The sequence below is a fragment of the Stegodyphus dumicola genome, chromosome 5 (assembly GCF_044657685.1).
Source record: "Stegodyphus dumicola isolate Sdum_Otavi_A_Nest chromosome 5, ASM4465768v1".
Lineage (NCBI taxonomy): Eukaryota > Metazoa > Arthropoda > Arachnida > Araneae > Eresidae > Stegodyphus > Stegodyphus dumicola.
In genome coordinates this window covers 128,176,616-128,320,794 of record NC_140772.1, presented here as the reverse complement: position 1 = coordinate 128,320,794, position 144,179 = coordinate 128,176,616, and the positions used below count along the sequence as shown (strand labels likewise).

General features: G+C 32.3%; 1 protein-coding gene across 1 annotated transcript; it reads left to right on the top strand.

The window, feature by feature from the left end:
* The first annotated feature begins 75,567 nt into the window (after positions 1-75,567).
* On the top strand, positions 75,568-137,012 carry LOC118195448 (uncharacterized). Its single transcript, XM_035366770.2, has 4 exons — positions 75,568-75,888; positions 106,459-106,599; positions 129,793-129,878; positions 133,597-137,012. Exons 1-4 carry the CDS (start codon positions 75,870-75,872, stop codon positions 134,788-134,790), a joined length of 1,440 nt encoding a protein of 479 aa, XP_035222661.1. The 5' UTR covers positions 75,568-75,869; the 3' UTR covers positions 134,791-137,012.
* Positions 137,013-144,179: the final 7,167 nt, after the last annotated feature.

Below are 144,179 nucleotides of genomic sequence, written 5' to 3'. Positions count from 1 at the left end.
ATTACGCATAATATGCAGAATAAATATTTGTTATCAAGAGCCAGGTCTAAATAATCTGAAACATGCAAAGTAAAATGATCTAACATTCAAGTGCATTGTATTTCAGTTAACAAGTATAATTTGTTAGTATGCTGAGCTTTGTCATTGGAATGGCCTAATTTCATATGAGTAGAAGTCGCATGTTATAATTCAGGAATATTGTTACGGATTTTGTATACATGTAAATATGGTAAAACTATATGTGAAATTGTAGTATTTTTTATATAATGTAATATGAAATGCTTGAAAGAGACGATGCTCTGCCGGAAAAATAAGAGTACAGGGGCAAGTCTATTTAACATTGAGTAAATGGCTATCTCGCCAATTGAGCGAGATATCGCCAAACTGGCGATGGATTTTTGGTGACTTATTTTTTTCTCCAAATTTGGCGAGAAACTTCCAAAAGCTGCCAAACTTAGCGACCATTTGGAGACATTTTGGTCCAGTCCCTGCATAACAGCAATTGTTCTCTATTTGAAGCTGAAACCGTATCCGGTTTTCTTATGCCTTCCAGTAATTTCGAGAAGTGGAAGGAACTAGAGACTTCTTGACTGCGGGGGAAAAAGCATATAAGACAGGAGAGATCATCAGTTTCTCAGTTGTTAGTTCAGAACTTAATTCGGAGTACAGAAATATCCGTGAGAGTTTCGCCGTTTAGATTCGTGTAACTACTGACCTTAAGATTCGTGTAACTGCATTTCATGTAGCTACTGACTGTGCTCTGTGATACTGAGAAGAGATGTACGAGTATTTTTGTGGAGAATTCCAGAACTGTAAAGTGTTTCTTTTGGTAAAATAAATTTTAACAAGCTTCCATCGGTTCTGTGTGCATTCAGTCCCTTACGAACCTGTACTCACGAAACGGAAGAGTTACAATTAAATTTTCTAAGAACCTTAACTAGATATTTACACAATTTTTATTATTATCAAAACAATTTTTAAATAGAAAGGAAGTTTGAAATTAAGAAGTAGTTTGCATTTTCTACTTAATGTAGTTATTTGTTAATATAAATACATTATTCTTGTTGCATTTGCTGTGTATTCAAAAAAGTGCGCGCTTGCGATGGACAAACTTTAAACTTTTTCTAATCCACTGAACGCTTCTTTTTCAGACAGAAAACCAAGCATTTACTTAAGATTTTTCAGAATTTTTTTTCTTCTTTTGTCTGTTTTATAAACAGCTAACTGATTTTAAAAGGAGAAAATTGAAACAGAAAGAAAGCATATAAGGCATTTGCAATAATACAAGGTATTTAACATCTGAGAGAAGAATGATTCATCAATTTAAAAAACAGAACTAGAGGATTTTTTGTTTTTAAATCTTTAATCGATGCGCACTCTTTTAGAAAGAACAAAATACGTGAGATAGAATATCACGAGCTGAGTAAATAATGCTACCGCAAATGCAATAACTGTTTTAAAATAAACTGTCAACTTATCAAGAATTTTGCATAAGAATAAAGTTATGGTTTTTTTGATGCAGCTAATGAGAGGATCAGCATACAGATACCAAATCTAACCCTAAATTATTTGATTAATTAATTAAATGAGAATTGGATCAAGAGATGTGTGTTCTTTAACGCAACTTATATATTTCGTTTCAGTACCAGTCTACAAAATATATTCCCTATACCGTTCAGTAAGATTCGAGGTGCATCATGAGAGCAATATGTTGACATTGCGTTTATATTTCCTGATATCTTGATACCCACTATCTGTTCTAAAATTAGCATCATCTTGTTAATTTCAGAACCGGGGTTATTTACCTCTATTTTCTAACGCCTTATGATACTGAAAGATGCCAGACACAACAGATAGTTTGTTCTTTCAGAGCCAAGATGAAGGACAGATGCTCAACATTTTACCCCGAGATCCAAATTAGTTTTTATTGCAAGTGGCTCTTTCAATCAGAAGTGAGATGGAGATTTACCGAAGATCATCTTCTAGCAAAACAAGTCCATAAAATCTTTTTATTTGGGAGCTAGCTGGGATATTGATTACAGTCTTAACGTGAGCAAAATTTCTGGAAACGTTCTGTTCGATGGGGATTACTTGAATTTATTTTTCAGTCTGGCATCTTGTTTTAAGGATTACCCCTCACAGCATGCAATTTAAAATTGTTTAAAATTATTTTACTCATAATGCAATCTAAATTAAGTTAATGATTTTAAAATCGTGTATCGGAACAAGATTTCTATATTAAACTATAATTACATTTCAAAGTAAAACTACTGTTTATCATGACGCGAGCAGCATTTATGCGGTTTAGTTTATTTATGCATACTCTATTAGGATAAACTATCAGAGTAATCGGAAAGTAATGCAGGATTACTCTCCGATATTCTTGCAAAATTCACCTGTATAGAATGGAACTAAAATAAAGAATTCTGCATTCGAAATTTTTACATATTTTTATAACTTTTATACGGCATTCTTTCCCAGTTTCGAAGAATTAATATTCCTTTAATTTTATTAATATGTAAATAGATAAATGTTGGTGTTGGTGTATTTAATTATGGCAAAGCACACTAGGGCTATCTGTCTAAGAGGAGGGATGCCTTCGTGGAGGACTTTCTAAGGGAAACTGGCTCGTATACACGTTACACATGGGGAAAACCACCAAAACGCCCATGCAGCCAGCCCGTTCGCGGGATTCGAACCTCGGACCGAACTACCAGTGTACAGCGACTTTACCGCTCGGCCGCTGGTGGGCCCAAATAGATCAATGAATACATAAATAATGACATATGATAAATTGCATATTTTCCATCATCATATTTTATGAATTTTCGTTTGAATGAATGCTGCAGAAGCCAGTCAGAAGAAGTTTTTTCAGTATGATGAGTTGCTATGAGCGAATATTAATGTTAAGGTGATAATGTGATGCAATATCTGCGAAGTGGATGTTTTAATCTTGATGAGAAGCTTAGAAGTAGGCGACCAGGAGAGATGAAAAATGATGAACTTCTTATATATGCAGCTTAAGCGTTTGTCTCCGATAGTTTATTGGTTGCTTGCGTAACTGTAAATTGCTTTATTCCCTGTGCAGTGCAGCGCGTGACGAATATTATGAGAAAGCTAAGCCGGAAAAATTAAAAATACAAGAGCACGTGCATTTAACATTTAATAAATAAATTTAACATCTATATATAATAGAATTCTGAAATATGTAACCGGCAAAAACCGGCAACGATGAAAAAACAAATAAAATTAAATAAATAAATATCTTTATTATATGCGGCTTAAGTGTCTGTTTGTCGCCGATAGTTTATTGGTTGCTTGCGTTACTGTACTAGCCGATGGGATGAAGTTGCCACGGCACAGGGTTGCCATTTCAAATGAGACGTAGACAATTTCCTGTAAAATTTGCCTTTGCTATGACCATCAATAAGTCTTAGGGCCAAACGCTTAAGCGTATTGGCATTTTTTTTTTTTTTTTTTTTTTTTTTTTTTTTTTTTTTTTTTACCTGAGCCTGCATTTGGACACGGTCAACTTTATGTTGCCTTTTCAAGAGTTCGTGAAAGAACGGACGTAAAATTAAAAATAATTGATGGTCCTCTGCAAGGCGAACTCAAAAATGATGGAAAGATCTACACAAAAAATGTGTACAAAGAGATCTTTGACATGTGAATTAATATTTTATTATTTAAATCACCTTTATTTATTGAGCTAGCGGTGGCTCTTAAGAAATGTACCACCAGTGGTTTCCTTCATTGGACTCTACTCTAACCAATTAAGCAAGTGGAAAGTGAAAACCCCGTGGGGCAGTAAGCAAAGGGGATTCCTCGCTGCCTGCCCTGGATAATTCAGTTTAAATTAGAAGACACCTTTGAGCAAATCATTTTAATTACTACAATTTATAATATCTAGAACAGCGGTCATTACGTATGACGCCGGGCTTTCTAGTATGCTCAGAACTGAATTCTATGCATTATCAGTAAAAAGTAACAGAAATGCTTCTTTCTGCATAATAAGCAGCAATAGATCATTTTAAATAAATAACATAATTTTCTCGTGCTAGTCTTTGTGTTTCGCATGAACTCGTAGGTGAAAATTATCAGCAATGAATATAGATTCGCCATTCTCTTTTCGCAGGAAATAAAGTAGGTTTTGTGAAGGCATTTTGTGACTGCAGATGAAAAAAGGGATTCTTTATGACAGTGTTAATCGAAGAAGAACGATGCTTGAGTTGAATCTGGAAGCAAAGTCACTAGGAAGTCAGGATTGCATGAGTTATATTGTAAAGACCTTATTTTATTCCAACTAATTATTCTTAGTTTGACTGTCCTTTCCCTCCTGATTTCAGTTTCCTGCCAGAATGTGAATTTTAATGACGTAGTATGCAAAATCTAAACATGTTTCAGAATTTCAGCTGCTTTTCAAAAGTTCAAAAAGAGTAGTAGCGGAGTTAGTTTCGGGTTTATGCTGCGTGTTTGAAATTAGCTCTCTAGTCAATGTGAAACACCTATCAGATTATACTGATATTGTAGGTTCGGCTTTGGTGTATGCAGCCGATTTAGCAGTTTAGATGAAGAAGGAGCAGTCGTTTAGTCATCTTAAATTATCGTGATTTTACATTTTTATTTTCTGTTCGAGTTACTTAACTACAAGTGGTAGCAGTAGTCACAGCTATACATAAAATCATTCATGAAAAACTGCATGTAAAAATTAGTTTGTCACTGGATCTCCCATAACTTAACAAAACACTAAAAAACAAAGCGTGTCAGAATCAGTAAAGAAACCCTAAAATTACTTAATGATGGTGGAAACTGCATTTTTACTTCCTTGTACAAAGTAAAAGAAGTATTGTAATCGCGAAAAATTTCTGGTTTCATATTTCAACGAAAATACCCATTTTGATCGCTATCGAATGCAATTTAAAATGAAATCGAATGCAAAAATAATGAATGCTTTTTTTTTTCTTATCTTTCTTTATAGATACAGGACTGATTAAAGAGATTAAGTTAGAGGGACAGATGATAATTACATTCCTTCCGGAAATTCTTCATGATGTGAATATTAGGGAATTGAAAAGTCACTATGATAAAGCCTATGGGTGACATCTATACGTATAATAAAGGACTCTTTTTCAAAAACGGATTGTAAAATGGATTTAAAATGGTTTCAGAAGAGATCATTAAACATTAAAGTTGTATGTAAAAGACTGATATAACATGTAGTTGCTCACCTCCCTTTTTGTTTGCACCAAAAGTAAATAAATATATAGAGGAGATACCCACCCTGTTACTCGGCTCAGTGACCTGAGTTTTTTTTTTAATTCTTATATGTTAGTAAATTGTCATTTTATGCTTTAAATACGATTGAATTGTGTTGTTCTTATGTTCAGATTAAAGTTTTTGTGTCTTTAGTTAATCTGCATGCAATAGTTATAGAATTATCAACAATTTAAAAGTTGTTTAAATGAGGCTATGCCTAAAAGAGCAGCCATATTTGTTTACATTTGAAACTTAGCAGAATAATGAATTCAGTCAATTTTTGCACATTCAGTGTCTTTTTGAAAAAGTGGGACCAAAAGTAAACTTTTAGTTTTGTGCACCAAAAGTATGTTTTCTTGCGCGCTGGCCGGATAGCTTGTTTTTGCGTAGAAACTCTAATTTTAATTGCATTTTTTTTTCTTTTTACATGTTTTAACTGTATTTGGTGTTTATGTTTTCCTATATTTTTCAAATGTTAATAAAGATATTTTGAGGTTTTTATGTATTTTTTTCCTTGCCGAGAAGTGAACGCTGAATTAATAAAATGAGAAATATATCTTTAATGAAATTCGAGGAAATAAGTGTAAATGAAATGCAGCAAAAACTGTGTATAATTTAATAGGCCGTAACAAGACTGTCATGCTGTGTCGACATCAGATTTCTTCTGTAAGTAGTGATGAAACCTACGTACTGTTTTTTTTTGACTTTTTAACACGTCAAGAAAGAAAAACACAGGCAACAATTTTGAAAAGGCAACGAAAAATGAAAAAATAATGAATGCTTTTTTTTTTTTTTTTTCTTATCTTTTTTTAATAGATACAGGACTGATCAAAGAGATTAAGTTAGAGGGACAGATGATAATTACATTCCTTCAAGAAATTCTTCATGATGTGAATATTAGGGAATTGAAACGTCGTCATGATAAAGGCATCTTCTCATTGACAAGAGTGACAACTAAATTTCTTACTTTAACAAAACTACATCAAAGTGACAGAGCTTCCGTTCTATTCTCTTGATATAACTAAATGTAACTTTTAATTATTTTTTAATCTAAAACAAAATTTACGTTGCCGTCGTTTTTATTTAGAAGATGAGATTGATGAGACTATGAAAGCATATTTTGCATCTATTCCATGAAATGGATCAGAAAATTCGCCGACAGAAGTGCATCTATATTGGAGAAAAGTACTTTGAACACTCCTAAGATTTGGTAGGTTTAATTTGTATCATTTAACTGTATCTCGGAAACTTCAATGTGAACTCTTGTATAAGATTTTATGTTCTATCCCTTTAATTTCGTGGGGAACTAATTCGTAAACTAGGAGAATTCTCGTTAATGACAGCAGGGGTGGCGTTTTTTATGCGAAACATATTATAGGAGTGAGTCGTATGGATCTTCGGAGTAGAACGAAGGATTGAGATTTACTCGGATTATAAAAAAATCTCACTACGGTAATCGGTCTAAGGGGAAGACGCTTGGGAGGTGTACTAACGTTTTCCACGAAGGTCTTAAAATCTGGGAAGTGGCTCATATTTTCGTCATGCATGTGTGAATACAAAGTTAAATACTCTACGTTACACATAAGGTAAGCAACGGAAATGTTCCTGTAGCCATCTCGTTTTTCGGGATTTGATTCCACGACCATTTACTAGAATTAACCATCTCATGTACTCGATAATTGGTTGAGATCAAGAACCATGAGATGCAATACCAAATAACTGAATTAAGTAGACAGTTATTCTTATGCGGACATATTATTAGAAAACTGTGTGTATATCACATGACTTCCTTGTACGAAATATTAAATTATACGCAATTTTCCGGCATTTCATTTAAGCATATTGTCATATTGAATAACAGTTGGCGAATTTTGAATTAAATCTACTTCGTCGATAGCGCATAAACCACAATAGAATAAATGCTCTCATTAAAGTTCACTGCATTTATTTAACATAGCGACACTTTGGCGCTAGATTCACTTAACATAATTATATCTCATTCATTTTATAACTCGGAGTGCACGAAAATTATATCATCTGAAGAATTACCACATGTTCTATTCAAATACTATAATAAATCTAAAACGATTTATAAAAGAAATTAAACAAATAAAAAAGAACCAGTTTTTCAGAGACGATTCAGCGCCGCTTGCCTAATGCGCATGCGCTACTAATTAATGCAGTTCTCACTTCGAAGCAAGGCAAAAATACATAAAAATTCAAAATATTTTTGTTACGGAGGTTTGATTATGAAATAGTGGACTGTAGTTTAAAATAAGAATTTATTATCAATGCACAGTTTGCATTGGACAAAAGTTTTACACTTTACTAGTTGCTGGAGCTTGAGCAAAGATACTATTGATACACCCCGCTAGAGGGCGCACCTAGTTATTAGTGGTGGCGCTACGATATACATTACATAACAGCCTTCCGCGTTGAAATTTTGAAAATTTCAAAATAATACATATAGTGACGACATATGAACATATTAAACAAAAATATATGAAGTTAATACAAAGCATATTACAAAAATAACAATTAGAGAAATATTACATAAATTGAAAAAGTCTCTTGAGATATATTCCAGATTTATAATTATCATAAAAAAACTAATTATCATTCATGGGTAACAAACAAATTTGAGTAATTTCTCGTTTTACTACTCCATTAGCTGTTCTGATACACACAACTCTAACAGCGTTGTCTGCACCTCTAACAAAGCTTTCGATTCGACCAACTCTTCGTAAGTGGTATTTGAAGGATTTAACTCCTGATTCCCGTAACCCACCAAAATTTGGAGATCTGGGAGGGATAAATTTCCATTTAATACCTTCGGATGTTAAATAGTTCGCTAAATCTTTCTCTGGATTATTCATAAGTTTGTATAATCTCTTTAGCTCTGCATTTGCCCCAATGAAATTCTTAGCATTGTCAGAGAATATACATGAACATTTTCCTCTTCTTGAGAAGAAACGTTTTAATGTTGCTATAAGAGCCTTTGATGTTAAATGAGTGATAAGCTCTAAATGAATTGCCTTAGTGGCAAAACATATGAATATTGCGACATATACCTTTTGAGAGGTTTCCTTTACGTTGATCCTTATAACTTATAAGAAAAGGACCACAGAAATCAATTCCACAGTTGAAAAAGGTTGGGCTTGGATTGACTCGCTTCACTGGTAAACTTCCCATTAACTGATTTGAATTGATTGGTTTATTTTTGAAACAAGCACAAGCATTTACAAACACACAAGCATTTACAATCTTTCTAGCCAAATTTCTGCCTCCGATGGGCCAAAATTCTTGTCTGACAAAATGCAAAAGTGACTGTGGACCCACATGCAAGTTTTTCTTATGAAAATATTCCATAATAATTTCAGTGAACTTATGCCTAGCCGGTAATAGCTTTGGATGTTTTGAATCCCTACTCAATTGAGAATTTTGTAATCGACCTCCAACTCTAAGATGTTCATTTTGATCAAAAAAAGGATATAAATTTCTTACCTGACTCAGCTTCAAGTCCTTGTTATGTTTTAAACAATTAATTTCATGGCTAAAAGTTGCATGTTGAACTAATTTAACTAAATGATTAGATGCACTTATTACTTTTTCTGTTGTTAACTTATACCAACTTGCCGATACTTAGGACATTTGATATTATTTATAAATTTGCAAATATAACTAAAAACATGTACAAGTTTAGTAAAACTGTTACTAATATTTAAAAAATCATCAATGAAGTTATTAGTAGGGTTAGAAACTAAAACAGGATTATAATTAGTCTTTAGTTCATTAGAATAATCATTATCAGTCATGTTAATAAGTTCCTTAGAAGATGGAATGTTCGAGTTTAAAAATAAAGGGTGAGTCCACCACATAGAGTTCTGCAGAAGATTGGTCGCACTGGTTCCTCTATATATGAAGTCAGCAAGATTGCTTTCAGAAGAAACATTTCTCCAATCATAGTCAGGACATAGTTCGTTGATTAGTTTAACTCGGTTGGACACAAAGGGTTTAAGTCTTTCATGAGGAGTTTTTATCCATACCAACGTTATCATAGAGTCGAACCACAGGTACTCATGATGAAACTCAACTTGACTATTGAAGAGGACCTTTGAAGTTAGTCGAGCTAGTAGCAACGCCGCACATAATTCTAGCCTGGGTATTGATAAGGTTTTCATCGGAGATACTCTAGATTTGGAGCATAACAGTGTTGTTTACCACTGTCCTTGGCTATTTTTTGAGCTTATATAGATTGCTGCACCATAGGCACGTTCCGACGCACCGCTGAATCCATGTAATTCAATCATTATGGGATTTGTAATGATCACATGCCTAGGAACTTTTACTTGATTTAAAGCGGGAAGTTGAGTTAAGAAATTTAAGTATTCCTTCATATCATTGGGAGGAATTGGATCAGACCATTTTAATTTTTGTTTTTACAGATTTTGTAGAAATATCTTTGCCCTTGTAATCACTGGACCAATTAGTCCGAGAGGATCAAACAGGCTTGCTATGGTAGATAGAACATCTCTTTTGTGAAACTTGCCTTTGATTCTACATTAACCTTAAAGGTTAAATTATCGTAATTACATGCCCAAAGCATGCCGAGAGTTTTCACAAGATGGGAATCTGAAGAAAAGTTATATTCAGTAGCCTTGTTGTCGTTTAACAAGTCTGGATGGTTTGAAACCCATTTATGTAACTGCATGCCACCCTTGTTCAATAGATTTATTAATTCAAATTTGCAAAGAAATTGTGTCTTCTAAATTTTCTGAACCTGATAAAATATCATCAACGTAGACGTCGGTAAGTAAAACTGCGGAAGCACGGGGAAAATACCCTTGCTCTAGTTATTATAAGGGCGCACCTAGTTATTAGTGGTGGCTCTACATTACATAACAATTTTCATAAAAAATTGAAAGGTACAGTAAAACATAAAACACCAAGTACAGTTAAAACAACTTTTTCAATTAAAATTAGAGTTTCTACACAAAAAAAGCAATTCGGCCAGCGGGCAAGGAGGCAGATTTTTCGGTTCACAAAACTGAAAGTTTACTTTTGGTCTCACTCGACAAAAAGACACTGAAGGCATAGAAGCTGACTTAATTTGTTGTGGACGCTGTGCTGAGTCAATATTTGAGATAATTTAATAACTTAAATGATAATTCCAGAATGGATTAAGAATAATTTAATTCGTAATAATAAAAGAAGGTGTTCTTATTTGTTGCAAAGCTTAGTTTCTCTAGATTGGCAACAAATCCACTATTCTGCTAAGTTTCAAATGTAAACAAATATGGCTGCTATAGTAAAAAAATTGGGCTTAGCCGCACTTAAACAACTTTTAAATTGTTGATAATTCTACAACTACATGCAGGTTAACTAAAGGCGTAAAATCCTTAAGCGGAAGATAAGAAAAACATAATTCAATCATTTTTAAATTAAAAAATGTACAATTTACAAACATATAAGAAACTGAGCCGAATAACAGAGTGTGTATATATATACATATATTTACATACTTTAGGTGCAGCCGACTGCGACCAGAAAGGGATGTGCACATCTACATGTTATAGCAGTCCTATATACAAAATTTCTACGTTCTGAGGCTACGCATTTTTTAACTATGCGAGATACATACATACATTTATAATTTTTTTGGGGAAAAAAAGAGTCCTTTATTCTGTTCTTACGTACAGATGTCACTCAAAAACATCATTAAATTGCATTCGATAGCCGTCAAAATGGATATTTTCGTTGAAATATGATTGTATAATTCTTAGAAAATAAAAGGTAAAAAGGCTTACCTTTTAGTCGATCTTCTTTCTTCTCCTAAGGGATATCCGGGAGTATTTTTCTTAAGTACATCTATACACTACTCACAGAAAAAGGGAGGCTTCTAAGATAATAAGATATTTAATTTACATCGCAGCACTAAACTAAAATATATATGTAACACAGAAGAATAGGATTAACATGTTTCACTTTAACATCCATCACGAGTTCTCACAGTTCAACTAAAACGTTCTGATTTAGTTTTTGCTGCGCGCATGCGCAAATCACGTGGTTGTCGGTGAGAGTTTCAACAATGATACCCGAAATTTTTCCCGATTACAGTACTTCCTTTTTTTTTTCGTACGAGGAACTTAAAATTTGTGAAGAGATTTCTACAGCTTCATATGCTTGTTATTCTTGGCCTAGTCAGTCGAAATTTTTTAATGAAAAATACGAATGTCAATTATACAATGATCACTATGACATAAATGACAAAAAATCGCTCACCGAAAGTTAAAGGTTTCAAAGTTTCATTGTTGTTAATCCTTATGAAGTTGAAACAAAATGATGGAAGGACGGTCACTCTGAAGTTTTGCAGTTTATTATAAAATAACGATCACCAGAATGCAGTTTCAGATATCGTAATACTGCTGCGAAGTTTCTTCGCAATTTCTGTAAATATTACTTGTTGTGAGAGGAATGTTTCTGAAAACAAGTCGATTAAGAAACATCTATGATCTAAATATGAGTACCATGCGTTTACGAAATGTTATGTACTGTGTATAAAAGAGCAATTGGTGTCATGAAACAGACTTCTAGAATATCATAGACGATTTCGATAACGAAAAAACAAACAAAATGTCTCTTTAGAGCTTTGGAATTAAAGATTTATTTCAAAACTTTATTTATTTCCTTGTATGTTGAAATGACATTTTATAAATTTGACATTAAAATTGACATTTAATAGAATTTTTGGAATGCAATGGGAGGGGCGGTAAATGGATCGCTTCGGACGGCAAAAGCTCTGGCTTGGCCACTGCCTGTCGTAACTTCTTAATTTAAAACTGATTCAAGTAATATACTGAAATCTTCATACTAAGCTCAAACTGATTTTTATTTTTAGTTTTATAAATTTTATGTATATTTGTAATTTTTAAAACAATTTAAATTTTGGAAATTTTAATGGTGACATTTTCCAGCTGTTAGATTCCTTCCTGAATTTATTCTGTAAAAAACTGATTTTTGGATACTGAACATTATGTATATTTCTTTGCAATAGTGATGATTCAGATTAGAGTTATTCAAACTGTGTTCTGTGGAATAATGGTGTTCCATGCAATGTTTTAGGAATCCCGGAAGTCGAAACAAAATTTTGAAACAAATTCTGAGTACTATGTGAACCTCAAAAGCAAACATCTAAAATAAAATATTGCTACCTATTTGATTTCATTGTGTGATGACAGTATCATGGCTAGGGTAAATAAGATAAAGTATTATTGAAAACTCAGTTTTTCAAATTGAAGAATAATATACCAACCAGTCTAACAATAATTTTTTTTTTTTTTTCATGTGCTATTATTCAATAATAGTTGACGCTGTTACTGTTAGTGTTACTACAACAAATTCCAGGGATATTTTGCTAGATATTTCCCGTTAGAGCAATCCTTTTCTCCATTTCCTCGTAGCCGAAGGCAAAAATTTTGCTTTCAGATTCATTTCGCCAGCCACATGTCATCACGATCACTCTAGTACGCAATCGCCTACGCAGCAATTATAACTTGCTGCTGCATATTAGAGGTATTTAAACTAATTACATGCTTGACCACATGACTCTGATTTAAAATTAAAAAAAAAAAAAAAAAAAGGTTACAATATATCATTCAATATTTACTTGCAATATACCACTCATTATTCATTTACAATGCGCCATTCATTATTTCCCTCTTTAATGGAGGGTAGAAAAAAAAAAAAGAAAAAAAAAGAAAAAAGGGAATAAATGTATTTCAGATGTGTAGCCATATTTATGACTCACGCTATATGTCTGAAATTACAATGGAAGAATGGTTAGAATGGTTAGAATGGTTTTCTTTTAAATTTCCATGTAATGTAGTTACACTATTAATATGCTTTCAATGATTTCTTTACTTTCAAAATTGTACGGGACTCAATATAGTATATATATATATAATTAATAAGCTAGGTTGTAAGTACAATACAAAAAGACCAATTTGGTCAAAAAAAAATTGTTTTTGCGCAATATGCTGCAAAATTAAGGAAATGAGAAGAGAAGTTGTAGTTAGTCGCCAAAAAGTTATCAGGAGCTGTGGCTCCAAGAAAAAGTTCAACACAGATTTAAAAAAAAAAAAAAAAAAAAAAAAAAAAAAAAAAAAAAAAAAGACATTGAAAGGGTGAAAAAATTAGGCTACACGCGAAATAAAATGTAAAATATAAAACACAGTAAAATACTAATTGTTGGATACAAGTTAAAGGCAAAAAATACAGTAAAATACCAATCGATGTGTCAAGTTAAAACATATAAAAAACCAATCGATGGAACAAGTTAAAACAAATAAAAACATAAAAAAATATAAAAATTATAAAGCGGAAAATGGTAAATTAGCTCGATTCGAGGTCCAACCTGGCTTTTCAAGGGAAATTTCTGATTAAACGTCGAACCAAGCTAACTCCCTTACGCGTTTCGCCGAAACAGACAATTGAAACATTGCGTTACGAAATTTTTTAATTAATTAGATAAATTGTCCTAAAAATTTTTTTAGTCTCAATTCTCTGTTCCAATTTCCCGACGCGTCCGCACAAAATGACACATTAAGGTGTAAAAAATGTAAATGCAACTCCGATGTACAGCAATAATAAAAATAAAAATAAATAGCGGTCTGCTATTAGTCAAAATATACGATAACGTACGGGCTGGATCTGCAGGTTTAAAGAATTAAACCTTTCTAAATTTTAGAAATCTGAAATTAAATTTAAATGAAATCAAACAATGTGGGTCTTGCTAAGACCAAGAATTTTTTTTTTTTTTTTTTGTAAAAGAAACATAAAAATCAGACCTGTGGCTATGCAAGCTTCTCTATCGTGAAGCATAAACTGAAAGTGGTTGTAATTCCTCTCCCTTTCCTACCTCCATGGTGTTTTTCAACGCTCTCCCACTCGTCGTATTATGACGTAAGAAGGGGGAAACAAAGTCACTGGGCAACAGCCAATGCGATAAGACTGTCCGTTGGCGGGAACCCATGGAGGTAGGAAAGTACTTCCTACCTCCATGCGGGAACCCGCCCCAAGTACTAAAGGGGGTTCGAAAGACTTGGAAAGACGGGGAAAAATTTCAAAATGGCATCAGTCAAGTTGTTCGAAGAATAATAACTGCTTCAAAAAGTGAAAATGGCTAATTCAGCTAAAAATACTTAACATGACCACGAAAGTGGAAAAAAACAGTCATTTGTTAGTAAAAGTCGTAATTCTTCAAGCTAGAGCGCGATCAAGCTTCAATGAAAAACGAAAAGCCCGCTTTGTTAATAACAGGAGTAGAATTGGCCATCAAAGTAATTTAAAACTATTTAAACAATAGCATTAAAAGTATTGTGCCAAAATTTTTTGGAGGAAAGAAAACGTAGTGACAAGAATTATCTGTACATTTTTACATTAGATTTTCAGACTCAGCCATTCACTTTATACCGGTCCATTGGGCTTTAAGTATAAAATATCACTATCTAACTCAAAAAATCTAAAAATTGGTAAGGCTAATGCCAGCTTTTTTTAAGGTATTTTTAATTATTTTTTGAGGAATTAGGTTATTTTTCAAAATTGCCACGAAGTATAATTATAAGCAAAGTTGTATCTACGGGTACACAATTATTAGTAGCCCTTTAAAAGAAATCTCACGCCTTCCTTTTTAAGACAAAAATTAATAAAATATTTGGTACTAGATTATTTTTAAGAACTTTAATAAGTAGTAAAATTTAGTTTTGAATATCTAGTGTATCTGTACAAAGATTTTTAATTCATTGTACCTAATTAATTATTGTGTTATAATTACTTTAATTCATTGTACCTAATTAATTATTGCGTAATAAAATATTTGGTACTAGATTATTTTTAAGAACTTTAATAAGTAGTAAAATTTAGTTTTGAATATCTAGTGTATCTGTACAAAGATTTTTAATTCATTGTACCTAATTAATTATTGTGTTATAATTACTTTTCTGGAAATGTTTGAAACCAATTAAATAATACATTATTAGTAAATTCGAAGCTCCTTGTTTTGTCAAAGAGTTGAATCTGAGTGTAGTTTACTATTTGAAGATCTAGATAATCGACAGCTTTTTGTGATGAATTAGTTTTATTAATAATAAAGCTATTTGGATAAATTTAGGAATTTTCTATTTTGTTAAAATTATTAAAAGTGATCAGATAATTTATGTATCTTTAAGTATAAGCGTAGTAAATTAAATCTTTTTTTGTAATGTGTTTTATGGAATGTTAATTCCTTAACAAATAAGAAAAGGTTACAAAGACTAGGCGTGAGGCGTGAGAGCTCTCATTGGGATACCTTTTACTTGCTTAAAAAGTTGATTGTAATTATTGATTCATTATCAAAAATAATACAATGGAAGAAGGTCTTCCATCTATTAAAGTTTAGAATCTGTAGTGGAAAAATATCGTCTATATTTTTCTTGAAATTATTAGTGCCATTCGCAATGAATCTGAATTTAAGCGGTGTTTTATGGATAGTTTGGTTTATGTGATTACGTTAAAGCCTTGAGGTCTATCTGCCTAAGGGGAGGGAGGCCTTCGTGGAGGACTTTCTAATGGAAACTGGTTGGTATGCACGTTATACTCAAGGAAAACCACGAAAACACCCATGCAACCAGCCCGTTCGCCGGATTCGAACCTCAGACCGAACTATCACTGTTCAGCGACTTTACTGCTCGGCCGCTGGTGGGCCGGTGTTTTATGGAACTTAGGAAGAACATAAGGGTTATCAACTCTGTTATACCGGGGTTTATAGCAATTCTGAGTTTATAACGAAATGCTTTAATTTTGTTGACTACTGAGTCATCTGTTATGTTAGCAAGCTGGTAAGTATTGGCGGTGCAAAGCTCTGTGTTAATAATTTGTTTGTGGTAAATTTTTCAAATAATGCTAAAATTATCACTTGTTCTAGCTTAATTTTAGTTTTAATTCGCTGAAGTATTATTTCATCTTTTCTTTTCAAGAAGGCATTATTGGGTAAACCAAGTTGAATGCTAGCCTTAACAATAAATTCGTTGATGCTATTTTCTATATTTCTGTAGTAATACTTTTGCTGATGTATCTTGCTGGTCTGTATTTTACACCATAACTCATAAAATTTTTAAGTTGTGAGTTTTATATGATATGTAAGTTACCAGTACTTATGTGTTGATAATGAGAATCTACGTAGGAGATGAATTGTGGCAATGTCATTCTGCCGAATCATCCAGGCCATGATGATTAGTAAGCAAGCTGCTTAAAGTTTTCTTTAAATGCAACAACTGGTTTGGTATTAGTACCTGGAAGAAAACTTTACATTTGTTGATAATTGAGAGAAGTTGGTCAAATTGTGGGTGCAGAAAATTAATTTTAATGTAAATTTTGCGGTGAGTGTAGGCTTTAGAGAGTCTGAATTTACAATAATCAAGAACTTGATCTTTAATAATATGTATATCTGTGTACTCCGAAAGAAAGTAATTTTCAAGTAGTAATAGAAGTTTATTATTACAGAAATGTAACCAAGTAAGAATTTTCTCTGGAAAAAAGGCCGAATTAAATAAATGTTTAAAGTGTACCAGTAATTAAGTTTATCTAAAGTTGGCAAATTTTTTTTATTGTGAAGGCATTTTCCTCTTCCATCTCTGAGTGTTTTAGTTCGGTAAAGTTTAAAATGGCTGAAAATGGAGTTATTGGAGTTACCTTTATAAACTTGTTAGTAAGCATTAAGTCCGTAAGGATAGTATGCAGGAAGTTTAAGTATGTAAAATGACTAATGAAAAATTCATTCTTTTGCATTGGAAATAACATCCAAAATCATGCGAGTTATGTGAGATACGTACGTACGTACATATCTCAGGAAAATATCTCTTCTGAATCCATTTTAAATCCATTTTACAATTCGTTTTGTAAAACAGAGTTCTTTATTCTCCCCGTATGTACAGATATCATGACGCAAAAGCATCATTCAAATAGATTCGAGAGTGGTCAAAATTTATATTTCTTTGAAATATGGTACCCGAAATTTTACGTGATTACGATACTTCCTTTACTTTGTACAAGGAAGTAAAAAGACGAAGAAAGAGTTCTATGGGTTTCCTGTGCTGGTAGAGTTGTTTAAAGACCTATGATTCAGATTGACTGGTAATGCTTTTAAAAATACATGACAAAAACTTACTATGGAGCTTATGAAACAGATTTAGAATAAAAAAGGGTCTTTCAAACACTTGTTTTCATACTAACCATGTTGCTTAAAATCGAAATTATGTGTGAATTTCGTATTACATTGTTTTTTCGATTAGATTCTAAACAAGATTTGGCTTTCAGTTGGTATTCATCCGAAGCGTACTGTAAATATATTTAATATATTTTTAATATATTTTTATGTATTTAAATCTGATTAGCGTTTATTTATAACATTCTATGTTTCGTTCAAATACAACAGAAAATGCCTATCAGCATCCCTACAGTTTTGAATTTGAAATTTACAACTAACTAAGCCGTAATGTTTCCTGAATTATCTTTTATTTTGTGAATGATATTTATTCGGATATGCATAAGCGCGATACTGTAGATCTATGCATTTTCATGCAGAAGATGTCTGTCATAAATTGAAAAGCGAATAAGAGCTAATTTCTATTAGAAAGTCTTCCATAAAGCCAGCCATTTTTTCCTTTAAGCAGATGGCTGTAGTGTGCTTGGCAATAATAAAAGCAACAACATAAATAGAAACAGTTATTAGAATTTTGTGTAAATTGCAAATGAGGAAGAAACAAACTTAATGAGCTTCCGTATTACATTTTATGAGTTAATCAACAGTCATCAATAAATCATTAAATTGATCATGGAAAAGGAAAATTTATCAGTTCGATCATTTAGAAGGAATTTTCTTTTAATTAATAGTAAGTACTTCCGTCTTTTAGATTTCGTCGGAATTTATGAACCATAAATTGGCTTTTATGCAGTATAAAAGAAAAGGAACTTCGGATGATTTATTAAGGAAAGAGTTTAAACTTTTTTTTAAAGGACACATAATTCCTGAAAAGAAGACACAGGAATCAGTTTTTAACTCTTCCTCTTCCCTATAGAACTCCAGAAAGTGAAAGTTAATTATAAAGTGGAAACAGCAAGATCCATAAAATATGATCCCCAGCTGCATCTGTTACACGCTTTTAATTTTAAACATATATGTTTGTGGCCAGAACTGATCCCATGGTTAGTTTTCGCAAAAAAGATTCTTTAGCGTCATACAAGAAAGGTCTTCCAACCTTGAAATTTTTCTCGAAAAAAGTATATATGAATTTTTGTTCAATAAGAAATGCGTAAAGTAAAAGAAATAGTTACTAATTTTCTATAAAAAAAATCCCTCCTCACCGAAAAAAAGTTAAGTATGGGATGTCTTATAGCCATTGACAAACTTTCCAAAGAGTCTGATCGCAAAAAGTGATTAGCAGACATTATTATTCGTTTTAATTTTATGCGCTTCTGATGAGAAAAAACATTATTAGCAACTTTGTGTACTTTATTTCCAATAATTTCAGTGTTTTATTGAATATGCTTCATCACGTTTTCAATAAAACTGCAATGTGCACTTTCGCCAACTTTATGACAAAATTTAATATTTCGTAAGATCTCCAAAACAGTACTAATGTAATCAGATTGTATATTTCCAGTTTTTATTCACATGAAATTCGCAGTTTAGTTTTTTAATATTATGTCCTTCTAAATGAGAAAAAGCTTTATTTGGTATTTCGTGTATTGCTTTATTTCTGATAATTTCAATATTTTATTGAAAATGCTTCGTCATTTTTTCAGTGAAATTACAATGTGTACTTACATCAAATTTAAATAGATTTGAGGAAAGGAAGACAACAGATTTTACACCTTTCGGAAAAAAAATATTAAGTTAAGTATTCCTGTAGATTAAAACAAAATAAACAAATAAAACCTTTTTAGATTACAAAGCCAAACTTTGTAGGTTTTGCCTAGCTTTAAGAATGTTTTTCTTTCGAGAGCCTTGGGTCAAGAAAATATTTGCACCAAGTTTCGCCTTACGAAGCATTGCGGTCTGTTCTTTAATTCTAATAAAATTCTTTACGCTTTATCAATGTTACATTATTTACTTTTCATTAAATGCAAACTGCACTACTTTGTAAATAATTTCTCACTACTTTGTAAATAGTTCATTTTCTTCTTTTTTCTTTTCTGTTTTCTTATTTGTCTCTCTCTCTTCCCATCCCCCAAACCTGCAAATAATTTTATTTTTAGTTGCAGTCAAGTTTATTGCAAAGTCTAAAAAATTAATGAGATACTAAAATTAGATTTTTAATTCTAAACTATACCTATAATTTAGAATTTATATATTCTAATTTCTAATTAGATTTTTTTATTCTAAACTACATAAATATGGAAGTATAAATAGTTACAATGTAGAGTGTGCATTGTTTGGCTTTTTTCATTTATTGATTACCGCAAAGCACTCGATGATTTTCTGCCTAAGGTAAGGGATGCCTTCTTGGAGGAATTTTGAAGGGAAATTGGCTGCTATACACGTTAGACATGGGGAAAACAAACGTGCAGCCAGCCCATTTGCTGGGATTCGAACCCCGGACCGAAATACCAGTTTTCAACGACTACAGAGCTCGGCCGCTGGCTGTCCTGTGTATCGTTTAAAAATTATATAGCCAGGTATATGAAATTAACAGACTTCGCCTACTACTTTCAGTTAACAGAAAAATCTGATTTCTGGGATTTTAAAGAAGAAAGTTTAATGGAAATTACGGTTGACGAAGTAACAGGAAAAATCTTCGTCTCATCAGTTTTGAAAATGAATTACATAACACATTTGAAAGTGAAATGTTTTATCAAACAATGAAACTTTCTTTGGGGGGGGGAGAGAACATTCGTAATTACATATCACGGGGTTTTAAGGAAAAGGGGTAAAACTCTGGAGCAGTATAAGACGAAACAAATTAAAACTAAATGTATGCACAATACATTTAGGGAGGTGAAAAATTTGCAGCATTCTTACTTTAGGGAGAAAGAGCTCCAAAAATCTGATGACAAAAAAAGAATGCAAAAGAAACAGAAATTTTTAAGATGAACGGCTTATTTTCAAGTTACTTATAGAGAAAACCACGAAAGCTTCTCTGCGGCCAGTTCGTTCTCCTTGATTTGAATTCAATTCGAACTACTCATAATCAGCGATTTTATCGCTCGCGTAGTGCTCTTGCATTTCTGAAACTTGTAATTCGATTTATTTCGCTAATAGGTATAAAACAGATACTGCTTTGATCATTTTTATTGCACCTCACGTATTATATTGTGCTATACATTCAAATCGCAGATAGCATACTATTTAATAGCTGCATATCACATAAAGTTTGTACTACCTGTAATTATATAAAATAACTGCAATATTTCCATAGTAAATGATTTTTACAATTTCTTGTATTCTAACCTAATTTTTCAAAGATTATATTTTCGTTAAGTCTATTTTAAGTTTCTACTTTAAGTTATTGTGTAACAACAGCTTAAACATATAATTTGATTGTAACCTGTTCATTCATTATTTAACATTTTTGTTGCAAGAATCAATCAACTTGGCGACTCTCAAAATTTTGAAAATTTTGAAAGTTGCCAAATATTGTTATTTTTAAAAAAAATTTTAACTGATTATCTGTAGAACATATAGATTTCTAGATGAGTAGATTTATATATATATATATATATATATATAACATAAAAATTGAGGATTTGCTGATATATATTTGTAAAGATTTGAAAAAAATGCCTGCTGAAAAGGAAGTTGGAAGACCTTCCTTTTTAGCAGACATCATCTATTCACATGAGCTGTAATCATGAGCATCTGGGTATTGTAATTAAAATAACGACCATGTGAAAGTTCATGGGATTTCTAGTAAAGTCCTGTTTAGCCGGAAAAAAATGGTAACATTGATTATGCGTAAGCTTCTGGAAGTTTGAAAGCAAAATTGCATTCGAACGAGGATATTTAAAACTTGTTGATTAGGATTTACAGTAAAATCCCATTTAAACGAAATAATTGAGAAAAGTAACATTGAGACAATGAATCCTTAAAAAAAAAAATATTTTTAAGTCAGCTTCAAATTTTCTGTATTAAATTTATTTCAGGGGTTTCATTGTACAGAGGTAAGCACTTAGTTTGTGATAAAGACAATTGATTTCAGAATATTTATGCATAAAACAAGCAGTTGAAAAATCACCCTTGTTCAAGAGCTATAAAATGCTTAAAAATAAATGAATACATAAGTAGATAAATAAATGATAAAGACCCACAAAGAGGTACCATGTTATGCCGTCTTGCTCATTCCTACTTTAGCTTGGCTTCTTTATTTATTTATCTCAAGCATATTCAGATATATTTTTTGATTTAGTTCTTTGAAGAAATTATCCTTAAATTTCTCACACATATTATTGCGTGTGTGTGGGTTCGTAATAGATTGAATGCACACAGGTCCGATGATAAGTTGATAAAATTTATTTTATCAAATCGTTTCCGAGTTCTGGAACTTTCCACAAAAACAATAGTACAACTCTTCCCAATGTCACAGAGTACAATCAGTAGTTACACTTCAAACTACTTTGAACGTTGAACACGCAATGCAACAACGCAATGCAAAGCGCATCTAAAGAGCGATGCTAACCCTGAGATATCTTTGTGCTACTCAATATAATATATTTGAACAGCGTAATCGTCAAGTAGTAAAGACATGTTGGGATTATCCAAAGATTTTATGATTCTTCTAAGTCTTCAAGACATCTATTAAGCTTGTGTGTCACATCTATTACCACTTCGACGATGATCAATAACTTGATTGGTTTCATCTTCTCTAGGTACCTCTCCGCTAAATGTTATCAGCGTCCCACGACTGCGAACCTCTGAAATATCACACGCACACACACAAATTATAAGATATTTCTCCCGCCTTCTTAGCAGGCCTTCGTAGTTTAGTGTTCAGCACGCTGGGCGCGTATTGCAGAGGTCCGTGGTTTGATTCCCGGAAGGCGTTGCTCATTTTACATTACTCCTGCTTCGGGGGAAAAAAAAACACCTTATGTCTCTACAATATATATACATTTACGTTTTCGGAATTTTATATGTACAGTTCTACTACTTTTTCTTGCAATTTATTTTGCAAAATTTTCGACATATAATGACGTCATGTGCAATCGCGTGCTCTCCTCAACGTGAGAGTATGACCTTATACGATAATAATATATTTAATGTTTGGTAATGTTATTTTTTTATTCCATATTTTTTAAAACTTACAAATTTTTTGTTAACAAACTCTACGATTTGAAAGCGAGCAGCGACAACACTTTTCGAAATAAAGCAGATTTTTACATCCAGCGCGAGACTGTTGCCACTCGGAAAAATGAGTGCGAAAATTAGCTTTTTAAGAGTTTTTAATAAATATCTCGACTGATTAAAGTCGTACGAAGATAAGAATGGTCGAAATGGCTTCCTATGAATTTTTGGAATCCGTGGGTTCCTCGCTCGAAACTCAACTCCCCGCCGTTACAGAGGAGATTGTAAAACTTACAAATATTATTAACAAACTCTGGTGCTTGAAAGCGAGCAGTGAGAGAAGTTTTTGAAACAAGGCGGATTTTTATCTCTAGCGCGAGAGACTGTTGTCACTTGGGAAAATGAGTGTAAAAATTAGCGTGTTCGGAGTTTTTAATTAATATATCGGCTGATTAAAGTACAAAGATGAGAACTGTCGAAATGGCTTCCCACGAATTTTTGGAATTCTCTGGAAACTCAACTCCCCGCAGTTCCGGAGGAGATGCTGCTACAAACAAACAGACAGACGCGCACAGATTTTAATAGCATTAAACTAATTATGAAATATATTAATTAGATTATATTAAAGGTAAAATAAATAATATTTATTTTGGGCATATACTTTAATATACTACTAATAATAAACACTGGAAAAATGAAATCCAGCACCAGAAAGGAAATCAGTTTAGAGGAAAGAAATGGAGGCAAAGCATTTGCCTAGGTGACATATTTATTTGGTTAATGCTTCAAAATGATATGTTAGAGTATGTGCGAAAAGAGCCATTTCAAATGTAAAATGGTAACACATTAATAACCACTGTAGTCGTCCCGATGATGAACGCAAACATGCAAATGCGCATTACGTTGCATAGGTACACTACGTCATTTAATGAAATAGAGTTCTATGCCTATTGCACTTGATAAGTCAAATCAGCAAGGGTCTGTGCTGGGTTGCGGATGACACTGGATTTGTCATTCAATCATGTGTGGTCAGTGGGAGAAAGGCAGAGTGATCTCGTACTCTCAGGCCAAAGTGATAGCAGCGGTATGGGGACGAGCATTGTTCTGTTAAAAATGCCTCCTAGAATGTGGCTCAAGAATGGCAGCACAATTGAAACAATCACCAGTGTAACTTACAGATTTGCTGTCAAGGTGTGTGAGATAACGAAAAGAGTGCTCCTTCTGTCATAAAAAATTGCTCCCCAGACTATAACACCTGGTATAGATCCAACGTACCTAAGCCACAGACAGCTTGCTTCCGAGTGCTCTTCTCATAGTGGCGCTACTAGCGCCACTCATATTCGTATAGCATGCAGACTAAGTAAACATCATTTTTCAGATATGCAAACACCGTGGTCAAATTTGTTTATCTAGCAAAGCTCCTTCTTGGCGTTGAGATTTCATTTCCTATAGTCTATTATTGATGACATTAATTGAGATTTCATTTCCTATAGTCTATTATTGATGACATTAACGGTAATATTTTTATAAATGTTACACATGAAAGTACAACCTATGTTTTTTATTAACTAACGTTTAACTAACGTACAGCCATCATTGCCACTAAGACAGAAACTTCTGTGAACTGAGAACGCAACAGCTCTCCACTCCGCCCTCCAATAAGCTCTAGCTTGACACCACAGAAGTCGCTAATAGCAGTGATTTGGAGTTGGTGGTATAGCCGCTTCAAAAGTCTGCCTCGGAGCTGTTTCTCAAGTAATCTATTTGTTACCAGTTAGCTGTATATTGTTCTTAGTGCCAACAAAAGCACGAATGTTGCTGATGCAGTGCAATGCGTCACTGACATGCCACGAATAGAAGTTTTTCCTGTTGAGAAACGGCACTTCTTGAGAAAGTATCTTTCCTTTACTAATGCTGCCAACACGAATGGACAATGGATAGACCCCAAGTCTTTATACAGTATCTAGGAAAGAAAATCCATTTCCTCGTCGCTTTATTACTTGGCCTCGTTCAGACTAAGCTAAATATTGACGCTGCCTTCTCCGTTTCTTTAAAGTCATTGATTCAAATCTTTCTCACAACGCCCAGTCTAAAAGAAAAATAAAGCATACGAAATTTATATCATATATTTAAAGCAAATGTGCTTTGATGTTCATAGTGGCGCTACTAGCGCCACTCATATTCGTATAGCATGCAGACTAAGTAAACATCATTTTTCAGATATGCAAACACCGTGGTCAAATTTGTTTATCTAGCAAAACTCCTTCTTGGCGTTGAGATTTCATTTCCTATAGTCTATTATTGATGACATTAACGGTAATATTTTTATAAATGTTACACATGAAAGTACAACCTATGTTTTTTATTTCTATTTAATATGCATTTATTTTAAATTATTTTTACTGCAGTTTCTAAATGTGCTCTTATTTTATTTTTCAAAAGCCCATATCATCTCATTTGCTGTGAAATTCTTAGCAATACAAGAGAATTTCTTCACAGTCTACTCAGAAACATTCTAAATGATGAAAAAAAAATTAGAACAATAACACACAATATATTTCTTTCAAAATTAATAAGGATATATTAAAGATAACTTTATTCTTGATTATTTTATCAATTAAATTATGCCAGTAAAATCTTTTGCTTCCTTTCGAACTTATTTTCCTAAACATTTTGCAAAATTAATGTGGAAAACTGGCACGCAAAAATGCGTTTAAAGGAATCTTCATTATTTTCATTTCCCCCAGTTAGTCAATTAGCTTTCTGTAAAATTAATTCTCCTTCTTTCTGCTCTCTTTTACAAATTATAGATAGTTCTAAAAATAAATTTAGAGCTACAGGGGAAAGAAATGGAAACATTTTGTTGCCTGAGGTTTATAACTGCTCCAGTATAGTTGTTCAAGCATATAAGTACTCATGAAACACAAACACCAAGATTTAATGGACTGTAGCTTTATTTCTTTTAACTTCTGTTTGGATGGACACTCTTGCCATCGCATAGGTGCACCTCTCAGAACGCAAACAAGTACAATAATAATGGCCGCTAGCTAACAACGTTGTCGTTTTCTCCCATCGTGGTTGCCAGATCACTTCTGCCTTAACATACCGCCCGGGTTGGGCATTTGTTACATAGTTAACAATGACCAAAATTAAACAGTTTTAAATCACCATATAGTCCAAATCATATATCAGAAAATTTAAATTGATACACATGAACAAAAGCAATAAACATAATTAACCACAGAACATGAAATGCACAACATCTAAATTAAAATACAATGCATATATATAACAATTTTTTGAACTCAGGAAATATACATGAAATTATGTAACATCTACTGGTAGTACAGCTAATTTAGTTATTGGTCTTTTTAAAAAACCTGACTTGGTTCTTACAATACAAACTCTAATCTTTTTATCCTTACCATAAATTACCTCTTCTATTTTACCCAGTAACCAAGTCGAAGTGGGCATGTTGTTTTCCTTTACTAAAACTATAGTGCCCTTTTTAACGTTATCCTTAGAGAAATACCACTTAAATCGTTGCTGTAAATGACTGATGTAATCATTTTGCCATCTTTTCCACAAATATTGCGTTACTTTAGTATTGCGCTGCCAGCGCTTTAAAGAACTATCAGAAAAATCAGTTAAATCAGGCTCTGTTATTGATGTTAAAGGTCGCCCGACTAGAAAGTGTGCGGGCGTAAGAGCTTCTAAATCATTGGTGTCATTTGACAAAGGGGATATTGGACGTGAATTTAAAATTCCTTCAATCTGGTTCAAAATTGTAAGAAACTCCTCAAATGTAAAAATCAATCTCCCAACTGCACGCTTAAGATAAAACTTAAACGACTTAACACCTGCCTCCCAGATACCTCCAAAGTGAGGAGCCCTGGGAGGGATAAACTTCCAATGAATTCTTTCAGATGTCAGATATTTGGTTAAGAATTCATCAGGGTATTTCAACAAATTGTAGAGTCGCTTCAATTCATTGCTAGCCCCAACAAAATTTCGAGCGTTATCGCTAAATAAGGTTGCGCATTTACCCCTTCTAGAAATAAATCGCTTCAAAGCAGCAATAAATGATTCTGTAGACAAATTTGAAACGATCTCGAGATGGACTGCACGAGTCAAGAGGCAAACAAAAATTGCAACATAAATCTTGTGCACTACGCTCTTCTTTTGAGTTGTATACTTTATACCAAAAGGACCACAAAAGTGAACACCAGTATGGTTAAAGGGAAAGGATGGATTCAGTCTCTCTAATGGTAAACTTCCCATCTTTTGATCCAGCAATACTGGTTTTACTTTGGCACACGTAACACATTCTCTTACTATCTTTCTAGCAAGATTACGCCCACTTATCGGCCAAAATTTTTGTCTCACACTATGCAAGAGCGCTTGTGCTCCAGTATGAAAGTTTCGAATATGGTAGTGTAACATAATTAAATGAGTCAGTTTATGATTTTTTGGCAGGACAGCAGGGTGCTTTGTGTTAAAGGGTAAGTTAGCTTCCTGCAGTCTACCACCTACTCTAATAACTTGAGATTCATCTAAAAAGGGACATAAAAATTTTAACTGACTATTTTTACATGCTTCCCTTCTCTTACTTAAGTTCTTGAATTCTTCAGGGAAGTTTTGACATTGGACTAAGGAAAGTAATTTATTTTCGCTTAACGAAACCTCATCTACTGTCAGATGACCCACTTGTTTTTCCTTGGATCTACAATTTCTTATAAATCTTAAAACATAAGCAAACATTAATTAATTTAATTAATTCAACATAATTAATTCAGCATAACAATCAGTAATACTAAAAACATAATCCAAAAGAGAATTTTTAACAGTTACGGTCAAATTTACATTAGAAATAAGTTTCAGTTCGCGCACATAGTTCTCATTTGAATTTTCAAAGTTATTATTAACACTATAATTAATGACCTGTTGATGCAGAAAATTTGGTCCTTGAAACCACAAAGAGTTGTCAGCAATAATTTCCGGTCTCAGACCGCGAGAAATTAGGTCAGCGGGATTATCTGCTGTTCTGACATGTTGCCAGCAGAAATCCTTAGTTAGCTCTTGGATACGAGCTACTCTATTTGACACAAACACTTTTAGAAGATGAGGAGATGTAGCAATCCAGGCTAACACAATTGTTGAATCTGTGTACAGAATAACTTTGTCAACATATAAACTCAAAGATGTTATTACCTTACACACAAGTTTGGAAAGGAGCTCTTCTGCACACAACTCCAAACGAGGAATAGTTATTACTTTGATAGGCGATACTCGAGATTTGCTGCAAAGTAAAGTCACTTTAACTTCGCCAATTTTAGAGACACAGCGCAAGTAAATTACTCCACCATATCCAAACTTTGAAGCATCAGCAAAACAGTGGAGCTCAATTTCTTTGATTCTATTAGAGTGCAACGAGGGACTTTGATTTGTTTCAGCTTTGAAATGTCTCCCATTCTTGTCGCTCTTTGAAAGGAAGTGGATCATCCCACTCTAGATGTAAAAGCCACAGCCTTTGCAGGAATATCTTAGCACGCATGATTACAGGCCCTAGGAAACCTAAAGGATCAAACAGTTTAGCAATATCAGCCAAAACCGTGCGTTTTGTACAGATTTTTGACGAACTAGACACAGTAAAACTAAAACAGTCTCCTTCTGGATTCCATCTTAAACCCAGAGTCTTTACGGTGCTTTGTGAAGATTCTCCAAAACGATACTCTTGTTTTTCGAATGGAACTTGTTCTAAAAGAATTTTTTCGTTTGAGCACCACTTGTGCAATTCCATTTTCGCAGATTGTAGCATGTCTATTAATTGCCGCTGCAATTCTACCGCAGAGGTGATATCTTCTGCACCAGACAAAATGTCATCAACATAAAAATCGTTGAGTGTCGTTTTAGAAGCCAATGGATACTTATCCTTTTCATCTAAGGCTAACTGCCTCAAAACTCTTGTTGCTAAAAAAGGCGCTGATTTTGTTCCATATGTTACCGTAAGTAATTGATAAAGTTTAGATGCATCATTCAACGTATTTTTCCAAAGTATGCATTGAAATTTTCGTTGCTCAGGATCTATACGAATCTGCCGATACATTTTGCATATATCAGCAGTGAAAGCCACCTTGTGTTTTCTAAATCGTAGCAAGATAGCAAACAGGTCATCTTGAACTACACCTCCATTCATCAAACAGTCGTTTAATGAAACACCAGACGATGAAGGAGCCGATGCGTCGAATACCACTCGTAACTTAGTTGTTCTGCTGTCTGCCTTATAAACACCATGATGAGGCATTATGTATTTAGGAGTTTCCGTCACACTCTGCATTTTTTGCATATGCCCTAACGCTTCATATTCACTCATGAACTCACAATACATCCTAGACATGTCAGGGGTTTTGTCTAGTCTCTTCCACAAATTATTTAACCGCTGGGTGGCTAATTGCGAAGAATCACCCAAATGAACATCTTTCCTTAATGGTAGCGTCACTACATATCTACCCTCAATATCCCTCTGATGGGTTTTTCTAAAATGCTCCTCACATTCTACTTCTTTATTTTTTAGTTTGAGAGATTCTGTAACAGCCTCAATTTCCCAAAAGGACTTGATTAGTGAATTTAAGTCTTCTTCGACTTTCATAAATCCGCACTGAATCGTATTGCCTGAATTTGAACCAACATTTACACCGGTAGCAATGTATCCAAATACGGAATTTTGAAGAGTTAAATTAGAATTTCGTGGATGAATTTGATCAGCCTTCAATAGTTCATAAAAGCATTCTGCACCTAACAACGCATCTATTTTCTGGGGCTTGTTAAAATGAGGATCCGCTAGTTTGATCTTTTGCGGAAGCTGTGAAAATGAAAATTTAAAATAATTCACTGGTACCAAATCATTAATTTTAGGTACAACAAAGAATTCGAGAGCACGGTGGTAATCACGCTTGTTTGATATCACAGCAGTAAGCTTGGATTTTACCGATAGAGCTTTTCCATTTAAACATGAAATTGATATGTTAATTTTACTCCCTTTTATTCCAAGCCTATTAGCGAAATCATAGGTGAAACACGAACACTGACTTCCGCAGTGAAGTAAAGCTCGACAAGCAACAAAATTCCCGCAAGAATCTTTAACATAAACAATAGCAGTAGATAGTAATACCTCCTTCGAAATCACTTGTGAAGCAGTTACAGACAGAGAACCACTAAATTCCGAATTGTTTATTTGGTTGCAATTAGATAACATTTCAAAACATCTGTCGTCAGGGTTTAGATTCGAGTTGTCTACTAAAGGAGGGTCAGAATTATTAGCCGGTGCTTCCTCCTTCCCCACACAACTCGCTATAGTAGCAGGTGAATGCGAAATGTCTTGATTGGGAAAATGCAGTAAACTATGGTGTTTTTTCATGCATTTTGAACAGCTGAATTCTGAACGACAGATCTTTGCAGTATGAGTCGGATTAAAACCCAAGCAATTAAAGCATAATTTATGTTTCTTAACAAATTCAAGACGTTCACTTACAGTCATTTTCAAGAAAGAATTACTTTTATACAACTTGTGAAAATTGATACTTTTACAACAAATACATTTAAAATCTTGACCTTTAACATTTGACACTGAGGCAGTCACCTTTTGAATAGGTTGACCCTTTTTTGCATTAAACACATTAGATTACTTTGACGACTGCAAAGTTCTAGCATGATTTTTTAGAAATGTAATAAGCTCAGATAATTTAGGTAACTCACTTGTTTTTGAATCTCTTTCCCACCAAAGACGAGTGGAAACATCCAATTTTTGCAGCAAAATATATGCAAGAAATGTTTCTGCGAATCCCTCTATTTTTTGGTCTAATATTTCCAGAGACCTTACACTTTCATTCACTGTGTCTACTAATTTCAAAATAGAAGACGGGCTTTCATTTTGTATGGGAGAAATTGACATGAAACGCTTTATCTGAGCGAAAACCTGATCACGTTTATAGGGAGTATCTCTCTTCTAAAAAATCCCAAGCAATTTTATAGTTATTGTCACAAATTGTGACTGATTGAATAATCCTAGCTGCTTCGCCATGAAGCGATAACTTCAAATACGAGAGCTTTTGGGAATCCGATAATGCATTATTATTATGAATGCTTGAAATGAAAAGATCCCGAAAGCTTAACCAATTAGTGGAAATATTCATTTCCACTAAAAGACGGCAAGTTTAATTTAGGTAATTTAATACCTTGAGCACTGGTATTTTCAATCTTTACATTACTTGCATCTTTAGCACTAAATTTTGACATTTGTCGTTTAACCTTAACCCACAAAGTATCAATACTGTCTTGAATAGTTTGTTGTTCAGTTACATATTTGTCAAACTCTTTTTCATCAACTATTACAAATAATTTATCAAAAATAGCTGAACATTCATTATTAAATTTTGCACATTTATTTTCAAAAAGTTATAACTGAAATTCATCACAAGTATATTTTTCGAAATCTGATGTCGCTTTCGTTATATTTGACTTTAAAATTCTTTTCTTAATTAAAAATGCTTCCATAATTAACGTTAATTAATAATACCGAACATATGAGCAAATTCACTTACCTCCGTTTGAGGTAATCCAAATGAACCCGAAATTTGTAAAGCCAAACACACACTAATTTTTATGTCGAATGCGAAGTAACATATCACACTTTTTTATCAATTTAACACTTCACCTTTAAGCTTTTTAACCAGCACTTTATCCATAGGCACTAATCTTCCTCCGGCTCGACGGACCACAAAATTATGTTCGAGCATATAAGTACTCATGAAACACAAACACCAAGATTTAATGGACTGTAGCTTTATTTCTTTTAACTTCTGTTTGGATGGACACTCTTGCCATCGCATAGGTGCACCTCTCAGAACGCAAACAAGTACAATAATAATGGCCGCTAGCTAACCAAGTTGTCGTTTTCTCCCATCGTGGTTGCCAGATCACTTCTGCCTTAACAATAGTTCTGACCCAAGACATCATGAAAATGTTTTAGCTCCCAGAAAAATTTAGGTCGAAGTCTAAATTTATCTGTAGGATGTACTGAATGAGAATTTTCGTGGGGACAAAGCAGTAAAAAATATATGAGTAGTAAAAGAATGTTAAAAGTTATAGGGTTTAACACGTTAATCCGAAAAAACGGAAATATTAATGGTTCGTATCATTTACACATCTTTTCTGCACTTCCATTAATATTTAGAAATTCAAATTATCTATTATTTTCAAGAAGCGTTCTTTCAGTTATTTGAAGGATCCAATTCTTCGAGGATACTAAAAACAGAAAAACACTCATTATATAAAAAGAGTTTTGAAGTGTTAACAGTAAAAATGTTAAAGATGTACTAACAATAAAGGACACAATAAATATATGAAATAATTGATTATATTTAAATCCAACCTATTTCCTTATATATAGAGAGAGAGAGCTAGATAGATAGATAAGAAATAAAAAATTAAGACTCAGATCTACAAAGACCAGAAAGAAATGAAATTAAAAACCAGTAAAATCCAAAATTCTCTATGAGGTTGAATCAGGTTTTGATTGCATTCTTCTCCCTATACATTTTTCGTATTTTTATGTTTCTGAATAAGAATCTCTAGATGCTTTTGTGTAAATAATTGAAATGGGGTAACTTGTAAGCTGAAATTCTTTAATTAGTGCAGCTTTCCATTCAAGAAAAGTAGTAGTAGGTAAATTGGATCTATTACTAGCTAAAATGATAAATTTATCAAGATCATTATTGAATTGTTTAAGGCTAAAGTGCTTATTAATACTGAAAGTAGGACGAAATTTAGTGCCACGTTGCATAAGGTCTCGCAATTGTATATCTTCAATGATATTGAAATCTCCAGTAACAATATGTTGGTGATAAGGATCTACATATTTATTGTAAATAGGAAGTTGGCAATGACATATGCTATCTTCTTTAATATTGTGGGGGTTGATAACAAGCTGAACTAAGGTCTTTTCAAATTTAAAACAAGGCTTAATTTGAAGTTTGTTGGTCAGGTAGCAAGTGTTGATATTTTTTAAACATGCTTGGAATTTTTAACTGATCGTAAGGCGGGTGTTTGAATTGTATAGTACAAAAACTTTTTTGTGAAAAAAAATTACTATTCTTTAATTTAAAATTGCAAAAGTCTATTATCAAATCTTTCACTATTTGGAAACATTGAGATTGTTGATCAAGTATTTTAATAAGATTCCATAAGGAATATTCTTAAAGGTACGAAGAAGTTTTATGGCATTTTTTGCGAACGCTTTATTTTCAAGAAAGGACTTTAGATTTTTAATAATTAATTTTAGATCTTGTGTTGAAAGAAAATTTTTGTATTAGAATTACCTCCTCTTGATCCTCTGGTAGTAATATTGCTATAAAATCTGAATTGTCCATATATAGAAACTTCTGAATGTTTATTGGTGGCATTACTTAGATAGGCATTAAGTCCGGTGTTGTTATTTTTAAAATTTTTTATATGAGATCTATGGTTATTAATTCTGAGGTTGAGAGGGTTTTTTTGTTTGACCTATATATGCGAGGGAACATTCTTTACATGTTATTTGGTAAATACAATTGTAAGTCTTTCAAAGTGATTGTATTTTACAAGATTGAGAAGGAGAAGGAGTAGCATTAGCCTTACATGTTTTTCAAAGCATGTTGCTTCATTTTATTATTTCTATGTTATTAATCTGAGCCGGTAATTGAAAGTAAAGAGGAAGCTAGCCTGCTTTATGGTGTTTTTTGGAAGGAAGACTAACCTATTGTAAAAGTGGAACTGTGAACAGTATCCGGCAACTCATTAGCTAAAGCTTAAAAAATAAAAGCATTCTGAAACTTTTTTGCGCTTAAAGCTGCAAAAAAGAAATATAATTATAAGTAAGGTTGTAAGAACAAACGAAAAAAGGCCAATTTTGGTCAAATTTTTCGCATTGTGCTGCAAAATTAAGGAAATTAGAAGATAAATTTTAGTACGCACGCCAAAAAATTACCAAAACCTGTGGCTCCGTGAAAACTCCAACATAAGCATATTTGGTTGCTATAAAATGTGTGAAAGAGGAGAAAAAATATTTTACTATCTACAAGTTAAATTAATAAAAATGCTATATGCTAAACAAATTAGGTAATTTTTAATACAGTAAAAAACATATCAATTGAACGAGGTAAAATAAAGATAGTAGGCTATATGCTAAAAAAAGTAGATTATAGAACACAGTAAAACACTAATCAATTGATCAAGGTAAAATATAAAAATATATTAAAATTAAGAAGCGGTAAATGGTTAATTAGCCCAATTCGAAGTTCATTTTGGCTTTTCAAGAGAAATTTTTTAAAATGAATTTCGAACCAAGCTAACTACATTACGCGTTTCGCCGAAACAGACAACTGAAACTTTGCGCGACAAATTTTGAATGAATTAAATAAACTATGTCAAAAAACTTTAGTCTCAATTCTCTGTTCCAATTTCTCGACGCGTCCGCATATATTGACACATTAAGGTGTAAAAAATGGAAAGGCAATTCCGATGTACAGAAAAATAAATAAATAAATAAATAAATAGCGTTATGCTATTAGTCAAAATATACAAGAATTTATGGGTTGGACCTGCGAGCTTAAAGAAGTAAAACTTTGCAAAGGAACCGTTAATTATATTTCAATCAAAAAGGAAAAAATAATAAATAAGACGACAAGCAGCATGGGTCTTGCCAAGACCTAGAAAAACTTTTAGAGAAAAAATTATAAAAATCAGATCTGGAACAAAGCTGTCTTCTTTGGTGAGAAGGAAACTCGAAAAGGGCTTGCAAATCCCCTAGCCAAAGAATGTCAATACATATTCTTTGCCCTAGCGCTTCCATTGCCCTCCAACTTGTCGGATGACGTAGAAAGGGTTAAAAACAATGTCACTGGGAAATAGCCAATGGCAAGTGACTGTCCGTTAGCGTCAACCTGACTCATAGCAAAAGGAGGGGTGAAAGGCGTTGAAAAATGTGAAAAAAGTTCAAAATGGCGTCTTGTCATAGTAGTGTAAGGAAAATGGACTGGGTAAAAGTGAAAATGGCTAATTCAGCAAAAAAAAAAAAAAACCTAAAATGGCCTCTAAAGTAAGAGAAATAATGAAAAAATAGTAATTTGTTAATTAAAGTCGTAATTCTTCAAGCTAGAGGGCTTTCAAGCTGTTAGAAACGAAAATCGTCCGTAAGTTAATAACAGAATAGAATTGGCCATCAAAGTATTTTTAAAACTATTTAAAAATAGTATTAAAAGTGTTGCCTGCTACGCGGATATAAAAGTTATGTACAGCGCATTGTTTGTGCGCAGTTTCAAAGTTATGTACAGCGCATTGTTTCTGCGCAATTTTAGTTAGTTAAGATTCGAACTCCTAGCGTAGCATACATGTTTTGATCCCGTATGGTCGGGAATTTATCATTTTCGATTTAGATTTTTAGTTATATTACAGTCCACAAAATAAAAATGTTTGTTTTTATTGTAAAGTTGTCTTTAGTATACAGTCTAACCAGCGACCTCAAAACAAAAAGTATTGTGCCAAATTTTAAGAGGAAAAAAGACGTTGTGATAAGAATTATCTGTACATTTATACATTAGATCTTCAGAATCCACTTTATACCGTCCCATTGGGCTTTAAGTATAAAATTTCCTTATCTCTAACTCAAAAAATCTAAAAATTGGTAAGGCTAATAGTATTTTTAATTATTTTTTGAGGAAATTTTTCAAAATTATCACGAAGTATAGTACTTCTTCTTGAAGGTGTTTTGCTGTATTGCAGATTCTTTTAATTCTAAGCAGCTGTGAGTAAATTGTGTTGAAGATGACTCTTTTAGAAATATTGGAATTCCAGTTGGTTAATTTAAGTGTTGAAAAATTGATTTCTCTTCTTTTGTCATAGACTTTTAAAAAATTATAATCTATAATATGCAAATCAAGGTAGACTATATTATGTTGCACGGTATTTGTAGTATTAAGTTTTAGGCATGAAGGGTAGATATTAGCATTTTCTATCTTGTTGAAGTTGTTGAAGGCTATTACATCATCAATATATCGAAAGATGTGTTGGTAAAATTTATGATCTTCCTTACTGAGTGAACATATAAAAGTTAATTCTTTTGTAAAAAGGAATAATTCACAGACAGAACTTGAAAAATTGCCTCCCATTGGAATTACCTGTATTTGTTTAAAGATGTTGTTGTTAAATTGAATAAAATTAGTGAAAAGTACGCATGAAAGAAAAAGTTGCCATTTTTCAGTATTTATTATTGTAGAAATTAGTGGAAATAATTCAGGAAGAGCAAGTAAACTTTTATGAATTTCTTCAAGTGGTAAAGTTGTATAGAGGTTTTCAAAGTCGTAGCATTGGATATGTTCTGTTTTAAGTGTATTTAAAGTATTTAGAACCTGTTCGTTACTTGAAATCATCCAGTTGCAATGTAGATCTTTAAAATCATAATTATTAATGAGGTCACGTATTAGACGTAGTTTTTGCGCAAAGAGATAACTTTTGGTACTATTGGCAACGAACCTAAATTTGATCAGAGTCTTATGAAATTTTGGTAGTGCATATAAATTAGCAAATCTGTTATTATATTTCTGGGGAAGGATTTTAAGTTTTTTTATGTAGTGCATTAAATTTATTGAGAAGAATCTTAGTGCTGGTAGTAATCTTTTGGCAGGTGCAAGTGTTATTCAATTCATTATTCAGAAGGTCGAAATAAAATCTCCAGTAACAATATGTTGGTGATAAGGATCTACATATTTATTGTAAATAGGAATTGGCAATGACATATGCTATCTTCTTTAATATTGTGGTGAGATAATACAGTGATGTGATAACAAGCTGACCTAAGGTCTTTTCAAATTTAAAACAAGGCTTAATTTGAAGTTGTTGGTCAGATAGCTAGTGTTGATACTTTTAAATATGCTTGGAATTTTTAACTGATCGTAAGACGGGTGCTTGAATTGTATTTGCTTGCTTGAATTGTAGTACAAAAAAAAAAAAAAAAAAAAAAAATTGTGAAAAAAATTACTATTATTTAGTTTAAAATTGCAAAAGTCTATTATCAAATTTTTGACTCATGGCTTTTAAGAAATTTATAAATGGAAATACAGCAGTCATTAGTCATTAATGTAAGATCTAGTCTTCTTGGCTAACATACTTTGCTACTAGACCACTAGACCAACTTGAAACTCTATTTAGCGACCTCTCGCTAAGACTAGAAAATTAATATAACAGAGGTGTAAGTGGTTCAGTATAAGTGTAAGGACCCTTTTACTGAACTAAACTATTTACAAATCACACGGTCTTACGTGCTTACAATTTCGACATTAACTTCTGGGTCACTTAAAGATAATGGTAACAAACTAAACTTAAGAGATAAGCTAGTAAGTTCAAGACTATACAATTAATTTAACCTAGCAAGTTAAATCAGAAACCTTCACCGAAGTGATACTAATACTTCGGCTGCAAGAATGCGAAGCCGAAATTCAAAATTTAAACAGCTGATAGAAATAACAACGGGCGCACTCACTACAGAAAACACTCCCTGACTAACCTTTTCGCTATTTGAGTTTAAATACACCCTCATTCACCCTCATTTACAACTTGGCGTGAAAACGCAAAGAAAACGTATAATCTTTATAGTGTTACTGAAATATATATCTAATCAAAAGAAAAGTTTGAGTAACATAACTATATTATTGAGTTCTGTATAAATACTTTACGCATTAAAAAAAAAAAAAAAAAAAAAAAGGAATAAAAGTTCTTGGACGTGGTCAGTCTCTGTTCTTGAGAGCTATGTGTTCTAAATATTATCGTTTGTAAACTAATACAGTGATGTGAAGGGTTCGCGTTGATTTCACATAATAATGCTTAAATGCATTAAACTGTATCATTTACTTGTAAAGATATTTAAATTTTTCAAAGCCAAGAAACGCGGGAAATAAACTGCGTTCTCCCCGGGGTTTGAACCACGGGTCTTATAATTACTGCCTCACATTTTATTTCCAGGGCCACTGAAGACGTCCAATTTTTTCGGAGTAAGAAGCACAAAAAATCTGCTTTGCGCCCTCCAGATTCAAACCGCAAATCTTTTATTTGATATGCTAAACACATAACCACTTATATGCATTAATTGCTATGCTAACACTTCAAGCTATTTCGATGTGCATTTGCATCACTAGAGTACGCGCAAGGAAATGTGATAATTCCATATATATTAACTGAAATCGCAACAATAAAATTGAGAAAGCAAAATTTCTCTTTGAGTAATAAAACTGTAATATTGCTGTTGCGCATTTTAGTAGCGCTTTTCGGAAATACGCTAGGCTTCTCAGAAATGTAGAAAGAAAAAAATATTTCCTTCAAAAGGTTGGCATAAATTTTTTTTTTTTCCTTCTTCCAGGCTTTTTTGATTTCATCATATCAATGTTCAATTTTCTTACTAAGACGGCTTTACAATTTTTTTTTTTTTTTGTCTTTTTATTATTAACGTTTTGTGTTAAAATCGCAATAACAACTTTGTATTTAGCGTACATATGTTAAAACACTCAATCGATTTCGAGGGGGGGGGCAGCTAAAGGTCCCTCCTCATCAGAACATGGAGGTAGTAAGTAAGATGGAGTCGCCCTAAACAAGTTTCTCCGTACCCTGCTCTGAAGCACCGGCGATCCCTACGTGGTGACCAAAACATTGGGTCATTTACCATTGAGTTCTATGGGATTTGACGCGTTCGGGCGTAAATATTTTGTAATTACGTCGCAAAGATACATATAAATGTATATTTTCTTTTTCTACAACACTTCAGAGTCCTAAGTATGTGAAAACAACATATTTTTAAACAACATTTCATTCTGAACGGAATTAAATGCTATACTTTTCACAGGACAGTTTTCTCAGAATAGTTTAATTTGAATGAAATATTTTCACAAGTTTTCGTTAATTACATTAGAAAAAAAAATTAAGGTGATTCGATTTTATTCGGTTAAGGTACAAAAATTAAGATCAAAGTTTATTGTATTATTAATATTAAAATTATGCATTATTTATATTAAAATTATGCATTATTAAAATTATGCATTATTTATATATGCATTATTTCATCAGAAGCATGGAGGTAGGAAAGGGAGGAGGGGCCATTTCGCGCTAGAAGTGAAGCACTGCTTTGAAGCTTGGGTCACCAGACGGGGTGTTCTTTGTTTACATTCAGAAGCTCGCTTGACAAGATTCTGATAGTATTTCGACACACGACAGTTCCATAGAAATCGAAAAAGGGACACTCTCGCATGAAAGAAACATTCATAGTGTGATGGATAATAGCAATTTGTATAGTTTACTGACATTTACGCAAAAATCATATCTTGGTTATTTTTCGATAACTAACAACAGCGATTTTGATTATGAATTTGTTTTATAAAATTCTAAGCTGTTGCACTACAAAAATATAGATTTTAAGAAAATTGCTAAAAGAGATCTGCCAAAATGTATTTTCTAGAAGATTTGAAAAGTTTGAAACTTGATGGCTAAATGTAAATATAAAATTATGTATGTTAAAATATTTGTAATTAGGCACATAGGTCAGATTAAGTTTTTATTAAATAGAGTAACGCATGCAAGGGCTATCTGCCTAAAGAGAGAGATGCCATCGTGGAGGAATTTTGAAGAAAAACTGACCTTTGAGTGGGTATTAAAAATAATACTTATAATTTTCATTCAAATTATATTCATATATATTTTTTATGTAAAACTTTCGGGTGTATGCTAAATTAGTGTAAATTACTTTACACGAAAAATATAGTGAATGCACAGAAATTAAAGATTTGCACATGCCGGAAATGATAAATAGGAAATATGTATGGGTATTTATGCATGTGCTTGCAAAAAGCATGTATCTGCCTTTGACAAAATACTTAAATATTCATTAAATTATTTATAAATGTATTTGAAATGAACAATTTATTCACTTATAAACAACTGTGAAAGTACTGTGAAGAAATCTAATGATTAAATGTATCTAATTTATAATGATTATAAATGTTATCTAAATATATAATAACCTTAATATTGAATTGTAAACATAAATTGAAATCCTGTTGACAAATACGTTATAAAACTATTTAAGCAAGAATTGTTCGTATTGGAAAGCAATCTGTTAAAAGGTACTGTAAAGCAAATGCTATGAGATGCGCACTTAAGAAAGTAATAAAGTGTTTTGGAATATGTATTGTTAAAATGAAGGGTAAAAAAAAAAAAATTCTGATAAGTATAATTAAAAGAATTATTCCCTTTACATTTTATAATAACTCAGTTACAAGTTTTAAATAATACTTTAAAAAAAAAAAAATATTTTATTCCCTTTCAGAAATGTTCAGAGAAAGTCAAATACTATTTAATACCTATTTAATTATTAGGAATTAGCGAAATACTTATTTAAAGTATTTCGCTAATTCCTAATAATTCTGTAATTTAAAATGAACCGAACAGAGCATTAATTATAAATTGACTTACATTTTTCGATTTAAAAGAAGCCAAAAAATCATGTCATATTTAAGAAAGTATTTTAGGAAGAAGCTCTATAAATAGAAAAGAAATAATGCATAATTTTAATATTAATAATACAATAAACTTATTTTTTCTTAATCTTAATTTTTGTACCTTAACCGAATAAAATCGAATTACCTTAATTTTTTTTTCTAATGTAATTAACGAAAACTTGTGAAAATATTTCATTCAAATTAAACCATTCTGAGAAAACTGTCCTGTGAAAAGTATAATAGAAAAGTATAATAGAAATAATGCATAATTTTAATATTAATAATACAATAAACTTTGGATCTTAATTTTTGTACCTTAACCGAATAAAATCGAATTACCTTAATTTTTTTTCTAATGTAATTAACGAAAACTTGTGAAAATATTTCATTCAAATTAAACCATTCTGAGAAAACTGTCCTGTGAAAAGTATAGCATTTAATTCCGTTCAGAACGAAATGTTGTTTAAAAATATGTTGTTTTCACATACTTAGGACTCTGAAGTGTTGTAGAAAAAGAAAATATATACATTTATATGTATATTTGCGACGTAATTATAAAATATTTACACCCGAACGCGTCAAATCCCATAGAACTCAATGGTAAATGACCCAATGTTTTGGTCAACACGCAGGGATCGCCGGTGCTTCAGAGCAGGGTACGGAGAAACTTGTTTAGGGCGACTCCATCTTACTTCCTACCTCCATGATCAGAAGAACGAAATTACTAGAAAGGGGAAAAAGAAGAAAAATAAAGCCTTGGCAAAGGAGTCTCAAAAACACGTGGTCGTTATTATCACACACGTGGTCGTAACCGGATTTTGAATTAGATTACACTGGCCCCTACTTTTACTGAGTCAGGCTATCTGATCAAACATATAACACATAGACCAAAACGCAAACAAATCAAGGAAGTCAAAAAATAGGGAGCGAGGGACAACTGCGCCTTCACGCACCAAGAACCTCGACCAAGTCGCGGTTCAGTCTTGGTGCGTGAAGGTGCAGTTAATTATGCTCATGCAGTTTTTTATACATGCTATACCAAGAAATAAGCATTTCCGAGTCAAGCACTTTTTGAAAAGATCATTACAAACTCCTTTGATATAGTCCGTCTCTGGTATATCAGTTAAGCCTCACTTCTTAGCCACGAATCTCAGAAACATCTCGCACTAAAGCAATGGTTATTATTCTATCCTGCTAAACTTATTAGCCTGCCAAATGATATTATCACACTGTATGACACTCTTATCGCACTATAACAGCTTCATCATGTTTATAAAGAGAATATTTAGTTATCTGCTACCTAATTATGGAGAGCCGTGTGGACCCTCATCGAGGACAGACGTCGTTTCGATCCGCTCCTGTATTTTTGAGATTTTTGGTGGAAAAAGTGCCGCCGGAAGTGTATTGTTTGTTTTAAATTGTGTGTGAATATACGCTGCATCCGAGGATATATCATTTTTGCGTGTGCACCAAGTATTTCTCTAGTTATTAGTGTTTAGTGCCGAAAACAAAGGATTCTAGGCCGCTGCAAAAGTGCCGGACTTTTGTTCATATGTGATGCCGCCATTGCTACGATCGCCTTCCGCCAGCTTACCACGTGGTGCCCTGGTAGGGCTAAGAAAAGTGCTCAATTATTTCTAAGTCCCGAAATTGGTGTGTAATTTGGAAAAATCATATCTTACCTCCAGTTGCACCTAGGCTTACCTGGTTTTCGGGAAAAAGGTATTTTTTTTTCATGATCTATTATTCTGTACAGTTCTTTTATTGCTAACTATTGTATCTTCGGACTTGATCTTTTTACTGAAAATTCTATTGTTCTATTAATTGGTCTGCAATCATTTTACTATGAAACCTATATTCTCAAGCTAAATATTTAATAGTGCCAAAGGGTTCGTCCTTCTGGCTTAGACGCTTTGAAATTGCAATAATTTTGACTCTGTTGAATTGCCCTATATTTCGTCGTTATTTGAACTCGATGACGAGTGTTATTACGACACTTTCACTCTGATTTCGACAAGTGTTGAATACTATCTATATGTATTATTGTAACAGTAATTAATGTTTAAACTGTTTTAAATCATTTTAATTGATGTTTTAATATACTTTATGTTTAAATATTGTTGTTATTATGCAGTATTGGTAAATTTACTTGTATTATATTATTTTGCTCTTTATACTTCTTGTTGAATTGCATAATTCTGTGGTACAATTTTATCTTTACTCATTATACAGCTGATTAATATATATGTTTAATGGTGTTTATGCTACATTACTTTTTGTAAAATGTCTCGCCCTTCTGTAATACCTATTGATAGTAATCAAACTCCTTCAATAAGTGATTTGGATCCATTTACATTGATATATTCAGACATTTCTTATCATGAAAAAATAAAGGTATTATATGAAACTATCCATACTATAGCAGTAACATATAAAGGAAGCAAATTTGTCCTTCCCTCAAATTTAAGAGAACCTCTTTGTAAATCCTTAGACGCCTTCAAACAATTAGCTGAAGAAGGCCCAGATTTTGTACCTAAGCCTCCCACAACTGATACTGGTAGCAATACCTCGACTGTTATTTGTTGTGAACTTGTCCATCATAAACAGGCTTCAGATATCTCATTTCCTGTGCAAGATACAGTAAATTTGGCAACTCCACTCGCAGGCTATTCTTACGCTGCTGCAGTGCAGCATTCCATCCTTCCAGCAGCTCCTCAACCGACGTTGCTAATATATCCAAAACATACGACAACTAGTCGTAAATTGAAGGATAAACTTGCTAAGGAGTTCCCACTTCCAAAAATTGGAGCTCAGGTAACTGCTATACGTTCAATTAAAAAGGGTGGTCTTGCTGTTGTCTGTTCAACAGAGTCAGATAAGAAGAAACTAAAAGATACCTTAACATCTGAGAGAGCTTCCTCACTAGTTACTATCAAGCAACCAACATTAAAAAATCCTTTACTAGCCATTCATAATATTCCTACAGATCTTCCTCAAGAGGATTTAGGGGAAGCATTTCTTACTGAATTTGGTTTAGACACAGAGGACATAAAACCTCTTTTTCGATTAAAAGAAAAGAAAAATGTTAAGTGGATCTTCCAATGTAAGCCCGCAGCTTTCAATACAATTATGCGATACCCCAAACTCCATATTGGATGGCAGTCTCACAAAATCACAGAACATTTTAACATCAAGAGATGTTATAAATGTTAGCGATTTGGACATTTGCAGCGGGAATGTCGCAGCAACTTCTACTGCACGTACTGTGCCGGTGAACATGACTCCCGAGACTGTTCCTCGGATTTTGCAGCCTGCATCAATTGTCTCGACGCAAACAAGAATTCCAGAAACCCAGTCCCAGTTGATCATACCGCCAACTCCAACGCATGCTTTTGCTATCAGAAACAAGTCGAACGAATGCGCCAGAATACCACATATGTCTAAAGGTGCGATTCATGTATCACAGAGTGCTTTGCAATCATTTAGATGCTTACAAATAAACATGCAGAGATCTCGGGCAGCTACAGCACAGACAATAGAATTTGCATTAAGAAATCACATTGATCTCATATTGGCCCAGGAGCCGTACACTAGAGACGGTCAAGTTGCTGGTTTTCCTCTTCTTTGGACAACTTTCTCCAAGGCAGACACTTTAGCACCTCCACGTGCAGCAATTATTAACTGTAATACACAAATCTCTCCCTCAATTTTATCAATTAATAGAGATCAAGTTGCTGTAGTTTTAGAAATTCGAAATTTAATAGTTGTTATTTATTCAATTTATTCTCCTCCTACGGATGACATTACCCCAGTTATTGCCTTTTTAGAAGAGAATCTTCGCATTATTGGTAATAAACACCAAATCATCAGTGGGGACTTTAATGCCCATTCAATAGCATGGGGTTATACAACAACTGATCCTAAAGGTCGTCTATTGGAGGATTTTATATCTTCAAAAAATTATGTGCTTTTTAACTCACCAGACTCTGCGCCTACCTTTGATAGAACATATGCTATTGGATGGCCTGACTTAACTTTTACTAAAGCAAATACTGTACATTTGATTCATAACTGGACTATTCATGATGAAATAAGTTTATCGGACCATAAATTCATTACGTTTGAAATAACCAACAATGGCTCAGTTCCTATTCTCATTAGATATAATCTCCCAGGTCGTAAATATCGTCAATTTACGAGAAAAATTAGAGGAATATTGAACCAACTGAGAAGACAACTATCTTTGCAAACAACTCCAGCTGCCTTGGAACAATTTACGGACTTGGTTTTAACTACAATCCAAGATATTTGTCAAGATCTTCTTCCAAGGAAAACAAATAAAAAACTTTCAGCTCTCCATTGGTGGAACGGTGAATTAAGAACTCAACAACAGAAATGTCGAGCGCTTAGAAGAAAATTAAAATCTGACCGTCGAAATGGTATCACCTCAAATACTTTGCAACATTATCAAACAGAAAAAGCAATTTATAAACGCATGATTATTCAATCTAAATTAACAGCATGGAAGCAATATTGCACTCAAAATCATGATCCATATGGACTTCCTTACAAAATTGCAAGGACAAAAATTTTTCAACCTTCGCAAACTCATCTAATAGCATCTTCTACTTCGACTGAGCACCCAACACAAGACACAATAGAATCAATTTTAACCACCGTGTTTCCATCTGATGATCCTTCCACAGATTCTCAGTTCCAGACAGAAATTAGAAATAACTTAACAGTTCCTGATACTGCAGACGATCAAGATATAACTTTAGACGAAATTAAAACTACAATAAGAAATCTTCCTAAAAAACGGGCGCCAGGGCCAGATGGAATTGATTATGTTATCATCCGAGCAACTATTAATTCTCATCCTTATTTCTTCAAGGACTTCTTCAACAAACTTTTCCATTTAGGACTTTTTCCTAGGGCTTTTAAAATTGGCAGAGTGGTCTTATTCCTAAAACAGGGTCGAGACCCACATAATCCTGCATCATACAGACCCATATGCTTACTCTCTGCATTGGGTCTCTGCAATATGAGAGAATAATTGTTTTACGCTTAAAACATCATTTGCATGTGCAAAACTTTTTGTCTGATAATCAGTTTGGTTTTCGACCTGGTAGATCCACTGTTCAGGTATTGTCAAAGATTGTTAATGATTTGCAATCTAATAGAATCAGTGGTCACCACAGCGCTTTCATTAGTATTGATCTTCAAAATGCTTTTGATACGCTGTGGTGGCCAGCAATTCTGGAATCATTAAGAAAAGCTCATTGTCCTAAGAATATATTCTTGGTATTTAGAAGTTATCTATCTGAACGAAAATTAATGTATTTAACTAACCGGGAAGTAATAACCAAGATACAAAATCGTGGCTGTCCCCAGGGTTCCTGTGCTGGCCCTGATTTGTGGAATGTAACATTTAATTATGTTCTATCCTCCACTTGGCCAGCACATACCCGTTTATATGCTTATGCTGATGACACAGCTTTTGTTGTCACAGGGCGAACAAGAGATGAACTGCAAATTAACTCCACAGAAACTTGTAATCTTTTTTATGAGTTATGTAATAATATCCAACTTACAATTTCCTCTTCAAAGTCAACCATTCTCCTTGTCCCAAAGAAAGGAAAATCTTTAAATCGACGACCGAGAATTACAATAAATGGTACCAGAATTGGTATTAAAAGGCAGCTCAAATTTCTCGGTATAGTATTTGATGAGAAATTAAATTGGATTTTGCATCTGCAGGAATTGAAAAGAAGAACAACTATCATTGCAACTAATCTTCGCCGTATGTATGGACACAATTGGGGTATTAGTCCGTACATACAAAAAATATTATATCAAACTGTAATCGAGAAGATGGTTATATATGCAGCTGCAGTCTGGGCCGACCCTATGCAGGGTCGTAAGGCCAGACTATTGCAAAGCTTACAACGACCCTTTGTATTACAGATTACCCGCGCTTTTTGTACAACTTCTTCTAATGCCTTGACTGTGCTTGCAGGCATTATTCCATTGCCTCTACGCACTCTACAGGAGGCAGCTTATCAAACAGTTCGCCAATTGCAGCAATCTGTAAATTTTCATGATGACATATTTCTTCCAACCAACTATGAAAAGCAAACACAGCATTTGGATAATCATCCTGCTCAATGTCTTTTTGAAATGTGACAATTTGCCACAACTACCTCACTTACAGATATTCACTGATGGTTCGAAAATTGAACAACAAACTGGTTGTGCCCTTGTGGCTTATCACAATGAAGACCAAATATTTAAATGGTTAGGACATCTTACTGCTGAAAACAGCGTTTTTCAAGCAGAAGCGATGGCTATTCTTAAAGCTGTTCAATATCTTAAACAAACCGGCGAGATGGAAGGTATAATAATAACGGATAGCCTTTCATCTCTTTTTGCAATTAAAAATCCAAGGCATTCTTCGCCTATTATCTCTGCCATTCAGCAGGAATTGCTCATGTCCGGAAATTCTAAAATACTGATGGCCTGGACAAAAGGTCATGCAGATAACATTGGCAATATCCAAGCAGACTTCTTTGCAAAAATAGCTGCCCAAAAACGTATTGATCATATTGGTGAAATTGAAAACCTAATGGTAAAACGGCCAATTTCGTATTTTAAAAAGGAAATTTTACTCAAGACTATTTCTGCGTGGCAAACAAACTGGGATGACTCCGACACAGGTCGTCGTACTTATTTTCATATTTCATATGTTGATATACATAGACAGGTTACCAATCATCATTTGGTACGTTATATTACAGGGCATGGACCCTATCCAGTTTACTATTATCGACATGGGATTTCAAATACTGATATGTGTGTATGTGGTGAACTTGGAAATCCTGAACATTATGTGACTCAGTGTCCTATTACACAAGATTATCACATTCCCATACCAAATACTAACACTCGTGCATTTTGTAAGTTTTTAATTAAACAAAAATACTTAGTTAAAAAACTGATCAAAATTATGGAAATACTTCATTCCTATGGTACTGACTTGTGCTTGGTAAGATAATTTACAATTTTATTATATTGTACGCATACATGTTAGTGTTAATCTACTATTCCCATATGTCAACTTATCACATGCTTGGATTGGGATTTGTCTCATTGAATCTTCGTTGAATTTTGTTCAATAAGAATGTTTACATATATATATATATTTTATTTATCTTTGTTAGAAGTACCATTTGATATATGCATTTACTTTTCTATTAATATCTGGATTATTTTAGTATTTGAATTTGTATTGTTTAGATCTTATCGATTGTATTGGGTTGTTTTCTCGATATGTCTTTAACTTGTTATGCATTTATAATTATATCAGTATATATCTACTGACTGTATTTGAATATGCATTGCATAGATATTTTAAGAATAACATTTTGCTTTTGTATTGGTCATATGTTCGGATTTTTATTTTAGTTTATTATTATAATTATATTTTAATACTGTTGGTATTTAAATTGCAATACCATTCTGTTGTACGAATATGACTTTCTTTTGTATAGTATATCTATATCTAACATTGTATACTACTACTCTTTAACTTTACGTTTTGCATTGATATACATAGTCCTTTAACTTAGTATTGTTTTGCACTGATGGTTCATGAAATATTAACATTTGTAATTACATACTCGTGTTTGCATTATATTGTACTGTTCGACTTGTATTGTATTATACAGTCTATTTGTATTTACAATCTTATTATGTACCAATTGATCATTGTATTATAATTGTCAGAGAATTTCAGTATGTTATCATATGTACTAATATTTGAAGCAGTAGTCCTTTAACTTACTATTATTTTGCACTTATGGTTCACGAAATATTTGCATTTGTAATTATATCTTACTTTTTACATTGATATTGTACTATTGGAGTTGTATTATGCAGTATATTTATAATTGCAATTTCATTATATACCAATTGCACATTGTATTATAATCGTCAGAGAATCTCAGTATTTGCTATCATATGTACTAATGCCTGGACGGTTGGGTGAGCGTTGTGTGGAGGGCGCTTTTGGTCAGTTTGACTGTCCTCTGGATGGTCCGAGCGTTGGGCCTCGGCTTTTGGTGCTGGGCGCAAATGTGGCTCCTACACATTGGCTCTAGACAGTGGTGGGCACGGTGCAATACCGATTAACCATTATGGTAAAGGGACAGTGCCCGTGCTCCCCGTTACCTACCTACCTACCTAATTATGATAAACAAAATTTTGATGCATCAGAAGCTGAATGACTTTTACAGCGGTTGTAGCTTAATTGTTTTTTAATCCTGGGAAAGAAGAATCCTTTCTTTTTCAAAAGTGTACACACAATAGTGGAAGTGAAGGTGTAAGATATCAACATTTTTCTTGAGAATGAAAATTATCTTTAAATTTTAATTTTTTACGTGTAAGTATTTCAGCTTTCTTCTTTACAGCATTTCAGTGAACCTTTTCTTGTATTTTATTAATACATTTTCTTATAGATAAGTTACGTGGAACTGAATATCGATTAAAACAGTCATTTCTTGCGTTTTAATTATAAATTCAGAAACATCTACCATTGAATATATGAAAGTTAAATATGAGAATAGCTATTGTTTAAAAAACACTCGCAGATTTAATTACGTATTGTTCTTTTAGAAATTAGTTTATTCAGATATTTACTTCTAAGTACACATACAAAAAATGATAAGATTTACCATATGATCTGAAACTCCAGAATCACTAGAAACACAATATCCTTCAAAGTCATGACTTCTTTTCTTTCCATTTTTTTTCTTTTGTTCTAAAGAATAATTATACTTTTTGCATTACGTTTAACTATGTGCTACCATTTTCCCTCTCCCGAAGAGTGAGGATGTGGGGGCAACTTCGTACTGACGTAAGTAATAATTTCACTGGGTTAAGTAATGCCATGGGCTTTCCGACCTTCCTATAATAATCTACGGATGAAACTGTCAGGCCTAGGGGCTTCATTCTTCCGTCCGGAAGAATAAGGTCACTGGGCTCTTTTGAGGTAGGAAGAAAAAAACGTAGTTAAGCTTCATGTATGGACTCGGTAACACACGACGACTGACATCCTCTGCTTGAAAAGGAGTTTTTTTTTTTTTTTTTTTTGTTTTGTTTTGTTACCCCCAAACATTATCCCCCATTATTATCAAAGAAATTAAATAATGAAGAATTTGCATGAATGTATGTAGGTTTCTCGCATTGTGATAAAACAACGGTACTTAGAGCCATCAAAATTTGAAACTTCCATAGAATATCGGCGTATGTAAACGAATTTGAAATTTGTTTTATTATCGATTTCATATTTTGTAACTCTTCAACGAATTTTTAATTAAAAAACTAAACTATTTCAAAGCGAGCAATGGCAAAACTATACGGGGGTGGGAATTCTTATCGTCAGCGCGCAAGACTCTGTATCGGAAATTCTAAAGATATGCTCATTTTAAAATAATTTTGCGATATCGCTGTTGAACTGAATTTTATGGTTTTTTAACTGAATTTTATGGAAAATCTTTCAGATTTTTTTTTTTTTTTTTTAATTTCCCTAACCAAACTATTGGCTGAAAAACTATTGGCTATATTTTAGAAGAAACTATTGGCTGCAAAAATTAAACAGATTCACTTTAAATTATACAAGTTGATATACTGTTCACTTCCACGAACTGTATAAGGTAAACAGAGTAATTAATACACACGCATTTGAGAAAGGGTAAGAAAACTAATTGCAGAGATACTTTTAGCATTGTTAGCAAATAGATGACGTCTTTGTTTTGTAACTCCCGTGATTACTTTTTACTTCTTAGAGTAATAAGTGATCTAGAGTATAATTTGGCAATGTAAAAATGAAAGTGTGGTAGTTATTTATTTATTTTGTCTAATGAACTAATTTTTAAATAGAATTTTTTTTAAATTTAAATCATAACTGATTTTATGAAAAGAGGAAAGAAAATTATAACTTCACCGTTAGTTTTAACTTACACTTCCATAAAAATGGCTCTTATTTCCTTTATATTAAGATGAAAAATTTGAGGAGGTCTACTGAATTTGCTGAAGACAATTCAATTTTAATTTAAGTTGCTATCTGTTTTCAAAAAATTGAATTGATACTAATATACTACCTAAAATATAATGAAAACTTTAATATAAACAAATTTAAACATTATTTTCATTTTATTATTTCATCGTCTTTTCGTATTATTTGATGTACACAAGCTGATAAACAGGTAACACCTAAAAGCAACGTATAAGAAAATACAAGTTAGATTGGTTTTAACAAAGGCTAAAATTATGTGCATCTGGTAAAATACCAAAATCGAATTGATTTGTCGAATCGAATTTCATTCGCCTTGTTTCAAAGGTAATAGTAAACTAAAAGAATCATAATTAAAATAATAACAATACTAGTTAAATAAGAAATTTTATAATAAAAAATTATTTAAAAGGTTTCAGATATTAAGGGTCGCCCAAAAGGGTTTGTTAAGGTGTTTTACTCGCTCGCAGTCTTCAAGTCTGCTGTTACACTCACTCCTCCTAACCCAGCCTTTTATTTATTTATTTATTTTTGTCTTTTTAGCTTTATTATTAAGCATCATATTCTTTGCACTTACACCATATACCCTTCAACAACAAAATCACAAAAATTTTAAAAGCAGCATAGCAGTATACGATTAGAATTCCTGATGCAGCGTTAAATGTTGGCCTACAATTTTATAGTTTTTTTTTTCTTTTGTCTTTTTTTCAGTTTACAATACCAATGTTCAGTTTTCTTACTAAGATGGCTTTACAAAACTCTTATTTTTATTAATGGTTTGTGTGTTTACTTCATTTATTAAACATCACGTTCCTGGCGCTTACGCCACATAAAATTCGATTCAACAACAAAATCATAAAATATTTAAAATCAGTATATCTTTATAATTTCCAATAAATAGTTTCGAGCGTTCGTTAAATCTTTACAAAATTCGTTAAAGCTTTACAAAATATGCAATAGATAATAGAACCAATTCGAAATTTAAAATTCGGGTTTTCAGATGCTCATGTTCGTTATTAAAAATTTGATGGCTCCAGGTACCGTTGCTTTTTCTCAATACGAGAAACATGCATACTTTCATGCAGATTCTTCATTATTTAATTTCTTTAAATATAATACAGGGCAATAATATATGATGGCAACAATCTTAAAAGTGATACGCTGTTTACAATAATTAAACGCAAAACGCCGCTTAAATACTAATATCCCTTTTGGGCTAAAAATAGTTTGCCGAGAATACCATTTTGAGATTTAGGTTAATGACAGATGTTTAAATATGCCTATGGTACACACATCAGATCCCTATTGTAAAAGGAGAAAACTGAACTCCAACAAAAATTTCAAAATCCCGTTATATTTAGTCAAAGTGGAACTAAACAGCTTCAAAGTAGTAATTTAATTTTAATCTTTCTCAGTTCCGATATACTTATTTTAAAAATTGTCTCTCTTTGTTTATTTATTTTTCATGTCTAGAATCAGATGACTTATAACTTAACTTTTATTTAGACAAAAATGCAGTATTGTTGTGCAAAATATTGCGATGCAAACCAAAAAACAAAAACTTTGTTCATTAGAAAAGCTGCAAAATTTTATTATACGTTTGCGTGCTTTCCTGTTATAACCATGATACTTTAACTGGTTACAGCATATTTTTGTAGGGTTTAATTATATATCGTATTTATTCGATTCTGGAGCTCATCTTTTCCTCCACATAAGAGGTGAGTCTTTAAGTCCATCAACACGTAGTCTTTGAAATGATGGTAGCTTAGAATTGCAGATTTTTCTGAAATTATAATTATTCTGAATTAATTAATCTTTCAAATTACTAATTTAAATAAATATGTTATTTTTGTTAATAAGTTGAATTTGTTTATTCAAAAGTATTTGCTAGATGTGTATGAACGTTTTATTTCCATTGAATTAAAGTCTTTCACTGTTCTGTTGGTGTCTGTATTCCAAATTTGTTGGTGGTATTGAAATCAAGGAGTTCGTCTCATAATCGATGGTGTCAGTAATAACATAAAATAAGATAACACATGCCTTTAATTAATTGATTAATAAAAGATAAAGTAATTGTTAGTTAGTGGACTAAAGTTGCTCGCATATTCGCAACTCAGATAAGCTAATTGCAGAACTGAAAACTAATGTACTTTACTTTTGCAAATTTCCTATTCTGACACAAGTTATTGAATTGAAATGATGAAGTAAATATATAATTTTCGAACAGTGTCTTTAGATATCTAATGAAAATTCTTGATATATACAAATTCCTTCACTTACGCCAAATCTCGCATACACAGAACAGGAATGGAAAGGGTTGCGTCAAATTAATTTTAATGAAATACGTTTGGTTTGGTTTATGTGATTACGGCAAAGCACTCGGGGGCTATCTATCTAAGGGAAACGGTGTCTTCGTTGAGGATTTTTAAGGGAAACTGGCTCGTATACATGATACACATGGAGAAAACTGTGAAAACGTCCATGCAGCATTCGAATCTCGGACCGAACTACTACATTTCGGTGACTTTACTGCTCGGCCTCAATAAATACAAGACTTGATTATAAAGATTGTAAAGTAAAGATTATAAAGTAAAGATTATAAAGTAAAGATTGTAAGGGGATCATGTCGTTACCTAACAATTTAATAACAAAGTAATAAGGTACAAAATAAGTATAATCCCTTTTGTCTCTTTTAAACAAGCCAAAATACTGATATCACAAGAAAAATTGAATTTTAGATATTTACTAAGAATAAATTATATAAATTTTCTAAATTTTCAATGTTATTTCTACGTGATTTCTTTTTCCCTTTTTCCCCTTTTTTTCTTTTTTACTTTTCTTTCCTTTTTTTCTTTCTTTTCTTCTCTCTCTTTTTTTTTTTTTTTTAAACTCTTTATTATTATTACAGTGTTCTAAATAATGCTTTCATTTCATGTCTTCTCCCCTGCGTTTTTATTCGAAATACTTTTACTAGTTATTTATTTTCCAGCAAGGCTTATGTTATCCATAAAAATGTCTTCAAACTGAATATTAAATCGCAAAATATTTGGAAGACAAAGATAATTTTAAAATCGATTGCTATGAAGATGTTTAATAGAACTGATATGCTGCTTTTCTTATTTTCATTAGGACAACATCATTCTTATTATTAATTTATATTTGATTATTGGGAGATATTTTTAAGTACGAATATTTGCCTAATGATAAGCTGAACTTCTAAATATAAGTTTAGTGCCTTTTAAAATAGAAATAATTTGCCATTTATCCAACATAATTTGTAAATGAAAAAAAATTCTTTTGAAGTCTAACGCTGTGTATAATGCTTATAATTAGAGTAGCTGAAAAATTAGAGCATTAATTTTCGGCCTATACAGCCCTTGAAAAAATAGACTTGATGAAATATTTTTGGTTTTTATCTCTGTATTGCCGAAAATGATATAACATAAGCAATGTTCAAATACGAAATAGTATTAGCAAATGAATTACGTTTTACTTGAAATGAGCAAGAAAGAATGGTGACATAGATCGAGAATTTACACTATAAAATTAATTATACAGAGTTAAAAATTTTTTTAAACTTTTCTGAGAATAAGAAAAGTGCGAAAGCTAAAATAAAAGTTGAACTTTTGTTTAATGTATTTTATTTTCATAATATGACATTTAGTCTCACTTTTTTTAAGACTGCATCCTGTTATTAGCCCAAAGGTGTGTTAACCCAGAAAGGCTGTCTCGAAATGGGATTTTGCGTTGAATCACTACAAACGGCTGAATCACTTTTCAGATTGTTGCAACCAAATATCATCCTCCTGCAATACATTCAAAGAAATTAAATAATGAAAAATTTGCATGAATGTATGTATGTTCCTCGCACTGTGAAAAAACGATGGCACCTAGAGTCATCAAATTTCAAATTTTGAATAACGTATTCCTCCACCCGTACATGAACACGTGGAATCCCGAATTTTGAATTTGTTTTATTATCTATTTCATATTTTGTAAAACTTTAACGAATTTTTGATTAACAGACTCATTAAAACGAGGAGTAGCAAAACTGCACGAAAAAAATTTTTTTTTATCTCTAAGCGCGCGAGATGGTCTATCGGAAATTCTAAAGATATGCTATTTTTGTTAGTTTGTGATATTGTTATTGAATTGAATTTTATGTGGTTTAATTGAAAAGAACATGATATTTAATAAATAAAAGTAGCACACAAAGCGTTAAATGAAACGTCCCTTCGGGAGTAGAATAAAACCTGAAAGCATTAAGTTCCCACTAAATGCTAAAATAGAAAACGCTTTTCTTAAAATGTTTAACCGTACGCGTACTCTCCGAATCTCTTATCATCATATGTCCGATAAATCCATTTCTTGAAATTTTTTCTCCCGGCCTTTTAACATACAGCTATATTATTTAATATATCATGTTTCGTAAATCGAAATATTACAAATCAGTCATCTACTATTGGTACGAGAAAAAATAGTTCGTATTATTGCTTATGATAAACTTCAAAATTATACTAAAAACGTTTCTGGCGGAAGAAAATAAGTAATGTTCATCGAATAAATATTAATGGATAAGATGAATACAGTCCTTTCATTTCCTTTAACATAAGTATACGGTTAATAAGCATATAGTAGTATGTAGTTAAAGTGCACGGCATAGTATTAATATACAGTTATAGTAACTATACAGTTCTTTCATTTCCTTTAATATCACATTAATATTGCACATACCGCTCGATTAGAAAACTTCAAATATGAAAAGATCAAAAGATTTCGATCATTTGCTCAATAAAATCTATACCATTAAAAATCTGTGTGCGCCTGTCTGTTTGTAGCATCATCTCCTCCATTACGACTATTCTCATCGTCATACGACTTCAATCAGCCGAGATATTAATTAAAAATTCCGAAAATGCTAATTTTTGCACTTATTTTTCCAAGTGGCAACAGTCTCGAGCGCTGGAAATAAAAATCTGCTTTGTTTCGAAAAGTGTTGCCACTGCTCCATTTCAAATCGTAGAGTTTGTTAATAAAAAGTTTGTAAATTTTACAAAATAAGAAATAAAATTAGAATTGCCAAATATTAAACGTATTATTATATAAATACTAAACATTATATAAACATATAAATATTAAGCATATCAAACATATTATTATTATATACGGTCATATTGTGACGTTGACGAAAGCATGCAATTGCATATGACTTCACTGTATGTCGAAAACGTTTCGTTAATGTCAATATTTTAAACAAATAGCCGCTATCGGCAACTTTTTTGGTTTCAGGTTATATGCCTTTGTTTCAGGCTCATTTAGAGAATGTACCAGGGGTGCAATCTATTTATGATGTTAAAAAACTGCTATGTTTCTTTGTTGAAATACATCCTTATGAAGTGCGAGGAAATGTTGTGCAGTGTCACAACTGCCAACACTTCCACCACAGTAGTGAAAATTGCAAACTACAACCAAGATGTGTGAAATGTGCGGGTGCACATCGTACTGATAAATGTAATGTTAAAAAATTAGACTCTCCTATTTGTTGTAATTGCCTGCAAGAAGGACACACCGCCAATTATCGCGGATGTCCGAAATTCCCCCGACGCATAGTCGGAAATAAAACTGTGAATAAGAGTGCAAACTCAGAAAATGTAAATAATCATGTAAATAATGGTGTTAAAATGCCTAGTACTTCTAATGCAAATTTGAGTTATTCTGCTGTTGCCTCCGGGCGCAGTTATGCTAGTGTAGCCAAGGGTGACGTTCAAAGATCTGTAAATACTGTTAATAATTTTTAATGTTTTTAATGTTGATATGCATAAACAGACTGTCAGCATTGGTGGTGCTGCTAGTGCTACTGTTGGTTCGGGTATGTTTATGGACTTTTCTCAAAATAATCAAAGAGGTGTGTGTGTTTTTAAAGGCACCACAGTTATGAATGTTTTTCAAAAATCTCGACAGCCATGCCTGAATTGCGGGCTGCGAAGCATTCAATCGATAAGTTGTTTATATTATTTAATGTTTTTGACAGTGTTTTTTCCAATGGTGAATAATTATGTATAGTGTAAACAATAGGTACTTAAGTATTATTACTTGGAACGCAAATGGTCTGTTCCGTAAGATTAATGAATTGCGGGATTTTGCAAGTGAGCACAGTCCCGACTTATTTTTCCTACAAGAACACAAGCTTGACCCTAAAATATCATTGTGTGTGGCAAATTACTATACCTACAAGTCGCACAGAAGTACTACTGCTCCTCGCCGACGTGGAGGTGGCACTGCACTTCTTGTCAAACGCTGCATTCCCCATTATCAAGTGAACATTCCACGGCTCTCAGCCGTAGAGGCCACAACTATCTGCATCACAACAGACACTAACACTCCATACACTTTTGTCTCCACCTACATTCCTCCCATGAGACCTGTGGCTGTCGTTCAGGCAGACCTTGAAATTCTACTCACACTTGGTACACATGTTATTATTGGTGGAGACTTGAACGCAAGACACCGCGCATGGAACTGCTACACTTCTAATGCAACTGGCAGACTGATTTATTCCTTGGTCGCGTCAACACGGATTAAATTGGCAGTTCCAAGTACCCCAACACGGTATGCTATTGGGTCCACCGCAATTATTGATTTTTTCCTGTTGCGGAACATCAGTTCTCCACTGGATATTTCCGTACTGGACGAACTTTCAAGTGATCACAATCCTGGTAGGATTATTCTGGACCTCAGCAGATATACTACATCAGACACCAGGGCCTTTCGTACAGACTGGCAGGTCTTTGCCAAAGCCCTCTCCAACACTCAGTACACTTTACCCACGATACACAAGGGGAGTGACATTGATAGTTTGGTCAAGGACCTCACTGAAAATATACACAATGCTTATGAGAAAGCACAAGTTGAAGTTAAACCTGGTATGAAACACAAGCCTCAAGAGCTCAGATTATTGATTAAACAGAGAAATGCTGCAAGACGAGCGTATCACCGTACCAGACACCGTGATGATAAAAGGAACTTCAATCGCCTGTGCGAAGCGGTCAAGTTTCTTACAAATAAACTCTCACAAGATCGCTGGACTAACTACCTCAGATCTCTTTCTGCAGAGGATAACTCCTTGTGGAAAGCAGTGAAGAGGTACAAAAAATGCTACAACGCCATTCCGCCCCTTCACGGCCCTCAACGGATCCATTACACCGGAACTGAGAAAGCTGAACTTTTAGCTCAGCATCTGGAATCTCAGTTCTGCATTAACAGCATTTCAGACTCAGACACTGAACAGCTTATTGCTGACTTCCACTCCAATTTTACAACACAGCCATGCACAGACAACATTATCTCAGCTATGCCATCGGAGGTCTGTCTCTATATCATGCGAATTGCAAAAAGGAAGAGCCCTGGAGTAGACGGAGTCACAAATGAGATGATCAAGCATTTCCCTGTCAAGATAATACTCTACTTCACCAAGTTAGTGAATATCATACTACGATGGCAATACTTCCCAACCTGTTGGAAAACTGCCAAGATTGTCCCTCTGCTAAAGCCCAACAAGCCTGCGACTGCTCCTGAGAGTTACCGACCAATCAGTTTGCTAAGCTCAATTAGCAAAATCGTGGAAGCAGTTATTCTCCATAGACTAAACATCTTCCTGGATGAGCAGAAGATCCTCATACCCTATCAGTTTGGGTTCAGGCGTAAGCACTCGACAACGCATCAACTCTACAGAGTTGTTGAGTTAATAAGCAGTGGGATGCAACAACATCGTGTCACTGGTGGACTTTTCTTAGATGTCGCCAAGGCGTTCGATAGAGTATGGTTGGATGCCCTCATATACAAATTATACAACCTGGGACTCCCAGGCTACATCACAAACATAATTAAATCCTACCTAACCGGTAGACACTTTCTCGTTCATGTTTCTGGTTCATTATCCACAAACCGGCCTATACGGGCTGGTGTTCCACAGGGATCCCTTCTGGGCCCTACCCTATACAATATTTACGTGAACGACATCCCCACTACACACAACACAACACTAGCCATATGTGCAGACGACACAGCGATCCTTACGCAAAGTGCATTTGTTAGTTCAGCAATACAACAGCTACAATACCACATCCACTCGCTAGAGACTTGGCTGACCAAATGGAAAGTCAAAGTGAATGTCGACAAGACACATGCCATACTGTTTACTACTAAGAAGAATTTCCCGACTCACCTGCAAATGTATGGTGTGGACATTCCCTGGGTCAAGCAGGTCCCTTATCTTGGGGTGATCCTCAGTAAATCTCTTACATGGAACCCACACGTTACACATATTCTCAGGAAGTTTCGAGCTAGTAAAGCTTCACTCTTCCCCTTAATTGCTCGAAACAGTGTTCTATCTATTGATAATAAGTTGCTCATTTACAAAACCATGTTGCGTCCAATTCTTAGTTATGCATGCCTCGTCTGGGCATACTCTTGCAAAAGTTTGAGAATGCAGTTACAAGCTGCCCAAAACGGGGTATTGCGTATGATATGTAATGCCCCCTGGTACATTCGGAATAGCCAAATTCGTAAAGAGTTAAGAACAGAGGATCTTTGTGATTTTTATTGCCGCCTATCTAGGGCATTTTATGATAAACAGGAACTTCTGGACAATCCTGCGGTTGTTAACTATTGTTATGATACTAGGGACCCCAATTTCAGTAAACGCCCAAGGGCGATCCTAAATGTTAGTAATATGTAATTTTGTATATGTGTTATGCAAATTGTTGCTCAGATTCTTTATTGTATATTGTTCTTTTTTCCTCCTGATTGCATTTTGTTTTTACTAGTGGCACTAAGGCGTCGCACTTCGTATTTTGTTTCTCTTGTGTGTACATGTATTCTTCTGTGAAATAGTTGTTAAAAAATAGTTTAATTATGTATGGATTAGTAATTAGGTACTTAAGGAAAAAAATATGTATTTGTTTAATTATTTAGCACATTCAGTTATATTTCTCACAATTCGAAACTTTTATCATGTTATTCGATGAGGGGTAGGGCTATGCGCCCAGGCACCCTGGTGGTTAAGCTCCGCAGTTCAATGTATGGTTTCAGGTTAGGATAACTAAAACGATATATTATTGTCACGTTAACTCTTTTATTAATATTGAAAAAAATTTGTTATATTGCATTAAATTTAAATCATTGAGTCATAACTATTAACCTGAACTGTGAAAAGTTTTTGTTTTCTGGTTTGGCAACAAAAAATTATTTACGAATTGCTTGTTGCTTGGAAAGAATGAACTGATTTTATTCATACTCGTATGATTCAGGTGTACATAGAAGGATTATAAATTTTGTTTTGGCAGCTGCTTGGTAGTTAAATTTTATTATCTGTTGTTGAATAAGCCAAAACTGAGGTAACTGTAATATTTAAAAAAATTGCAGTATTGAAAATTAAATTATTTTCATTTGGGAATATAAACTACTATTTGCGGCAATAATTGTTGAAAATTATGCTCATTTGATAGTATGATAAAATTTTTCTTTAAATATTTTTTGAAAATTAATGTATTGTGCCTATACACTGTAAAGGTGTAATTCTGTATTTGACCTCGACCACACCAAGATTTGTATGGAATACTGCTCAAAACATAGTATCTCAGCACTTGCAACACTTTTTTTAATGCAAATGTAATTTAGGAATGAGACATTACGCCCAACATAGCTGAATGAATAACAGTAGTGGGCTGCTCACTTAAGTCTATGAAACAGAAGACATTTAAATATGTTTCGATGCCTTTCTGAGTGAACGTTATTGATGAATTCAGGAACTTCCTTTTCATTCCTCTGTCATGAGGAGGCCCTTTCAGTTCCGGTTGTGGTGTGGGTTAAAATGAGGTTTCGCAGCGGGATAAAATTCGGGGAAAGGTAGATAGATATACCGTGTATGAAGAATCTCGGAAAACGAGGTCACGAAGGCAGGTGTGACGGCCAAGTTCAAGGCTGACAGTTCTATAGACCTAGAAATGAAATCGCACCTATTGCCTTAGAAAGTCAATAATCATGCCTTAACTTTTAATTACCATAAGCAGAATAGGCAGGCGCAGATCATTCTGGTGAACGAAAAATGTCTGTAAAATAGAGCTATGTATAATCAACTACGCCTTTAATTCGTTTAACCAATGAAATATTTGACTTGATTAACATTCGTAAGAAAATTTTTCGACTTGATAAATTTATAAATAATTATTTAACATGATAAAATCAGCATAATTTAAACAAAGAATAAAATAACTTTCTTATTTTCTGCAGCCTTTAATTACCTAGCAATTTTAATAAATGCTTTTAATTTTAGATTAGATAAATAATAATATAAATGGATAATAATAAAAAAAATTATACAATAAATAAAATTTTATTTAACTTTGGATACATAATTTTAGGTAAATAATTTCAGATACAAATAATTTTAGATAAATAATAATAATAATAGTAATAAGGTAATAATAATTATTTTGATGATAATAATAATAATAATAACAATAATAATGTTGATAAATAATAATAATAAGGTAATAACAATTATTTGGATAATAATAATTTTAGATAAATAATTTCAGATTAGTCTTAAATTAAAAAACGTTCATACGTATTTCAAATTTATAATGATGTGAAAAAAACAGATCATTGACACTTTGGTCCGAAACATCTATTACCTTTACGCAAGCTTTGTTTGCCAGTTTCCTCAAACTATTGAACTTATCTTTTGTTAATGCATCAGGATTCGGACAATTTCCCTTTCTTTCCAAGCAACTTAGATAAGGAAAGAGAGTTTTAAGGTCTGACCTATGATTAAAATGCTTTATTCTCCTAGTAAGATAATTAGTACGAAATAGATAGTTTCAGATTAAATTAATGTTTTTCTCGTACAGATGTAAAAGATTCATAAATATGCCATTAAGCTACTCCACCCTGTTGGCATGGTTGTCGGATCCGATTAACTTAGACTTGGACACGCGTTCGAATCTCCGAAAAGGCAGGAATGTTTATAATGTATAGCAATGGCGGCATGGAAGCACTGTTGGTAGGAGAACGGGATAGAAGACTCTTTAGAAACGTTCTCCGAGAGATTCTCCTTCAAAGTGGGATGGAACTGGGCAAAAGCTGTAAGCAGCTGCCCCTGCAAGGAGGTGCCCAAGACCGGACTAACCACAGGCGCTCCTTAGCCATGATCAATTTCACGGAACTGATAGAAAAATACTCTCAGATTAGAAGGATTAGAAGTCTCAAAATAATTAGCTTACTTTAAGTAGATGTGGCAGCACAAAGCATTGACAAGTTTTAGAAATATATAGTTACTTATCCGGAAAAAATTCTTTTGTTCGGAATCGTCGAGGCCCAGTAGCTGCCAATTAAAAGAGAATTCTATTGTATAAACATTTTGTTATGATCTATATTTATCCAGACCCGTAACTTAAAATTTTGTAAAGCAAATTAATAATAAAATTCATCGAAAGATAATCAAGAATATATCATTTTGTGGGGAACTACATCTAAAAAATATAAACTTCTATTACCCATCCAGCAATGAATGTTCCTAGTGTGCATACAGTGGTTTGGTTTATTTGATTATGACAAAGAACTCGAGGGCTATCTGGCTAAGAGGAGGGATGCCTTCTTGGAGGACTTTCTAAGGAAAACTGGTTCGTATACACGTTATAAATAGAAAAAACTGTAGAGTCATTAGGATTTTTGGAAGCAGAAAAGATGAAAAATATGCAACCGCTTTCGCCGTGAATCGAACCACGGACCTCTGGAATACCGGCCCAGCGTGCTACCGTTACACCACGAACGCACGCTAGGGAAGTGGGAGAAATACCTTATAAAACTACGAAAATGCCCATGGAACCAGCCTGTTTGCTGGAATTTGAACCGAACTACCAATGTTAAGTGATTTTACCGCTCGGCCGCTTGTAGGCCTCCTTGTGCGCAATTATGCCAACTTTTCGATTTGTGGCAAGTGCACTATGCTTGTGTGCACTTTAACGAAATGGCTACCGAGGTGAACTATTTGAAAAAAAAAAAAAAAGTGTTAAATGATTAAGTACTTCAGAAGAATTGATTTGTGAGCAGTGCCATAGCATCAAGCGGCTACTGAGTTCTTGATTAAGAATAATCAGATTTTTAAGGCAGTAAATAGACAAAAGTTAAAATTAGCATATGTATAATACATGTATATTTCCTCTTTAATTTGGGGGTCATCGCATATTCTAATGAAGAAGAAAAAAAAAAAAAAAAAAAAAAAGCTGCAACACATCATTATTGTCAGCTGCAAACAAGGTAAAAAGCCTCCTTCTTGCTTAGGAAGATGAGAGATGAACAATAAATACTGGTAAATAATCATGTTATCTAATGGCATAGCAATAAATGGTGTAGTAATAAAGGATGGAGTAGTAATAAATGAATTACATTTACACTACGCCATTTATATAACGGCGTAAGAGTACGAAGGTGACAGCTACAAAATCGTTTTACCGTAACTGAACCAATCCCTTTTCAATTTTACATATCTGTTCAATTCAACATCCGAATTAATTCGGATATTATAAAATTGAACAGAAATTTAAAATTGAAAAGCGTTCAGATAGGCGAGATGACGAAACGCCCTAATTATGAATTGTTGGTGATTGTATGGAGAGGTTAATTTGCCTTTGATAAATTGGGATCTTGCTATGGAATCAGCAATAATTCTCTTGTTTCGTTCTTTTATTTTACAATTTAATCTGCAATTCCTGTGTATTTATTTAAAAACTTCAATTTATAATTACCCCAATAGTGCGCTTTTGGTTTCTAAATTTCACTTCGTATTTCTTGGAATATACAAATTACAAATTATATATATATATATATATAATTTGTAAATAACATATATGATTTCGAAAATTTGTGACAGGTTTACGAATTTTGTAAAATCTTGAATTCCTCTTAAGTTGCAACGAATTTGAAATTTGTCAAGACAATTTAACGAAAACATTATTATGCATTGCATCCCATGAAGAAATACTAGCTAAATTTTTGTTATTTGCTTTGCATTATTTTAGAGTTGGCGTTTGTAACATTTTGGAGTTTAAAATTTGCTAATTAGTTATATACACTAGCTGTTTATATGATCAGCTATTAAATACATCGGCCATATTTATTATCATACTATAGAATTTTAATTTGAAAAGTAGTGATATACATTTAGTTTTTATTATCATATAACCATTAAAACCATTATGTATTTTTATGATGCATTCTGCATTCACTGGACTGTTAAACTGACGGAAGTGAACAATAATGCATTCACTACCTCAGGCGAGTGCATTAAACCTTTTCGTCACTTTCTAATTTACTTGTCATGTGCTTCCGAGGCGAACACGCATGAACGGGCTTTGCTGTTGCTTGCTGTGGAAAACGACACAATGATTTGATCAGTGGAGCATAATGCACGCGAAACAATCGTTTCTGAGCTTTATCCTACATTTTCACAAGAATGGTAAAGACTATCGTGATCTTGTCGACAGTCATTAGTAAAATCGTAAAGGCGAAATACCAAAATTCTCTTTAATTCGGATATCATATTTTCCGTTTATTTTTTATATGGTTCATCAAAGTATTTTCGTCTTTACAAGGCAATTTTATGCAGTATAGGGTAAATGAGTTTAGAAGAACAAGCAACTGTTTTAAAGAAAATTATGTGCCTCTACAGGAATTCTTATTTATCCCTTTGCAAACAGAAAAATGCATATCCTAATTTTATTAGAAACTGCATGGGATACTTTCCTTCCTTTTTTTCAGCATTTCTTTTTTTCAGCATTTTTCAGCAAAATACATTATTCGCCAGCTTTTAATACTTCTACATTTTTAGTTCTTTAATACACGACGTTTTTCAAAATAGCGTCATTGACTTACATGGTCCTTGATTAGGTTCTTGATTTAGGTACTTTGATTACCAAAATTTGCCCATGTGGCATTTTTTTCATAAAGCAGAAAAATTTAAATTTTTATGCCGTCCTACTTAGAAAGTGCTAGCGAATAAATTGTTCTTTATCTTGTAGAGACATTAGGTTAATTGGAAACAGGAGAGATGAAAAATGAGCTATGCCTTCGCCGGAATGCGATCCACAGAACTCTCGAATACGCGCCGAGTGTGCTGGCCACTACACCACAAAGTCATACTAAGAAGGCGGAAAAAATACCTTATATGCTTCTTCTTTGAAAGGACGACTGGGAATTAGGGGACACAATCGATAAATCCTGGTGTTGGAGAATCATCATCCACTGTCTTTTTTAATTTGGAAGCCACTGTAGAGAAATTAGGTATTTTTGAAGCAGGAAAAATGATCAATGCCTTCACCGGGACTCGAAACATGGACCTCTCGAATAGGCTCCAAGCGTGCTGACCATTACATCACGAAAGAATGCTGAGAAGGTGGGCGAAATATCTTATAATCTTATTAAAGATCTTCATTAGGGAACAGAGACAATCACCACGAATATTTGCCTTTGCAACAAATTACTAGAAAATATATTACTTAAAACTATTTTATTCTGAAGAAAATTTCAGTAAATAGAAAATGATAAGTTTCAAAATTTCTGCAAATAATAACTTGAAAACAAATGTCTTACCAAATGTGAAAGCAAAAACCCAAATTATAAATTAATGTCTTCCTAACATAAAAGCTACTTTTTAGCAATTCGCTTTTAAAAACTTAACACGCATAGTAGTCTTTCGCATCGAAAAATTTTCATTAAGAATAGTTTAGATAATTTTGAACATAAAGGCACTTTTTTCGTCTTATTTCGTTCTGTTTTTGGTTTCCTTAACTAACTGAAATTTTATCTTCGTACTAAACTCAAAAGAAGTTCAAAAGGAGCTTATTTTTATTAAAAAGCTTTACGTCACCAAACAGCAGTATTTGGAAAGCCTTCGTAATTAATTAATTCCTTATTTGAATTATGGATACACAAATACTGTGCTGGAATGCTTCGTCTTGCACGATATACTGACTGCTAGCTGAAGGCTGACTGTTAGTCCGAACTCAACGTGCGGGTTCGACGCATAAGGTTTGAATGAGTCCTTACCTTCTTTTTACGGCTGATAATTCGCTGTGTACATTGAGCAAAGGTCTCGATGAGTATTTGTCTGAAATACTATGCCATTTCCAAGCAACTGCTTTTCAAGCAAGTGTTCAACCACTGTATATATATATATTTGTACAGAAGAGGAAAGTTCAAAAATAGCTAATGCTTGAAAGTACATTTGATACTGCAGTTCCAGAGTACAAAAGTTACACCAAGTATAAACAATAACATAATACTAAAGCAGTAAAAGTTGTCGCGTAAAAACCTACAGTAAAAACTACAAAACGATAAAAACTTCAAAATTAAAAGGGATTAAAACAAACTAAAAAAATTTAAATCACAAATTTTATGAGATGCACGCAAGCAATCAAAAACATTTTAAAGACAAAGAAAATATACACAAAGAATTGCAATAAATGGTAAATTAGCCCACCTCGAGGTTTAACCCGGACTTATCAATGGAAAAGTGTGAAAAAACTCGAATTTAGCTAATACCATTAGCGCGTTTCGTCAAACGAAAACAATTTAGACAGAAAGTGGAATTTCATTAGTAGAATTATCAAGCTAAATTATCTTAATAAAGTTAAGTCTCAATGGCTTCGTTTCTCTTCCCGACGCGCCTGCAATTTAAAAATTTTTATTTAAAACTTGCTGCTGATGCAAGAAAAATCTATACAAGATGGCCTAGGTTGGCGAATGTACAATTTAAGATAAATAGCTTAAAATCTATTAGTAAAAAAAAATTACACAATTTTAAGGGAAATCCCAGTAAACTCGAGAATAAAAACTTTGTAAAAAAGAAGATAAAAATAACGTCTCAAAAGGGTCCTGCTAAGACCAAAGACAAAGAAAAATACAAGAAAAAGGCAAACATACTTGCTTCTGTTGCATTGGTCTGATCAAATTAAAGTGAGCAAAAATTGCTGAAAAAGGTTGCCGGAATTAAAAGATTTTCAAAGAAATGCTACCAGAATAGAAAAGTAGTCAAAATTCACTGATTAGGTGAGATGATGTGGAAATGGAAAACAAACGTATTGAAGCAGTAGCCAATGGTACGTAACGGCCAGTGGGGAAAAAACACAGGGTCCAAAAGAGGGGTTTTCGTAGGTGGGAGACGGATGCAATTTTTACAAAATGGCGTCTTGCTCAAGACTAAGTCGCTTAAAAAGTGAAGACGATAACAAAATGGCGAAAATCTAAGAAAGTGCTAATTTTGCTGAAAGCAGGTTGAAATTGGAAAAATCAGCAGTTTGTTAGTAAAAGTCGTAATTCTTGCGCTAGAGGCTGACAAGCGAGTTCGAAACGAAATTAGGCCTTAAAATTAATGACAGGATCGGTTTGGCAGAAAAAAATAATATTAAATAATAATTTTAATAAATTAACTTAAGTTCTGGGCCAATTTAAGAGAGAAAAATTGATGCAGTATTAAGAAACTATGTTACATTTTTACATTAGATGGTTTGAAGTAGCCATCCATCATCTACCTTCCCTCGGGATTTGGGTAAAAATTTCATTTATCCATTCCTAATAATCTAAAATAAAAGGTAAATGCCAGCTTTTTTTTTAAGGAATTTTCAATGATTGTTTTTGGAATAAGATTGCTTTGCAAGATTTTAATGAAGTAGAGTACTTCTTCTTGGAGAAGGTTCGTGTTATTACAGATTCTTTTAATTCTAAGAAGTTGTGAATTAATAGTATTGAGAATGACCCTTTTAGAAATGTTAGAATTCCAGTTAGGGAGTTTGAGTGTTTGAAAACTGAAATCTTTGCGTTTTTCAAAAATTTTAATAAGATTGTAATTTAGAATTTGAAGATCTAGGTAAACTATACCATTTTGTATTGCACGAGTAGTATTAAGTTTGAGGCCAGTGGGTAAATATTTTCATTTTCAAGTTTGTCGAAGTTGTTATAGGCAATAACATCATCAATATATCGAAAGATGTGTTGGTAATACTTGTGTTCTTCATCATTAAGTGAACGTATAAATTTAAATTCTTGAGTGAAAAGGAAAAGCCCGCAGATTTCAGTCGAGCAATTACCGCCTATAGGAATTCCCTGTACTTGTTTAATAGTGTTATCAAATTGCAAATAATTGTTAAAAAATATACTTTTGAGGAAAAGTTTCCATTTTTCTGGAGTAACTATTTTCAGGACCTGTGGAAAAAAATTGGGGAGAGTAAGTAGGCTACTAATGAATTTCTTCTAAAGGTAAAGTGGTATAAAGCTTTTCGAAGTCGTAACATTGAATGTGTTCTATTTTAAGCATATTTAATGTCTCGAGAATTTTTTCGTTGTTATTAATCATCCAATTGCAGTGTTGATCTTGAAAATCGAAATTATTAACAATATCCAGAATTAGTTTAAGTTTCTGGGCAAAGAAATAATCAATTTCTTTAAAAAAAAACTTTAGTACTATTAGCAATGAATCTGAATTTGAAAGATGTTTTATGAAATTTAGGAAGTGCATAGAGATCAGCAAATTTATTCAATTTGTTGGGACGAATTTTGAGTCTTTTATGTAAAGCTGTAATTTTTTAGAAGAATTTTAGCGTCGGTAGAAACTTGTTGATAAGTGCTAGTGCTGAGCAACTCCTTTTGTAGAAGGTCAAAATAGAATTTTCTTCAAATGATACTGAAATTATTACTCGCCTTGTCTATTTTGGTGATGATGAAACGTTCTTTGAGAAGCTTAATTTGAGATTCTAGATGTTTCTTATCGTGCATTTGATTAAAAGTGGGTAGACTAAGAGCATATGTTCAAAATCTTTAAAAACAGCAGCTTTCCATTCAAGAAAGGTAGTAGTCGGTAAGTTAGTTCGAAAGCTAAAATAATAAATTTATTTAAATCACTGCTGAACTGCTTCAAGCAAAAGTACTTATTAAGATAAAAAGTGGGACGAAATTTGGTACCCAGTTGCACGAGCTGTCGCAGGTTACTATCTTGAATGATGTTAAGATCTCCTATGACTAGGTGTTTGTGATAAGGATCCACATATTTATTGTAATCAAGAAGCTGGCAATCACATTTGGTATTAGCTACAACATCGTGGTGATTAACAATCATATTTCCTGAAGTTTTTTCAAGCTTAAAACAAGGTGTCAATTGGAACTGTTGACTCGAGAGCAGACTTTGATGTTTTTTTTTTGAAAATTTGAGGAATTTGGAGCTGATCATACAAAGAGTGCTTGAATTGTACCATATAGAAATTTTTTTTTTTATGGAAAAAATTACTTTTCTTCAATTTATAATCGCAAAAGTCGATAATTAAATCTTTGACAATTAGGTAACCTTGATATTGTTTTTTAACGTTACAAAGAAGATTCCATAACGTAACATCTTTAAAAGCATGTAGTAAGTTAGGGGAATTTTTCGCGAAGGCATCCTTTTCAAAAAAGGAACAAAGTTCTTTTAATTACAATATCCAAATCCTGACTGGAAAAAAAAAGTATATTACTTGAATTTCCTCGTCTTTTTCCTCTGGAAGATTTTGTACTAAAAAATCTAAATTGTCGGTAAATTGAATCTTCTGCATGTCTGTTAGTAGTGTTGTTGAGATGTGCGTTGAGCCTCATAAGGATAAAGTGTCCTTTTTTGAACGATGTAGATTGACTCTCTAAAGAGCCTCAATTTTGTGTCAGGTACAAGATCAAGAATACTTATCTCTATGTTGTCAAAATTGTGAGCTTGAAAATGCTCAAGAATTGCTGTGTGGGGTTTTTTTTTTTTTTTTTTTCCATGTAAATTTATTAACATCTTTAAATTTTTTTATATGTGATCTATGGTTATTGATTCTAAGATTGAGAGAGTTTTTAGTTTGCCCTATATAGGTGAGGAACATTCCTTTCAAGTAATTTGATAAATACAGTTAAAAGTTTTTCAGAGGGTTTGTTGATGTATAACTTTTGAAGGTGTAAGCGTGGCATTTAACCTAAAACATTTACAAAGCATATTATTTCATTCAATAATTTTAATATTTTTCAACTGAGCAAGAGATAAAAAGAGGATAGCAAAAGATAAAGAGGTGGCTAGCCTGCTTTACAGTGTTTTTTGTTAGGAAGACTAACCTAATGCGGAATATGAACTGTAAAGAGTATCAAATAACTTCATTGCTAAAGCTGGAAAAGTGTAAATTGGAAAATTTTAGTAAATCCAATGAAACTTTTTGCGCGTAAAGCTGCGAAAAAGGAACTACAAAAGTAGAAAGCAGTAAACGAAAAAGAGAGACCTATTTGGTGAAGAATTTTGCGCATTGAGCTGCAAAATTTTAAAATATTTGTAGAGAAGAGGAAAGTTTAAAAATAATATATACTGTTATACAGTGGACGTGGTGACAGAGTGCGCAGCGAATATGAGAGTGTGCAAATATTCAATCCGCTAGGATGATTAAGATATGACGAAATATATTTGATTCTCGAGATCCAGAAGGGAAATATTCAAATAAATATGAAGAATTTAAAGGGAACAGCTTTCTTTGATTGAGCATTAGGTAGCAAATCTTCTAAAATAATTAAAAAAAATATTTTACTGGAATATACCCATAATTAAAAACTAATAACACATGCAATATGAAAATTTCCTTCTAATACATGATTTAAAGATTAAAAAATTATCAGATTTTTATTTCTGTTTACAGATATCTCACCTCTAAAAGGCTGTCTTATCTTAGATTGGAAGGAAAAAAATATTTTTTTCAAAGTGAGCGCTATAGTAATTCATTACCGATTGCAGGAAAATATATGCATTTACTTAGCAATGTATTATGTTTTTTTAGTGCATACATAATAATTAGCGTAGCCATAATAAAAGTTCATTTTAATACATAATATGTAATTACATAGATCTGTGATAGTCTTTATATGGATCTGGGTAATAGTCTTTATATGGATCTGGGTAATAGTCTTTATATGGAAATTCGGGCAAAAATGCGTAGGTGCATGAAGTCACATATATAAATAAGGAAAGTACACTTCAGTACTGACTTGTATAAAAACATAAGACTGCAGAGGATAGTTTGGCAACATTTTTACTTCACTACTTACAAAAGCAAAATGTTATCTTCGAAATATAACAAAAAAATTATTAGTTTCCATTTTGAGATTTTTTTTAATGAAATTTCATCAAATCGATAATTCTCTATCAGTAACAATGGCACGCAGCCATTGTTGCTGATATATCACTGTTGCCATTGTTACTGATGTCAGCACTGTTGCCACTAGGAAATGAGTATGAGAGTATATGAGAGTAAACCATATGAGAGCGATAATTCTGTGCAGTTTTTAAATTTAACGTTTCTCTTGGATACTAGACGTTTGTTGAGAGAACGCAACGGGAAGTTGGTTAATTTATTTATCAGGCTAATAAATATTTTTATTAAGGGATATTGCTTATTTCATTGAAATTTTTTTATATGTAACACAGTTTTATTGAAATTTGTGCTTTGGGGAGTGGGGGTATAATTGTTCTGCAGAGTAAAATTCTGTGCAGTTTTTAAATTTAATATTTGGTATTATCGGTACGTTTAAAAGCCAGACGAAGGTATTTTCGGTATTTCGAAAGGCCTTTAGGTATTTTCGGTACGTTTAAAAGCCAGAGGAATGTTGGCCGCGTAACGACTAGTAGATAATAAAACAAATTCCAAATTTCGTTTCCAGATGCCCATATTCCAGTGGAGGACTAACGTTATTTAAAATTTGATGTCTCCAGGTACCGTTGTTTTTTCACAATGCGAGAAACATACGTACATTCATGTAGATTCTTCACTATTTAATTTCTTTAAATATAATGCAGGGCCTCTAATATTTGGTGGCTACAATCTGAAATAGAACTTTATAGTTATTAGACTCTACAGTTATAGGATTTTATAGTTATTATATTATAGGACTTTTATAGTTAACCAACGCAAAATGTCAAAACGAAATTGATAGCCTTTCTGAGCTAACGTTCCTTTGGGCTAATAATACAAAACGCAGATAATACATGGTGGCAACAATTTGAAAAAATGAATAACTGTTTATATAATGGATGATGCAAAATCCCGTTTCGAGACTAATAACTCCAATGAGCTAACGCCCTTTTGGATTAGAAATCGTAAAAAATTAGTATACAGAATTTTTTTTAATGTATAAATGATCGGTTTCCCCCTCTTTACGCAATCAAGTCTCTTTTTGTGCAATTTATTTTTATTCGGCTTTAAATTTATGCGATACGATACATATTTCAATTTTTTTTCTGAGATTCCCCGTTGTTATATGTGTGTACTCTAAATCCAGAAAATTAAACTCTTGGGAAGTCCAGCTTCGACTCATTCAGTTACCTCATCTCGAGGTTTGTCATCGATCAATTTCTGTTAATTTGGAGAGAAATTTTACATTATTTGTCTTTGATTGGTAAGGTTCGATGTGAAATTTAGTTCTCAAACATGAATTTATCAATATTCTGTATGGCTCTCATTTCAACTAAAACTTTAAGGGTTGTTTATATCGGATGCTAAGATATTCATCTAAACATTGACCACATTTGACATTTAATTTTCTTCTCTTTTTTACTTCCTTGTACGAAGTAAAGGAAGTATTGTAATCACGAAAAATTCCGAGTACCATATTTTAACGAAAATATCCATTTTGACCACTATCGAATGCAATTTAACGATGTTTTTGCGTGACATCTGTACGTAAGGACAGAATAAAGGACTCTTTTTCCCGAAACCCTGATTTAAAATGGATTCAGAATGAAATTATTTTCGTGGCGTCTGTACGTACGTATGTATCTCACATAACTCAAAAACGAGCAGCCTCAGAACGTTGAAATTTTGTATGTGGGACTGCTATAACATGTAGTTGCGTACCTCCCTTTTTGATAGCAATCGGTCTCACCAAAAGGATATAAACATATATATATATATACATATCCACTCTGTTACTCGGCTCAATGAGCTCATTTATTCTTTATTCTTATATGTTTGTAAATTGTGAGTTTTTTTTGCCTTAAAAATGATTGAATTGTGCTGTTCTTATCTTTCGGTTAAGGTTTTTATACCTTTTCTTAATCTGCATGTAATAGTTGTAAAATTATCAGCAATTTAAAAGCTGTTTAAGTGAGGCTAAGCCTATTGTTTTTTTAAACCATAGCAGTCATATTTGTTTCCATTTGAAACTTAGAAGCATTTCAGCACAATTTTTACAATTTTGCACTTTCAGCGTCTTTTTGCCGAGTTGGACCAAAAGGAAACTTTTAATTTTGTGCTCTAAAAAATCTGACTTCTTGCCTGCTGACCGAATTGTTTGTTTTTGCGTAGAAACTGTAATTTGAATTGGAGGAAAAAAAAAATTAAGTTGTTTTAACTGTATTTGGTGTTTTATGTTTTACTATAGCTTTCAATTTTTAATGAAAGTATTTTGAGTTTTTATGTATTTTTGCCTTGCCTCGAAGCGAGAACTGGATTAATGGAACTAGAAATACATCTCTAATGAAATTCGCGGAAATAACTTTAAATGAAATGGGAAAAAAAAAAAAAAAAATGCGTATAATTTAATATTCCATACAAGGAAGTCATGTAGAGTACACATCAGCTTTTTTATAATACATCCGTGGACTTTCACGCACTTTGAACAAGTTACATGAAATATAATAGAAGCATTATTCAGTAATTAGAACTTTAAGAATGCTGTTACGCGTCACTTGCGAAAAATGACAGTTGTCATGTATACTCAGTAACAATTCAAATAAGGCTATCCGAGAATGTGTTAAATGAATACCGGGGGGGGGGGGAATCTGAAAGGGTTCAGATTTTAACCGTCCGGTCTCCCAAAAGATTTGTTAAGGCTTTTTTACGTTCTTGCTGAAATGGCAGTCTACCAGTACGCTCTTAACCCATTTCTTTTTGTCTTTTTAGCATTATTATTAAACATAATTTTCTTCGCGTTGACGCCATATACAGTTCAACAACAAAATTAAAAATTTTAAAAGCAGAATATGTTTAGAATTCCCGATGCAGTATTAAATGTTGGCATACAATTTATTGTTTTATTTTTTTCAGTCTTTTCTCAGTTCATCATATCAATGTTCAGTTTTATTAGTAAGGCTTGTAAATCTTTTTTTGGTCTTTTTATTAGCGTTTAGTATGTTAAATTTATTAATTAAATGTCATGTTCCTCGCCCATACGCCACATAAAATTTAATTCTACAGTAAAATCACAAAATATTTAAAAACAGCATATCATTAGAATTTCCGACGTACAGTTTCGCACGCTGGATATAAAAATGTTTTATTCAGTACAGTTTTGCCGCTGTTCTCTTTCATATCGTTCAGCTTGCTAATCAAAAATTCATTAAAGTTTTACAAATTATGAAACATAAAATTCGAAATCCAAAATTCTGTCTTCCATCTGCGCATGTGGAGGACTACGTTAGTTCTTCAAATTTTGATAACAGTAGGTAACGTCATTTTTTCACAATGCGAGGAACATACATGCATTCATGCAAATTCTTCATTATTTAATTTTTTAAAAATAATATAGGGCGATAATATTTGATGGCAACAACTTGAAAAGTGATACAGTCATTTATAGTGGACAGCAAAATACCGTTTCGAGAGCCATTCGGGCTAAAAAACACTTTGGTATCGTTCTCATTAGTCATATATTGAGTTTATTTATATCATAACAAATATTGAAATAAAATTGAAATCATTAAATTGAAATAAAATTGAAATCATAAAATCATTTGGACAAATATTGAAATCATTAAATACCTCCATAACGATTTTAATGCAGCCCAGACAGGGAAGTGGTTAGCGATGCTGACTGCCGTATCGAAGGGTTCAGGTTCGAATCCCGGAGAAGGCATGGATGTATGTAAATGTATAGCGTCTGTGCGGTATGGGGGGCACTTAAAATATGCGGCGAGCCGAAAGTCCTTTCGACAGGTTGGTGTTAGAAGAAGAGGTTGAGAGACCCTCGGACCTGTTCCCCGTGGTGCTCTCATTCAAAATTGGGACAGCATTGAGCAAAGTCGGACTCTCACTTGCATGGTGCTCAAGGCTGTGACCAACGACAGAGCAATCTAGTACTCCTTGCCACGATAATAATTTGAGAACTTGTTCTGATTCAAACAAAGTGAGATTAGCAACGAATTTAGTGCTTCCTAAAAAAGATAACGTGAAGGAAAACTATGCAGGAGACAAAATCTATCTAAGGTATAATGTCCGATATCTATAAAAATGTCAGTTTCATTTACTCTCGAAGTGGCTTGAGTATACATGTCTTATCGAGGGTGGATAATTGCGGTGAAATTTCACACAGGAGACTATTATGATACTTTTAAGCAATAATTTACTTGGTTAAATGAAAATTGGTTGGTTAAATGAAAAAGCTTCTGTTGATGGGAAGAAATAATTTTACTGTTTAAATAAAGGATATATGAGAGCAAATACAAAACAAAAAGATTATCAAGTAAGTTTCCACAAGGAATCAAGGGAAAATTATTTTGCATATATGGAATATGTGCGTAATTTTTTTAAAAGAAAAATTCTCAAAGAACGTTACCACTTACAAACCTTAAGTCCCCACCTTTTTAAGATTTTCCTACAGCTATGTTATTGTCGGTATAGTTGAAAACGGAGGAAGATCTTAGGTTCCCTATCACTTCCAGTACTTCTCCAATTATTATTATTATTTTTTTTTTCTTTTGGATAGAGCGTAAAACTGCATAAGCAAACGAAAATAGTATTCAGGTTAAATATGAAATGGTGTGAATAAAGGATACGACAAAATAGCGTTTTACATGAAGATAAATACGTGACATATTTCCAAACGAATAATTGTATGAAATATACATACAACTATCAATTCTGAAATAAGGAAGAAATGCAACCGCATCTATATATGAATTTGCAAATTTCAGGAAAATTTGAAAATTATTTTTCTGCTAGTCTATTAATTAATTAATTCATCATCATTATTATTCATCTTTAGAAAAAGAGCAACACCAAATCATTAATTAGTAGAAAACTTTGACTACTGTTGAATCAAAGGAATTAGTTTAAATTTCACGAATCGAGTAAAATGTATTCAATATGGTCAATTCTACACTGAATTAACATAAGATGTGTCACTGTTGCGCCCCAAGTAAGAAACAAGTGAAAAAGCTCATCTTCGACCTCGAAAATAACAGCTGCACTGGCCACTGAACAGCGATTCGAATCTTCTTAAAGTGGCTAAGGGAAGCGAATGCTAGCACTAGACGGACGGAAACCGAAACTAGGCTTCTGCGTGGTCACGTGCGTTCCAGAGCCGGTTTCGCAGTTCCAAGCGGTAACCAAGTTTTTTCGCGCCGTTCGAATCACCTCAGTACATTCACAAGTGAGCTGCTTACCTGGTCACCGCCTTTGACTCGTCTGGATAGCCCCTGAAACAGTCGCCTACACAGCTTTCTGTTTACAAATATGTGACTATGAGTGTTCATATGTGACCTCGTGCTGCGATCTATAGTGCCTTTGGGACCATGCTTTCGTCGTTTACTTAGTTTTAACATCATATTATCAGCAAGCTCATGAGGAGAGAGGAATATGGTGAGTTTGAAGTCATCAGCCTTTATGTTAGACGTTTACAATATCTTAAGTCTCTAAGTTCATATGGTTAATAAATTTACTAAAAGTGAAACACTATTGATAAAACTGCGTCTCTGGTGGGAAAATAGTGATCTTTAATTTATTAATCTTTACATGTCCAACGGAAATTATTTTCGGAAAAAGGTTTTGCTGCATTGTGTTTTAAATTGAAGTTATGGTTATTTCCCATTACATTAATTTTGTTTTGATTATTGGTAAACAAGTTTAAGAAGTAGTAATAAAATGATTATTTATTTTTAGTTGGAACTCACGTAACATCTTTCCGCTTTGTGGTGAATCAACGGAACGGAAGAACATTCTGCTAATAAGTCTTGCTATTTTACAATCCTGCTCAATTTTTTTAAAAATATATACTGCATTTTGTCAAGATCTCGGAATCCTCCAATTCAAAAATATTTAAGCATTAAAAATATTTTTAAAAGCTAAAATTATTGTAAACAGTTTATTTTATATTTTCTACCATAAAAATATTTCGACTAGGAAATTAACGAAAACTGTTTTACTGGAAACGATACTTTGTGCACATTGTTTAAAACCAATAATTAAATTTAGTACCTAGATTTTCATCACGTAATTGTGATTATGAAGGAGGCAATATAAAATTCTGTAATTCTAAACAAAAGAACTTAAATTGGCTTTGTAACGATAATGATATTACATTTTTTTTTTTTTTTTGTGAATATGAATTTTAGTGTATTTTTACTGTTAACATTATTTCGCAGTTATTCCATTCGGTTTAAGCAATAAGTACTTTATTTTTCAGCCTGTTTCAATGGTTAATGTATATATATATAGGCTTTGATTTTTTTCAATCCATCCTCATATGCCTAATTTATATCTTTATGCAGATTTAACACGCGTTATAAAATTCTACATCGAGCGTTAAATATTAATTAAAGGGAAAATAATACGTATCGAAACTTTATTTAACAGCTCTCTGCAGTCACTTAAACAGTGACCAAAAATAGGAAGAAATCTTGGGGGGGGGGAAACATGAGTTAATGACAAAAGAATAATTGATGCCGGGAAATCATAATGTACGCGACATGCTTCTAGAATGTTAAAATAGTTATTATTTACAAAATATTATCGATAATACGTTTGCAGGAATTGGAAAGTAATAAATAACTTAGTCTGCCGTACGCATTTTATGTCAGGTAGAACGGGAATGAAATCACTGTAATCGTTATCATTTCTATGGTTAGAAAATTAGCATCTTCTGCTATTAAAATAATGAAGAATACATATCTCTGTATGCATGTATATTCCTCCCATTGCGGAAAAAAAGCGGCACCTGTAGAGCCACCACATTTGAACACGCATGTTTAACATGTGCCTTAACATGGGAACCTTTAACATAGTTTAAAAGTAGGAGTTTTTAATTTCGGATTTTTTAAAAATATAATTTATTGTTTGTTAATTAACAAACACAACGTTTTAAAAGCAATGTGTTGCCATTCATTATGCGTAAGATATGTATGTTTAAAATTTAATCAGAAAACTCAGTGTTTTAAAAGAAATATGTCGTCATTCAGAAACGAGTGAGATAAATGTCTTTCAAATATCTTTAAAAAAATCTCATCTATTTAAAAGAAATGTGTTGCCCTTACAAAAAATAAAGTACTTATATCTTCCACTCGCCAGTGTGTTGCAATTCGGCAAAGTGGTATGTAATTAATTTTTCTTTCAAATTTATTGATTAACTTGATTGGAATACATTGATTAACAAGCTAAATTATTTAAAAGCAGCAAGCGCATTTCTTCGTGGCTGCGTAAGCGGCTAGTATTCTGTAAATATGACGATTACATTTATTGAAATTTTACTAAGGAAAATAAAAAATTAAATACTTCATTAACAAACTCCTCTCTTAATGTATTACGTCAAAGCACAAGACAGCTATTTGTTTCTCGGAACTAAAGACTTTTATGGAGGCCATTCTGTTTAGAATATGTTATTTTTGTCTGCTGAAACATCTCATTCGACAAGATTACTCGATTCGCCAGGACACAAAACAGTATCGAAATTACAAATATTCAATATATTTATCATTTTAATCACATGTGATGTTTTCTGATTATTTATTTGAAGAAATATTTATTATATTTTACAATTTATGTTTGTTTCATTAGTTTATCCGCAGTAATTGAAATTCATGTGAATAAAAAGCAATAAACCAGTATGCGTTATTGCCTTTTGCAAATTTCCCGAAATGATTTCTTTAAAGTTTGCTCTACTTATAAAGTTTTTGTTTTCATCAGAACCCGACTCTGGGATTATTGTTTTTAGCCAAGTACGTTTTAAACTAAGCTCGTAGAATTTATTCTGCTTGAAATTATTCCCATTCGCATTGTGTTGACTTTGAATAATTAATAATTAATTTCTACACTTAAGCGAAATATTAAAGCTAGATGTTCAGGATAGGTGGCGGTTTAATGGAAATTCGTTACATTCTACTAAATACGAGTATATATTTGCAAATCCATAAACAGTATGAAATATCTGCTTTATTAATACCGATTCGTAAGAATTGTCATGTCAGGCTGCCTAAATATGCAAGCTCTTTCCTCATAGGCCTTTTAGCGGTCGGGCGGTAAATTCGCTGAACACTGGTAAGTTGACTGGTAAATTCGCTGAACACTGGTAGATTCAAATCTAGGGGGCAAGGCCATTTGCCGAGATTGGTTATTTATTAGTTTGGTTATGGTTAGTTGTTTTATCTCTCTCCCGTACTTTTACATAGATTCAATGAATATTCCATTAATACATATATAACATGAAACCGCTTTCCGTTAAAACGTTCTTCATAAAGACATCCTTCGTCTCAGCAGATGCTTTGTGACAGTAAGACGTCTTTTATTTGAAGCAATCTTACCGAATCCACAATAAAAAGTATGTAATTTAAATGTAAAAATATTTTGTTTATTTAAATTTTAAAATATTTGTAATTACTCGAAAATAGTAAACAGATAATGAAATGACGGATTTAAAAGAGAAAAATATTTAATTAAGTACAAGTTGCAGGGACGTGCAAAGAATTGTTTCTACCATTCGTCATAGAATTAGACAATTGTTCTTTATATGTGTATAACATACATATATATAACCACATTACCAGTTATTAGTTGATACTTCTCCAGATATTTATCATAAGTTTTTGAAGTAAAACCTTTTCTGTAAATATGTTCTTTTTGATCGCGTCAGGGAGTTTTCTTCGTATTTGGAAAGTTGATATTTTAATTCTAAATTTTGTATGTTAGATTTTTCGCAATTTGAAAATAATTCATTCAGATATACGAAGAAGACGAATCACGATCATTCCCAAATTCTATGAAGTAGGACTAATTTCCATTGATAAGTCAGCCATTTTACAGGGAATTAACAACAATTTACTTAATTTTTTTATGTATATACTTTTCTATTTTTATTTTTAAACTGTTTGTTTTTGATGACTACGATTACAAATTTAAATTCCTCTACATTTATTACATATTTTTAATAGTTTTATCTCAATCTTCTTAATTAACAGTTAATAAATTTCATTTGCAATGGTTTTTGCTTTTCATTTGCAATGGTTATTTTCTAGAAGATAACCATTGCAAATGAAAAGCAAAAATCATTGCAAATGAAATTTATTCATTTTATTTATAAATGAAAAATTAATAATTAAATATATATATATATAGTATGTGTGTGTGAGTATGAAGTTCATGATGCAAAAGTCTGCCTTATAATTGAAACTATTCTGTAACGAAAACATTTCATGTCAATATTTTCAGCTCAGCATTAAATAACTATTTTTTTTTTCTTCAGTTCCATGTTGTTTCAATTTATGTTGCCATTTTAAAAAGAAATTATTGTGGACAAAATGCGCTAATCCGACTGAAACTGGTTCTTTATGAATACTTCGGAATTTTAATGTTAGTTTTGTAAAATTCCGACATAAAGTTTCATGCACAGGTAACAAATTTCCTTTAGAAATCTTGCACGGTTTTTGAATGCGGTACAAAAGCAGTGTTTAAACTCACCATTAACCTTCTTTATTCCATGCCACTAAAAGGCAGTCTTTCCCTCCTTCATAATAAACGGTTTTGTATGTATTAAAGGTATCGCTGTGGCAGCAATAATAGTTGTCTACCAGACAGAAGATCTGGTGATACATGTAGCAAAACCATGAATATCTTTGTTTATGAAAGAATATCTTGGATTCTCAAAGACCTTTTAAATCGAGTCAGCTATTCAGTTTAGGATTGATTTTACTTCAAATGTAAAAGATAATAATAAGAAAAAAAAATGTAACAAATTCAAAAATGATGAAAATAATAAAATTTGCTTCTAACAAGTAAGTAGAATGCTAAGTCATTATTTTTGTTTATTAAAAATGCTCAAGAAATCGCAAAAATATTGCTTTAAATTTATTCGGTGTTTCAATTTTAGATGTTTATTGACCCTTTTAAACATACTGATCATAAATGCCTGAGAGATTAGAGAGTTCATTTCACTACTCGATAAAGCTATAAAATCATTACTTTGTTTAGTATTGTGTAATATTTTGTATAGTTCTAAGTAATTTATATTATTTATATTTATTTCATTAGAATTATGTAGACTAATCTATTTAGAAATTATAATAAAATGTCGACTGTCGACGTATATTCATATATATATATATATATATATATATACACCCACTTTGAAAAAAACAATGAATATGTTATATCTTGTCTACTCAGAAACCTAAATTTGAAATTGTATTAAAAGGGGAAAATGTATCGCAATTTGTGAGGAATAGAAATTGTGGAAAAATATTAATAACTTTCCCTGAAATTGTCAAAACTTCACTTTTATGCGTGTATTTCTGATTTTAATAATATAATATTCAGATTCCTTCAAAAACACAAATACAATTTGATCATTTTTTAAAGAGTAAGGAATTTACACATTTTTCCGATTGCTAATATGTAATTTGAATAAACAAAGACATAGTCATAACAATTTGATCAATCTGGTTAAAACTCTTTTCTTGAAATATTAACGATATTAGATCTGTCTGAAAATAGGGAAATTAACAAATTTAAAGCAGTTATCATCGCTGGAAAATGATAAAAGCTTCCATTATTTTAGAGTAAATGAAAATAAAAGTTAGGGATTTTTTAAGATTTTAAAACATAATGGCTTAGACGCGACGTACTGTGAAAAAACGTTGCAGTTTGAAAATTTCAGATTATAGTCTAACACTTCAAACATTTTAAAGTTCCAAAGAATATATAAAAATATTTTTAAAAAGTTTAAAATGTTTTAAATTAGAAAAAGGAACTGCATCTGACTTTTTAAAATAAGCCCTTTTATAGGCTTGCTAGTTCAAGAAATAGACTACCAGAAATTAAAGATTACTGCATGAAATTTAAATTTAGTTAAAATTAATATTTCTTCAAAAGGTATACCATTATAAAAATAAATACCACTATAAAAATAATAAGGATTATCTTTGTCAGTTAGCAAGACATTTTGATCATCATTTATAACTCTAAATTTGAATTGAGTAAATCTTATGAATTCTAACTCTGACAATAGACAAATGTCTATTCATTTGTACTTTGAAAGTTTTAATTATATGTACGTAATCTACACTCCTTTCGTATTCAGCTATCAAAAGAATTTTCTTCGAATGGAGAATAATAAAGTACGCTAAAGTCTGATGAAAAAAACAATTGCATTCCCATATTTTTAAAATAACTATGAGCTACTTAATTTATGGACACATTGCTTTAAGATTCACAAACCGCATATGCTTATTTAAAAAAATGACCATAAGCGTAACTCATCATCTTATTTTGTATTCCGTTCGTCGACTGCGGATCTGCACTGCCCTGAATTTGAAACACCTGTAGATACCACGTACGAACATCTAGATCCTATTAGGAGGCGTCCGAAAAACGAGAACAGGGGTATTTACAGACAGATCCACGGCAAATGGCCGATAGTTGACAATCGTGTTCTCAGAATTATTTAAAGTAACTGTGAGAGTATACCGGGAGAAGAAAACAAAATCCCTCATCCATGAAAAAATTTCTCGCTGTTGCCAGTAAATCATTCGGATCTCTGCTTGAAAAATCGTTCTTTGGGACCTGGATATCCTTGGATTATTTTATTTATTTTTGGATGATGTCCGAATTGTGAATTATACCATTCGAATTCTAGATCTAGTTTGCGATCTATTTCACATGGAAAATTTATGTTTGAGAATGATAGGATAAATTTTTTTTTTCAGTTTCAGTTTCGAGCTCGGAATTTCATTTTATTTATTAAGGAACTTCTCATACAATTCTAAGCCAGAATTTTATTGTGCACACTGATGCATTGACACAAACCTTTTAATCATATTGCATTCAACTGCACCAAAAAACATAACTGTGTTAAAAAAATGACGTTTTTTGCTAACAGTATCTATTTTTAAAACACTCTAAAATTCAGAAAGCTATAATATAAGGCTGGAAAAAAAGTTTTCGGTCTATAATATGTGCCAATAAATAAAAAAATACATCTGCATTGCCGTCTAAAATATATACTTATATAAATATATGTATCTAAAGATTTAAATTTGCTTATTTAAACTGAAATGAAATATTTAATAATGTGAGATTCCTTCATCCACCTCCACCTTCAGTTATCAAACTATAGGGATTAAAATCTTAAAACAGGAAAACTAAAGCATGCGAATAAAAATGTAAGATGTATAATAAAAGGCAAGCTCTTTTAATGTGAAATGCAAGACAAAGTGGAATATTTGCAATGAAACTGCAAAAGTATGAATGCTGAAGCAAAGACATATGTGAGTTATAGGTAAAAAAAACTTCATTTTTTCATAAAATAAAAGTAAAAAACAAAATGAATAAAAATTGAAGATCGAAATCGCACAAAGATTTTAGTAGAGAAGGCGGTATGTGTAATTCTATTAAACCGCGTTTCTGATCTTACCAGTTTTCTCACTAAAGAATTAAAAATTCTGAAATTTTTAATTTTTTAAAAGAATAAGTATAATAAGTTATACATTTAAATATTACATATTTTCTTTTATGATAGGGTACGAACAAGTATTTCCTTCGAGTTAAAATATTAACATTAATTGTTGGCACAAAGCATTGTGCTTAGACATCTTGTAACTTTATAAATGATTGGCTTTTTGCCAAATTCCGAGACTGTATTTAATTGTTTCTTAATTTGTTAAGTTTTGTTTAAGTGTAACGTAAATATATGAAAGTAAAGAAACTAAAACCCTGTCCTTTCCGTCCAGACAGGGCATTTTATTCAACCTACTTATAGCAACAGAGGCATAGATAATTCGGTAACTTTAAATTCAAAATCCGTAGTTTGGAATTTTGCGTGAAATTTTTAATTTTTGATAGCTATTTTTATGATATTTGAAATTTATTCTACTTCTTTAAGTGATTGTACTTACTTTAAATAAGTATACAAGAGTTGATTAAAAGCCAAAATGATGTAAAATCCTAAATTTTTATATTTGAAGTTTATATAAAATAATAATTAAATGAAACATTAATGAATCTTCTTTGCTAAAGTGGATTATTTAACTATCACAGATCACAGGAAATACTTACCTAAGCTCTGACATAGTAGTTGATCGAGTTTTACTGAGCGATGTAATGTAAGGTTACATCTTCTGGACGCTCTCCTTGGCTCCACTACACGGCTCACATTTCTGTGCACTTTGTTTCGGGTGGGCTCGCAAAACTCAGAGGTCTTATACCTTCACTACATCGCTTACCGTGGGCCCTCCAGTCCATCATGGAGGCGGATTAAAATTTTTTCTTCAACACACTACGAAGAGTGTGGAGTCTGTCGAACAAAAAAACTGGCCGTTAAAATTTTCAAAATTACCTATCATGAAGAGCTTTTATGCCATCTTCCCTATGGGTCTTCATTTTACTGAGTTGTGGTCCTTAGCTCACGCTCATAGGTTCCAGGAACCCAAGTTCGAGCATTTTATACCCCTTCCAGAACTGAGACTGTCAGAGTACAAATCTCAGCCCATGCAATAAATAACCCTCCGGGAGAACTGAGAGATGTAATTCAAAAACCTCTTACTTATTTTTCTGTACAGCTAGCCGCCACAAATAACTTTCGAATCTCCAAATTTAAAATTTTCCCATTTCGCAAAGGTACAAATCACGAACATATTAGGACTGGAAAACGAAGTCAATGACCTAGAAATCAGCTTCCATTTCCAAACGGTTACTTTATACTATGAACAGTGACTTTCGCTAAAACAGCCATATATAATTTTAATAATTCGCAAAATTCAGCTTTGATGATAAATTTAGATAAAAAGACATTTCAGAAAACAAATGAAGTTATTTTTTCGTGAGAAGGAGATCGAGATCTTGTTATTTCTATGCGAAACATAATCTGAATATTCGTGATTTTTCAATTTCAGGTTCGCATAGCTATCTTGAAATCTAACCAATGTTTTTTTTTGTTTTTATTAACAATTTATTGATTGTGGAAAATGTGACTTAATTAATTAAAATTTTATAGAATATATCTTCATACTTTTTTGGTAAACCAAAGAAAAATATAATAGTAATCAACTAAAACCCTGGATACTATTTACTGATTGAAGCCACCCAGACGGTACAGTGGTTAGGGGAGCCTGGCTGCGATACCGAAGGGACGGGTTTGAATCTTGGAGAAGGCATGGATGTAAAAAGTGTTTGTCCCTTCATAGGAGGCAAAGGTGGCCCACCTATTAGGTGCCTACATAATAAAGAGACCACCCCATCTGGCCTTAGGAGTGACCAATGCCGGCATAGGCAAGCGCCCACCATTGGAAAAAAAAAAAAAAATTACTGATTGCATTATGTGTGCTTGAAGTACATTTATAAAGCTCTTACTACTACTCATTTACCAAGAAAGCGTTTATCCATCATTAACAGAAGGAAATATAACTTCTTTAAACTACAAATTACGTAATAACGAAGCATAGCACACGCTAAGCACGTGCTTGCGTATTATCAAATCCGATCACGTGACCTGCTTCGTTAATTTCGAATGATAACGAACGCTCTCGAAACTGAAACAAAAGGATGATCGGCATCATAAACGGTTTGTTGAACGTGGAAGTGCGTGCCGAGATAGGTAATGGACATGGCAAACAAAGCGAGCTCAATTTTCAATGGTAAAGTAGTAACTAGCTCTTCGTGATCCTGAGGAGCGTCAGATTTGCCTTGAATGAGCATTTCTTCGCTCGTTCTCACTAATAGGCTGCAGAAAGAAGGCTTTTACGTTTGCGGAAAATACTTTTTCTCTGATGGAAAATGCTACATAATGTGTATTAGGGTTAATTTTATTCATGGGTAAATATTTGAGAACTAGAAAGATGAAAATGCGTGCATTTAGAAAAAAAGGAAATTGAATTTACATTTGCTTTTTAATATGAATGACTTGGACAAAGTGTAACCAAATTTCTAATTTCTTATGCTATACTAATTATTGCTAGCAAAGATGGATTTTGATCATGAAATCCAAACGAATCTCAGTTTATTTGTTTATTTCATTTGCCTCGAATAGTAATAGCTAATGAAATTATCTGTGAATTAATAGCGTATGTGCAGAAATGGACGTGATTTTCATTTTTAGGCAAACTTTCATCCTTAAGCCATGAATACGCAATTCGTATAAATATCTAAAGAGTGTATAGTTTAAGAAGAAATGCAAAATCAGTATATTTCTTAATAAACAAGTAAGTAAGCAAGTAAAATTTAAGCAGACGGTTAAATCGAATTTTTTGAACATTAGCAGAGAAGGACTTATTAATCTATGCTGAAATGTTAACGTTTGATGTAGTAGATTAAAATTCAGATTCGATTTATAGCCGCATCTCACGCAGTCCGGCTCCTATTAGTTTGTATTCACTATAAACCAATTTTAAAATTAAATTTAAATTAAATAAAAAAAAATAAAATTCACAAGAATAAATTCGGACTTCATAGTAAAAAAAAAAAAAAAAAAAAAAAAATAATGTCTGATAGGTTTCAGATTTTAAGATCGCCCAAAACGATGAAAGTTTTTTACGCTCTTGCTTGAAAGTCTGCTATTGCAGTCCCTCTTGTTAGCCTATTTCTTTTCGTCGTTTTAGCTTTCTTATTTGGAATCATTTTCTTCGCACCAACACTGTATAATCAACAGAAAAATTTCAAAAATTTTAAAAGCATTACAGCAGCATGTGTTTAAAATTAATGATGCAGTGTGAAGTGTTGGCATAACACATTTCTATTTCTTTCAGTCTGTTGTCATTTCATCATATCAACGTTCAATTTTCTTAGTAAGATGGCTTTCACAATCTTTTTTTTTTTTTTTTTTTTTTTTTTTTTGTGTGTGTGTGTGTGTTTTTTTATTATTAACACTTTATTTGTTAAGTTTATTTATTAAATATAATGTTCTTCACACTTAAGCCACGTAAAATTTGATTCAACAGCAAAATCCCAAAATATGTTAAAACAGCATATCTTTAGAATTTTCCACAGTCTCGCGCGTTGGAGACAAAAGTATTTTATTCCGTGCTATGTTGCCACTGCTCGCTTTCAAATTCTTGAGTTTGTTAATCAAAAATTAATTCAAGTTTTACAAAATATGAAATATAATTTTTGAAAAATTAGAAGTTCAGAATTCAAACTTCCAGGAGCACATGTTCGGGTGGAGGACTACCTTATTCAAATTTGATGGCATTAGGTAACGTCGTTTTTTCAAAATGCGAGGAACATATATACATGCATGCAGATTTTTCATTATTTAATTAAAAAATATTATAAAAAATTAAAATCTGAAAGCTTTTAGATTTTATATTACGTCCAAAAGAGCGTTTTTTTTTTTTTTTAATGTTTTGTGTATTATCTTTATATATTATATCACGTTCTTCGCATTTAAACCACAAAAATTCAATTTAATAGCAATATCGCAAAAAGAGAAACCTCTCGCATAAAATATCCGTGCTTGTAGATGCACGCCATGTTGATGTTAATGGAACGCTTTGAAATAGTTATGTCATTCATTAGTTTTACAAAATATGAAATCTCTACATACAATAAAAGGAAGAGTCTGTCTGTCTGTGTGTGTGTTTTTCGTTCGTGCTGTGCATAAGCTAATAGTCCCAGGGCTACGAAATTTGCTACATAGGGTGCTGCACTTCGAAGCGATTTTTTTCAAAATTTGACATCAACACTGTTGCCACTAGAAAAAAATGAGGGCGATAATTCTGTGCAGTTTTTAAATTTAATGTTTCTCTTGGATACTAGACGTAGGTGGAGAGAACGCAGCGGGAAGTTGGTTAATTTATTTATTAGGCTAATAAATATTTTTATTAAGGGATATTGCTCATTTCATTGACATTTTTTTATATGTAATACATTTTTATTGAAATTTATGACTTTTTTTTTGGGGGGAGGAGATAAATTTGTTCTGCAGAGTAAAATTCTGTGCACCTTTTTAATTAAATGTGTGGTGTTCCCTTTAGGTATTTTCTGGTACATTTAAAAGTCAGAGCGACCATTAGGTAATGTAAAAAGTTCCAAATTTCGTTTCCAGATGCTCATATTCAAGTGGAGGACTACATTTTTTAAAATTTGGTGTCTCAAGGTACCATTGTTTTTTTCACAATGCGAGAAACATACCTACATTTATGCAGATTCTTCATTATTTAATTTCTTTAAATATAATGCAGGGCTCTAATATTTGGTGGCAACAATTTGAAAAGTGATTCAGACTTTTACAGTTAACCAACGCAAAATGCCAAAACGAAATTAACAACCCTTCTGAGCTAACGCTCCTTTGGGCTAATAATACAAGACGCAGATAATATTTGGTGTCAACAATTTCAAAAAGGAATCGCTGTTTATAGTGGATGACGCAAAATCCCGTATCGAGACTAATAGCCCCTAAGGCTAATGCACTTTTGGATAAAAATTATAAAAAATGAATATACAGAATTTTTTTAATGTATTAAATGATCGGTTCCCCCCCCCCTCTTTACGCAATCAAGTCTTTTTTGTGCAATTTATTTTTATGCGGTTTTAAATTTATGCGATGCGATACATATTTCAATTTTTTCTGAGGTTTCCAGTTGTATGTGTGTCTACTTTAAATCTAGAAAATTTACCTCTTGTAAAGACCAGCTTCGACTCATTCAGTTACCTGATCTAGAGGTTTCTCATCGAGCAATTTCTGTTAATTTGGAGAGAAATTTTACATTATTTGTCTTTGATTGGTAAGGTTCGATGTGAAATTTAGTTCTCAAACATGAATTTATCAATATTCTGTATGGATCTCATTCCAACTAAAACTTTAATGGTTGTTTATATCGGATGCTAAGTATTCATCTAAATATTGATCACATTTGATGTTTAATTTTTTTCTCTTTTTTGCTTCCTTGTACGAAGTAAAGGAAGTATTGTAATCACGATCAATACTAGATAATCAATACTAGATTCTTTCCTTTTACTAATGAAGGGCCAACTCTTTTCAAAAGACTCAATTATAGCCTGAATTGAGTGAAGATTTTTATCTTTTTCTAATTTTCTTTACTTTTGGCCAGTATTTAGTAAAGTTTTGATTAAGCTTGTAGAAATTCCGTTTTAATAAATACAGACAATTACAAAAAATTTTACTTTATTAAAAACATTTTTTTAAATTTCAAACTTAAAATTAAATTTAATTAATTTTACTTCAAAAAATTTTTCGAACTTTATTTCAAAAATATTTTTTTGATTTTTTACAATCCTTAGTAGTTTGCAACATCTATTTTCACAAACCTTAACAATTAACATTTTTTTTTTCAATTTTTTACACAGTTTTAGAATGTTTCACAGTTAGAAACATTTTTGCACACAAAACACACATTTTACATTACTTAAGAATTTACTGAATATGTTTATACAATAGATCTCAAAGGTACCAGATTAACACTCAACTTTACGTTATATTAGCGCCCTCTATTTATACAGTTAGCAGAAACATACTTCTCAACCTCACTTAGTTTAGCAAATGCTACTCCTCTCGAAATTTGATATAGCTAGATAATTTATTTTTTATGAATTTTTTTAAAATGCTTTTCACGATATTATAACTAGCCTTCGGTCATGCTGTCTGTATTTTAAAAAGTTTGGCTTTGTCTTCTCCCCTCTTTTTTTTCTTCATGAAGATGGAGGGCTAACTGTCGGTCTTGGAAACACTAGAAATGAATCTGCATCAAAATAGTTGTGCTTGAAATGTTGGTTTCCTCATTTTAGGTTATTCATTGTTTTTAGTTGGCTAACACTACATTGTTTTCAGCTGAGAAACTCTCTAGAAATGAGTCTATTTACACACAAAGACACTATTACAAGTAATGCAATAGGGAATGATCTGTCTGAAAAGGGAAAGCAAAAAGATAGGAGAATTTCGTCTTTTTAAGCATCTTTAAAAATCTCAGTGTCGAATGAAAGAACAGAAGTTAATTTAGTGCAACACATGTAATTTTATAACTCAAAATTTAAGATGTATATGTAAAAAACATTACCTTTTTTTATAGATTTAACTAATTAAAAATTAAGTTTTAAAATGCCGTATTTCAACAGCCATATTTCAACTGTTTGTTCGCCACATAAGGCTAAGGAAACACTGTAACTGGACAACATGGATAATTTTTCACTGATCAGGAAGTTTAATTCAAGTGATTCATTCATTTTGTTTTAATTTTATTATAATACATTTTGCTATTATACTTGTAAATAGGGAGTTCTCACATAATCGTGTATTTTCATATTTAGAAAAAGGCCTTCATATTAGTTTTCGGTTGGGGGGGGGGGAAATGCCTTCGGTCTTCTCATGATTGATTATATGATAGATCTTCTATGACTGAATTTGTGTAGTGTCGATCATCTTTCGTTCAACAAAATATATTTCAAAGGCTCATTGCCCCAGTTGCGTTTCCTTTTAGTTAAGGAATTCGGCCCGGCACGGATTTAGGCCAATGTTGTTGGTTCTTCAAGATCCAATTTAGAATGAATGCTCGTTTTGATTTTCGAACATGTGTTTGGTGGTACATTTGTGCCCCATATTTTAAAGAACAACATGAAACAAAGCTGAATTGACTCCCCCCTCAAACTTTCCCCTACTGACCCATCAGAGCTAAACGAAGCGCAAAGCAATAGTAAAAAGCAGTTTTTAAAGCCCATTTTTTCGCTTCCGATTTGATTGACCATGAAAGAATCCTTTTCCCCGCTGTGCTGTTTGCTCCAGTTCCCGAGTTAGATAGGTCCGTTACGAGTCCGCCCTAGGCGATGATCGGCAATCTTCGCGAGTGGTCCGTCGACTTCGTCATCGGAAGAGAGGTCGCTGACACAGTTCCTGGTTGCCGCGGATGCTAACCTCCTATACGTGCTGATTTCGAAAACTTCTGTAGTATTTGATCTTAACATACAATTGTTAAGAACATGTGATATGCTTATTGATATCACAGTGTTCGAATGATATGAAAACTGAAGTAACAAGCGTTTCTTGTAAAATGTCGTGGAACCTAATAACTCCCATTTTATAGACTTTACAAAGAAAAATCAAAGCAACTGCTTAACAGATGATGCAGGTTTTCTTTCATATATTTTATTTTTACTCATGCACTACTATACAAACTGCAGTCGTTCGTAAGTTTTAGATAACTGACAGTTTTTTTTTTAAACTTTTTTTAATGAACCTATTAAGAGCAAAATTTGAGGAGCTGGTGTTTCGAAGTATCCTAAAATTTTGTAGAGTCATTAGGATTTTTGAAGCACGAGACGTGAAAATTGAGGAATGTCCTCGCCGGGACTCGAACCTGGACGTCTCGAATACGCGCCTAGTGTTACACCACGAACTCATGTTGGAAGAAGGGAGAATAACTTCATTGACATTTTCGTATCCTATTATGTCCAGTATATCACAAATCTGTAAGGTTAATATTTTCTCAGCTAAATAATATTCGCCTAGTGAATAATCATGATTCAATTTATGAAATTTGAGAAGATAGCCACTGCCATCATGCTTTTTCTGATAACTGTTAATTTAAAAGCATATCTGCTGTTGTATCGCAGCAGCAGTCAAATGGATGAGGCCAGGGAACAGTGGTAGTTGCTATTCGGTTTCAGATCCCTGCGAATGGGTTGGTTGTATTCATGTTTTTGTGGTTTTCCCCACGTATAATATAAATACGAACCAGTTTTCTTTTTAAAGTTCTGTGTTCTGTTCTTACTTTTAGCCAATAATTCTGCGTGTTTTGCCGTATTCAAGTCACTTTTTGTTGTCTTGGTGACTCCTTTCCCAGATAATTCATCATTTCTGCTCTCGTAACATTTGTACGTCTCAAGATGTTACAAATTCGAACGTCGGATTGATGCATTTATATTGTTAGAAATAAGAATCTGCTTTACAAATTAAGAAAATGTACCATGTACAAATAAAAGAATTCCAATTTTGATTTTTACTTAAATTTAGTTTCTAAATTTAAATTAACGAAAAGATTGAATTAAAATTCAGAAGTTTCCTTTTATGCTGATGACAATTCATAAAAAGTAAAGTTGTGCAAATAAAAGTAGTTATAACTGTAATGTATAAACATAACAAGTGCATGACAAATAGAAATAAATTCTTAGGAAATTGCAGTTATGGGAATGTTAAAAACTAGTACCACGCAGTAATGTCCACATAAAGACCAAAAATATCGATATACTTCTGCTAAAGTTAAAATTCTTGTGAAGAATAAAAAGAAAATAAATATAATCAATGGACAATACAATAGTAGGTATGTCTCTGAGGATTTCGATATCTGTACAATTCCATTAGCTGCATTTCTGATCTTGTCAATCACGAAATAATTTTGATAATATAACAATATTCTAATAATATAACAAGTCAGATTTAATTCGTTAATAGCGAGTGAATTGACGAGCCTACTCTTACGTAACTTCAGAATGACTGAAACAAAATTTAAAGGTTTAATTAATAAAGTAGAAAATAGCAAAAAACTGTATATATTTATTACGTTAGTCTAAAAATGCCAAGGTGAAGAAAAGGGAAATATATGATTTAGAAAAATCCAGCAATGTGCGAACTGAACACCCAGCTAATAAATTCGACATCAAAAATAATAATTAAGCACGAAAAGTAAATTAGTAACTAGTTATGAAAATAGGTTAATACAAGGGAAAAGATTTAATGTATTCATGCTTACTTTCAACCCACGTCAAAGTTGCGAATGGGAAGAAAGTTTGTCTGTTGTAGTAGTTGTACATATTTAATAGAGCAGAATAAGGCGGAAGTCTAGTGAAAGTATTTGCGTACAGTTTTTTTTTTCCTTCTGGAAATAGAATTAAGATATTATAATAGCATATTTCAACATTCAGTTGTAAAAAACAAACCATTGAATTTAACTTTAAGATTTTTATTTATTATTAACAGCATCTACAATTTACATATTCCAATTTAGTAGGTCCCCTTTGCTCAGAAAAAATTTTCAACAGCACCTTTTTCTAATTTCTGAGCTTGATCTACTGTCATTGTTACAACAAAAACTAAATCGTGCTGTAGCTCTGTACATGAGAAATGAGTTTATTATCATCTTTCCACATTGTATAAATAAAATTCTTATTTGATTTTGATTTTCAGAACAACAGCTAGAGAAGAAGTTTTTCTTTATTAATTCACAAGATGCTAGAGATGGTGAAGATTCCAACACTGACTATATTTTCAGATTTTTAGTTTTACCTGCTCTTTCTTCCTTAGCTAAATACACGAAATATATACATATGTTTTATAAATGTTTTTGTTAATTAAAGAGATAAACAGCATGAGCTGCCTTATAAATAAAGTTACGAGTATAAACCATAGTATTCCTGATGTAAATTGTCAACTGTGAGATGTTGACTGGGTCATTAGAAAAAGTCCATTATCAATTCCTCTGAATGACATGTCGAAATAACAACAGTAAATAATCAATTTTAGCATCACAAGGAATCATTTCGACCTCCTATTATTATTGGTGGATTGTAGTTAATTTCACAATAATCAGTGCGCGGAAAGTTACAATGCGAGATAAAAAATCTTTTTGTAATTGTTTTCCATTCAGTCAAACTGCGCATATTTATTTCTCTACTTGCTCAATTATGCCTGAAGTGAAGCCTTCCAAAGGCTAGACAGTAATTTCCTACGTGTCGGCCGAGTTTAGAAAAAAGTTATTTTTCCTGTTTGAAACCTCTTTTCATATACAGCTAAAATACTTCCCCGGTTTTGCTTTTTTAGTTAACAATGATTTTGTTTGAGATGCGAGAAGTGAGCAGTCTCTTTGGAGTGTAGCTGGTGACTCAGTGTCAAGTATTCTACGTCTAATGGGGAGATTTTCATGATGGTAGTAACCTTGTGTTCCATTAACCTCGTGGTAGTAATATTTTGTTATAAATGCACTTTTCTAGAATTTAATTTGCTCAATGAAATGATAATGCTAATATTTTAACTTAATAATACGACTTAATGCTAATGATTTAATGATGACCTTAGCATGTAAAATACGCTTCGCAAAGTGTGATTTTCCTTATCGTAACGACGGTGCTTTTTTGTGAAGAGATTGTTTAATGTTTGTGTTCACACTTCATAACCAAGGCTTCTCAAAAATCTGTTAGTCCACGAAAAATCGGTAGAGATTTCTCAAGAAATGCAGTATTATTATAAATCATTCATCGGATTTCAAAACAATGCATTTTTAAAATATCCAGCAATAATTGATATATTAAAAGAACTGGAAACTCAAGAAGTTTTCACGACATTTTAGAAATATTCTACGTGTGCCCTATCGGCACACATAGAATATAAGACTAAGACTGTATAAGACTGTATTTAAAAAATATATACAAGTGGCAATGTACTTAAACGGATATTGTCATTTACCAAGTACTCTCCATATACATCTATGCTCTGATTTAGTCAGCGTTTTCCTTTCTGGAAGCAGGTCTGGAAAATCTATAAAGTATTTACATCACATTTTGTTGGATCTCAATTATATCAGAAAATATTCACTCTGCAGCAGAGCTTTTAATTTCGGAAAGCCAGAAATCATAGGGAACTGAGTCAATCGAAAAGACAGGGATGTAATTGGATGGTCGCTTTTTTAGCCAGAAGCGGCGACAAGGCTATTCACGTTTGACATTTGCAGGCTGAAAATGTTTCTAATTTTATGCGCATTCAATGTGGTACACCAGGCTGATTCTGTATGGCATACAGTTGGTTCTAGCATCGCATCATACCGCAAGATTTTCCTCTCATCCAGAGGAGGCTGTTGTGCCGCTAAGATGTTTTATCTTTGAGAATGGATGAAACGCTGATAAGATACTTGCGCAATGGCAGTTCCCCGCAAGCGGCATTTGCGCTCATAGTCCTCGCGGGAACATGAAATTATCTAACAGATGTAACAAGTGACATTTCCGCATAGCCTCTCAGAAGCATTCAAAAGCTGTGCACAAAAAGCAAAACCTGGAACATTCAGAAGCTGTGCAAACATAATTGTATTGTTTTTAAAGTATGTCATTTTAATTATACATTAATTTTCTAATTAGAAAAAAAATCAGCTAAAAATATTGTTTCACTTATATCGAAAGGATTATTGATATAAGTAAATGAAATTTCACGCTCATAAACCAGATATAAAAATATTGAATTTTAAAATGCGTTGTACGACCATTTTAAAAATACTTGACTGTCAGTGGTTACACTTTAACTCATACATAATATAAATTTTTCATTAAAATCTATATATTTGTGCAGCCTATTAACTTAAAATTTCGTAAAGCAAATTAATCATCCAAATTGCTGTTCCAAATTATCAAAAAGTAATTTAAAAGATGTGGTTTTCTGCGGAACTGTCACTAAAATGTATAAACTACTATTACTCACCCAGCAATCAATATTTCTTGCGCGCAAGTTTCCCTGCTTTTTGATTTGGGCGCAAGAGAAATGTGTGCAAATGCCACTAAACCAGATGAAATGCTTGTACTGCTTATTTCTATCTAACGCAGATTACTAATGAAATAAGCATTTAAGCAATTTTAGCGATTCCCCGCGCATTTCCGTTTGTGGTATAAATGGCAGCACGACCGGCGGACAGCTAAACGATCTGTGGTTCGAATACCGGCGTTGTTTTTAAACAACTGCTCTGGATAAAAAAATTACTATCTTTTTCATTTCTTGATGTTAGGCAATTTCTAATAAACATATAACATAATGAGAACTATTTATAACCGTATTTTCAGGACCGAAATTCAAATAAAAATTTCTTCTATATTTTCTCATTCTTTATTTCTCGTTTCTTGATTTCATCAGTTTTATTCATCTTAAAATGCCAATTTTTATGGCTCTTCTAGTAACGTAAATCTTCAAAGGCTCATTCAAAGCTTCATGTGTGATGTTTTATGCATTTTCATGCATGTGTTATTGGCTTTCCAAGCCAATACTGCACACACATGCAATACATTCATGTCTTCATTCTTTGCAAAATGAGGTTTTTAAACTATAGTGATTTGTTTCAAGCAGTAAAGAAACGTATAATGTAATTGTACTTATATTGAAAATTAACTCATACATTGGTCACATCCTCAAAATCGGTATATTATTTCATTACCAGCTAATTAGTTTTTCATTTGAAAACCGGTTATATGTTCTTTTGTCTCTGCACTTGTTACTGAATTTATTAGAAATCATAAGAAAAATTTTAATAACTGCTTTTTTAAATAGTCATTCTTCGAAAATGGGAGCGAAATTATGGCCAGAGAAGTTAGTATCTTTTAATTTGATACACTTTGAAAGCTTTGCACTTTACATGTTAAAACTTTGCATTTTATGAGATCTAGAATATATAATTAATAGGCTGACATATTTAGATCCCTATCATGTCAACCTATTAACTAGTAGTCTGTTTAAGAAACCGTAATTTTTTTTCCAGATACAATAGAAAATAAACTCTTTCTCTTAAATTTTACTTCATGACATCTGGAGAAAAGTTAATAACTATTCAGGAAACGTTTTGAGTTTGTCGTTTCAAAATCACTAAAAACAGTCAATTGAAAGCTATCAAAAAGTATGTATAGACTTTCATAAGGATATAAATGAAACTACAGTAAAGAAGAAAGTCGCAAAAAACTTTCTTTCAAAAAATCCTGTCTTTAAAATTATTCACAATCCTTTCTTGTTTGAAGTTATATATTTTCTAAACGTAACATTCTACAGTACAAAACAACTGTAAATTCTACTACGTTATTTCAAAATCTATTATTACATGCATGCGAAATATTTCTAAACACAGCTAACTGTTCCTGATTTTTGACGAAATTGCTTTTTTTTTTTTTTTTTTTTTTTTTTTTTTTGTAACAAACCAATAGAATATTTATGGACAGAAAATTTCCACACCAAAGTTGAGAACTGAAACGGAAATTTAAATTGAAAGTAAATCTGAATGTGGAAAGCATTAACTTTTTCACGCAATGCCGTAATAGCATGGTATTATAGCATTTCCTTTTTTTTTTTCGATTATTTGAAAAGAAAAAGATGCCAGAAATATGTTCTGCTTGGTAGCTCGGTGCAATTACTATGCAAAGAGAACTATTTGTTTGTCACGATTCTATTATTCGGTCCAATGGATTCCTTTAAATATATATTATTCGTCAATTTGTCTATGTTCTACTTGGGTGACATATCACAATAGGTGTATATAAAACTAATATTAATCGATATTCATCTGTTATTTAATGAGGGAATCTTTCGGTTTGATAAAACAAAGAACTCATAGCTGAAATGTCAGGCAGGTGTGAATGACATCAATCCAGTCATTAAAACTGCTGCTACAGAGAAATTTTATGACAGCCATTTGATGTTGCCTAATTAGAATAAGATGCTGTCAAAACAATGGCGATTTGTGTTGCGGTAGCCTAATTTCTAATTCTTTTTGTCTAATTAACAAGTGTGATATTAATTGCCACGCAATGGTTGAAAATTTAGATCCCTCTAATTAATTAAAATTTATATCATAGAGTTTTGGGAGATTCTGAGCAAAAATCTTGAAAAATAAATCGCAGATTGAACGGGTGTTTTTCTTTTGCTAACTGGATGTACTCACCAATACATTACAAGAGTAGAACGCCTGTTAATTCCCTATAGCCCTTCCCCACGCTTAAAGGATAAATGGGGAGAGAAGCTGGACTCAGTTGGTGAAATCAAATTGCTGACGAATTAATAAGCTATCATATTTTATTTCCGGCCCCATTTTAAAATCATTAGGTTGTTTTATATATATAGTATATATAGTATATATACCAAAGAACCTTAAAAAATCAATGTTGAATAATTTCTATAAATCAAAGACTTTACAAATCACAGACTTGAACAGAGCTTTTATTCAAGCCAGGGGTGGCCAGCGCGGCTCTCAAGCCAGCGCGGCTCTCGCGGGCGAATGGTGCGGCTTTTATAAAAATAAAATATATGTATGAAATATAGTATACTTAAAACTCCTCAATTTCCAATTTCATTTCTTTTTATAAAGTTATTAGTAAATTTAAACTGATCAATGCCCAAACGTAATTATATTATTTTATTTCTTGTTAGTTAGGAATTTTAAGGATATTGTCGAAAAACATAAAAAATAAATAAATAAATAAGTAAGTAAGTAAAAAAAAATATAAATAAATAAAATAAATAAAATAAAATAAAAATATCTGATTTTTTTTCAAACAATTTTGTAAAGAAAATCTTTAAAAATTAGATTTGCTTGTGGATGCTTTACGAATGGACGGATTTGGATGCCTGTGGAGGCTTTACAAGAAGGTTTTGACGAATTTCTGAATCATAAGTAGCGATAGAAATTAAACTGGAATGTTACGTGAGCGGAATAGAAATCTCATGTAATGCGCCAGCAACATACCTACAGAATTTAAAAATGGAAAATAATTTAGAAATTGATTCGACTTCCGAATTGTGGGAAATGTATGACAACTGGAAGCATTGGGAATTTCAAATAAATCTAGGACAGAAAGTGATATTACCTTTAAAAAATTTCCAGAATCCGTACGAGCTTGCAAGAAAATTACGGGATAATGCTGAGACAGCAGAACATCACATGCTGAAGGCAAACTCTTATTGAATGAATGTAAAGAATCAGACGTTTCTTTCCATTGGAAACCTGTTTCACTTTTAAAACGATATAAATATGTCTTACTGCTTTTTCAAAACATAACTGCGGCTCTCGGACTTCCCTGAATTCCACATGTGGTCCTTACTGGCAAGAAGTCTGGCCATTCTTGGTCTGTGCTTTAACTAAAGAAAATTAGAAATTAGATTCTGAGATAGAAATCGAAAGCCTGAATATTATATTGCATTTAGCATTTATAAAATGAGCAATATTTTCTTTCAAGTCTTCTATTTACTTTTCTTCTATTTGAAGTTGTGTTTCAGCACAAGAATATTGGAACCACAATACATAAACTGAATATTGTCGTTATATTAAACCACCTGTGACTGAGACAATACGACCGCTAAGTACTGGTTAAATTGACCAGGGTTCAAATCTCAACGAAGGGCTTGGCTATGTGGAATTTCGTGGCTTTTTCGTGTATAACGGTGTAGAGACATTAGGTTAACTGGAAAATCCGGAGAGATGAAAAATTAACAACCGCCTTCGCCGGGAATCGAACCACGAACTTCTGGAACACCGGCCCAGCGTGCAGAACCACTACACCACGAAGGCACTCTAGGAAGGCGGAAGAAATACCTTATAATGGAAACACGAATCTAAGCCAGTTTCTATTCAGAAGTCTTCCACGAAGGCATTCCTACCTTTAAGAAGATTGTCCTTATTATTTTGTCGTGAACACTTAACCACTGGTCATTGCATTTATTGTTCCTGAAAAGGAAAATCGTGATAAAAATAATGGAAACATTGTAAACACAAACATATCTTCGTAAATATTTAAATACCACATATACTCGCATATTTCCCCCCTTCACGTATTTTTAACCTTCATTTTCTCATTCTAACAGTATTAATAGTATACTACTGTATTATAATATTAATGTGTCTTTACGTGTGCTTTTTAATGTGCTGTGTTTATCATTTAAGCTGTCTCTTATATTCTATTATATAACACCGCGCATTTTCCCTCTCCCTGCTTTTAAGTGGTAAAATTAGTAGGAAAAGGGGAGGAATACCGGAATAAATACGGTATATTCCGTTAAAAGCGAAAGAAAATAATCAAACATTTTTGTCTAATTGCAATTATATATATCTACACGTCTTTTGAATGAAAGCAAAAGTAGGTAGTAAATGTTGCAATGAACTTTCATTTTTCATGAAATGTTGTAAAAGGTACATTTCATGCATTTTTAGTAATTTAAGTACTTGTGTGCATAAAATTTAATATTTTAAACAAAATTTCCGAATTTAATTTGAAATGTCAGCTTATAATACTCCAAATTTACTTTATTAAGATACCAAAGAATACTACAAAAGAATTTAAATGAACTTTAAGTTATATTTAAAGTACGGAAAGAAGCATCTAAAGAGAAGGGGGAAGTTATTTTAAATTCGTCGCCCTATGTGGTGCAGTGGTTAGTTCGACTTTTATGTGTGTCCTTACCCTGAGCCTTTTTTTTTTTTTTTCCCATTATCACGTGCTCCGTATCCACGTTACACATAAGGTAAAAAACAAGAAAATACTTTGGGGTAGCCAGCTCGTTCGCGAGGATTCGAACCCCGGACAAAATACCGGTGTTCAGCGGCTTTTACCGCTCGGCTACTGGTGGGCCTTACCTTAGTGAGAGTAATATTGGCCGGCCCTCAGTGGTACATTCTGAGCAAAATTGTCTGCTAAAGCTGAACTACTAGCCGTCAGAGAAACAATAAAATTCATAAAATAATTCTTGAAAAGAAGTGTTATTATCACAGATTGTGCCTCTGGAATACAAGCTATAATAGGACAACATCTATCACCACTAATTAAAGAAATTCAGCTACTACTGGCAAATTTTCCTCAACAACTAATACCAAAACTGCCCAAGAGCCCATGTAGGCAAAACAGGCAATCAAATAGCAGACCGAAAAGCCAAAGAAGCAGCGAACAGTTCCATAATGCAATCTATAACCGTACCTTACCCAATTTCTTAAGTTTAGAAAAAGATCTTTTATCACTCTAGAATGCATAATGGTCATAAGAAGAAACTAGACGCGCCATAACATTCTTTTTAACATCCATATTGGTCCTTTTGCATCATATCTACATCGTTTTAATTTACATCGCACAGATAAATGCATATGTGGAACTACAGAAACTATCGATCATTATATGTTTGAATGTGATATAACCAAAGATTTACATTTTCAACCACATACATCAGAAAATACCAAACTATGGTTCAAACAACTACTAAAAAGTAACATCCTTAGGCAAAAGCTCCAAAATCTAATAAACTATTTATCAATAAACTCCAACAATTAAAAGGCAGCATAAATACCATTACTTTATCCTATAACTATATAATAAAACATTATTATGTATTTATTTAATCAAAAGTAATTGTTATATTGCCAAAATGTAATCAAAAAACAACTGTTATGCTACTCATATGCAATTGCTATGTTATTGATATATTATTGATATTATTATATAACCAAATTATTATTAAGCTGATAAGTCGTCGGGACGGTGCAGCTGCTTATTTCGTGGTTTCCTGCCCTGCTCTATAATGAAATAGTTGAATGGCCAATGAGTTCGGCCATTCTCGAAGAATGCTTGGTTATCTGGTCATTGAGAGGAGGTTATTGGGAATTTTTGGCTGAATAGTTTCATGGGGTGACAGCGGATTGATATGTTTCTAAGAATTTGGGGGGGGGGGATAAAACGAAAAGAGGATAAGATAGGAAAATAAGATCAAACCTTTTACAGAACATAACCCTTCGTCCTAATATAGCGAGTTTGTAAAACAGGCAACCTACAGTTATAGCGGTATTTTCTCATTGTTGCTTTGACGATCAAAATGAAACGATTAGACAACGTTTAGCGGAACCATAGAGTTTGTTCACATATTAGACAGCATTATTCTCTAACTCCAGATTTCAGTTAAGTCTTCCAGCCTTCCAGAAGCTGTCTGAAACGCAATAAAACCAGGGTGCCTGAATCTCAAAGATCAAGTCTTACTTTTATAATGCTTTTACGGGATAAATCAAAACATCGATATAGAAGCACGATACGGACTGGTTTGTCACTTATTATCTATTAAAGAAAAGTAAAGCAAACAGATAATAAAAATCATTGAAATACAAAGCTTAGTATAGGCGAGGAATACTTTTAAATGTAATAACTGTAAGGTAGTTTTTTACCCCCTTTATTGCTAAAGATTAAACGTGTGTTTTGAAAAATTATTTTTAAAAGTTCTTTTCATATACGAAAAGTAATTTTTAAAAATATTTTAAAGATACTTCATCGAAAATTTTTTTATATATTATTGGTTATGTTTTGAATAAAAAGCTAAACTCTACTTATTATTTTTATTATGTTATGGGTTCTTATTGCTTCAGCTAGTAGAGTGGTTTGTCACTGACTGCCGTATCCATCGGCCTGGGTTCGAATCCTGGAGAAGATATGGATATTTGTAAGCGCATTGAGCTTGTGCGGCAAGAAGGCATTCAAAATATAAATCCAGCCGAAAGCCCTTTCGAGAGGTTGATGGTAGGGGAAGAGAGGGCGGAAGACCCTTGGACCGCCCCTTCCCCCCCCCTGGTTGTTCTTCCTCAGAGCTGGAATGGAAATCCACAGTTAGTGCTGTAGAGTTCCGAATTTTAAGAACTGATAAGCGAATAATCGCTTGAGTTCGTGTGACAGGAAACAACAAGATACAAGGGTAAACTAACCCTTTATTATTCCAACTAAAGTTTAACAAAACTCCGTCTTGGAGTGTACAATAAAGCCGACACTTGGAATTGGACTTAAGAAACTAAGAATTAAACTAAACTAATCTTAACAAAAGAGATATAGCCAAAGCTATCAAGATTCTAACAGAGTTAGCCCCTTAACGTTAATAGATTGCGAAGCTATCAAGGGCCTAAAGTACGGCCGAAAGTAATAATAGCTTACGAGAGAGTAGCCTAAGAAAGTGGACGCGTGGAGCCAGAATACCTGGTATCTCTCTCACTAAGACTGAAGAACTTCGCGGTTAAATAACGCTCTTCCTCATTATGTATTCAGACGTGATTCTAAAACTACGTTCTGGCCGGAAGTGGTAAGTTGAAGTTAAGAATCGATAGGAAAGGAAATTTAATTCAAAATTTAACTGTTAATAAAATTAACATAAGCCGCCTTACAGTGCAATGGAACTATACTTGTACGACCAATGGTGAAATTCTGGTGCTTCTCCCACTTCTACCTGTTTTTGTACGCATTAAACAATAACGATTTAAAAATATCTATCTTTTCCCACATAATTTGACGCATTTCAGCGAATTTTGAAAAGATTGTAAAATGTTTACTTTCTTATATAGGAGATCACCATAATTATATAAATAAAATATATTCAGCTGCCCATGTACGATGTCCGACGCGTGCATTGCATTTTACTATATACAGCTTCTGTGTGAAAAGCCTGTTAGAAAAACTGAGGATTTATTTATATTATATTTTATCTAAAATTGCATATGTTAAAGCAATTTTTTTATTTAAAATGTAAGTAAATTAATAAATAAAAAACTGCAGTCTAAAAATTGAGATTGCTGTCTTAGGTTTCGAAGAGTTTACCATTAATGCAAAAATTTTAACCTAAACCGTTGAGATAGGCCTACTAAATTTTAGAATTAGTTTCTATGGAAATCTGAATACAGAAATAAAATCTTATTTTAACATGATCTGTCAGAAGTGGGAAAGTCAAAACAATTTGCATAATATTACTTCTTTGTAAATGTATGCCATGTGGAGATTTGCGAGTTCATTTAAAGACTTAATTTTACAAGATAAGCTGCTCAATTGTTTCACTGAATCATTCGCGCACGACGGTTGCAACAAACGTTTGTTGCTCTAAAGTGCCAATATTTTTATTTTACCAGAATGCAAAGTTATCAAACTGAAAAATTATGAATGCATCCAAAAGCTTTTCTTCGAGCTTTTTTTTTTTTTTTTCAAAAAAACTGTCTTTTAAATATATACGGGATACCCTTAGTTTTTGAGCAAAAGAGGGGAAAAAAAATGCTGAAATTTTTTCTCCTTTTCTGTTAAATGGAATACCGTATCAAAGCATTACGGAATATGTGCCAAATAAGAGCGTTAACAGCAACTAGAGGTTAAATTTGTCAGATTTGTCACTCCATATTTCGTAAGTATTTCAATGGAATAGAATGGAAGGTCAAACATTAATTTGAATACATTCTGCAAAACCGTTGCACATGTAAATAAAATATAGAGTTTGAAAGCTTCAAATTATTAAAAAAAATGCTTAAAATAATAGAAGTCAAGGCCCTTTACAAGGAAACACAACAGAGCAGAAATTTTTTATTTAAAGCATTTGTTATTATGAAATTATTTCCTGTTTCATTATCCAAATTTTGCTCGCATTATGAAATGTAAAAATTAGTTTTCAGTTGTTTAAAATGCGTGAAATGTGTATATTATATATCTAACCGTGGAAACATTTCCCTTTTTCATACCTCTGTACGTTTAGCGCCGTAAGTACTGCCATGAAATAGGAATTTCACGAAGCAAATTATTCATTACGTTTTTGGAATACTTGGAATGGAATTTTAGTTCGTGTTTTTGGAGTAAATAGACTAAATATTTCTTAGATTATAACTTCTTTTTATTCTTCTTTTTATTAGTAAAGAATATAATTTACGATTTTTGAGAAGGAAATGTTATTTGTATTTCAAGAGTTAAATCTACTATTCAAAAACGCTGATGTGTACACCACACGACTTCCTCATACGGAATATTAAATTATACGCATTTTTTATGCATTTTCATTTAAAATTATTTCCTCGAATTTCATTAGAGATATATTTCTCATTCAATTAATTCAGTTCTCATTTCGCGACAAGGCAAAAATACATAAAAACCCAAAATATATGTATTAAAAATTGAAAGACATAGAAAAATATGGTGCATAAAGAATTAGTCCACTATTCTGCTAAGTTTTAAATGTAAACAAATATGGCTGTAATGGTAAAAAAATAAAATAAAATAAAATAAATTAGGCTTAGCGGCACTTTAACAACTTTTAAATTGTTGAAAAATTCTACAAATATTGCAGATGAACTCAAGGCATAAAAACCTTAACCGCAAGACAAGAATAACATAATTCATTTTTTTTAAGTAAAAAATGCAAAATTTATCAACATATAAGAATAAAAAAACTCAGCTCACTGAGCCGAGTAACAGAGTGGGTATATATATATATATATAATGTTGCATGATCTTAAATATAGTTTAGGAAATAAATTATTAATAATTTATATATATATATACTATTTCAACGTTCTGAGGCTACTCGTTTTCGAGCTATGTAAGATACATACGTACAGACGCCACAAAAAAAAAAAAAAAAAAAAAAAAAAAAAAAAAAAAAAAAACCTCTTATAAATCCATTAAAATCAGTTCTATAATTCGTTTTGGGAAAAAGAGTCTTTATTTTCTCCTTACGTACAGATGTCACGCAAAAACATCGTTAAATTGCATTCGATTCGATTGCATTCAAAAGGGATATTTTCGTTGAAATATTGTAACCGGAATGTTTCGTGATTACAATGCTTCCTTTGCTTCGTACAAAGAAGTAAAAATGGTACATTATGTATTTTAAATACTAGCCGCTTGTGGCCAACAGCTTAAAATAATTATTATAAAAAATATATATAATGATTTTAATAAATTCATCTAATGTAATTTCACAGGTCCACCTAATAACTGAGTTTGTTGATTGAATTCTAAAGACAAATATATTATGTTTTGTCGAGTAGCAACACACTTCTTTCATATCGCTGTGTTTTCTAAATAATTTGAAATACAAATCTTTTATGCTTTGTAGAATGGCAACACAAAGCTTTTATATCGCTAAGTTTTTAATCAAAATTTATTTAAATTCGCACAAAATATGAAAGAAATGAAAACTAAATTAGAATTTCAAAAATGTTTGCATTGTAGCAATACACTTCTTTTCTATCGCTGAGTTTCCTGATTATTAAATTTAAAACATAAATGTTGTACGCTTTGCCAAGTGGCAACGTAAAGCTGAGTTTTTTTTATCAAACTGGCCGCTTGTGTGGCAATCGCCTAAAATAGTTAAAGAAAAGAAAAAAAAAATATTAAAGGATTTTAATGGTCTATCTACCGTAACTTCATAAAAAATATTTGGTAATCAAGTGATATGCAATCTACCATTTTTATTTATTTGTCACTTTTTTTGTCATAATTTTAACGCACTTTTGAATATGAAATCAATTTAATATTTTATGAAGCTATTATTAATGAATTATGAAAATAATGAAATAACTGATGTTATCAAATAAAATTGGAAAACACAAGTGTCCGAAAACTATTGTGAGTCGCTATGCATAGATTCTTCATTATTTAATAATAGAAAAAGATATTAAAAATTCAAAATATTTCATACATTTTCTTTTATGACAAAAGCAATTATAATAATTTTTAATAGTTAAGGATTTAGGAAGTTTAACTTGACCGTTAATGCTTAAATAAAATTAATAAGACGAGAAACAGGATCATCGCTTTCCAAAATCTGTTGCTTTGAAAAGAGATTTTAAAAAAAATTGCTGAAAAAATTAAATTTATTAATTTAAATTGAGCAAAAAAGAATAAGAAATTTCAGTGATGAATATCTATTAAAAATTTTTATTACAATGAGAATATAGATATAATGAGAATTCTATAAAAATAATAGGAGATTCAGATATTTTATATGCTATAATGCAGAATTAGGCATGACAAAATAAAGTTTATCTATGAATAATGTTCCAAAGGTTTACAACTAAAATGTTATTAAAATAGTTACTAAAGAAAGATCATTAAGAGGAGATAATATTTTCTTCAGAAATGGGTTAAGGCTTGCTGAAGCTTTTACGCTTCCAGCATTTTAAAAATGAATTAAGGTCACATCACTTGTCTTTTGATGATTTCGTGAATAATCAACCATCCATCAATAGAAGGAAGTGCATACTTATAACCTCTGGAAGATCTTTCAAACAGTATTATTGCATCTGAATTGAAATGTCACACAATATCTTTGAATTGCATTAAAGTTTCGGAAATCTATACGTAAACTGGAAATATTCAAAAGACGAGAAATTGTAATAATTTCTTAGAGTAATAGAATTGCACTCATTTTTGCTTTGAATTTATATAACAGAGGTGAAATGAAATATATAAATGCCTTCATGAAAATGAATTTTGTGTTTTTATTTCCAGAGAGGACATATGGCCGTCGAAGCCACGTGCCCCCTCCCATGCCTTCTCCTCCTGAGGACCCCCGCAGCAGACGATCCAGGACAAAGATGAAATGTCTGATTTCCATTGGGCTCATCCTTCCAGCTCTAGCTGCAGTAATAGGTAATTCCGATTTTAAATATTAATATTTAATATAAATATTAAAATATTCAAAACTGAATATATCGCACTATTAAGTTAATCGCAAAATCTGAACTGATTTTTTACGAAAAAGAAAACATTAAAACGCCAAAAAAGAATATTTATTTAAATATTTGATATTAATTATATCTGTATTAACTGAGAAGTATTCTAACCTTACAACAGAATAGTGCTATCTACATGTAAATAATTTATTTTTAAAGATGACTTTAAAAAGAACTATACATCTTATTGGGGATTTAAGTCCACATATGTTTTTGAAGTAGTAGATTTTGTGCAGCATAGTAAATTAAATAAGCATCGATGTTGATAAAATTGCTTTAAATTATTATATTAGCATTGTAATACAAAACGTTATAACTAGTCAAATGATGTTTTCAGTAAGAATTTTGTATATAAATCAAAGTATTAAATGATCAGTTCTCGTTGCATGTGATTAAAAGAAAAGGTTTTTTACAGTTTTATTTCATTATCATAGATATGCTTCTATTCTGATTAATTAGTATCATTCGAAAAGTAACTCAGAGGTAAAATCCGTGGAATTGTCCCCTCTTAAATATCAAATTTGCCTTTTGCATACATATCAAATTTACCATTCAAAAATTTTTAACCTTAGGATATTTTAAGAAAATAGGTTATCTTAGATGCAGTGTAAGATTTCATCGGCATTGTGCAGCAACGCACGTGAAATTTTATACAGTTAGACATGAAACTTCGTGTAGTTCTGTTATTTGATACCCAAAATCTGCCGTACTGAAATTGAATTAATCATCGGCAAACTTATCTCAAAATCAATAAATACGTTTTCTCTTAAGTAACTTTTATCACTTATGTGAGTTTGATCAATAAACGTAATTTTGCATAAAGTATTTCATTGTATATAATTTGAAACTTTTATTTAACAGTTTAGCTTGATTGATTTCATACGTAAATTCAATTTAATTTTATTTATTAACATCTGTTTTTATGCACAGCTGAACAGACAATCAGAGAATGAAGACTTGAGCATGCATCTCTGTAGACACGCAAAATAGCCCATGCATGCTTTATGGCGAATGTTTTTTATGCATATGGGAAAATTGTTTTATGTGATACGATGGACAAAATCAGATGTTTATTTGGAAGTTAGGATGAAAAATTACGAAATTAACTTAGTACAATATTTTTGCTATATTATGCTAAGCGAGACATATCTTAGAATTGATTCGATGAGATTTAGGAAGATCTTCAAACAAAACGTTTTAATCCAAATTCTAAGTTTGGATTTTCTTGATTACTATATTTCCTTCTGCAAAACGTGGAAAAGAGTCTAAAAATATCATTAAGATAATTAAAAATTATGTTAGTAAAATAAGTTACGAAAATGGTGCGTTATCTTATTTTTATTGAAACGACTGTATTTATGTCACACATTAGTTTTAAAATTTCGAGTCGTTGGGACAATAATTAAATAGATTAGGTGCATTTAAAAAGGAAAATGAGTAGAAAGTAAATCAATTTAATCGATGTAACGTATTTCCTCAATATAAGTGTTATTTTTATATTTTTATTCTAGTAATATATATTCTTCCCGAATTTCAGAATTACATCCTAATCATGTTCCGTTCATCTTCTCCGTTTAATTTGTTGCTATATGCTATCCTTACAAGCATGACGAGTGTTTCTTTCCTTCAACTGTTTTGTGTATCCACGTAGAACGGATGAAAGGAAGCAGGTAGTTTTCCTTTCTCGTGCTTTACTTCACTGTGTTGGTTTCATCTTTTTTCACACTGATCAGACGATTATGACAACAACAAAGTAAACGGGTGCAAACTATTTCACGGATGAGCGGTTTGCTTGTTCTTTAAAGCGTTTGATACGAGGATGGAAAAGAAAGAAACACAAAACTGATGTCAGTTTCTAAAAATATAGCACAAATAACTTAATGCTATTTATATTAAGTTATTAGTGATGTTACTGATATCACGTGAATTTAATTTTATAGATGTACGCTTATGTGCTGCTGAGTTTTCTTGAAATCAAAATTTGGAGAAAGTCTTTAATTTGTTTAAATATTAAACTCAAAGCAGTTTATGAAGTTCTTTTAATGCCTTTCATGCTTTACATACATTAAAAGATATATAATCACTATCTAATAAAAATTTCAACTTTCTGATTTAATTTATTATGAAAAAAAAAAAAAAAAAAAAAAAAAAAAAAAAAAAAACTTTCTCATGAGCAGCAATACTTGATAAAAGTACCAAAATGTTGCACAAATAAATCCATGCCTGGTAACTGAAGTTTAAAGCTGGAAATCTTCAAAATAATTTTTAGTTAATTAGCCTTTTGAACAACAGCAATATCTAATGATGCATTAAAATTTCGCATGAACACATTTCAGAGGTAGTGCGTCGCTAATGGGAAAGCTATGTTAATTACAAAAAATATGTACACTGAAGTTTAACATATGAAAATCTTGTTTTTCTCAATTCTCTTTATTTACTTAATGCTTCACAAGGCACTTTGTATTGACATTATAATACGAGTTTTGGAAGGTAACTCAATTTTACAATGCGAGCTCTCAACACAGCTTCGAAATTATATCTTATACGAATAAATACTTCTATTATCATTAGAAAATAGTATAATATTATGTTTGAATTTAGATTATAACCTATGCTACAGACTTGCAGTATCAATAATTAATTCTTTTTACGTCTTTGTACGAAGTAAAAGAAATCTTATACTCGCGAAAGATTTCAGGTATCATATATTTCAACGAAAATAACCATTTTGACCGCTCTCGAATCCATTTAACGATTTCTATGCGTGACATCTGTACGTACACACAGAATAAAGGACTCTTTTTTTTTTTTCAAAACGAATTGTAAAATGGATTTAGTACAGATTTTTTTCTGTACGTCGGTACTTATGTACGTAGGTACGTATGTATCAGGCATAACTTAAAAATGAGTAGCCGTAGAATGTTGAAATTTTGTATATGGGACTGCTATAACATCTAGTTGTGTATCTCCTTTTTTCGTTGCAATCGACAGCACTAAACGTAAATATATGTTGTATGATCTTAAATTCACTTAGTTCGAAAACAGGGTATATATATATACATCCACTATAAACTGAGGTCACCTAGCCAGGTAAAAGAGTGGATGTATATACATCCACTCTGTTACCTGTCTAGGTGACCTCAGTTTTTTTATTCTTATATGTTGGTAAGTTGGACAGTTTTTGCCTTAAAAGTTGATTGAATAATGCTGTTCTTATGTTCCAGTTAAGAATTTTACTTATTAATTAATTTTTATTTAATTTAATTTTTTATTATTTTAGTTAATCTGCATGCAACAGTTGTAGAAATTATCAACAATTTAAAAGTGGTGTTAGGCCTAACGAGACAGCCATTGGTTTACATTTGAAACTCTATGTAGAATAGTCAATTAAGTCAGTTGGTGCATCACCATCAGTGTTTTTAGAACAGTGGGACCTAAATTTAAGCGCAGAAACTCTAATTTTAACTGTAATTTTTTTTACCTGTTTTAACTGTATTTGGTATTTTAGGTTTACAATTTTTAATGAAGATGCTTTGAGGTTTAATTTATTTTTGCCTTGCCGAGAAGTGAGAACTGAATTGACTGAATAAGAAATATATCTCTAATGAAATTCGAGGAAATAAGTTTAAATGCAGTGCAGCAAAAAATGCGTATAATTTAATGTGCTGTACAAGGATGTCATGTAGTGTCCACATCAGATATTATTTTCTTAACTCATTCTAGCATCAATGCATTTATGATATGCAATGGCATTTATCAAATCAACTGTCTTCCTAATACAGTCATTTATGAAAGTGAGCAGGTATTTCTGAGAACAAAATTAAGATACTGATGGTAGCATTGACAACTAAAGCATCATTGATTGTCATGTTCTCTAAGGATTTCATCTTTACAAATGACCAGTTTTCATCTTTACAAATGATCGTGACAAAAGTTTTTCGGTGGCCATCTTAAGATTTACTACGAAGATGTATTTGTGCTAATCAGCTGATCTGCTTTATAATTGAAAATGTCATAACAGTCAAGCTTGTTGTAACGGGTAATAAGAAATATTAAAGTAGTAGTATTAAAACAAAACATACCAAACTTTTCGTATTTTTTAAATTTCACAATTTTTTTTTTCTGAGCTATCAATTTAATTTTTTTAATTACTGCCAAAATTATTTTTAAAAGTTATCGAGAGGATTGTGCATTAGTTCAGCTTTTTCACGTGGGATCTTATTTGTGAAACTGCATAAATATTGCATTTTTTTATTTTTATTTCCTTTAACATTTTGAAAAATAATTGCAAGACTGTTCCATCGACATAATCTTAAATCAATTTTATTTTGATCACTTTTGTGTTTTAATCTTTTTGGTACGCACTGTATACAATTTATCTGAGAATGGAAAATCCTATCATAAGCATAATATACCATTTCGGGCTTTTACCGGAAGGCACTGGTAACTCCTAGATTTTACGACAAAAGCTGGGTAAAAAGCCGAAATGGAATCAGATTAAAGCATACGTCGGTCTTTTACCAAGCCATTTTCGTAAAAGCTAGGTTTTATCCCTAGGATTTACCAGACTTATAAACATATGGTTATAAGTCTGTAAGTTATATACTGTAACATATGGTTATAAAATCTGAAAAGTTACAGATTTTAACGGTCGCACGAGAGGGTTTCTTGCGATTTCGTTGACCTCGCAGTCTACAAGTTTGCTGTTACACTCATACTTACTAAGCCATTTTTTCTTTTTTTCATTTTAACTTGATTATTATGCATCATTTTCTTCTCACGAAATATACGATTCAACAGCAAAATTACAAAAATTCTAAAAACAGCATAGCAGTATACGTTTAGAATTCTTGATGCAGCGTTAAGTGTTGGCAGGCATTTAAAAAAAAATCTTTTCTCAGTTCATCCTAACAATGTTCAATTTTCACAAAACCTTTTTTGTCTTTTTGATTTTAACGTTTTGCGTGTTTATTTATTTATTAATTATCACATTCTTGGCTCTTACGCCACATAAAACTCGATTTTACAGCAAAATCACAAAATATTTAAAAACAGCATATCTTTACGATTTCCGATAAGCAGTCTAGGGCTCTGGACATAAAAATGTTTTATTCTGGGCAGTGTTGCAACTCTCCGTTTTGAAATCGTTGAGTTTATTAATAAAAAATTCGTTAAAGGTTTACAAAATATGAAACAGATAATAAAACAAACTCGAAAATCAAAATTAGGGCTTCCAAGTGCTCATGTTCGGGTGGAAGAAAATTTGAAAGCTCTAGGTGCCGTTGTTTTTCACAGTACTAGAAACATACATGCATTCACACATATGTCCACGAGGTGTCTTTTTGTACTAAATCGACGATGTTCTATTACTTTGCAATTCACTTTTTCTTCTTATCTTGTATCGTTTTCGAGATAGAGATGTTAACTCGTCCGCTTTTCATCAGGTGGCTTTGTAAGCTATCTCATCAAGTAGCGCATAGCCACTTTACTATACCTAAACACCAATTTTATGAATATAGCTGCAGCCGTTCGGCAGTTAAGCGGGTGTTACCGGACTTTAGTGGGCACTTGTATATAAAGAATGCGGAGCCCATGGGCTGGTTTTTGAGAAATCTTATGTAGACAGTGACCTTGCTCTTGTTTTGAAGGTTGAGTGTGGCAGGTTTCATAAAGATTGGAACAAACTGTAGATGTGTATAAAAGACAAAAACAAACATTCATTTTTATACACGTAAGATTAGCCCAAAAGAAACGTTAATCCCGAATTGGATATTAGTCTCGAAACGGGATTTTGCGTCGAACATTTAAACGGCTTTTCAAATATTACCACCCTGTATTATAGTTTAAGAATTTAAATAATGAAGAATATGTATGTTTCTAGCACTGTGAAAAACAATGGCACATAGAGCTTTCAAATTTTTCGAGATAGGAACGTTAACTCAGTAGTTTTCCACTCAGTAGTTTCAGGTGGCGCTGAAAGCTATTTCATCTAGCAGCGCATAGTCACTTTACTATACCTGGACACCACTTCTGTGACTATAGCCGCAGCCATTCGGCAGTTAAACGGGTGGTACCGGACTTCAGTGGGCACTCTGTATATGTATTTTACACTAATTTAACGAACATTTGATTAAAAACTCAGCAATTTAAAAGCTTTGAGTTGACATTGTGCAAAGCGTAAGATATATAAGTTTCAAATTTAATCAGAAAACTCGGCAGTATAAAACAATTGTGTTGCTATTCGGGAAAACGCAATTACATTAATTTGTCTCGAATTTAATAAACAAACTATTCAGAAAAATGGGTTGTCACTGCCCAAATAAAAATATTTTAAAGTATGTTCTGGTTCAGGCAAAGCGTAAAATACTTATTAACATGCGTGTTATTGCATCACACAATTTTTTTCCCCTTTCTGAAAGTGAATTTGTAATAGTCTTCACAATGCATTATTTTCACTGAGAAATTAGTAATGCCAAAACGAAGTTCGACTGCTCGATGACCTCAAGCACGAAAGAAAAAGGTATCACGCTCTTCAGAAACAAACGAGGAACGGGACGCAAAACTGGAAAACATTCGAGTACACACTGCTCAAGCCTGTTAGTCTGAAACAGATGAGCAACGCGAAGAAAGATTGGAAAATGTTCGAGTATTCACTGCTCAATCCAGACGAACATTGCACGCTGATTTAAAGGTTGGTGCCTTCCATTACGATGCTAATTATGATTACAGGCTTCATCCAAGTGTGTTCTTTGGAGAGATGGATAAATTATGCATGTTTCCAGAGACTTCAAATTTAGGAATGAAGCACCAGGAATGTATTGCGCGGGTGAAAAAATGAAATTGCCAGAATTAAATTCACCATGTGAACCATTATCAACCTTGATATCAGGTAACACAAGCCAATCGAAACATTTGTTGGCAAATATACGAAAGTACAATTCATGTTTTCAAATGATATTGTTAGGTTCAATAAATATTGTGGGCGAGAATTACATGCCAATTATTAAAACTGAAAGGGAAAATTTGTCATCGTACAGGATCACTATTACCTCTGCTGAATGCTGATGACAAATTTCTTCCTATTTGTTTCTTGGGAAACACGGATGAACGAATCGCTCAACGTTGTCAATTAAATAGGGGTACTAAGCGAAAAATTGTTACTGTATTACAAACTTTATTTGCTCAACAAGAATTAGTTCGATTGTTCAGAACGAGTCTTGAACAAATGACAGCTGATAACTACAAAGATGTAGTTACAGCAGGCAAAACATTTGTCGGCCAACTCGAAAGACAGCAATGCACTAACAGTTGATGAAGAGAGGATCGTTAGAGTTGGCGAAAAATTTAACTTGCGTGATATAATTCTTCATATCAGAAATGATGATGTTTAACGAATTTCAGAAACTCATCGCTCATACGACGGATTATAATATCCGATTTTATTTAGAAAGAAGAAGATGTATATAATTTCAACATCAATTTGAGAAATCCCAAAATAAATAAGAAGTCAGTGCCATGAATTAATATTCATATCAACTGATGATTCCAGAAAACGATGAAAATCGTATATTAAATGTCGACAATTATTCCATCAATATATTGTCGATATGTATGCAAAAACTGAAATGAATGACTGCTCTACATTCAATTAAAACAAAGTTTCGTTGCAAAGAAGGCATTCATTTACGTGATACAGTTGCTCAATATGAATCCAATGAAGTGGTAAAAATAACGGCCATATTTTCAGGAAAACCACGGCTCATGCATGAATACGGTCAAGATGCAATGACTTATGTTTGTGCATATGGACGCCAAGATTTGTTCTTATATTTATGTGCAGTCCTGCGTGGGATGAAATTAAAGAAATTTAATTATTTGGACAATCATTATCAGATCTCCACTGATATTCCGCACGTGTGTTCAAACAAAAATTGAAATCTTTAATGTATTCCATTGTGAAGCATCGTGTTTTTGGAGTGACACGCTGTTGAATGTATTCCATTGAATGGCAAAACAGAGGACTGCCACATGATTATGATTTGGTTGATCGAAAATGTCACACCAGATCAAATTGATCAAATCATCTCAGTAGAAATACCAGATGTCGACACTGATCCAGCCCTTTTTGAAGTCGTCGCCAAAAATATTATTTATGGTCCATGTGGCTTACTCAGCAACAATTCACCGTGCATGTCCAATGGAAAATGCACGAAATGATACCCAAGAGACTTACCGAGATTATCAATTGCAATGATGGATATCCATTCTATTATCTACTGAAGATGGCGGCAAATTCATTACTTTAAAAATACGAAACTATGATGTTGAAGTCGATAATTGTTGGGTTGTACCGTATTCACCGCTACTCTCGAAAATGTACAAAGCACACATCAATGTAGAGAATTGCAATTTGGTGAAATCAAGTACATTTGCAAATATGTCAACAAAGGAAGTTTATATGCAGTTTTTATCGTAGGAAATATAGTTGAATCTATTATTAAAATCCACCAATATCAACTAGGACGTTAAATAAGTAGCAACAAAGGAGTATGGCGCATTTTATTATTTTCAATACATGAACGTCATGCAACAATTGTTCATTTGGCAGTGCACCTTGAAAATAGACAGCGCGTGTACTTCACAATAAAAAATGAACGTGCGAGAGTACTGACACCAACGCTAGCAGGGTTAACTGCGTTTTCTCAGTTCGTGGGCGGATGATATGTTTGCAAAGATTTTGCTCTGAAGTGCCAAAATACTACACATGGAATGCATCAAGGAAAAAACTGAAACGTCACAAACAAGCAAGTGGGTAAAGCAGTTACAGGATATCCCAATCCGACCGACGCATTAGGTCATCAGTATACTGGCAACAATTCAGAATTTTTTCAGAATCAGTTTGGCAAACAATTCAGAATGCTTTTACTTGCGATTACTGTTAATGAACTTATGTGGACTAATATCCTTCAAAAAACTGAAACTAGTAAACACTCAAGTATGTGCCAATTATCTTGAAAGTTGCCAAAAATTAAGTCGTCTAGAAAACGATGCAGATTGAGACAATATACTCGCTGATTCATCGAATACCGCTCAATCACACCAAATGCATTGTTTGCAGTCATATTGACAACGTGCTTGCTCCAATCGAAATGATGTTGGAGCAAAATACAAAGAATACATGAACGAAGATATCCTACATCGTTTACACGCAACGAATCAAAGTCCGGACATTCAGTTCACATCAAACGTGATTAACGAGGTATTGATTTCGATTGAAGAAATATATCTGGCAAGCGCTAACAAAGCACTGATACAATTAGGAACAGCTGCACCGAATTGATCTCCAAACGACTTTTGTGCTCGTTATTTGCAACCAGAAACACACTTTGATGTTGATGAATTGGGTACAGGTGACAGGTGAGAGCAGGATCCGGACACCCATGCGGCTTTCACTGACTATTCGGGTATCGTTCCGGATCCCGCAACTGTCCAAAAAAACAACATTGCCAAACAGGGGCTGATACGTTGGAAGACAGAAGTAATGCGGAATCTTACAATAGCACAATGCTTATTATACAATATGTAACAATATAGAGATATTTTACATCAAAGATTGGTGTTACTATGTTGAATTACATGTAGAGACATTAAGTTTTTTTTTTTTTTTTTTTTTTTTTTTTTTTTTTTTTTAAGTAGGCAAGATAAAAATTAGCAACTGCCTTCGCCGGGAATCGAACCACGGACCTCCGGAATACCGACCCAGCGTGCAGAACCACTACACCATGAAGGCACGCTAGAAAAGCGGGAGAAATACCATATATACTCTCCTCTTTAAAGGGCGACTGGGGTTTCTAGGGGACACAGTCGCAAAATCCTGGCTGTGGAGAATCCTCTTCCAACACCCTTTTAGTTTGAGCTACATTGTAGATACATTAGGATTTTTTGGAAGCAGGCAAGCTGAAAAATTAGGACCTCTGAAATACCGGCTCAGTGTGCTGACCACTACACCACGAAGGCACGCTAGGAAAGCGGGAGAAATACCTTATAACCACAGTAGTAATACTGTGGTAATTCAACATAGTAACACCACTTAATAATTCGTTGCATGTAAACGATGTAGGATGTCTTTGTGTGTACACTCATGTATTCTTTGTATTTTTTATACATTATTCATTAATAGTGCATTCGAAATATTAATACATACAATAATAAAATTTCCTAAACTCTACAAACATATTGCAGAGCAGTACCAGTGCACATTATGCAACTTATAACTATATATGTCATACATTAATAATACATGCATGCATACATAAGAGGTGCATTCGATAATACATTATACATTAATAGTGCACTCGATATATTAATAAATTATACATTAATAGGGCACTCGATATATTAATATATACAATAATTAAAGTGCCTAAACTCTACAGACATATTGCAGAGTAGTACCAGTGTTCATTATGCAAACAAAAAATATTGTGTATCCAAAAATACTTCAATAAACAGAATTAAATTACAAACTCTTGAGTAACATTGTAACGTATGCTGGGCTACAGCTAATAATATAATAAGCAGCAAGTTTAATATGATGTATTAAACGGAATTTCCCTCTAGAACAGGGATTCTATGAGTAAGTAATTGAGGTATTTTTGGAATACCTCAATTACGTATTTACTCATATCATAATATAATAATTCACTTACTCCATATAGTTATCATAATTTACTTACTCATATAATTACTCATAATTGAGGTATTTTTGGAATAACTCAATTAAAAGTGACTTATAGTACAAATGACTTTGGGTAACGTTATGCGTAGGGTGACCTGTAGGTGACGGCTTAGAGAGGTTTGATTGTATATGAACAGGGTAATGAAAAAAGCCTCTTATATGTAGAGCGACGTGATAAGTGGGTACCTGCAAAAAGGCTTAACCCGATTAAAGTTAATTGATTAAGACAATAGTGATATAGCAAAGGCATCTGATTAGGACAATACTGATTCTGCTTTCCCCCCTTCCATATTTGATTGTAAAACCTTCTTATGTTGTACTCATGTGAATATATTTTTTTTATATTTTTTTTTTATTTCACTTGAAGTTAAATGAATAAAAACCTTAGCTAGTTTATTGTTAATAAAAATGTTTTATTACTTCTATGAAAATAACGATTTTATGCGTTAGCAAATGTTTGAATAATTAACTTTACCAACTTTACCATTTGTTACCAAGGTAAACTTCATAAAATTATTATACTAGAACTAAGAATCACTGTTTAGAATTTTGCAGTTGAACTGTTAGTCCCTTATTGAAGTTCAGTTTATATGTTAGCACTCAAATTTTATTTGAGGAAAGAAAAAAAAAGTAACTTATTTCATTTTCATTTTGAAATAATGAAAATGAATTCATTTTGAAAGAAATTTCAAAGAGCAAATTCTGTTTAAACACGTTAAAAAGAATAATGAAAATTATTATTTGTTCTGCTTCTCATTGTCCGTCTGTATTCTTGGATTTACACTTATCATTCGACGAAATATTTCTTTTTGAACTAAACATTTGAAACTCTGCATTTCAATAGAAGTTCTTCGGTTTTTTTATAATGATTATCTTATTTAAATCAATAAACGTGATATTACGCTTCGAGCTATTTCTAAAAATGATCTTTGTATCTCCAAACAATCAACAATAAATTCTCAAACATCTCTTCAAAGAAAATTAACTAGTGCAGAAATATGAGGTTAAAATAATAGGTTGTACTTTTTTTTTTTTTTTTAACACTGTGGATGTTATGACCTACATTTGAAAGGCTGTTTCAAGACTGACAAATTTTTAACACTTAAGAAACACCTTCTATATTGATAATTACTTCAGGCAACAGAAATTAGTTTACAACTTCAAATTTAGAAGAGAAATGTTTTCAAAACATGCTATGAGGGAATTGTATACAAATTTCAATGTAAACTATGTATGGTGTGAGTTTTTAGATGCTTATTCAAAAACCTCTTCCTCGTTTCAAACATAGTGTTTTTATCAACAGGTAAATTTTATTCTGCCCCTTTATGTAGTTTCAAATACAGATTCACTTTAATATTCCAGACACAATAATTTATTGACTTTTACGAGAAAAATTTATCTTCGGTATCGCAAAAAAACGCAAGATGCATATAAGTATCTGTGTGAGCATTTACACTTTTTTAAATACAAACATTACTTAGTAAGTCTGCTGCTTCCTATTAACCGATAGTGATTAAAATTATGATTAGCAGTCATAAATTAGTTTATGTTATAATGAAGAATATGTAGTATGTATGTATGTTCCTCGCTGTGGGGAAAATCGGCGACACTTAGAGCCACCAAATTTTGAACACACATAATCAGTCCGAAGTTTAAATTTCTTTTTTATATTTATTTCATATTTTAATGAAATTTTGATTAACAAACTCAGTTATTTAAAAGCGAGTAGTGCTCGAACGCTGCAAGAAATAAACTATTTCTATCTTCTGCGCGCCAGACTGATGTCATTCGTTAAAATGTAAGATATCCATACCCCAGCTTGCTGTTATTCAGTAAAGCGTAAGAAATTTAACTTTCAAATTTAATCTAGCAAACCAAGTGACTGGAAACCAATAAGCGAAGTTCTTAAAAATAATTTTTAGAACTTTTTTACTTGATGGATTGAAATAAAAACACTTTAAAACTGGGATATCTAATCAGAAATTATTAAATATTTTTATAAAATTATACTAGCTGTACTCATTAAAATCATTATACATTTCATTCTTTTTCTATGATAACTATTTTAGGAGGCTGACCGCTCAAACGGTTAGTTTTTAAAGAAATAATATAGCGGATATATATAAAAAAATGTGTTATCACTCCTAACACTCTATCGAGAATTCTAAAAATATGCTCTTTTTAAATGTTTTGAAATTTTGTTGTTGAATTTTACGTGACGTAACTGCGAAGAAGGTGATTTTTAATAAATAAAGTCAAACGTAAAAATGTTTATAATAAAAATATAAAAAAGGTTTTGTAAGTCATCTCAGTAAGAAAACTGAACATTGGTATGATAAACTCAGAAAAGATAACAAAATAGAAAAAATACATGCCAACACTTAACACTATATCAGGGGTTCTAAACATATACTATACTGCTTTTAAAAACTGCTCGAAGCAAAACATTTCTATTTCCAGTATACCGGCAGTTAGGTAAAATGTAAGATATTTATCTCGAAATTTTAATAACAAAAACTCTGCAGTTTACAAGCAGTGGGCTGCCATTGCCTAAAATAAAATAGTTTATCTTCCACTTACCAGAATGTTGCCATTCGGCAAAGCTTAAGATATTTAAATTTCAAATTTCATCTCTCAATTATTGATTAACAAACTAAGCGATTTAAAAGCAATAAACGAAGTTCTTAAGAATATTTTCCCTACTTTTTAATATATAATTGATTTAAATAAAATTGCATTTAAATCAAGAGATGTCTGATTAGCAATGTTAAATATTCGTTGCCTAGATTTATTATATATATATTATAAATACTATTTTAGGCGGATAGCTTTATAAAGAGTGCAAGCGGCTAGTGTTATTTAAAAAAGAAAAGAAAAAACAGCATGTTCAGTATTATTTTTTACTATGATAGTGCAGCGCAAATATTCTCATCTTCCCTGAAAGGAAAGATCACGGATTCCAGTTTCTTGCCATATCCAAGCACTAATAATATAAAATGTAAGCCTTTTAACACCCTTTTGGAAGCGCAGCGGCAGCTACAGTGTTCTGCGAAATCTTGAAATTTGCCTTTTTTCAATATTTTTATAAGATATATTGAATGAAACGTTAGTTGCCTTCTTTAGACAAATCATCCAGTATATTTCTGCTTTTAAGCGCTACTCACTATCAGATTTCTATTAGTAATACTGAATTAGATATATAATTTAATTTTTGCGATTTGATCAGCATTACTTTTAGCCCAAGTTTAGCTTAAAAATTTTCAAAAATAATTAGTCACATGTACAGAAATAACTTTCTTCAAAATTATTTCCAAAATATGTTTTGACATGCACAGTTATTTCTAATTTATATTTTGGCAGACGGATTAGAACAGCAGTGGACAACCTTTTTGGGAAGAATGACACCAACTAAAAAAAAATATGCGTGTGCTTCTTCCAACTTTTCCAACATACTAAAAAATATAAAAAGGTTAAAAAAGGTTATTTATAGGCTAATTATGGTATTTTTACACAAACAGCACAATTTTTTCCCATGAAATTCTGAATTGAGAAGAATTAAAAAGTACTACCTTTACATATAATAAAAGAAAGCGTCTGTGTGTCTTTCGTTCGAGCTGCGCGTAAGCTAATAGAACCAGGGCTACAAAATTTTGTATATAGGTGCATCTAGACAAGAGCCAGTGCATCTCGAAGCGATTTTTTTCAAAATTCGAATCATATTTTTATTTATCTTTTCGATTTTATCCCATCATTTTGAATAGTTTCATTCTTTTAGAAATGTGGTTTGGGCAACAGTTTTTCATTCAATGTTTTGTATACTGGATTGCTGACTGTTGAAAATGCGAGATAAAATACTGCTTTTTTTTTCTTTTGGTTTTTGGACACGCAATACATCGCAATCTTATTCCTGACGCGCATGTGTCTCGCAAGGCACAACAGAAAGAATTTCCTTTCCTCCCCTCTCTCTCTTTATAAGTTAATGGCAAAGAGGTTTGTATGTTTTGAATTATGTTATCCACAAAGCACAATTTTGATTGGTTATTGCTTTCTGATGATAGTTTCATTCTTTTAGAAATGTAGCTTTGGCAACAGTTTTTCATTCATTGCTTTTAATATTAGACTGCTGACTGTTTTCTCTTGAAAATATGAGATTTATGGCTTATTTCATTGTAATTTATTATATTATGTTTTAATTATATATAAGTTTAATTATATAAAAAGTTTTGCATGATGTTTTTAAGAAACAAAGTTAATTTTTTTTATACCATTTGAATTCTTAAGATTTTGCAACGGGAAGTTGGTTAATTTATTTACTCGTATTAGGATAATTAATATTTGTATTAAGGGATAATACTTATTTAATTGTAATTTCGTTATATATAATACATTAAAAAAATTTCTGGTACATTTAAAAGCCAGACGAAGGCTGACCACGTAGCTGCTAGTAATAAATAAAACAAAGTAAAAACTGAGGACATACATAAAAAAAATTTTAATTCGTTTCCACCGTTCATGCTCTCTCGGTAGCGTATGAAGCCTGAGGTCATCTTCTAAATATTTTCAAGACTTAAGAGAAAAGAGTGAAATTGTGTTTATTCCACAACACCATCAGTTTTAGCTTGAATAGTCATTTCTTCGTCAATAGCAATTTCTTCGGCAACTGTATATTTTATATTTCTTGAATCATTTTTAATGTAGCATACAGAGAAACAATTTCTGATAAATATGTTAGTTTCAAACCAAGTTCTACATTCATCTTTTGTTTGCGACTACTGTGAGTATTTCTTCCATACCGTTTTCAACATTTTAGCCTTTTTTCAGAATAGAAAATAGTTCTGTATCATTTCATTTAATTATTTCCACATAACCAAAGAAGTCTTTTATTATATTTTGAATTCTTAATTTTGTGACATTTCACTTGACTAACAGTTTAGCCAATGCCGATTCTTCCTTCTATGCCTCGTTTCGTCACGTACTCTCTCAGTCCATAGGGTTATGCATATTTTATGGTAAGCAGCATAGGTTAAAATGAGATGACGAATCGTATCCATCCAAGATTTATAATAAGACTGCTGCTTGCTTATATAAAGAAAGCCTTTGATTAGAACGGACTTGGACACTTGATAGTTATATGTTTGCTAAGTATCGGAATTTAACGAAAGTTTCCCGCCACCGCAAATATCGTCTGCGCAAACAGTATCGAGTTGGCGTGTTTACTCATACTTTATCAAACGATTTTTGACATTTGAAAGAAAGAGACTTCCTTTAGAACACTGCGTTGAGAAATTTTTAAAAAACGTTTCCTTATTATTACTTTGTTTTATTTATTACTAACAAGGTGTCTGAAATGGAACTATCACGCTACCAGATTAGAACCACCATTTACTTCTAGCTCTCTTGCAAAACTCAGTTACAGAATGTCACCATATCATGTGTACAGTTTTATATGCTTGCGTTGTATCATACGACACTGTGGAGTTTTGGTACCGAAAGTTTAAAAACAAGGACTATGACATTCAAGAAGCAGAGAGCATTGGCTGCCTACTGGTATTGATGAGGTCCGTCTGTGAGAACTTGTGGAAGAAGATAAGAATGCAACCACTCGAGAGCTTGCTAAGAGGTCAAGCGCAATCGCTGGGTGCCGGAATTAATTCAGCAGATAAGGACATATAATACATTTTTTTTAAAAAAATGTGTTCGAGCCTGCACTAATCTTCTCAAATATCAACCCAGGGACAATATTCTGGACTGAATCGTCACTTGTGATGAAAAGTGGATTCACTTCTACAACACAGGCCGAAAAGGGTTTGTCTGCGCCCGGTGACCCCATCGGCAGCGTCTCAAAACGCAATTTTGAAAATAAATTATCATGCTTTCTATGGTGGGACTGCCGTGATATTTATTATCCATAAAGAGTATCTGAAAAAAGTAAAACCCTCGACAGTAAGGTGTACAGCGAGGTGCTAGTCCGTGTTGACGTTGCTATCAAGTAAAACGTCTAACTGAGTTCTGGCACAAAAAGGTAATGTTCCATGAAGATAATGCAAGACCACATGTGTCTACAGTCACCGGCTGGACTCTGTACGCACTCGAATGGTATCTTTTGTCACACCTGCCATGCAGCTCCAACATCGCTCCTTGGAACGTCTAGCTTTTTTCACACCTGCAGCTACATCTTGCTTCTGCTATCATCCATTCTGCATAGGACGTTCGAAATGAGGTTGATCTGTTTTTGGATTCGCGGCTACCAAGTTTCTAGGCCGAAGGCTTTGAAAAACTAGCAGAACGTTGGCAAAAAATGATAGATTTGTGTGGTAATTAATACCCGCACTAAAGGTACTGCTTTCATGTTTTTTTACTAACTTCATTACGAACGTTTTTTGGCAGAAAACTTTCGTGACAACCAAATATTAAATATTAGCTGAGCTTTAGCCGTCAGACTAGTCAGAATTGTAGCTTCTTGTACGTTTATTGGGAGAGTAACCTAGTTATTATCCAACAAGCTACTGTACACGAATATTTTAAATTTTTATTGTATTATTTTAAGTTGAATTAACCAGCGGTAAGGAAATAGTGTTTTAAGTTAACTTAAATATTTGGTATTGTGTCTTATGTTCACAGTCATCACCATAGATTCATCCTAATCTATCAGTTCAATGCAATAATATTTGTGGTTTTCCTAGAAATAAGACATTTATCTGTTTTATAGTTTTAAATACAATATATGGAATCATTTTTACCAACCTAATGAATAAAAAATAGCCATAAAATATGGTATTATTCAAAATACGAAGGAAAAATACTTTTTTGCTGATTAGTATTGTATTCAGAAAACAGCAACATTTACATTTACTAACTATCAAACTAACTAAAATTTTTGAGAGTCAAAACGGATTCACGAAGAAACAGCTCCATATTTAAGGATAAAACATATGAAGTAAAATTGTAATTACCTTTAAAGTTTTAAAGAAAAATATTAGATAAAGGGAAAAAATCTCCAGCGAAACTGAAGTCCAGCCGGTTTGCATCCGAAAACACGGAAAATACATTGCTTAATGTGATCAAGAAGTTGTTAAATTCTATCAAAATATCATAAAATGAATTTTTAAAATGAAATAAAGTCGTCAAATAAGGTCAAAATAAATCATAAAAATTTCCATATGCTTGGAAGTGTTCCAAGTACGGGACGCATATTTCGTAAGTGCACATCATCATAGCCACCGAGTACAGCCACCAATTTCACATTAGGTAACTGTTCACTCTTAAATGTATTCCCTGCATGAGAAATGCCCTTCAAAGAGAATGACTTTATCTTATTCACAACGAATATTTTCAATTTATTCATCTGTAACTTTTAATGTTAACAATAGGAATAATCAGATTATTCGCAATATATATTTTGAATCTTACACTTTAAAAATCAAAGGAATGCAAGCATTGAGATGAGAAAATACTAGATTCTTTTTAACGCTTTCAGTTATTCTAAGCTCAAAAAAGATTGTACACTTGAATTCTCTTAATGAACGCATTCTCTCTCATGAACACATAATAGTCGAGACTATTAGCCTCGACTTTTATGCGTTTACAATACAAGATACAATAAATCGAGGCTATCAGCCTTACTGTACGGACTTATTGTATCTTGAGTCATTTTCTCGATATAAAGAGCGATAATATATAGCACAAACATTAAGTCGAATATTAGTGCGTAATAATAAGTTTCACGAAAGTGAAATGTTGACGATTAAATAACCTTATAAAATGAAAGCTCTACGAGGTTTTTACTAAAATGGTAGCAGCATTTATACGCCATAAATCTAGAATTGTGAAAATGCATAGTAAAACATAAACAACATACGGTCTGCGAAACAAATGTAAAATAAAATGTAAACAACAACATGCTCTCATGTCCGCAGTTTCAAAGATTTAACGTCATAAGGGCAATAGAAGCTTATTATTGGTCCATTTATGAAATTCCTCCCTCGGTGGCGATACTGATATGCACTTGTGAATTATGCGTACGAGACTAAGTTATCACATTGCTTGGTTTGGAATTCAGCTATTTATTTAAAATTTGGAAAGGGGAGTAGTAACCTTAGGCGATGATTTTGTATAACTCTCTCGATTTCGAGCTAGATCAGACTGTTTTTCATAACTCCTTCCTCCCCCCCCCCAAAAAAAAAAAACTGCAGAATTATTTTTTGTTTTGAAACAAATTACGCCAAATTTAGATTGTCCTTTTTGCCTAGTTTTAAATTTTAAATTAGTACATTCTCTTCTAGTTTGATTAAGTTAACCAACAACCTCTTTCAAAATTTTACGAAGATTTGCTGGAAGAACAAATTTAACGGGGCTTGAATAATTGATAAACATACCTTTTCGCGTGCCCCTCCCCAAAAAAAGCACTTTGTATTTTGAACTTCACATTTTGATGAAGGCTCGTTTTTAAAACGAGTTAATTTTTTGGTACTGCTTAGTAATTTTTATCATCTGGGCCCACCAGCGGCAACGTGGTAAATTCGCTAAACACTGATAGTTCGACCTGGGTTCGATTCTAGGCGAACGGGGAAATGGTTGTATGGGCGTTTTCGTGGTTTTTTTTTTCATGTGTACGTGAATACGAACTTATTTCCTTTAAGAGTCGTTCACGAAGGCAACCCTTTCGTTAGGTAAATAGCCCTCGCCTTCTTTTCCATAATCGAATAAACCAAACAGTCATTTCGATTCTTTTTTTGAATATTTTAAAATTTTGGAGACTAGTAAAAGGCATAATGATCTGGCTCTATGGTATAAAGTGGACTTATTCAACACTCTAGCAGAAATCGGTGAACGGAATGTTAAGTTAACTGCTTCTCTAATGCAAGATTTAAAAAAAAAAAAAAAAAAAAAAAAAAAAAAAAAAAAACGTGAAGATATGGTTTGCAAATCAAAGAAAACATGAAATGGATGTAAAAACGGGGAAGGTAATAATGCTGAGAAAGCACTGAAGGTTTTGTTTACAGAAGTTCCTGCAACAGATGTGAGAGTTTGCCCTTCATTAATATGACAGAAACATTAAGAGAACCGAAAAGAAAATAAACATGGTTTTGCAGCAATACATTGCTGGTTTATCCGATGGAAGAAAACTTTGTTTACAAACGCATTAATAGTGAAGTAAAATGTGCATATTTACCTAATGCAAGAACATAATGAATTGGAAAATGGTCTAAGTTGTCTACAAAGTATTGTCTTGAAAACATTTTTAATACAAACAAAACAGATCAATATTATTCTCCATTTTCCCAACGTACTTAAAACTCAAGTTCGAAAAGACGTAAAATATCGAAAGATCGTATAACCGATTTATGCTGTAGCAACATGTACAGTTATAAAAGAAAATGGTTAGTAATCTGTTAGTTAAAACTGTTAGGAATGAAAAAGCTAATAATCCCCGATGCTGATAAATGAATTTGCGATAACTGAGTATGCTGATAATGAGCCTCGATAAATGAGTTTGTATAATTCAAGGCGTTGATAATGTCAATGATTTTTAATGAATAATACTGGTAATTCGACCAGGGTTCGAGCTCAGACGAAAGGTCTGACTCATGATTGGTTTCCGTGGTTCCTAACACGAATACGAGCCAATTTCATTTAGAAAGTCTTGCGCGAAGGCATACCTCTCCTTAGGCAAATAGCTCTCGGGTGCTTTGCCATATTCAAAATAATCTCATACACATATCTAAATTTACCGGAAAATACCACAACTCTAATTAAAAATGCAATCAATGAATTATTAGGACGATGAAAGAGTATTATTGTCTTAATATGAGTATTAGAGTCCTTTATAACATTGATGATATGGATCTAAGTGCAAATGAATTTGCAAGGAAAATAACCTTTTTGACATGCTGCATTTGCCGAAGCTACTTCGGAACCGCGTATCAGAAAAGATAATAAAGAACGTTTTTAGTATTGAAGCTTTTTAATAACTGATGAATTAGAGGAATCTGAAGAAGAAGAAGCAACGTCTCAAACTAACATGAAGGTGAGTAATTCAGCGCATGGCTGGATATTGAAGAAAAATTCAAGTTGCATCAACGATGATAGAAAATTTCTGCCAGTCGCTTTCTGAAACGAATCCAAGCCCATCATGTGATAAACTGTATGAAGAAGATGAAAGCTGTACACTGCCTATGCTGAAGTGAGGGATGCCTTCTAAGCGTTAGGGTAAGTGTTACAGTCAAATAATTTCCAGAAACATAGGGAACGGTTCGTAAATTAACTTTGTGTAACACTCTCAGACAATTTTCCTAGTAACGATGTTTTTTCTAATTACAATGTTCTGAGGAAAAAAGTAGTATCTGTATGTTTTGTGTTATATTTGTATTAAATTTGTTAAATTCCATTGCTATTTTGAAGGATAAGTTTTCTCATCGTTCACTGTTATCATTAGGTTAATATTATCAAAAATAGCTGTGGACAAATGTAATCATATCAAGCAGCGCATACTGTATTTATTTTTACTTATCCATAGAATAATATTGCATTAAATAGTTAAGTGGTGATATATTTTCACATTAAATTATACTTATGAAAAATCAAAAGATGACATATAATTTGGTTTTAACACTATTAAATCATAATTGAATTCATAAATTCAGATTTACAGGCTAGATTAATTTCAGAATCATTACCTTCTGACAAAAAATGTTGTGGCTTTTTTGGTTACATATATATTTTTTAAGATGTATTCCAGCATCTTTCATTGTTTAATATTCAGGAAAACTGTCAAATATTAGGAAATTTATGCCTTAATAAATCTAGTAGAGTTTCTTAAATACTAATGGTTTCCCAAGATTTTGGTTCGAAAGTGATCGTCTTAGAGAAAATGCTAATCTGTAATGAGGATGATTAATTTGCACAATGGATTTACGCTATTCAAGGCTCTTGGAGTCTGATAATATGCTGAAGTATTTATTAGCGCTTTGTAACTAACCAGTTAACCAGTAAACTAACCAGTTATTATGATTGGGACCTGTAACTTAACTTCTCCTTTCGGTATTCCTCACCAGAATGCAAATAAAATAGCCAGTATTTAAATTGAGGGTTTGGGATTTTAAGTCAGAGCCTGTTTCTGGCTGCCCATGCACACTTGTTTAGTTCTTGTCAGCTATGGTAGCTGTAATAATTCGGCTTTGGTTATAGCGCTGCGACACTTTTATTTTTCATGATCTAGCAGAACTACTGAACCATAATTTAATTGCGCAGATTTTGACTTTTTTTCAACGTTTAACTTGAAGTTGACTATTCTTTTAGTTGCATCACTACAAGTTATGGCTGATATTCCTGTTCTGAATTCTGTTTAAATCAAAATATTATTTAAAATCTTCTTGCGATTTTGTAGTTACATCAGACGTAGTGATAATTAGCTTCACCTCTGTTAGGTATTTTGGACTATTTAACATTTCCAGACGAAGTAAAACCCCATAACTCTTATATTAATAAAAGTGTGAAGTAGAGAATAATAGGTAGGTAAACTTAAAATTTATCCTGCATTAAAATTAAATCGTTACAGTTTAGTTATTTATTATGTTAGTAATTTTTAAATTTATTTTTCCCGTCGACAACTCTGATTCGTTCTATAAAAATGTTAAAACAATTACGTCGTCATCTGGAAGGTAATAAGACGGTTGATTTACTTTATGAAATTCAAATTGTTTTAGGAAAAAGTATGATTAATGAAAAAACAAAAATTAGTTATGTTGACACGCATCAAGAAATAATTTAGCAGTAAAATATGAAGTTATTAAAGAAATACATAATATTATAACAGTTTTTTTATCTTTGTCTAAAAGATCTGTTGTCGTATTTCACTATTTACAGAGTTTCAAAATACAAACTATGAAAGAAATTTTTGTCTTATTGTAACTTTATTCACAATTCATTCCTATAGTTAATTCGTCAGTTGATTAATAATTTCATACACTGCATCTCAAGTTAATATGTTTTTTAACTGACGAAGTCTTGAAAGGATAAAGCTATTATGCAAACACAGGATCTCCATCGTAAATAATCGTAATCAGCGAGCTGTGCAGAAGACTAGTATCATTTGGGTGATCTTCCTAGAGAGAGTTCATTGTTTTATGGAAAACATATAAAACATTATATATTACCTTGTAATCGAGCTAGTTCTTTTTAAAATTATTTCTGAAGACAAACCAAGCTACTCAGTTCTTATTTTAATACCAAAATGAAACGCCTTGCATTCTTCCATTATCTTTACCTCCTTCCACAGCCAACGGCAGCCTAAACCCACATATTACACATGCCCTACTTCTACTGCATTCACGTTGCTCACAATACTAATATTTGTCATCTTTTCTCAATTAGGTGTTGCCGCCTGGGCTGTGAGTGCAGACGTGGTGATGAACTCTGGCAACAACAGAATCAGCAAAACTGATAATAGCTTGTTACAGGTGAGTCAACCTTAATAGTTGTTCATTTTCAGAATGACACCAGCAATAGTAACCTTAATTAAAAGTATGAAACAATTAAAAAAATTAAAATATTTTTCTTCTCGTTTCTTCTTTCTTATTCGTCACTTCTTGGGTCAACTCCCGAGGTCAGATGTAAATGTGTTTGTGCTGATGAATTAATTCCGTGACCAAACGCTTCATGAATAATGAGCAAAGATTCCACCGTTTTACCACTACATTGAGCTTAGATTTATTTGAATTTGTTTATTCATTCGTGCCACGCTTTTTTTTTTTTTTGAATATTTCATAAAATAATTAGCTATCCTTATTACGCAATAATTTTTTCTTCTTGTATTTTAAACAAAATATTTTATACTTTTAGTGTTTTCCACTTTTCAATATTTTTTCCATTTCGGTTTAATATGTTAACAGACCGGAACCGATTTTGTATTTTACACTTTAAGCGCATGGAACCTCCCCATTTTTGCTTCCAAACGTCAGAATACCATTCCTAAATTTATGCAAATAAAATATAATCTTAAATCTTCTATTCGCATTTCGAAAATTATGTATGAATTCAAACTGTCACTTCTTCGCCCACATTATAAGCTAACACGTTCAAACATTTGCTTAAAACTGAGTATAAATTATATCATCTTCATCTGAGAATTTAATATAAGTTATATAATCTTCTATAAATTATATGATCTTCATTTGTTAATTTAATTTGTATTTAAAATTTTTCCACTTTTGATCATAAATTTTGATCTAGAACTGAAACCGCTTGTTAACCTTGCTGCTAAATTCCAAAAACTCACATACGAGTCATCTAGCAGCAACCATTCTGTAATCTTCCCACTGTAAATACTAATCTTGTTAATATTTCTAATAAACTTTCGGAGGATCAGATGAAAGCATTTAAATGCAATGTTAACTTTCCAAAAACATCTAAACCTTCAGCTCCTCAAACCATTGCTCTTATTGAAAAAGCTTTTAAATTCAGTAAAATTTCAGAAACACAGAAAGATACAATGCGCACTTATGTAATTACTGATATTGTTATTTTTAGTAACAAATCGTTCGTTTCGAATCTTAACCAAAAGGAAACGAAAATCTTATGTGAAATCCATTCTAATCCAACACTGTTACTGTCAAAGCTGATTAAGGTGGACAGATCCTTATTATAGACAAACATACATACATTCAGCTAAAGAGGGGTTCGAATCCCGCGAACGGGCTGTCTGCGTGGGTGTTTTCGTGGTTTTCTCCATGTGTAACGTGTATACGAGCCAGTTTCCCTTAGAAAGTCCTCCACGAAGGCATCCCTCCCCTTAGGCAGATAGCCCTAGTGTGCTTTGCCATAATTAAATACACCAGACCACATTCAGCTCAAGGAACTTGTAAATGAATGTCTATACTGCTCAATCCCTTCAACTTACTACCTCACAAAAGTTAAAACAGCCGTTAAATTGTTTCATATACTCCAAAATCAGTTTAAAAAAAATCCCTCATTTCAAATATTACAAACCGTACTACTTATTATGCTCTCCCTGGAATTCCTTTTCGACTTATAGTTTCTAACTTAGTAATAGCATCACATCGGTTGGCCAAATATTTAGTTTCTATATTTTCCCCTTTACTTTTTAACAATATTTAGCTGTAAAAATGTTTTCGAAGTCGTCAATAAATTTAATGATATTTGTAACCAGCGCTCAATTATAGCTTCTATTGATGTTAAATTACTGTTTATTAACATTTTAGTTAATAGAGCACTAACTTATCTTGAAACCAGACTTGGAGAATTCCATTTCACAGGTACTGAAATCGAAGAGTTAATTTCCATCACTTATTTTTTATTTTATTTTATTTTTATTTATTTATTTATTTATTTATTTATTTTTTTGGTGTGTGTGTATGTTAAACATTCTTCATTTCCCAAAACAAATATTATCGCCAAATTGTAGGATTAGCTATGGGTAATCCCTTTAGTCCTGTACTTTCTGTACTATACATGCACTATTTTGAGGTCAAATTATTTGAGAAACTATCTTTTCGTGTCTAGATTTGATACGTCAACGAAACTTTCGCGCCTTTTAATGGTAATAAAGAAGATTTATCACAGATTTTATTTGTTATAAATTCGATTGATGCAGCCATCTAGTTCACTTTTGAAATTGAGTCTGACAAGTAACAAGTCTTACCCTTTCATTCCTCGATATTCTTAGTAATCCGCAACGAATTTGATTTTAGCACTATTGTTTACCGTTAACCTTTTCCTGTTTGTCTGCTTGCTCACAATAAATCATGCCATCTGGTTAAGGAGAAAAAAAAATTGCGCTCTTGAAGTTTGCTGCTTAGAATCTGCTTTTTAGTGAACTCAATAATTTAAACTTAATTATTGCTTAGAACTTAAATGCATGAATTTTTACTTTTATTTTTAAAGTCAAAAATGCATTAGAATTGATATCAAATAAAATAGGAAAAATATTTAAAAAATCTAAACCAAGTTTTTATTTCAATTTTTGAAAAAATATTATTAACTTTTATCAAAAAAATATGATAGGTAAATGTGTAATAAAAATTTTATGTAATGATACATACCTATAAACTTCTTCAATTTTAAAACTTTGAATACATCAAAATAACAACAAACACAAAATCAAAAATTTGTGAACACAAATGATGTCCACACCCTACACATCTACTCACAATAATGACCGTTACACAGTTAGTGGTGCCACCACACTAAAACTTTCAAAACTTAAAACATTATTTAAACTAAAATCATTTCATAAACAGTATGTATCCAGTTGGTTACACTATGCAGGAAGCTAAAATTTGTGTTTTGATTAGATTACATGACTAAATATGAATATGTTGTCAAATGGCAACTACATGCATTGAAAGGTTAAAATCGGTTTGCTACTTACAGAGCATTTACCCCATGGTCATTGATAGAGCCTTTAAAAAATGTTCATCTTGTCATCAAAGAAAACATTCCGCTATTAGAAAGAGCATTAACCTTTTCGTCATTCCGCATCATCCTTCTATCACATACAAAATTATACGTATTCTCCAGAAATTAAACTTTCATTTTTCTCACCTATCAATAAAATCCATTGTTCTATTCTTAAAGATTCCGCCCCTGACTGTTATTCTTGGGAAATTTATAAACTAGTTTGTCAATGTAGTGTGGACAAATTAAAACAATTATCGGACAAATTAAAAGAGCGTTAAAATTTCGCATCAAGAAATGGAAATCCTATGTCCGAAAGAAGAAACAAACAAATCTTCGATATCTAGCTATTCATAGTTGAATATTTAATCACAGTTTTGATTTTGTGTCTGTGAGAATTATCCATAAAATTTCTTCAGTTGTTGAACTGGATTTTTATGAAGTTTTTCACGTTCACCAAAAATTTATTTTTAGTAATTTATGAACTTATATTAAATTTCGTATTTTAAAATGATTTTCCAATTCAGACATTATTCTGAAATAAAGAAATTTGTCACTCTACTCTGAAATAAAGAAAATCTGTCATAATATAGCTATTAAATTCCTAATAAAATTATGAATAACAGTTTATATCTTATTCAAGAATTTTAGCTTTAAATTTTGTTCCAAATTAAGAGTTTCATTTAGGATTACAGAAGATCATTAAATAAAATATTGCAAAATTTAATAATTTTTATATTCAAACATTCTTTTTTTTTCCAGAGTTTTTCAGTAGATAATGATAACCGGAGAGATATATTCAGAGCAAGAGAGGAAAATGAAAGATCTCGACCTCAACATAGACCACTGCCCGAAACATCACCGCCCGTTCGAACATCAACTACTATCAAGACTAGCAGCACTACAACAACTGCTGCTCCTCTGACTTTGTCCCCAAAAGAAGCTACCGACGTTAATGCAATATTGTCGAAATTAATATCTGCTTCGGGAGCTGCTTCAGGGGGAAGTGGACCACGTTTCGTTGTCGTTGCACCTCTACCAGACAATGCCGATGTTCTTCAAGGCCAAGGCTCGCCTTCCTCGGGTATCGCTAGAGTCGATCACACTGGTAAAATCCATTCAACAGATAATAACTGGAGTGTATCTGGTAAAACTTTGCATGAATCAGATCTAGTTGCCTCAGGATCATCACAAAACTATCAGAAAGTGCCTTCTCCTATCCATCGTTCAACAAACAATGCCAATGTTACAGACAGGATAGGCTTCACTAATGGTGAGTCTTCTGCAACACGTAGAATCGGAGATAAAACATTTGTGATCAATACAAATGGTAACAATCATCGCGGTGGAGGTTTTAACAGCCCTCCTTTAGAACTGACAGGATTTGAGCCTTTTGATTCAATGATGCAGTTGGATTCTCTCACCGGCAGTGCATCATCTTCGAAAGTTCTTCATAATCCACCACGGAATTTCAATTTACAGCATAAGCGGGGACCACCACAAGGCATTTATGGTACACGTAATCATCTTAAACCTCTTCAAGACCAACATATTTTCACTCCTCATGGATTAAAAGCCAATCCACCGCCTGGAATGATCGCATCTCACCAGCCTGGAATAGGTCTCAAGCCAATTCAGCAGCAACTTCATCATATGGACAATGCTGGACCTCCATTACGGCCAGAAGAATCTAATAGGTGGGGAACATTAAGTTTTCCTCCAAGCCCACCTTACGTTCATAAACCACCAGAAGGCATATCTCTGAGTATCAGTTCACCCTCAAACAGTGGAACGCACGTGTCGTCTGAGCCTGTGAATGTTATCAAGAGCTTTTTTCTACCATTCTTGCCAAAGCCAAGGCTTAACATGAATGCAAGAGTAGTTTTTGGTGTAGTACTAGATAAAGGAGTAGGTGTAGGAGGTAAAAAAGATGCTGGGCATCATCCATTCCACTGAAAAAGTTTCATAAATTCCAGAAGAAAATTCTGCTTTGTAATTTATGAATATGAAATGATCTTGAATGTGAAATTTAAATGAATATCGCTGAGAAATATTTTTGAGCATTTACTTTAGATATAGAATTATATTTACATAATAGTGCATTTAGTAGACATTTGATATGAAAATTTGTCGAAAAGGGATTACTTGATTATTTAAGCTACATCTAAATGTTCTATAATCAGCGTTTCTCAAACATTTTTTCTCCACTTTTATAAATTAGAATGTTCAGCGGACCACTTAACTCTTGTCTCTTTCGAAAACAATTTTTTTAGGTTATGTTACTACCAGCATACTTCTATTTTTTAAGTAAAATTAATTAAAATTCATTTAATTTTATATCAGTATTAAGTAATTAAGTTAATAGAAAAATTCGTATTCGTTTTTACTAATTCAAGATATATTTATTTTATTAACTAAAAACTAAATAAATGTTGGTACTCATATTAGTGAGATGGATGGGTCTGCCTTAGTGTTCTATCTTTATTTGTATGACTGTAAGCTTTTAGTCAGATCGGCACATACATCAAGTCAATTTCGGTACTTTCTTTTTACTTGAGTTGGTGATGAAAACAATTTTTTTACGCAAATACATAGAAAAAAGCTGAATTAAAATTGTTAAACACTATTGCACAGTTCGTTCAGAGCCGTAAGTACGGTTTTCAGCGCCCGAGGCAATTGAAGATTTCGCGCCCACCTCCTATTTACCAAGAATGGAAAACATTTCATTCTAAAATTTCTTAGCATCAATTTGGCGTCCCCTGGATGCTGCGCTCGGGGACAAATGTCTCTTTTTGCTCCTCCCTAGCTACGCCTCTGAGTTCGTTATGCACCGTTTTCTATACTTAACATATCAACGCAACAGAGTTGGAGATTTTTTACAGATGAAAATGTAAAAGCTAGTTATCGGGTGCAAGTTGGTAGTTTTCACGCCTTTTCTTAGATTCCCAAACTATCGATATTTATCTGAAGTCGATAAACATTATCAGCATATGAAAAGAAAACGTGCTTTAGCAATTTAAAATACAAATTTGAATTATTGAATAAGGATTGTATGATGCATTAAAAAATAAAACAATGATATTCATTTTCAAATTTTTTTATATTTTTTTTTTTTTTTTTTTTTTGCGTTGTTCTTCTCTGGAAGAACACAACGATTTGTTTTCGCTTTAAAAGCATCAGAGAATTGCGGAAAATCGGCTTCGTGCAGTCCTCAGCAACAACAGTTATCTAAGAAACCCATTTCCTCGTTGTTCCCTTCAGCACATTTTCTATATTCCTGCAAAAATTTTACACACATACACACACACACACACACACACACATATATATATAACGAATATTCACGAAAATGACGGTGTTGTTTGATTGAAACGATTGTTATGAGCTTGGTTTTCGGGAGAATGGTTATACGCATGGTTATCAGAGTTCGGCATATTCTGAAAAATCTAACTTTTACTAATGTGGTACTTTGATATATAAGTAACCGTTTTTATTGGCAATGCGTCTAGTAGCGCCGGATGTTGGAAAAAAGATGGCGAGAAGCACCACAATCATAGTATCTTAAAACACTATTTTGTTGCAAAGACTAGAATTAGAAGTCGTACTTACGTAGAGTAATCGGTAATAAATTTCAGAAAATGTCAGTCTTGTTAGGGTAAGTAAGAAGCCATTGCTATGTGCAATCTCCTAACTGCGAGATTTTCAACTGTAGAGCGATATACACTGTTAATTTAAATTTTACTTTTTGTCTTTTTTGGAAATCTGGAAGGCCCACAAGGGTAAGCTTTGAAGATCAGTTGTGGTTCGCGGACCACAGTTTGAGAAACGCTGCCCTAAATAAACATGAAATAAAGAGTCAAATAAACATAAAACGATAATCTGTAAGTTATATTATATTTGAAATAATTCATAAGAAACGAGTAGTGAATGTAGAAATGTTGGTGTCAAAATATACATTATTCTCAATCCTTATTTATTTGCATGAGAATTTATTTGATGCCAGATTTTTGAACAAAATTTTCGCATAATAAATGCGGCCAATAACAATATTCTTGGTTTGTTATAAGCTGAAATAAAATTCCATCGGAGTGAAACACAGACAGTCCCAAAAGCTGTGAACATAAACAAACCATAATTGATTAAGTTAGAAGCTAAATGAATCACTCTAAATGAAACAGTGATCTAACTAGGTTTATTAGCCTTTATTGACTATTCTAATTAAATATTATTCCGTTTATGTATGTTATCTCTTGCGTAATTTGATTGAAAATTTGTCAGATTGCACAATTACCATCCATCTACTGTATTTTTCTATTAAATTGACTCTCGGTTCCAATCAAAGCAAATGGAATTTTATTTCGCCACTTTAAAAATCAATGTGTAGTTATTAATCTTTTGCCAAATTAGTAGAGGAATATCTAGTTTTTTTTTTTTTTTTTTTTTTTGTTTTGTTAAATATTTTGTAAATATACTTTTGTTTAATAATGTCTTTTCTCCTTAGCGTACTTATTTAAAAAAAAATGGTGAAACTGAGATTTTTGGTAAGAAAATATAAACTAAGTTTTTTTAGTTTGATTTGTCCTAGTTAATGTTATTTTAAAAAATCAATTTGTTTTCCTGTTTAAAGAATCGTTAGATTTATTTTTTACGTCCCCACTCTTGGTTTCTTTTTACATTCAGGCAAATGACTGACAAAAATGACATTATTGTCTCTTAAATATCAAGAGATATGAGAATATTTTGTTATTAATACTAACTTACTCAACTGCATTTTAATAATTTAGTATTAAAAGTGTTTTTTCTAGTGATATCATAGCATGTTCCTGTTTTAAGAGCGAATCAGTCCATCTGCTTGGCATTCTTTTAATTGCTTTCTTAGATTGTTCCCGTTCACTTTAATTTCGTGCAGGACACGAAACTGAAAGCAAAAAAAAAAAACTTTTCATCTTTTTAGATATCCATTTTCGGGGAAACAATTTGCAGTTCTTTTTTATTTATAAAAAAGTTTAAAGATAAATTTTTATTCATTTTACTGAAAGGATTTTTAAATGATCGCCTATATTTTCCTCACATTTCTTTAAAAACTTAATCTAATCTTTTGAATGTGTAACAGTTTTGAACCAGTCAGTTCCAGAACATTGTATGTTTTGGTGAATCTTCATGTTTGTTAAAATAAAAATGGATTTTATAAATATATGTAATGGGACATAAAACTTAAATTATTTTATATGTATTGTGATTAAGGTTTTTGTGAATGTCCAATAATTGTTATTATATTAAATTAATAAATTTATTTTATTAAATTCAAAATGAGTTTGTTTTCATTACTTCTGAATAATTGTGTAAAAAACAGAGACTAACATTTTTACCTTTACGTGCATTTAAACTTGTCATGAAGATTACTTTATTAAAATATGTTTCCTCTCAAAATGACCAATATTTTAAAGTTATAAATTAAATTTAACATTACTTATTAGTTATAAACATTGTTACACAGAAGCTATTAAAACTAAAAGGATGCAGGCATTTCTAAAAAAAAATATGCACAACTACCTTTAAAATTTAACTTTTCTCCCCCTTACACTTTCTATAAAATTTAACTTCTTATTTCAATGTAAGACTAATTAGAATTGATTATTATGCAAATAATTCCCATTTCCCCCCTTTATTTGCATAATATTTTAAGCAAACTTCCAAATGAGAAAAATGGAAGATAAGATGCATTTACTCATTTCTTAAAAACATCAGTAATTAAAATAAAAGGTCGTAACGATATTGAAAATTTCCTTTTCTGATAAAATTTCAGATTTATCAAAAAATACTCAGAATTAATTTGTCACTTTTAATTAAAAAAATATTATGTAGGATTCAGATGAGGAGCACTGGGAGACTCTTCTTCACAAAATGACAAAATTTCATGTTTCTGTAGCGAAGGCTGTATTGTTGGTTCGAATTTCACATGCATGTTTGTATTTATGGTTAAGAGCGTCTTGCGAAAACGGTATTTGAATTGTTGGTGCTGCTACGTGAAACCATGCTACTGCATTTTCTCTTTTGTAGGGAGGTTTGTAATTTACGAAACATTTATTTCTTTAATTTTCAAAAAATGTATTTGGCTGTCATGAACTATGGATACTGAATCATCAAATATAGAAAGCTAGGATATTTATGATTCTCGCATTAAGCATGTTAAATATGGCAAACCAGAAATCCTTTATCATTAAGATTAACGTTTTATTGTTTGTTATTAGATCATAGATTAACCCCTTTGTCACTAGACTATGTGAACATCTTTTGGTATATTTTTTATCAAAACTCGGATAGTGTATTAAGCAAAGTTGCTTATCTATGCTCACGTCCTGATGTCCATGATCAATGACAGATGTATTTTTCTCCAACTAATTCTTTGTGAGTATTCTTATAAAGCATTTTCTCTCTCCTTTCCACATGCCTTCGTGTTGTAATTGGAAGCATACTCGTCGCGTATTCGAGAGGTCCGAATTCGAGTCCCGTCGAGGACATTGCACATTTTTTATGCCTGCTGCTTCAAGAAAACCTAATGGCTCTACAAGTGGGGCCTAAACTAAAAGGTAGTGGATAACAATTCGTCACCTTTAACATTTAGATTTGGATAGGATTGGGCGAATGGGTCCCCTAATCCCCAATCACCCCTACACCAGAGTATATATTTTCTATCTCCTTTCCAGGTGCTTTTGTGGTGTAATGGGAAGCATACGCGACGCCTATTCGAGTGATCCAGGGTTGAGTGCCGTCAAGAGCACTCTACAATTCTCACGTCTGGTGCACCAAAAAATCCTGATGACTCTACACTGTTTAAAAAAAAATGAACTCAGAGGTAAAAGACGGATGAATAGGTACATAGGCCTAAGCCGGCAACCCTTGCCCCCATCGTATTTTAAATAAACGCTGAAGAATTTTAATGCTTTTCACCAACTGTCTTCATTAAATGTTGAAGAGAATAATACCTCCATCTTATTTAAATTTATTAAAGAAACTCGTGAATATTTTATTAACTTTTGAAAAAGCTTTGATTGTATCTGTATTGAGTTCTAAGTAACATGCACTCGTTAAAGTGCACTATTCATAATTTAGGCCATCCACTAAATTACGGATGCATTTAAACCTCTCATGAAGATGACTTAATTAAGATATGCACCCTCTTAAAATGACCAATATTTTAAAGATCGTAACTATATTAAAGTCCTGAGCATGATGAACTGATATTCGTCTTCTGTAAAGAAGATCTACTTCTTAAGACTATTCTTATTTGATGAAACTTCTATCTCTTTGATGATATAAGAGAGAAACTTAACTGACTGCCAATCGTTCAACTTTCACGAAAAATCAAAATATCCGGAATCATGAATAGTACTTTGATGAAGCTTCCAGAAGATTCCACAATAATTATGTTTCGTATTTATGAGAAACAAACTATAAGTGAAACCTCACTGCAATAAATTTTAACATTAAAAACTATTAGTCGATTAACATTTATTATATACTAGCACTTTATCATAAATTATTATAAACGCGGTTCCAAAGGGGTGTTTTTTTAACATTTTATCTGTTACCTTTATTTATTAAATATCACGTTCTTTGCACTTAAACCATAAAATTGAGTTCAAGAGCAATATCGCAAAATAGTTTTAAATTGAGCATATCCTTTAGAATTTCAGATACGGAGTCTCGCGGGCTGTAGATAAAAGTGTTTTTTCTGTATAACGCTGCCATTGAAATCCTTGAGTTTGTAAATCAAAAATTAGTTTAAGTTTTACAAAATATGAAATCGACAATAAAACAAATTTCAAATTTGGGCTTACACATGCCGTATTCGCAGCAGGATTACGTCATTCAAAATTCGATGGCTCTATGTACCGTTGTTTTATCAAAATGCAAAAAATATGCATACATTTATGCAGATTTATCATTATTTAATTTCTTCAAATATAATGCAGGACTCTAACATTTGGCGGCAACAGTTTGGAAAGTGAAACGGACATTTATAGTGAACCAACGCAAAATCGCAAGCCTTCTTTTTGTAAACGGCCAGTATCCAAGAGAAACATTAAATTTAAAAACTGCACAGAATTATCACCCTCGTGTTTCCAAGTGGCAACCGTGCTGATTTTTAACAGTCAGCAGTCCATAATATAATTGAATGAAAAACTGTTGCCAAAAACCACATTTCTAAAAGAATGAAACTATTCAAAAGGATGCGATAAAATTGAAAAGATAAAATAGAAAAAAAAAAATCTGACTCGAATTTTGAAAAAATCGCTTCGAGGTGCACTGGCTCTTGTTTAGATACACCTATATACCAACTTTCGTAGCCCTGGGTCTATTAGCTTACGCGCAGCGCGAACGAAAAGGCATACAGACTATTTCTTTTATTATATTAGATCATCCGAAAAGTTCTACGGTTATTTTATGATAAATACTTAAGAAGCAGACTTACATTGAATCACATAAACACCATTTTATTTTAATTAACTTTTTGCCATTTCTCAGGTAGCTGGAAAGTCGCTTTTTTAAAAACGTCATTAGGGTTTATTAGTAAGGAAGTTATCGATATGCTGTTTGACAGTCTCCAAAGAAGTGGACTCCAGGTTATTCAGAGAATTTTGTAGTGACCGGAAGAGATGAAAATCCAAGATGCCAAGGTTTAATGAATTTGGAAGGGCAAAAAAATGACACAAAAAATCTCAGCCGTACTCGAGAATTTTTTTTTTTTTTTTTTTTTTTTTTTTTTTATGGCACTCACTGAAAAATGGGCTTGAGCATTGTCATGAAAGAAGACGACACTTGAAACTAGTCATTTCTGGGCGCTTTGCTGCAATTTCTTCTTTCGAAATACTCTTCGAAAATATTCTTCCAAAGCTAATTTTTTGAAAAGAGTATTTTTTGAATTTATTGTCAGAATTTTTGGCAACAATTCATAGTATACAACTTCTTTGTAGTCCCACCATACATAAAACATCTGATTCTTCTGAAAGACCGTACATAAAACATTGATTCACCGTACATAAACATCCAATTTTGGGGGATGCAGCCAACCTCTCAGTGTTACTAAAGGAGATTCATTTGGCTTACACCACGATCTTTTCCTTTTAATCAACACCTTATTTCCAGCAATGAGCTGTTTAAAAAAAAAAAAGGAGTTTATCTCTTTTCAGCAAAGAATCCCGTGCCAAACGTCGAGCAGACATATTAGCTCTGGCAAAATATGGGATACCCATACATCTTACTGAATACCCAATCTTCTCCAAATAACCATGTATTGTATGTTTTGGAATAATTAGTCTGTATGATGGTTTCTGAACTATATAATGGGGATTTTCAGCAAATTGCTTCTTTTAATATGTTTTTGTTTACAGAGGATTGTCGTACAGAGCAGTCATCATCTTGGGGACTACAGTTTCCTCCCTTAAACTTCTCAAACCATTTTCAAATTGCGCCATGAGAAACAGCACTTTTTACATATGTAGTATAAATTTTACGAGCAGTCTGACTAGCGCATTTTTCTTTTTCTTTCTTTAAAAAAAAAGATCATAATATGAGGAAAATTAACTTTTGACTTCTACATTCTTAGCATCGCACTGAAACAAAATTATAACAAAACTCATGCTACAATTACGCAACATAAGCAGAAAAGACCATATCTAAACCTCAGCATTCATAATGGTTATTTCGTATCAGCAGTAACTTAATAATTAGAAGAAAAGGCACTTCCATTTGTAAAAGTGGAGAACCTTTGAAATGATCCAACACATCATAAATAATTAATAATATCTAAGAACATCATTTGGAAAGAATTTCTGTTAAAGCGTTTCAATAAAAAGAATTTTAATAAAAATTATTAATAATGCAAGTTGCTAACTAAGGAGTGAAGAATAATTAAGTTTACCTCCGGAGTAGGAAACATGAAAATTCAATAGGGTCCTTCCCGACATTTGAACTTGGAATCTTCTCATTGCTAGTCGGAATATCCCTCGAAGAAACATCGTAAGGAAAGAGAAAATTACTTACATTCTCCTTCACTTAAAAGGGCAACTGGTGAGAAGGGGACCCAATCGCCAAATCCAGATGTTGAAGAATTAATCTCATTTTAGTTTGGACGCCACTTGTAGAGCCAGTACATTTATTTCAGAGAAAAAGAATGTAAAAAATTGGCATTGCCCTAGTCGGAATTCGAACTCTGGACTTCCCGATTGCTAGTTGGATGTTCTACCAATTACACCACAAAGGCATATGGTAAGATATCAGAAAATCCCTTGCAAGTTTCAAGTGTGACAATAATGCAATTATTTTAAGTATTTACTAGTAAAACATAGAAGGGTTCAGGCTTTCATGCAAATTAACACTAGAAAGACTGAAACTTAGTTTATACCTATATTGCCCCAAAGCAGTCAAAATGACTGCACTGTGAAAGAATAACTAACGTGTAAAGGAATTTGTTAAAGTTAATTTTTAATATTTTTTATATTATTTACTTATTAGTAAGTATTAACAATAAAAAGAATATGCATTATTTGTAAATTTTAAGTAAATGAAAGGGAAAATCTTTTTATGTATACATCTTCCGTAAACATACTTTTGATATTTTTCACATATATTATTTGTTTTTTTGTTGTGGCAAAGTCGTACTTGACCAGTTTTGCGTCTGTTAGAATGGGTTGCATTTCATGATGTTGCAGTTGATCTTGGCGGGTCTTCATGTTCTGATGAATTTTTCTGTCTTGCAGCTCTGTAATCGGTGGAAAGCCGTTCTGCTAATTGAAACAAGAACTGTTTTCTTTGGATTTGTATTCCTGTCGTTTCTTTGTAAAGGATCCAAGCATTATAGCAGCCACAATTGCAACTTATCATGTATATGCCCAAATCGACAATTTGCCATCAACTTATATGTTATCATGTGACGGTAATGAATATATATATATATATATATATAAAAACTGTTATTCCAATCCATAGCCGAACTGGTCATATAAGAAATGTACTCAATTCAATAATAAAAGTCATTTGATTATTTAAAATTTTCCAAGTAGTCAAAATAACTGCTTTTGGGCAATACAGATATAACATATATATATATACGCATATATATATATATAATTTATTTACTGAAGAATATTGATTATATTATCTCCCAAGATTAATTTTAGTAGAATTATCTTAAAAGAGTGAATCCATACTCAGAAACTTCAATTTCGAAAAATGTTAAAAATGTTTAACGGGGACTTGAACTAAATCATGAATAACAAAATTTCAATTGTAAAAAGAAATAAATTTCAATTGTAAAAAAAATAAATTAAAAGCAAGTAATT

What these genes read in the sequence shown, in the direction of transcription:
- LOC118195448 (XM_035366770.2), top strand. An exon ending in AGCTCTAGCTGCAGTAATAG is followed by an intron (nt 106,600 to 129,792) that starts GTAATTCCGATT and finishes TTTCTCAATTAG; the next exon opens with GTGTTGCCGCCTGGGCTGTG. An exon ending in CTGATAATAGCTTGTTACAG is followed by an intron (nt 129,879 to 133,596) that starts GTGAGTCAACCT and finishes TTTTTTTTCCAG; the next exon opens with AGTTTTTCAGTAGATAATGA.